The following is a 106,656-nucleotide window of genomic DNA, read 5'->3' on the forward strand; positions in this document are numbered from 1 at the left end:
TATATTATCTCTTAAGGCCTGACTAGTTGTACAACATGGCACTCCATTCTACAATTCCCTTATATTTTCAATGGGATCACAGGCCTACCAACCTCTCAGTCAGTCTCCAGTCAATCCCAGTAACTAGCTCGAATATTTTCACGATTGATCACCTCGTGTAATTGTCCTATAATTGTCTTATATCCTAGAATAAAGGTCACAATAAACTCTCATTGCTTTGTGATGTGTATTTATTCAGAATAAGCGGTATTTCTAACGTTTGAGCAGTTGAGGGTTTCACGTTACTATATACTCATCATTAATGTCAAGTAATTTATTTGTATGTTTAGCTTTTCCTTCAGAGGGACAGTGGAGTCTAAGATGTCTAGCAACGTTTGTTTCCACTTCAGCCAAAAGGAGTCAATACAAGCTTCGTCCACTGTATCGGGCGTAAAGTTTAGGTTCTTCACTATCCGTTCCTTGATATCACTGTCCGCCTCCCTGAATTTGTACGCGTACAGTAGGGTATTTGTGATAATTAGAGTTCTTGATTGAGGGAACTTATAACTAGGAAGAAGTCATTCGAATCATGTTGTAAATAGCTTTTATGGACCTATTATGTAAGCGCGTGATGGTTGTAATTGGATAAGACTGGAAAGGGTAATGACGTAATCACATAAGTACAGGGTAATAACAGTACTTTTCTAGAATAGCGTAGGTTAGGCTGGAATTTCCTATACGTAGAGAAAATGACTTGTAAATTTAGAATGAAGTTCCTGTTAGATTTAGTATCTATACATGTGATTGTAACTTAGTTCAGTACGCATTTACGGATAGACGAAATCGGATATGATTGAGTGGCTGACAACAGTTTTCAGTAGAGGCTGGGCCGTTCTCGTATTTTAAGGATGAAAAATGTTCTTTAATTTTATTGTATAAGAATGGCAGTATATATATAAATTATTAGAAAGATAATTATAAACATAATCAACAGCAATCACTTCGGAAGATGCCGAATATTCGGGCAGGGGGATGTCTGAATTCTCAAACGTTCAAACCAGATTGTGGCCGTCAGTATCTAGAGTTTGGAACTTGAATCCGCCATGTTTTTCCGAATTCAAGTTCAATCCTCTTGAATAATAACTTTCTTCATATACATATGAGAAATCTAGAAACATGGAATCTGGCAGTTTTAACTATTGTTTTTGGTCACCGCGCGGGTACTCTGTGTGGTCACCTCTATTAAGCGGTCACCCTCTATTAAGAAGTCTAAGCAGTCTCTTCTATTAGGCGGTCACCCCCTATTAGGCGGTCACCTCTTTTAAGCGGTCACCTCTACTAAGCGGTCACCTCTATTAAGCGGTCACCCTCTAGTAAGCGGTCACCTCTTATAAGCGGTCACCTCTATCACGCGGTCACCCTCTATTAAGCAGTCTAAGCAGTCTCTTCTATTAGGCGGTCACCCTCTATTAAGCTGTCACCTCTTTTAAGCGGTCACCTCTACTAAGCGGTCACCTCTATTAAGCGGTCACCCTATAGTAAGCGGTCACCTCTTATAAGCGGTCACCTCTATTAAGCGGTCACCTCTATCAAGCGGTCACCCTCTATTAAGGGGTTTAAGAAGTCTCTTCTATTAGGTGGTCACCCTTCATTAGGTCAACTCTATTAAGCGGTCACCTCTATCAAGCAGTCACCCTCTATTAAGTGGTCACCTCTATCAATCGGTCACTCTCTATTAAGCGGTCACCCCTTATAAGCGGTCACCCTCTGTTAAGCGGTCACCTGTATTAAGCGGTCACCCTCTATTAGGCGGTTACCTCTATTAAGCGGTCACCTGTATTAAGGGGTCACCTTTATTTAGCGGTCACCTCTTATAAGCGGTCACCTCTACTAAGCTGTCACCTCTATTAAGCGGTCACCCTCTGTTGAGCGGTCATCTCTACTAAGCGGTCACCTCTATTTAGCGGTCACCTCTACTAAGCGGTCACCTCTACTAAGCGGTCGCTTGTATTAAGCGGTCGCTTGTATTAAGCGGTCGCTTGTATTAAGCGGTCACCCTCTATTAGGCGGTTACCTCTATTTAGCGGTTACCCTCTATTAAGCGGTCACCTCTTATAAGCGTCACTTCTATCAAGCTGTCGCCTGTATTAAGTGGTCACCCTCTATAAAGTGGTCATCCTCTATCAAGCGGTCACCCTCTATTAAGGGGTTTAAGCAGTCTCTTCTATTAGGCGGTCACCCTTTATTAGGCGGTCACCTCTATTTAGCGGTCATCCTCTATTAGGCGGTCACCTCTTATAAGCGACCACCTCTATTAAGCGGTCACCTCTATCAAGTGATCACCCTCGATTGAGCGGTCACCTCTTATAAGCGGTCACCTCTATTTAGCGGTCACCTTTACTAAGCGGTCACCTTTACTAAGCGGTCACCTCTATTTAGCGGTCACCAATACTAAGCGGTCACCTCTATTAAGCGGTCACCTCTATTAAGCGGTCACCGTCTAGTAAGCGGTCACCTCTTATAAGCGGTCACCTCTTATAAGCAGTCACCCTTTATTAAGCGGTCATCCTCTATCAAGCGGTCACCCTCTATTAAGCGGTCACCTCTACTAAGCAGTCACCACTATTAAGCGGTTACCCTCTATTAAGCGGTCTTGAAAGGACTACCGCTGACCCGCTCAAGGAGACCTCTGACAGGACTCCCCGGTCGGACATATCGAATTACGGTTATTCGTTATGCTCCGAGATACGGAGACATAATGACTATTACTCGTATGTTTATCCTGTTATATTATTAGCCGATCGCATGTATTAGCCACTCATACTTTCACGTATTGATTTATATTCTAGAATCGTATTATCGTTTGTTTTTAAAGACCATATACAATCTGCTACAATCGAGGAGTTTTCTTCATGACACGATTTACCCGACTGTGAGTTCAAGACCAACGACGCGTCCGAGGCTGTGGCGATTGCCCTATTGACAAACCACAACCTGGTCCACAGAAATGAAGCTCAAACCGGACACATACCAGCCAACACAGCTCCCAAAGGGCCAAAATTAGACCGGCCAAAAATCGACGTCGGCGTAACGATCGAAGAGTTGAACATCTTCACACGAAGATGGGAAGTGTTCCGATCAGGCTCTGGGATAGACAACAACTCAGCCCCGTCACAGCTCTTCCAGTGCGCTGTCACCGAGCTGGGAGACAGCCTCCTCAAGGCTAACCCCAATGCTGCAAACAAGTCACTAACCCAACTGATGAAAGCCATGCGATCCCTCGCCATTATCCCCATTGCTACCTGTGTACTCCTACTGACCTCCTCCAGATGCGACAAGAGCGTGACGAGTCATTCAGGTCCTTCACGGCGAAAGTAAGGGGCAAAGCTGAAACCTGAGCCTACAACGCGTAGTGTTCATGCGGTCCTCCCGTCGACTACACAGACAACATAATCCGTGACGTCATCATTAACGTACTATACGATAACGAGATTTGGAGGGAAGTGCTGGGCATTGACGGTATCCTGGAAAAGCCGATAAATCAAGTCATCGCCGTAGTGGAGAGTAAGGAAATGGCACGCAACGCCCTACCCTCCTCCTCATTATCCGCCGTCTCATCCTTCCAGATGTGGCTTCTAGAGAGGAGAGCTCCAACCCATCAGCCTTAGCCTAACGGCGGCTAATAACTCGCTCATATCCAAAGAAGGGGCGCTCTTCGCCAAACTGAGCGCAACATCCCATAGTGGACAATCCACGACGTCATTCTCCATGGTATACGTGAGCAGCTCGGTACGAGATATGTACCTTTCCTACGACTCGCTTTTGAACCTAGACCTCCTGTCGCACTGTTTCCCACGCCCTGATGACGTCACAGAGGCCCACAACGAGAGACGATCCGCCCCACAAAACGAAATCCGCCCCATCTACAACTCGACAACCACCAATGCCGCTCGCATCGTCAACGAAGGGTGTACCGTCAGCGCCAAACCTACTGCCTGCCACACACCGGCCAACATACCCCTCCATTGGTAAAAACGCGTGTACGAAAACCTACTCTATGATGAAGCCCTTGGCGTGGTGGAGCGAGTCCCTTATGGCGAACCAGTCACGTGGTGCCACAGAATGGTAGTCACACGAAAGCACGACGGATCATCTCGCCGCACAGTGGACCTCGCAATCAACAAGTACTATCAACGAGAGACGTATGCCATGGAATCACCGTTTAAACTCGCGCGCCGCATTTCCAACGAGACGTGGAGGACCGTGACCGACGCATGGAACAGATACCACAGCGTACCCTTACGCTCGTCAGACCGCCACCTGACCACCTTTATAACTCCATTTGGCCGCTGGCGCTACACATGGGCACCCCAAGGCTTCCTCTCCTCAGGGAGGGACACAATCGGAGGTTAGACGCCATCTTAGCTGAATTCGAGCGCAAAGAACGATGCGTTGGCGAAGGACTGGTGGAGGACAATCGAATTCCTCACTCGCGTCGGACAGGCTGGGATAGTTCTCAATCCCGACAAATTTCAGTTCACCGGGAGGTGCGTGAACTTTGCGGGATTCCACGTCTCAAACAACACCATCGATCCGCTACCCAAATACCTCGACGCTATCAGAGAATTCCCCACCCCAACTAGCACAGCAGACATCAGAAGCTGGTTTGGCCTGGTGAACCATGTGTCCAATTACGCGCAACTGCGCGATCTGATGGCACCCTTTAAGCCATTCCTTAGTCCCCGCTACAAGTTCTCATGGTCAACCGAGCTCGAAGAAGCATTTCAAGCCTCTAAAGAAGAAATTGTCAAAGCCATCCGCGAGGGAGTGGAGATTTTTTTACATACAGAAGCGCACCTGCCTACGCCCCGACTGGTCCAAGCGAGGTATCGGATACTTCCTACTACCCGCAGCACTGCAGTTGCTCCTCCGGCATGCCCGACTGCTCGCCGTTGCTTCGGCAAACCACTGGTACAGATCTTCGGCGATCATACGCTGGATGAGATCTCGAACTCGCGACTCTTCCGTCTCAAGCAGCGCACCCTACCATGGCGTTTCGAGATACACCACCTGCCTGAAAAGAGCAACTACGCAGCAGATGCCACGTCTAGACACCCATCCCAATCACACACGGAAGAGAAGGCTCCTCCCACGCTCAGCGAGTCCCCATGACGCCGCAGAGATTGCGCTAATGACCACCATACGGGATACTGCCAAGGAGCTAGGTGCCATCTCCTGGACTCGCGCAGAAAACAGCCGCAGACTCTTGCATGGGCAATCTTCTCATCTCTATCGAGCAAGGAACCCAACTTAATAGAAACGATCCCACCCTGGCAAACTTTGGACCCATCTACGAATCATCTACCAGGAGGAGGGCGTCCTCATGTACCAAGATCTGCCGGTCCATCGTATACTGCCCTGGCATGTCGAATGACATCCGTGTCACTAGGGAGAAATGCCACGACTGTGACAGGAACTCGCCGTCACAGACCAGAACGCCCCCTCTTTCAACTGCGCCTCCATCAACCCCGTTCGAAGCAGTGTTCGCCGACTTCTGCGACTCCAAAGGTCGCCATTAACTCGTCGTAGGAGACCGCCTCTCCGACTGGGTAGAAGTCTTACGTTCCCCAGCCAAGACCAACCTTGCAGGAAGTACAGGATTAATTCGCAATCTCTTCGCCATGTTCGGCGTACCAGAGGAGCTCTCAAGTGTCGGAGACCCTGAGTTCACCGCCGAGGCTACGACTTCCTACAAATCTGGAATGTCAAACAACGTCTGTCTTCAGTCAGCTTCCCACAGTCCAATTGGTGGCAGTTAAAGCCGCAAAGCGTCTGCTGTTATCCAACACTGGTCCCACGGGAAGCCTTGACCAGGACCGCTTTCTGAGAGACATCCTACAGCTGCGGAACACACCCGACCCGGACTGCAGTTTATCTCCGGCCCAAATCATTTTTGGGCGCCCTCGGAGGGACACATTCGCATTTGTCAACCGCCTGGAAAAGTTCTCCAGCCCCCACATACGACCCCTCTGGCGTCAGGCATGGGCGGCTAAAGAGGACGCACTCCGAACGCGGATCGCACACACAACGGAGTCCCTCAGAGAGCACGCGCGACCCCTTCGCCCCCTCGCCATCGGCACAAGAGTCTTCCTGTAGAATAATCAGGGCCCTAACCCAAACAAGTGGGACAGATCAGGGGTAGTAGTCGAGACAGCAGAACATGATCAATACCGTGTGAAGGTAGACGGCTCCGGACGCGTAACACCACGAAATCGCCGCTTCCTACGCGCGTACACACTAGCCTCACCAACCATACCACAGGACCCAGTAGTACAGACGCCATCAGTGGCTCCAGCCGCCCAATCGCCACCCTCTCACACATTTTACCCGTATACTAATAAGACGGCGACAACAGCCACCACGCCAGATCTTCCCACCCCCTACCTCGCCACAGCTGCCCCAGCATTACATGTCTCTCCTGAAGAACCTGGGAAGCAAGGACCCTCCACACCTGAAGCGATGATTCTGCAATCCCCACCCAACGCAGTGGAACGCCCCCGCACGATACGACGACCCAAACAGTATGAACCTGAGCCAAGAACATGGACCAACTGAGTTTTAACCCCTATGCCACTAAATCATTGTGACATTGGTCCTCGGACTGGGGGAGATGAAGAGACTACCGCTTACCGGCTCAAGGAGACCGCTGACAGGACTCCCCGGTCGGCCATCTTGAATTACGGTTATTCGTTATGCTCCGAGATGCAGAGACATTCTGACTCTTACTAGTAAATTTATCACGTTATATTATGAGCCGATCGCATGTATTAGCCACTCATACTTTCACGTATCGATTTATATTCTAGAATCGTATTATCGTTTTTTATTAAACACCATATACAATCTACAATCGAGGAGTTTTCTTTACCTCTAAAAAGCAAACACCACTATTAAGCGGCCACTTCTATTAAGCGGTCACCCTCTATTTAAGCGGTCAACCTCTATTAAGCGGTCACCTTATATAAAGTGGTCAACCTCTATTTAAGCGGTCAAACTCTATTTAGCGGTCACCTTATATAAAGTAGTCACCCTCTATAAAGCGAACGCCTTTTTTAGCTATCAATATTAAGCGGTCTTCCCATTTGTGCGTTTTTGTTTGAAAAGTTGACTCCGCTTCGATAATTTTACAATCTTGTCAGACAGGTCAATCAAGCGGAAAAGTAAAAACACTAGAAAAAGTAATTGCAGTAGTTGTCGCAGGAGTTTCGCTCGCCTCAAGAGCTGCACCGTTCTGAGTTTTCTTGCTAGCGCTTTACTCCCACCGTCTACAGGCCTTCCAGCGAATTTATATAACTCATATAGCAGGTGGCTTAGTGTTTCCTAGAATAAAAAACAATTCCGATTTACAACGTATTTTAATAAAAAGAAGGTGCTACGATGTTCTACAATTTTAGTTAACACTCGATTGAACCTTCTTTAATTCAAGGCATATATCGTATTATTTTTACCACTTTTTTGCGAATCGTTTTTAAGGATCGGTAATTGCGGCGACTTCTGTGCAATTTGGACCGAAATATAAATGATGCAAGTTAATTGGTTCACTGTTTTTTTTGTCTGGGTAATTACGAAAACATCAAAAAGCCCGCACAAATACGATACACAAGAATAAGAGAGGGCTGCGGCACCTTTAAGGCGATAAACAAATAAACGTCAAAACAGCGATTCTATTGAATTAAGTCATATGAAGTCCATCAAATTAACAAGCACAATATATATCTAGGCTAGCATTTAATTGTTTTATTTATTTATCCGTGTGGATAATACGTCTATTGTCCGAATTAATCCTCAGACCCAACTGCCTTGATTAGCTCTGTCTTTCTGCTCAATCATTAAAAAATTGCAATATGCCAGTAGATACAATCCGTCATCGAGGAGAAACTAGCAACAAAATTTAGCTGGAAGGTATCGAAGTTTGATCTTGGTAAACAATTTCCTGAAAATTGCCTGAAGTATCTCCAAAAATGCTCGCATGCTCTCTTAAAGGGCTACTATTACGCACCGTTTTCGCGCATTATGTTTTCGGTTTGTGAGGCACCCAATGTTCGTTGTCTAAGTTATGTTGCCATGGTGAGGGTCGCGTGGGGTCCTTCATGATATCTTTTGGCTAGAACGCCGGGACTCTTGACAAAGCATTTCATAAAAGTGGTCAAATTCTTCGATAAACCAAATAAAAAGTCGGTCTATTCCGTGGTCCTCATTTCTTAGATTTTTGTCAACTAATAATGAGTTGAAGGCTAGTAAGGGGGTTGTACAGGCTAGTAAAGGGGTTGTACAGGCTAGTAAGGGGGTTGTACAGGCTAGTAAGGGGGTTGTACAGGCTAGTAAGGGGGTTGTACAGGCTAGTAAGGGGGTTGTACAGGCTAGTAAGGGGATTTTACAGGCTAGTAAGGGGGTTGTACAGGCTAGTAAGGGGGTTGTACAGGCTAGTAAGGGGGTTGTGCAGGCTAGTAAGAGGGTTGTACAGGCTAGTAAGGGGGTTGTACAGGCTAGTGTGGGGGTTGTACAGGCTAGTAAGGGGTTTGTACAGGCTAGTAAGGGGGTTGTACAGGCTAGTAAGGGGATTTTACAGGCTAGTAAGGAGGTTGTACAGGCTAGTATGGGGGGTTGTACAGGCTAGTAAGGGGTTGTACAGGCTAGTAAGAGGGTTGTACAGGCTAGTAAGGGGGTTGTACAGGCTAGTAAGGGGGTTGTACAGGCTAGTAAGGAGGTTGTACAGGCTAGTAAGAGGGTTGTACAGGCTAGTAAGGGGTTGTACAGGCTAGTAAGGGGTTGTACAGGCTAGTAAGGGGGTTGTACAGGCTAGTAAGGGGGTTGTACAGGCTAGTAAGGGGGTTGTACAGGCTAGTAAGGGGGTTGTACAGGCTAGTAAGGGGGTTGTACAGGCTAGTAAGGGGGTTGTACAGGCTAGTAAGGGGGTTGTACAGGCTAGTAAGGGGGTTGTACAGGCTAGTAAGGGGGTTGTACAGGCTAGTAAGGGGGTTGTACAGGCTAGTAAGGGGGTTGTACAGGCTAGTAAGGGGGTTGTACAGGCTAGTAAGGGGGTTGTACAGGCTAGTAAGAGGGTTGTACAGGCTAGTAAGGGGGCTGTGCAGGCTAGTAAGGGGGTTGTACAGGCTAGTAAGGGGGTTGTACAGGCTAGTAAGGGGGTTGTACAGGCTAGTAAGGGGGTTGTACAGGCTAGTAAGGGGGTTGTACAGGCTAGTAAGGGGGTTGTACAGGCTAGTAAGAGGGTTGTACAGGCTAATAAGGGGGTTGTACAGGCTAGTAAGGGGGTTGTAAAGACTAATAAGGGGGTTGTACAGGCTAGTAAAGGGGTTGTAAAGACTAATAAGGGGGTTGTACAGGCTAGTAAGGGGGTTGTACAGGCATGATTTCAAATACAAAGAGAGAAACACATGTTTTTCACATTTGGTGGGGGAGGGGTGGAGGGGTACGCGGTCTTACGCTCACTTTGACACTTACGGCACCCCGATCTTTCATTTTTATCAAGGAAGTTTCTCTTTTATATATGTGATATTCTTAAGATAAAACAACGGCTGTCAACCCACTATCCTAACGAACCTCGAGGATTTGCGAATTATTTGGTTTAGTTTTTCGTATTCTATTGACTTAGCCTACGTTTACGTCTCATAAAGAATTTATTTGGGTTTCTATATCGCTTTCTCAAGTGTTTGTTAGAGTTCTACAGCCAAAGGGTTCTTTAAACCATTCAATCACAAATAGTCTTATGTTTTTTCCCTTGGGTTATTTCTAAATGTTTTCCTTAATGTATCGCTTTTTTTAATTTTCAACAATAATTATCTAGGGTATTTCCCTCAGGGCATTTTAAGTCACTTTTCTATACTCTCTTAAAAGGAAATATCAAAGCAACGGGGAATGGGATAAGAACATTTGTTGCCGAGTATAGGAATAAAAACGCAGTCGATGTCGGCAAAATATCATTAAAGTTCTCTTTGATTTATTTACCTTTTAATAATCTGTCAACTCGTTTCCGGTATAACGCCCAGTTAAGTAATGTTGATCTATTCGCTTGGGTTCTTTTAAACAGTAAACCGAATCCCAGCAAAATGGACGATGAAAGCTGTCGAAAAACAGCAACAATCTTATTATAATCCATAAGAGATTTATTATATCATGGGCAAGAGCGCATTCACAGACTGCTTCAGGTTTTACTATCAGCCTAGGAAAACTGCGCTAGTTTAATGGGAAAAAATTCCTTATCTATCAGCCTAGAAAAACTGCGCTGGTATAATAAGAAAAAGGCTTACTGTCTTCACGATTTGGTATCAGGCGTACATCAGGCTGCCAGACATGATAATTCATATCAGACGACACCCATGGAGTCGATTCATCTGCAGGATCTGTCTTTATTTAGCACGACCGGTGGCAAAACCCACCTATATCTCAAATCTTTGTTTGGATGAGAAGCGCACACCTTGCAGGGGCCACTCTTGTTTCTATGAGCGTTGCGGGGGAGATCGGTTTGAGTTTCAATAAAACATAGTCGTGAACATGTCACGGCCTCACTACGAACATACAATCATCGCAACACGACGAACTTGATGAAAACAAACGAGGAATAAAGCGGTTGTCTACCACAAACCATTTTTAATTGCATTATAATTGTTTTTAGTCACAAGACTCGACACTGTCTCGTTAAAACAGCTCTAGGAAAAGATACTGTAATGGTCATGTTTAGGGAATATGAACATTGAGAGACGCGTTGGTTTGTGTGCTTTGTAAAACTCAAGCAGGATAACGATAATTAAATTGATGATAAATACCTCTGAATATCGGGGCATCTTAACAATTGTACACCACTTGAATAGAGTATTTCAAAGTGCAATTAGCGTACATTCAATATTTCGCCAGTCTGCGCATGCGCACCCAATTCTTGTTAATTGACAGTCAGAGTGGACAATTGCTAGCCATGCGCATTGTGCAGAGCGCTACAACTTATAAAGCTCACGGTTTTTTATTCAAAACACCAAACATTAAAAGTAACGACAGCGAGCTAAGACTCAACAAGACAAGAGACATTTTGTGTCGTTTAATCACGCGACAACTTCGCCCAGGCCACCTTTACAGGCTACACTCGTGCCCTGGAGCATTTTTGCACCATCAGGCATAAACAACTCAAATATTTCATCAAGCAGTATGAGCTTGAGTGAGGAATCCAGCACATACACTTGATCGGTGACCGGGACGTCGTGTCCTGCTTCATCTCTGCTGCAAATTGGCGCTCGTAGGTGTGTGTATAGATGTGAGAAGTTGGCGCTTATCAAGTGACGACGCATTTTAATATAGTCCGCAGGCTCGCCAGAACACAGCGTTAAAACATGTCTAGCGCCACTGCTGATAATTTTACAACACAACTTCAAGCCAACCAAAATGGATCGTTTTATTTCGGGGACAAGCCGATCTTCTTTGAGCCGGTGTATGACTCTTGCTTGATCATTCTAGCTGTGTTGATAATTGCAATCAATGTTCTCATAACAGTGCTGTTTGTTCGCAAGCGAGCACTTCGCACTAAAACCAACACACTTCTAGTGAGCCTGGCTATTTCTGACTTGAACTTGGGGTTTATTGGGATCCCGACCAGTGTTGCGTGCAACGCGTTTGTCTACTATCCATCTACACAAGGACTTTGTATCACTTCGGCAGTCATCTACCGGTTCATCGCTGTGTCAACCATCTTCCACATCTTCGCCATCACCATTGAGCGTTATATACTGGTTATTTATCCATTCAAGTACATGTCAATGGTGCGAATGGCGAGGCTACGGCGGGTTATAGCAGCGATTTGGACTGGTTCCTTCTTTATTGCCATCATTCAACTAGCTTGGCAAGACTTTACCAACTTCAACTCCGCCGATCCAATCAAAGTGACGTGCGCGCTGGTTTACAACATATTTGGGATCGCAATTTGCTTCGTAATTCCTCTCTGCGTCATGGCTTTTACCTACTATCGAATGTTTATGGTGATAAGGAGACAAATCAACCAGATCAAAAAACAAAGCTTAGCTAGTGAGAGTACGGGTGAGACCCACAAAGCCCCGTTAGCTACTGAGATGCGGGCAATAACAATATTTGCATTAATGTTAGGTATCTTCGCCACTTGCTGGTCCACCTGGTACCTAGGACTTATTAGCGAGTACATCATTCATCCTGACGAAGAAGACTACGAAACGTACGACAGGTGGTTTTCCGTGTTCGACTTCTTGCGCTTCTCGGTGTCGTTCATCAACCCTTTATTGTACACTTTCATGAAACTAGACTTTCGCGAAGCATTGCGGTCCCTTATTCCCATAGGCAAACATAGTAATAACAGAAGGCAGCGGAGAGAGATTTATATGTCTTTGGGTGCTATTCGAAGCAAAAAGGAGAAAACTCAATTTTTAAGTCCTCCTAGCGACCGGACAATCGATACCAACTCTGGGGCATAAAACAAAAATTTGCCTACAAATGTAAAACCTATGCATTAAAGACGATTATATGCTTTACACAAAAATGCATCCGAAACTAACAGTGAATGTTATTTCAAGAACAAATAATTCATCATGTGATCAGCGTTATTTCGCTGATTTTTTGGGGCGTAGATTTTGGCTTGTGAAAAAGGGAGAAATGCCGTGTTATTACCAGCGTCTCTTTTAGATAAAATGAGTAGCAAAACCACAAAATACTAGACATCGCCAAAACCTGTGATTTAACATGCCAGGGATTTTTGTCTGATGAAAAAGAGAGTTTACTATGGTAAACAATAGTATTATTAGTAAATAATCAGTAGAATGCTACAGTACATTGGTCTATTTTGAACAATTGTCAAAAAATTGTGAAAAAGGATAGTATAAAAAAGTCAACATTGGCAATATTGGCTTTCTCATTTTATGGCGACGAAACTGTGCGTTTTATCTCATCCTTTGATATGGGTTACAAATATGAACCATCTACCATATGTCATTCGAGTCGCATTATTCTTAGTGCTTTTAAAACATCCTTTCTTCATTGCTTAATTCAATTCAATCCAGACAATCTTATTATTTGATTATGCGCAGTGAAAATTGTATGTAAAGGTGACAGCAGCCTTTTAATATGTGCGAAAGACATTTAAAACCAATTTTCGGTTGTCTTGTACTGAAAAGATCAGAGATAAGAGATAAAATTAAATGTGATATGCTTTTTCTGAACAAACATAACACTGGCGCTTCTTGGTGGTCTCAATTCATTTCCGTATGTCAGACGAAAAAATTAATCTTTTTCTTTACAAATCCGCTCGCTCTGTTTTGATATGCCATTTTATAAATTATGCCATTTATGCCATTTTATAAAAATCACAAGTAAGAAAAGACAAAGTAGAATCACAGCAAGAGAATATAAAACCCTCTGTGCTTTATGCACAGAGATGATTAAAATATAAAGAGACCAAAAACAATTAATATAGCCGAAGTATCAAGCCGAAGTGTCAAAATGCTTCCGTCAGCTTGAAATAGTTCGTTTATGTCTTGCGCTCTTCCTATAATATGGCTTTTTGGATGTAGAGTTGTATTGATAGTGATCGGTAAATAGAAAACTGCTAAAGGGAATAAATCGCAGAGGAGCGTTGAGGAGGCTAACAGTGCCACCTGTTTCATTACGATATTTGCTCGAGATTGGAGAGCTTTCTTACGCCCGTCAGGACAGGGTCTCCGTCAGGACAGGGTCTCCATTAAGAACAGGGTCCCTGAGATCGGCCACAAAGTACTCTTGATGATTTTTATACCGCGTTGAATGATGTACATGTCTACTGGAGGGGAGGGGGATGCTGAATGTTTATGGTGTTTACGGTGTATTGAGGTCGAACGAGGAGGAGAAAGGAGCATGGGAGAACAAGCAAAAAATCCACATTAACTCGAAATTAGCACGGTCGCATTTTTTTTAAGTGTTTGCAGCAGTTCGAGTACTCGCTTTCTTTTTGAAGGCGTTTGTTCCGATGGCGCTTTTTGCAGGCGTTTGTTCCAACGACTCTTTTTGCAGGGGTTTGTTCACATGGCGCCTTTTGCAGGGGTTTCTTCAGATGACGCTTTTTGCAGGCGTTTGTTCAGATGGCGCTTGAAATGGCGCCAACGACTACTCAGGACTAGGTGTTTTTGCGATAATAATACCCCAACAATTTCAAGCAGGCTAGTAATATATGATCCCCCAAAATCACCAATACGCCAGGGGTGAAAGCGTTTTTTGTAGAGGTACATCTAAAGGTGGAAATCGACAAGCTTCGAGAAGATCAAAATATTAAGGGTGCGCTTTAAGACAGTAAGTCTTTAAGGACTCCGCGTATACTTGAAAAGGTCTTAGATATATAGTTACCGTTGATATTCTATTTTAGAGGAGGCTCTTATCTGCTAAATCTACTTATCTTCCTAAGTAACACACATTTTCACACATTGCCCAGTGCGTTCTTTGTTAGAGTTGTTGCAGAAAAGAACCTTCCGCTTACGATAAAAACATCTATATATAGGCATATCAAGGACAATTGAATAGTCTTTTTGTTATCATTTTAGATGTTTTGAATGTTTATAGAATCGATGCATGGCTTTTTGTAATTTATAAAAACATGTTCACAAGGGATACGAATGACGCGGACGATGTTAGAACTTTCGTAATTTTTTTCTCACGGCGGATATAGTGGATTTTAATAGTATTCTAAAAGCTTTAGGCTAAACATGGGGCTCCAGAAAAAAATTATCTGCTTAAAATGCTATATGAACGAGCAACAAAACAAGTTTTTTAATAGGATAAAAACATGTGAGTCGGGTAGTTCCTAAGTGTCATTTCGTGTCGAAATGGTTATTAAATATGACGTTTATTGGCATGGTATCTGATAAGAGACGCGTATATAAATACCAACAATAAGGAATGACTTAGGTAATCGGTGTAATAGCGCCATAAAAACAAACGAAGAAATAGGAAATCTAGAAGTACAACGGTAAACGAAAGAAAAAAAAGAATTTTAGTGAAAGCTCTGTGTACAGCAATAGTGGTTCACTGGTTTTGCTTTTACTTTGCTCTGTGTACAGCAATAGTGGCTCACTGGTTTTGCTTTTACTTTGCCTGGCTCAGCGACGTGAGGCGACCATCGCTTGGCAAAATTGCACCGGAATTTCGTTGACAAATTTTACTTGAATTCGCCAACACTTGACTTGTATTCTTTCGTTACCTGGTTACCTGCGTTAACCCTGTTTGCACTTGTGATCCGTTTGCGTTCACCTGGTGTGTACTTGTGTTGTGTGTATTTATTCACCCGGTTCACACTTGTGTTTTGTTTTCATACACCCTGTCCGCACATGTATTGCTTTTGCGTCCTCTCTGTTTACAGTGTTGCGTTTGCGTCGTCTTTGTTTACACCTGTGTTGCATGTGCATTCGCTTGATGGTTCAAACTTGTGTTCAGCCGCGGATCACTATATGGATTGGAAACGCGAAAGAAAAAATCAATGCATTTTCCTTTCTACTCTTTTCTTACAACGACATAAGAGACCTGACTATTAGCAGGAAAAGGGGAAAACGTTTTCTACTTTTTATGTTATCAACGATTCCGTGCAGCTTGGTAATTGCCTATTTCAAAATTACACTAAATCACTATTTTCTCATGTTTTATTACCATCATCCTAAATCACTCACGTCGTGCATAATCTTAATTTAATATTTTGATACGCGGCTTTAATAGTAAAATTGTTGAACAGTAAAATTATTGAAAATAGATCAAGATGAAACCATCTTATGTAAATAAAAATAGTAAAGGCAAACAAAATGAATAGAAAACTGCTTTTTTACCCACAATAGTGAAGTTTTAGAGTCAAGGAACTCAGAGTGCATATCTGGAATCGATATCAGTAGCAAAGACAGAGCATGCCTCCTGTGGGCGCTTCAGTTATTTGAATTTCAAAATGACTATACTTGAAGCTGTAATGACTCTGCCAAATTTTCGTTTTTAATAATTAAATTTAATATTTTGATACGCAGACTGAAGTCTGCCCTGGAGAAGTTTTATTAAAGACGAAAATTTGGCAGAATCGAATTCCAGTTCTTGGTGTATTATATTCATTCTTCTGGTTCACGAACACGACTATATGGGCTTTTTGTATTTATTTGAAGCTGTAATGAAATATGACTCCTGGAGACATTGGTATTTATACATTGAACATTAGAACTTATAATAAAATTATACCCATGGCTGTATAATACCCCCACTTTACGTCCAGTTGTGGAAGAGGTAGAAATTGGTTCTTTACCTATGAAATTGAAGGCCTTGACTTCCGCCAAGTTCATCAGTAAGAAATGATTTAAACAGCCTCTGAGAGGTTCGGACAACCCGAATTTAAGATATATATATTCACAATAAGCATTATGTACTGCCCACTGTACGATATAGACTAGTTTATTCAAACAGGAGCTTTGGGGAGCTAAAAAATCGGAGGCTCCAGTTGCCTCGAGGCGTTAATCCCTGTCAGCCATAATTGGTCCTGTGTCAACTTACACTTGCTAACATCAATTAGCGCCTTGCTCAAATCTCACTTACTTCATACGCTCCCTACCATACACATACATATTATAACAACACAATCTTGTAACATTGTAATCTGATCACATCCGTTGCATGCCATTGTCACGTTAGTCGTACCGTGTTATCACAAGCTCAAGCTATGAAAATGCGGACCTTAGTTGAGCGAAAATCTGACGTAATGTAAGCCTCACACACAAACACATAACATGTGCAACCACACGTTCGTGTATAGGAGCAAGCTGTTTAGATCGATCACAACAGTTTGAAATACACCTCAGACGCGGTAATATCTCCTGTTTCCCCTTCAGCCTTTTTCTATTCCGTCGTAGTCCACGTGTCTCCTACCCTTGGGACCCATCAGTTTTTACCTCCCTTACCGCGTCTGACTAGCCGTCGATCTTGCTCCCTGACGATAAATCGTGGCTAGAATCAGTGTGGTGGCACATTTATTCCTAAGAGCTCTTATGAAATCTCTCACATTATTGTTTTGTTTCTGTGTGTTTGCGTATCTACTTTTATCAGCCCGCCAGGTACATGCATGCGTATTCCAGCCCGCCAGGTACATGCATGCGTATTCCAGCCCGCCAGGTACATGCATGCGTATTCCTGCCGTTTCTGCTGCCTGTACCTCCGCGTTTTATTTTCGCTCTATATACGCCATCGCACACAAGCTGGTAATTATCACCTTCCTCCGAAGGTCAAATACACAGTTCTCCCATAACATTTCACTGCAAGCCTTTTTCTACCTCCCTTCAATAGCCACAACTCTTACCCCTACAGCCCCCAATGCAATACACCATATAAAATAGCCACACGTACACACTTTAACCCACGCACTAACGTCTAAACCAAACCTAAGTCATACATTCACAGGGACATTAAAGCAGACAATGCTCTAGTAACTTACTACAACAAAGATTTCAGAGCAATTTTGGTCGACTTCGGCAAATGCCAACATGCGAAGGATGCACGGCTGAAGCGCTTGTCGGCGGAGGTGCAGAGGGAGTAGTACCACCTGAGGCACCCGCAAATTGCGCCCGAGATTGTGAGAGGTATACGTCAACCGAAAGCGATGTCTATTCTTTTGGACGTATTTGTGGCTCTATTGGGGACAAAACTAAGAACAGTGCTCTTAACAAGGTCGCCCCTGAATGCACTAGAGAACAGTACTGGTTAAGACCAAAAATTAACGCCTTGTTAGTGTCACTAGGGGAGCACGACCAAAATTCTTGAACTCACTGGTTTAATTTTTATTTTGGGTGGGGGATGGGGGGGGGGTTCAATAATTTTCCTACAGTTTTTTTAGGAAATAAGACCTCGCGTTGTCAAGATGTTGCATCTTTCGGCAACGGACTGTCAAGATGACTCATCTTTGGGCAGTTGTTTTAAACCCTTTTATAATTTTATAATGGATTCGCAATGATTATTTGCTTTCCTTTCGGGCCAAGTTGTTGTCAAGATGTCCCATCTTTAGGCGACAAGACTGCAAAGATGTCTCATCTTTTGGCAGTTGCCCCCAAGGAAGCATCCCACCATTGTAACTTTTTTACTACGAAGCAAACATTGATTTTTTTATCTTTGCCTTGCAAATCGAAGAATTGCGTTAATCTTTGGTCTAAAATACCATATTCCGATTGTTCCCTTTTGTTTGCTTGTTTGTAAGTTCGATCTAATTGTCTGACAAAAGAAAGTGTAAACGATTGGGACTATTTATCTTTTTATAGCCCACTTCCGGGAATTTGTATTCAGGGAGTAAGAAAACATTATTTCAGTTAGCTGAGAAACATGACTAACTCTTTTTTAGTGAATGAAGATGAAATGTATTGTTTGAGTTGCTTATTAAACGCGAGACTGGATTTGGATATAACCAGAGCACTATAATCACTACAGTTTGTTTCCCGTATAGAGTGTCATTAGAGCGGAAGTAAATAGGCCGGACGGTTTGCCGCCCTGTCTTCTTGTGACCCCACGCTCGTTCCATAATTGAGAATTAAGCTTAGCGAGACAAGTGGTTATGGAAAGGCTTTGTCGAGTTTACGACACGCACCGCGTCCGTCTTGTTAGTTTCATTCGATTATGGAGGATAGTATGTTGGACGTGTATCAAATGGCAAAAGCTCTGTCCAAAGTGTTAATCCTGAGTGACGTTTTTCGCACGTATTCCCTTTGAGGGGATTCCGACCTACGGGTTCCACCCGCAGCTCAATTAACTTTTTAGTGCACCAAAGCTCCTCATGGCAAAATGAAGCCCATGAGAAAGGGATTTGATTGGTCTGAATCTACAAAAGAGACAAGCCGTTGTTGTCATTGATGGATGTACCTTATTTGATTTTCTATTACATCATCCACGCGGATTCGTTTTAGACTACTGAAAAAGATATAGTGCCTTTATGTTAGAGAGTGTGGTGTATTCACCGCAGACTTTATTCCAACATGGCGGCCATGGCGCGAGAACAAGGGTCGTGTGACCGCTGATCACATGGCCATATCAATACCATAGCGAAGGGTCAGCATTATTTTTTGTAAAACGTCCGTGTGGGTTCCCTTGATAATAGCTCACCATTTTATATTTCTAGTATTAATCCAATTAAAGAAAAATAACACATAATTTAAGAGAAACATTATTCGAGAAGTATTAGCGTTCGCCCCACCTTTGCTTTTGCTGAAACAAGGGTGAGGACGACAGCGGCAACATCTTCGGGTACGAGTTCAAGCGCTTTGGGTTCCTGTTTAATCTGGAGGGCAAGGCTATCAGGGAGATATTCGGAGAGTTCGACGTGGGTAAACCATTAATAGAATAATTGTATGTACGCGGTTTGCAATCAATCATTTGGTGACCTGATAACTCCACATGATGACTAAATCTTGATTATCACTTTGGTTATTCAGCAAACAAGCACTTCAGCCAACAAGCACGGCGCAATAGCGGAACTTTTCCGGCGTGCACTTTCCCTAGTGAACATATTTGCGCAGGATCAGAATTTTGTTCTTTTGATTTGTAGAGGTGTATGTTAACACGTCCATTTCTATAACGCACGTAAAATATAGGCCAACTCCAAAACGTCAGAAATGCAAACTAAAGATCACCAGACCCGGATACTCATGGATTCATCCAAGGCATAGACGACCTTCAAAAGCACATCCAAGCAATGAAATAGGATTGACTCTTTTGTCAAAATATCAACCTTGATTTCTGACAAATTCATAAACAAATGCTTAAACTTAGAAACATTTCTTACCAAAAAAGACACAAAATTCCCAACTACAAATAAAGACAAGCAAACAGAAACCAAGTCACAAATAGATACCTTTATTGCGCTCCGTCAGGTCCCATTCTACAGCCATCAGCCACAATAATCAATGCTAAGACCTCCATTAATAATAGTAATAATAATAATAATAATAATAATAATAATAATAATAATAATAATAATAATAATAATAATAATAATAATAATAATAATAATAATAATAATTTAATATAGCATTATAAAAATCTCAATGCTTTACAAACATCCTACTCTATTCTACTCAATAATTTCGCTAAAACTCTATCTATATATATATATATATATATATATATATATATATATATATATATATATATATATATATATATATATATATATATACTAATACTTATGATAATATTTCTAAATATTTCGATTTAAATTTGCTGAGACAGTCGGTGTTTCTAATGTGTAGGGGGAGGGAGTTCCATAATTTAGCTGCAAAGTTTGAAAAAGATCTGTCCCCGTAAGTTTTTGTTCGTGATTTAGGAATGACAAGAAGGTTCTTGTTAACGGATCTAAGGGATCGAGATGGCGTATACGGTGTTAAGAGTTCAGTGATGTATTCAGGAGCCTGGTTATGGAGAGCTATATGTGTGATTGTAAGAATTTTGAAGTCTATTCTAGTAGCGACAGGTAGCCAGTGAAGTTCCTTGAGAATGGGTGTAATGGCGTCCCTCTTCTTAGCACCAACGATTAGTCTTGCGGCAGAGTTCTGGACACGCTGTAGTTTGGCGATTTCTTTTTCTTGGAGTCCAGACAGAAGGCTATTACAGGCATCTAGTTTTGATGTTATGAAAGCGTGTACGAGCTGCTCACAGTTATCGCGGTCGAGGTATTTCCGGATTCTGCCAATGTTCCTTATAGAATGGTAGGCTGATTTGCAGATGCTGTTGACATGTTTTGTCATAGATAAACTCGAATCGATGATTACTCCGAGGTCGCGTGCTGCCTGGGCTGGTTTGATGAAATGTCCATCAACGTCGATTTCAGGAATTATGTTGGTTGACGTGAATCGAGATGAGATATGTACAATTTCCGTTTTATCGGGGTTACAAGCGAGGCCATTTGACGTACACCAGATGAGGATGATTAAAAGCGAGTCGCCATCTTTAGGCTATATTGTATGCCTGCACTGCATCATCGGAATCTTGGAAACACCTTCACAGAGAGGCGGTCAAACTCCTCTCCCATAATTATAAAAGTTTTTTTTAAAGTCTCTTTGCACCAAAGCCAAACAAAAAATTTCCAGGTCCAAGGAACCCAGAATAAGCCTGAAAACAATTTTTGAATAAGGTTGGGTAGCAAAGATGTACCACATTGGAGAGTTGAGGCTATTCACTAGAAAATTACTTTCTCACTCGGTGAAACCCAAACAAGGAATTATCCCATTGAATCAACCTCAGCGTGCAAACATCCATAAGCACAGCATTAATTATGCACAAATAGAGTTTATGATGTCCTAAGGCACTCTCCAGATGTGAAAAAGCTGTAATTTTTAAGCAAATTACAAGCAAAACTGTTGTAAGCAACAGGCAGTAGCAGTGCCGTCAGGTTTCTGTTTTCAGTCTTTTTTCTTTTACAATTTTGCTTAAAAGTACCCAAGAGTGAAAGGGCTAATAGGTGTACGTAATAGGTGTATACTTAAACTTTTCAAGTGCTCACATGCTTATTGACTAGGAATTTCTCGCGATATGTCGCTAGGTAATCGCATGCTCGCAATTGCTTGCTAAATATCTTATATGTCTAGACTAAGTTTTGATAGAAAGCATCTAGCAAATCTGATAAGAACTTTTCCTTTTTTCAATACACGCACACGACTTGGCGACTTTGCCTTGTTTAACAACTGAGCGAGAACGGTATTTTTAGGTAGTTCTATTATAAGCGTGAAATATTTCGGTTGAAAGCCTCGTCCAAATAAACTCCCAATCCTTACACCCAGAAATGTGGGGGAAAAAAGTATCCAATCTTATTGAAGGGGACTATCAAGGTATCAGGACAATATCCGGCCACAAACCAGCTTCATTAAAAGTTTTCAATGGCTTTTATATCGTATTACCAATTGTCACCATTTTTTCGTACCATTTCCTATTTTCGTTAGCTGCCTTACCGCTACTTACCCCACCACCTTCCCCTTACTGATATTCCCACCACCAAGTCCAACCCTTTTTTACCACTATCACTACCTCCGTGCTTCTCTTATTACTACTCCTCCCACTAGTTCTGGTCCTATTGAGAAAATAAGTTCGGTTGAACAGGGTTCAACATTCTATTGAAGCAAAGCTATGCAAGGAATGAAGTATATAATTTTTAAAAGTTCCTAAACATTACAATAACAGTGCCATGAGTCAGGATATAACACACGCCATATTGCGGCAGGGTTCAAGTTTGCAGAGAACTGTGGGTAGCTTGGCGGCGGACTCTATCTCTGCTTGCCTGTCAATGCACGCCATAGCAAACATCTTGAACTCTGAGTAGTCCAGCTCCTACAATTACACGCCGTTAGCATGAGTGACCACGCGCGATCACGTGACAGGAGGAGCAAAGGTAATACGGCATGTCGTCATCGGGCAAATTGTGAGAGGGAGCGTACGTTTGAGATAGGAAACCTTATCTTAACGATTACTTAGTGGAATTCGTCATATGACCATCTGTATAGTGTGCGACCTTATAGGTTTTAGTGGTTAGGTATTAGTAAGATTAGTGGTTAGTAAGATTATAGTTATTAGTGGTTAGGTATTAGTAAGATTAGTGGTTAGTGAGATTATAGGTATTAGTGGTTAGGTATTAGTAAGATTAGTGGTTAGTAAGATTATAGGTATTAGTGGTTAGGTATTAGTAAGATTAGTTGTTAGTAAGATTATAGTTATTAGTGGTTAGGTATTAGTAAGATTAGTGGTTAGTAAGATTATAGGTATTAGTGGTTAGGTATTAGTAAGATTAGTGGTTAGTAAGATTATAGGTATTAGTGGTTAGGTATTAGTAAGATTAGTGGTTAGTAAGATTATAGGTATTAGTGGTTAGGTATTAGTAAGATTAGTGGTTAGATACTAGTTAGATTATATGTAAAGCGCTCAGAAAATGCCTGTGTAAGCGCTATAAAAGAATTGTTTATCATCATCATCATCATTAATACCATAAATGACGTAATGAGGTTGTGAAACAATGTACGAGGTCATGTGACATCTCGTAGGTTTATGATGCGACAAGTCACCTTGATCATCGCGTTACCCACCTGATCCCCCGACACGTCGAACTCTCTGAATATCTCCCTGATAGCCTTGCCCTCCAGATTAAACAGGAACCCGAAGCGCTCGAACTCGTACGCGGAGATGTTGCCGCTGTCGTCCTCATCCAAAAGGTCGAACACGGTGCGGGAATGGCGGTGAATAAAATGCTTTTCTTCCTTGTCTTTTACCGCGATCAGGATACAGAAAAGAAGGTAGAACTCGTCGAAGTCGATTGATCCCGAACAGTCGACGTCGAGCATGTCGAAGACAGTATAGATCTCGCTTTTGGACAGGTCTGTAGCGCTACGCATAAAAGACCAAAACTGGATATCGTTCAGAGCCATCTCGTCATGTACGTCCAACAAACGGAACAGCTCCAGGATGATTCGGGCATTCTTCCCTAAAAGGAATCGGGCATTTTACTTTTATAGTAGCCCTTGCATTGTCATATGTAAAGCATGAAAAAGGAATGTTTGACGGACATTTTTAGAATCCTAAATCTCAGCGAAACTTATATGCAAACAAATGAATCTCTTTAAAAAGTTTGGGTATAAAAATCACTTATTTTTTGTTATCATTTGCAGGTTCTTGTATCGTTAGTGGGTGTATAAACTAATCATATGAAAAAACCGTTGTCGATTTAGGGGTTGGTACCGAGGAAATTCAGTTTCTTTTCAGAAGATTTCTTCATTGACTAAAGATGGTCACAGTCACTGTTTTTCTCTTCTGAATACAATTCAAGAAGTTTGCAAAGCACCTGCGGTACGGCAGCCCTAAAAAATGACAAGAATCGTGCAGGTTTTCAAAATAAGGAATATTATAGTTTCCTTATATGGAAGTGACTGCGTCTGGGAAAAACGACAATTTTTGGCTAAATTTTCTTGATATGCCTCGGCTAGATAGGTCGATCAATAACTGACAGTTTTAATACTACTCTACTTTGTGTACGCCAATTGGCGCGTTTCCTTACCTGAGAGCAAACAGTAGTTTTTGTCGAGATGCATGTATCTCAACGACTGCAAAAGAACCTTCATATTCACACACCTAGTGAACCTTGCGCTGTTGCTATGGAAACCATCTACCACTGTGTCGTGGTATGCGCGCGCTTCGAAAACGAATGTTCACACTTGCTCGCGCGAACGTCTGTTTCAGGGCAGTGCAGGTGAAATTGCAGTAATTATTGGCGGGGATGGACTCTGTCTCTCAATTTTAATCAGCTTACTTTTTTCTTTCGTACAACGACAAAGAGCAACAAACAAAAAATCTAGCTACACAATATTATTGCAACAATATGAAAAGCAAGACAAAATATTGAATCTTGATGTAAAAATCTATAAGGTTCTTCTTAGCTTATTCTTTTTATCTCAACAAAACGCGAAACAGAATAAAACTGTATGCAAATGAATCCATGTTTGGTTTTCTCGTGAACCGTCACATATATCATTATATGAATATCTGGATAGCATCGTAGAGGTAAAGCCCGACCTACTCCAGTGGTTTTATTCGGAGATTACTGTTTTCGAGCTTGGAGATTCCTTCCCCCCTTCTACAGTTATTTTCGAGTAAACCCACGGAAGTCGGCTATCAGGCTACAGGGAGAGGTGTAAAGAGCCGGCTATCAGGCTACAGGAAGAGGTGTAAAGAGTCGGCTAGCAGGCTACAGGGAGAGGTGTAAAGAGCCGGCTAGCAGGCTACAGGGAGAGGTGTAAAGAGCCGGCTATCAGGCTACAGGGAGAGTTGTAAAGAGCCGGCTATCAGGCTACAGGGAGAGTTGTAAAGAGCCGGCTAGCAGGCTACAGGGAGAGGTGTAAAGAGCCGGCTATCAGGCTACAGTGAGAGGTGTAAAGAGCCGGCTAGCAGGCTACAGGGATAGGTGTAAAGAGCCGGCTAGCAGGCTACAGGGAGAGGTGTAAAGACCCGGCTAGCAGTCTACAGGGAGAGGTGTGAAGAGCCGGCTAGCAGGCTACATGAAGAGGTGTAAAGAGCCGGCTAGCAGGCTATAGGGAGAGGTGTAAAGAGCCGGCTAGCAGGCTACAGGGAGAGGTGTAAAGAGCCGGCTAGCAGGCTACAGGGAGAAGTGTAAAGAGCCGGCTACCAGGCTACAGGGAAAGGTGTAAAGAGCCGGCTAGCAAGCTACAGGGAGAGGTGTAAAGAGTCGTCTAGCAGGCGATAGGGAAATGTGTAAAAAGCCGGCTAGCAGGCTATAGGGAAAGGTGTACAAAGCCGGCTAGCAGGCTATAGGAAAGGTGTAAAAAGCCGGCTAGCAGGCTATAGGGAAAGGTGTAAAAAGCCGGCTAGCAGGCTATAGGGAAAGGTGTAAAAAGCCGGCTATCAGGTTATTGGGAAAGGTGTAAAAAGCCGGCTAGCAGGCTACAGGGAGAGGTGCAAAGAGCCGGCTAGGAGGCTACAGGGAGAGGTGTAAAGAGTCGGCTATCAGGCTATAGGGAGAGGTGTGAAGAGTCGGCTATCAGGCTACAGGGAGAGGTGTAAAGAGTCGGCTATCAGGCTATAGGGAGAGGTGTGAAGAGTCGGCTATCAGGCTACAGGGAGAGGTGTAAAGAGTCGGCTATCAGGCTACAGGGAGAGGTGTAAAGAGCCAGCTAGCAGGCTACAGGGAGAGGTGTAAAGAGCCGGCTAGCAGGCTACAGGGAGAGGTGTAAAGAGTCGGCTATCAGGCTATAGGGAGAGGTGTAAAGAGTCGGCTATCAGGCAATAGGGAGAGCTGTAAATTGCCGGCTATCAGGCTACAGGAAGAGGTGTAAAGAGCCGGCTAGCAGGCTACAGTTAGAGGTGTAAAGAGTCGGCTATCAGGCTACAGGGAGAGGTGTAAAGAGCCGGCTACAGGGAGAGGTGTAAATAGCCGGCTAGCAGGCTTCAGGGAGAGGTGTAAAGAGCCGGCTAGCAGGCTACAGGGAGAGGTGTAAAGAGCCGGCTAGCAGGCTACAGGGAGAGGTGTAAAGAGCCGGCTTGCAGGCTACAGGGAGAGTTGTAAAGAGCCGGCTAGCAGGCTACAGGGAGAGGTGTAAAGAGCCGGCTATAAGGCTACAGGGACAGGTGTAAAGAGCCGGCTAGCAGGCTACAGGGAGAGGTGTAAAGAGCCGGCTATCAGGCTACAGGGAGAGGTGTAAAGAGCCGGCTATAAGGCTACAGGGACAGGTGTAAAGAGCCGGCTAGCAGGCTACATGGAGAGGTGCAAAGAGCCGGCTAGCAGGCCACATGGAGAGGTGTAAAGAGCCGGCTAGCGACGACAGGGAGGGGTGTAAAGAGCCGGCTAGCACGCTACAGGGAGAGGTGTAAAGAGCTGGCTAGCAGGCTACAGGGAGAGGTGTAAAGATCCGGCTAGCAGGCTATATGGAGAGGTGTAAAAAGCCGGCTATCAGGCTATAGGGAGAGGTGTAAAGAGCCGGCTACAGGGAGAGGTGTAAAGAGCCGGCAAGCAGGCTACAGGGAGAGGTGTAAAGAGCCGGTTAGCACGCTACAGGGAGAGGTGTAAAAGACCGGCTAGCAGGCTACAGGGAGAGTTGTAAAGAGCCGGCTAGCAGGCTACATGGAGAGGTGTAAAGAGCCGGCTAGCAGGCTATAGGGAGAGGTGTAAAGAGCCGGCTAGCAGGCTACAGGGAGAGTTGTAAAGAGCCGGCTAGCAGGCTACAGGGAGAAGTGTAAAGAGCCGGCTAGCAGGCGATAGGGAAATGTGTAAAAAGCCGGCTAGCAGGCTATAGGGATAGGTGTACAAAGCCGGCTAGCAGGCTATAGGAAAGGTGTAAAAAGCCGGCTAGCAGGCTATAGGGAAAGGTGTAAAAAGCCGGCTAGCAGGCTATAGGGAAAGGTGTAAAAAGCCGGCTATCAGGTTATAGAAAAAGGTGAAAAAAGCCGGCTAGCAGGCTACAGGGAGAGGTGCAAAGAGCCGGCTAGCAGGCTACAGGGAGAGGTGTAAAGAGCCGGCTAGCGACTACAGAGAGAGGTACAAAGAGCCGGCTATCAGGCTACACGGAGAGGTGTAAAGAGCCGGCTAGCAGACTACAGAGAGAGGTGTAAAGAGCCGTCTAGCAGGCTACAGGGAGAGGTGTAAAGAGCCGGCTAGCAGGCTATAGGGAAAGGTGTATAGAGCCGGCTATAAGGCAATAGGGAGATGTGTAAAGAGCCGGCTAGCAGGCCACCGGGAGAGGTGTAAAGAGTCGGCTAGCAGGCTAAAGGGAGAGGTGTAAAGAGCCGGCTACCAGGCTACAGGGAGAGGTGTAAAGAGCCGGCTATAAGGCAATAGGGAGATGTGTAAAGAGCCGGCTAGCAGGCTACAGGGAGAGGTGTAAAGAGTCGGCTAGCAGACTACAGGGAGAGGTGTAAAGAGCCGGCTAGCAGGCTATAGGGAGAGGTGTAAAGAGCCGGCTAGCAGGCTATAGGGAGAGGTGTAAAGAGCCGGCTAGCAGATTACAGGGAGAGGTGTAAAGAGCCGGCTAGCAGGCTATAGGGAGAGGTGTAAAAAGCCGGCTAGCAGGCTACAGGGAGAGGTGTAAAGAGCCGGCTAGCAGGCTACAGGGAGAGGTGTAAAGAGCCGGCTAGCAGATTACAGGGACATTTATTAAGGACACAAACAAAATAAAACAACACAGACATATACGTTATTTACACTTATTTCGAATAAAATTGCTCTCGGAAAATCTATTTGCTGTAGCCCGCAGCATTTATAAGTTGCTCATGAACTACATGGCAATTTTATCAACACAATCTATGTGAAATAGATGTAAAATTGAGTACAAAGAAATTATTGTTGACACATAACAATTCTCCAAACTTTTAATTACAGAGGGAACGAATTTGATTTCTCTGTTTACGACCTTTTTGATTTAATAATGCTCTCTTGCGTTTATTTCGAAGAGCATCGATTGTTTTTAGTCCTTTTTTCATTCGTGATATTTAGTAGTTGATTGTTCGAATTTCTCTCGTAGTGATCGGACTGCGCCTGCGTGGGACTTGGTAGGTAGCTCGGCCGCATCTGAAAGAGACAATTAAGTAGTAGGGTAAAAAAAACGAATATTCTGAAAAATTTGCGAGATTTCTATGTATATCGATATGTCCGGATACAACTGATATTAAAAAATATATATATATAGATTTTGATAGGGTGAAACGTGATACCATATTCGTTGGCAGTTTTGATGACTTGTCTGATGCTTGTTATGGGGTTTTGCTTCGACTCGAAGATATGGCCTAGACGTTTGACCAGGCCACGACGGACTGGAGCTGGTCCATGGCCATCTAAAAACACCACAGATATGGTAATATCAACCAGTTTTTGGGAATAATGGAGCATGAAAAAGAGGTGCTAAGGAGGGCAGTTCTCTTTATTTATTCTTTTACAGACTTTTAAAAATTAAAACTCAAAACATAAACACAAAATGAGGGTTAGAACCATTGGGTTGTCAAGACCCCGAATAATAACTAGGAAGAAATCCTTATCAATAGAAGCCAGTGTTGTTTGGGTTTGGTCATGGACTGGGTCGTGGCCACGGTTGATAAAAAAGTGATAGAGTTTCAGCTTATATCTCAGTGGTCACAAAGACAAAGCTCTAAAGAAAACAGCAAATTTGTATACGGTAATTACATATATTAATATGAGTAGGAGAATATTGCCGTTCTGTGATGTGATGTATGTTCTCGCATCATAAGCGGAACTTATTCAGCGCTAACGAAAAAGCCAGATTTTTTGTCAGAAAGGAAATAGTTTCATTTAAATATTTTATTTTTCGTCGTTCTCTTGTGTGACGGCCCCAGTCGTTTCTGTATTTTTTGTTTGATAATTTTGTTTTGAATTTGCCACCCAGAAAGGTCACGTGACTTTTAGCGCAACTCCCCTATTAGCCTGCTTCCTGTAGACGGTAGCCTCTGTCGCTTACATTTAGGGAGAGCAAAACAACGCACGCACCTTTCAGAGCAGTATCACTCTCGGAGACCCCTTCTCCCATCTCTTTCTCAGGCTCTAATCTCGGGTAAACAAGCGGCTCCCTCTCCCCGAGTAACGATCCATTGTCAACGACAAAAGACCCGCGATCGCTAATCGTCTCCAGGCTACTCTCTGATCCCAGTATCATGACCTGAGCATCCGGAAACTTTTTTTTAGTCTTCTGGTACTGCTCTTGTTTGATATTTTCTTTAAGCCATTTGCGCTCAGCTCGAGCCTCGCTCTTAGTATTTTGGAATCTTTTAGTTCTTTTGAGTGACCATCGATCGGTTTTATAGTTATCTGGTATTATATCTGGTATGTCCCGTAGTTTGGTTGCAGGTGACGACTCTATAGTTATATCGAAAGGACTACCATAGGGCCCACTTGGCTCAGCAGGAGACATTGACTCGCTCGGTAGGAAATCATCGAAATCCAACTGAATGGGTTCCTCTTCAAGCAATATCGCAGCGTCGTTGGTATTCTCCTCGACAGATGATTGGTCCAAAGACGACTGCGCGATTATTTTGACTTGAAGTGAGCATTTGTATTTATTCCCAAGATCCTCCACCCTCGTCTCATCATCCGCCACGTGTATGTATACCAACTGATAGTCCTCTTTTAAGTACTCCGGTTCACATGTCTCGAATTTAGCGCCAGGTTCGACCTCAGCTACAAGTAGTATACTCTCCGCTTCCGCAATGGGTGCTTCAGGAGACAGTGGCTTATCATCCTTTGCGATGTCCGGAGGAGATTCTTCGTTTTGTGGATCTTCCCGTCTCATGTGCCCGCCGTTCGCACTTGCGTCCGAATCATAGTCCACAGACATAATAGGACTTAATATTTGTGCTCTCAGGCCGTCAGCGTCTATTTCAATGTCCTGCTGAGGCTCATATACTTCTACATCTGGCTCATTTACTGGAAGTTCGAGATCTTTGGGCTCCATGAAAGACTCTTGGTCTACCGGAGAAATTAACTCTCTAACTGCTTCTGGGATATAGGATTCTGTTCGGTTCTCCGAAGCATGACTCCTTAAGAACCGATCATCACACGAAGCACTTTCAGAAAGATACTCGGTAATCTCAAGAGCTAGCGAGTCCCCAGTCATAGGGGTATGTGTCCATCTGTGCTTTTTGACCCGTGGAATCGAGGGATCATCCCTTAAATGTCTCGTGAGGATTGCGTCATCAAATGAGACACGCCCTTGAGGAGCATTATGCAAATAACCGTGCGATAAATCCGAGGATGTTGTCGCATCTTCAGTCGAGACATAGCTCGGCGGAGGTTTTTGTTCCGATTCCATTGAAGACCCGTTCTCATGGTGCATACACACCATATTATACGCACTGTTAGAGCAAAACCTACAGCGACCGATATTCAGTAGAAGCCCAGTGTCCGTGAGTAGCTGTGGATGTGAGCCATCATCACTGAAGTCATCGGCGTCGTTCTCAGTGTCGTATTGCATGGAATCCGGTCCCCGGCGGTAGTCAACATCAGAGTAATAGTCCTTAGATCGCGGCAAACTTAATCCTGATTGGTCCTCGGAGTCACGTGTGTTTCGGTTAGAAGAGCTGAAGTCTTCGAGGGATGATATATTGAAGAGACTCTCTTCCACTATGAGCTCGTCGGCGTGTTTGCCGTTATCGATGTTGTCATACTCCGTATCGGAGGCATGCTCGAGGGAGTTGTCATCACGAGGCTCAAACACGATAATTTTCAAATCGTCGCGCTCGTCGGATCCTCCATGCTCCCCCGACGTCTTATTGATTGTCAATAAGCTGTCCGAGTCGAAAGTGTTCGGGTAAGGGATCTAATAAGAAAGATAGAGAAAAAATCAACAAAGTTAAAAAAAAGCGGTGGTAACGTTCTAATACGCACAAAAAAAAACATCCCTTTCTAAAGCTGTCCATCAAATAACAGCCCTTTCTAAAACTGTCAATCAAATAACAGCCCTTTCTAAAAAGGTCAATAACAGCCCTTTCTAAAACTGTCAATTAAATAACAGCCCTTTCTAAAACTGTCAGTAAAATAACAGCCCTTTCTAATAGTGTCACTCAAATAACAGCCCTTTTTTGAAACTTTTAATCAAATAACAGCCCTTTTTGAAACTGTCAATCAAATAACAGCCCTTTTTGAAACTTTCAATCAAATAACAGCCCTTTTTGAAACTGTCAATCAAATAACAGCCCTTTTTGAAACTGTCAATCAAATAACAGCCCTTTCTAAAGCTGTCAGTAAAACAACAGCCCTTTTTAAAACGTCTGTTAAATAACAGCCCTTCCTAAAACTTTCAATCAGGTAACAGCCTTTTCTAAAGCTTTCAATCAAATAACAGCCCTTTCTAAAAGCCCTTTCTTAACTGCCAATAAAAAATCTGTCAAAGTGGCTGAGGAAGAAGCGCTCGCAGCACTGTAAAGGTTTAGGTGTAGACAAAGATGAGCTGATTTCTCCATAAAACTGCAGACACACAGATAGTGGAAGAATATGGTGCAACATCGTTCAAATTTGTGGAACATAAATGAAATTTGGCAAAGTGATAGAGAATCATGCACTGAGCAATTCTGGATTTGGACCCAACCCCCAATTATATACTTGCAGTATTCGTAAATTCTTATATATTCTTTTTCTTACCCTTACCCTTATTCTTACTCTTACTCTTACTCTTATAATGGATATTAAAACAAGCTATATTTTTATGAAAAAAATGGATCGCTCCCCCTCGGAACTTACAGGTACAGGGGTGGAGTAAATAAATCAATACTATTTGCTGCACCTTCGAAGTCCACAAAACTGTAATACTCTGCACAACACTTCCTTCGAGATATGGATGCACGTCCAGATATGTGCCCGATATGTGCCACTGTGCCAAATTTCATAGATGCTCCACAAATCTGAATGATCTGCCACTTTTCGTGCAGAGGTCTTGTAGGGAAAGACTTGCTATTAGATTCTTAGGCCACAAAGCAGGCCTGGTGTTACCTGTGTTGATTCAGGCTCACAAGTCTGCCTCGGTAAGGTCCCCGTGCGTGAAAGTGTGCCTCCTTTATCTGGCAACACAAAACATATTCCTATCAGGGAATGGAAAAGGATTTTTACAACAGGAACCCGAGCCTTTCTGTTTTCTAAGCCGTTTTTGTTCCCCGCTTTGCTGGCCTCTGTTTACTCCAAATTCCATTTCCGTTCCTGTCCTTGGTGACCAAAATCCCAGTGCCTGGCCTAAAAACATAGTCTAATTTCGTAGGTACTAGAATCTTTTTAGTCGTACGAGTAGGAGTCATGATACCACGATAACACGACTCCTGATCATGATAACACGACCCCTGCTTGTACGACTAAAAAGGAACCCCAACCCTTTGCTCCCCTAATCCCTTTGTTCCTCCAGGGTTGTCATGGAATCTGATTGGGTACCTCCCAAAAACGATTCTCACTAATTCCATGCAATCTATACTACTGACCCTATTGACTCTATACTGCTGACAAAAGCACTTCAATTTAAACAGAATGCCTAAATTGTTTAGATAAAATTACACGTTCACTCTTATATATATCGTATGACCAATCAGTTTAGATACGCATGGAAGTATATCTGTTTGTGAGCCACGGCGTATGTTTTATAATTGTTTTTGCTTGGTGGAGGTAGTGGCTTAGTGGAGCGAACGCTAGAAACCTCCACTAGATATTTTCACATGATCCTCCCAAATTTCGAAAAGAAATTGTATTATGCAAAAAAAAGTAGCAAACATCTAGAAAAAGAAAAGCCTCTATTTATTTGGAGGCTTCCGTCACGATGCGACGAGGGGGTTGGTAACGGACGGAGGTCCCGGCGAGGCAAACCCCCGAAAAATAAAGGCGCGCTTTAAAATTCATCTGAACGCAATGCAAGCATAATGTGACAGGCACTTATTGCTTGGAAGATACCTCCAAATCCGGGACTTATATCATATAAATGGCTATCTAGATTGAAAGGAACAAAACGATTTGTTATATGTTTAGTACCTTCCGAAGAGCTTATCAGCAGTTTTCTGTCTTTCAGCTGAAACACAAACACTTTAGATAAGTAATTAGTGAAGGGGACCAATTTTTTAGTATTCCGGTTTTCGTATTTCTCAGTATTCCGGTATTCCTATTTGTCATTATTCCGGTATTCCTATTTATCAGTATTCCGGTATTCCTATTTATCAGTATTCCGGTATTCCGCTATTCCTTTTAGAGGAAACGTCTAGTTTCATGACGATTGCACAATCCCATATCCTTTAAACTCTTATGCGGCTTTCTGCCACCCCCCCCCCCCACCCCCCCTGCCTTGGTCATGCCTCTTTGTGGTAAACAAGGTAAGTAAGTTTACCGTCTTGTTAAACGCTGTGTTCTCTCCGCCTTTTTCTACTTTGTGGTAAACAAGGCTAATTAACCACGGCAAAAAAGTCCGCGTTTTCCATTAATTTTCTAAGTGAGAAAACGTATAGAAAATCCGCGATAATCTTGAATATTCTTTGGGTTTTCCCGTCTTTGTAAAATTTGATATTTTCTATGGCGTTTTCCTCGCATTTTCCACATCAGATAATCTCACATTTTCAGGCTCCGTTAATCTGAGATATTCCAGGCATTTTTCTCGCATATTCCTTTGCAAGAAAATTTGGAAAAATCCATCGCGTTTTCCCGACGTTTACCGAGAAGGATAACTCGAGTTATCCAAAGCTTTTCCTAAACAGAAAACGCATGGAAAATTAACCCCCTATAATAACCCCGTTTGGTCGCATTTTCCTCGCATTTTCCTTGGTAGGAAAATTTGGAAAAATCAATCGCGTTTTCCCGGCGTTTACCGAGAGGATAACGCGAGTAATCCAAAGATTTTCCTGACTAGAAAACGCATGAAAAATTAACCCCGTATTTAAAATAACACCGTTTGGTCGCATTTTTCTCGCATATTCCTTGGTAGGGAAATTATGGAAAAATCCATCGCGTTTTCCCGGCGTTTACCGAGAAGGATAACGCGAGTAATACAAGATGCAAGATGCCGGTTCCTTGCCTGAAATAGATCCTCTCGAACAAATTGGCGGAGTTGTGGGGATCTGGCTTTGGGCTACCTGTGAATGCATGGCGCGAGTACTGGGTCCAGTGGGTGGAAACGAGGCAAAATTCAAATTGAAAAGAGAACTCGGTTGGATCAGTGAGCTTTTATAGCGGGTTTCAGCTGAGTTTTTGCCAACATTTCTGGCCTGGTGAGTATTCTAGTAGAAACACTAATTAATTACGAGCGTTTTGGCATTCAAACAATCACTCGTTGAGATGATGAGGTTGTGAAAAAGCCAAATAGCCTTTATCTCGATAATGTTATGGGTAAGTTTGCTTTAAGATTGAGAAAATGTGGACAAAGTGTTTCCTCCTTTATATGTGTGTTTATTATACGAGTCCTCTCAAGGCACGTCGATGTGGTAAATAGGCGCCATTAAACTGAAGCCCCAACGACATAAACTGAATAAGATCGATTCATAGATCCGACGCGCGCACGAATATCCAATCAGAAAGCAGCAAATAGAAGCCAGCGAAGTGCAACCCAAATGTCCCAAAAAAAGTCCCACAAATTGTACACATGTCGGATGAGGTCAGTGAGTCCTGCCCGGAGTTATTTTAAATACAGACGTTTATAGGGGTTTTCCTGCGACTTGGAAAATAAAACACAGTAACCTAACATGATGGAAACTTGTCTTGTTGACCAAGCTTGGTGAAAATCTTGTGAGAATGAAGCATACAAATAGATGACTACGAGTTTGATAGTTGAATGGAAACGGCACGAATCTAGCTTAAAATACAAAAAATTGGAAATGATAAGATAAAGCGGTGCTCTCTACGGTAGGTACTAAGTGTTTATGTGTTTTCAAAGCTATTTTTGTCAACTTGCAGTGATTTAAGTGCGGAGAAAATCAGAAGAGAAAGCCGAATTCGTTGTTTACGACCGACTTCTAACTACAAGTTTTATCGGCAAACGTCAAGATTTACAGTAAAAATACAAACGAACAGTCTCATTCCTATATGTAATTGAAGTAGCCTAGGTATAATATCAAACACAAGTTTAATGGTAGGACTTACACTGCTCTTGTAAGTGGTTTGTTTGCTTTTTGTTTTTCGTTTCTTCGTAGTAAATCTTACGTGTTTTTCTACAATTGAGTCCCAACTCTACACTAAAAGCGGCCGGGCAAAAAAAACAGGGCTAGCACTTTCTACGCTGACCGGAAAATGTTTTTTTGCTTGTCCAGATTCGTAGAAAAATATCTCAAACCAATCTTTTTCGGCGTCGATTGCCGAGTTTTTGTGGGACATTTGTGGGACCACATGGCTGTTATTGCACCATCTCTTTCCTGATTGGCTATTCGTGCGCGCGTGATTGACATGTCGGATCTATGAACATAATTCGATTGTCTTTGATTATATATAGGTATTTGATTGAATACTTTAATCCGTTCAAATTTTTGCATCTGGACATAATAAATAAGTACAGACTGGGCCAAGTAAAATAAAATAAAACTTGTTTCCTCTCCCTGCCCGTGTCATTTTTGGGGCCAATTAAACAAATATGTGTTATTATTAACTAAAAGGCTATAGAAAATATAAGTAACCTAGTGCCACTTACATTGTAAACATTACAGAATAAACATAAGTAGTTTGTGATAACAAAATGCTCTGAAGAATGTAGGAATATACCTTGTTGTCTTGCAAACATGTATTGTCATGTAAAAAACAGATTAGCAGAAAAAATAAAAATACAGACAATAAAATAAAATGCCATCCACCCACAATTTTGTATTTCTAGAAATTAGGATGGGAAACACCACCTAATAATCTTAAATAGTTGAATTTCCACCCACTCATGGATCATGGATCTCCTTACCCTGAGCATAAGCTCTTATATAACAAAAACAGTTAATATTTTAAATGTCCATTTATGTATTCATTGCAGAAATAAAATAACACCAAGCTTCTTTTGCCACAGAGGAGAGAGAAGCAAACCCAGGATGCAACATGATGATGGGTTATCCAGCTGGAGCTTTGAAGACCTTGGGGTCTTTATATCAACAACTAGATGTAAGGCATGAAGGGACATGTTTTCTTCAATTGTAGACTCTGGGATTGTCAGTAAGCAAAGCACCAGGAGACATTATAGAGGCGCTCCATGGCTGGATCACTGGAAAACCTGAGTAGTAGTATCTAGAATTTCATGGCATTTCATACAGCCCTTCTTGCAATGCATCTACAGTAAACACCCGCAATAAGTTACTATAGCGTAAACATGTTCTTATATGAGAGGTGCTCAGTGATATTTTAGGCTATTTAATATAGACTATAGGCATTTATTTATTTAGTAATGCTCATTTAGTTATTTTTTTATCGAATGTTTTTAGAGAAGATCAGCGATTTTACTAAGTGGAAGATGTATTGTACAGTACCTTTTATACGAAAATTATATTATTGTTACTAGAAATGAGGGGGTTATTAGGTATTATTTTACGTTCCAATTGTTTATTTGAGTTATAATAGTTTATGATAGTTTAAATACTTATTTATTTGAGAGCGATTACAAGTTGTTATTTTTTAAAATCCTAAAATCCTAAAAGCAGGGAACGTTTCCAAGAAACTATTTATGTGCTATGTTGTAAAATTACGATGTAAAAATTGTAAAATTGTAAAATTACGATGTGACATTAAATAAAATTAAAATAAAGTTAAATAAATTTGAATTTTATTAACATAATGTGTTGGTTATCTTTAAATACATAGACAACTCTGAGAGAGGAAAGGTAAAAGGTTGATGATCCAGCGGCAAAGAGCGGAGAAAACCCGAATTCTGAAGGAATAATCCTGAAAGGGATATGCTTCGAAAACTCGAATAATCCTGTAGGCAAAATGCTGGGAAAAATCGAATTATCTTGAATAATCCTATAGAGAAAATGCTGAGAAAACTGGAAGTTTCTAAAATAATCCTGTAGGGAAACACGCATTATCCTCGAATAATCCTACAATGATCAAGTAGGAAAACTTAACATTTTCCGTTTGGTAAAATGCGAGTTTTCCTTCCGTTTTCCTTAGAAGGAAAACGTTTTCCCATTCTGGAAAACGTGAGAGAAAACGGCACGTACTCCAAACTTGGAAAACTGTTAGAAAAATGCCGAGGAAAACGCGGGTTTTCCGATCGGATAATTCGAGGAAAATGCCAAGATTATGTTGCGTTTTCTGCGAATTTTCCTCGCATTATCCGAACAGAAAACGCGGACTTTTTTGCCGTGTAACTTTCCCGTTAGACGCAGTGTTCTTCCTGCCGTACTCATTCCTGTTTGTGGTAATTAAGGCTACTTACCGTCTCGTTAGACGCAGTGTTCTTCGTACCTTACTCATTACTCGTTGTGGTAAAAAAGGGTAATTAACCGTCTCGTTAGACGTTGTGTTCTCTCCGCCTTACTGATTCTACTTTGTGGTAAACAAGGATAATTAACCGTCTCGTTAGACGTTGTGTTCTCTCCGCCTTACTGATTCTACTTTGTGGTAAACAAGGGTAACTAACCATCCCGTTAGAAGCAGTGTTCTTCCTGCCGTTTTCATTCCTCTTTGTGGTAAACAATGCTACTTACCGTCCCGTTAGACGCAGATCCCATCTTGCCAAGGGTAAACGTCCCCGTGGATTTCTTCCGGTTGTAGTCCCTTCTGCTTCCACGGCAGCATAGTATACGCACGTATTCTGCTCGTATCTGAACAGCAACAGTAAAAACGCTTAAGTTGCTACCTCATGGGTTTTCCTTGGGACACCTCAATGCGCAAACAAGATGCGAAGTTGATGATGTATCTTCTTTAAGAAATCTCATTATGCCTTATTTACATTGTTTATTTATATCTAGAATTAATGTAATTTCTACATTATGATGTCAGAAAATGATGATTATGGTATTTGGTTAAGAACATTTGATCATCTCCTCTTGAGGCGAACGTGACTTTTGGTGATATTCGGGAGGGCAACGCAACGAAGTAAATGAACAAAAGCACTTACTCTCTCGTCAGCAACGCAGTGGAAAATAAAAATAAACAAACCCTGAAACAAATTTTAATTCATTAGCAACGGATGACAACAAACAATCACGTCACAAACTTCCTCGTGTTAAGTTATCAAGTTCATAGTTAGGGGTGGGTGCAAAATGGTGCGTTAATTTTAATGGACAATCAAAGTCCGATGTTTTCAAATAATATATCTGTCTTCCAAGCGTGGTTATCCCACCTTGACCACCATGGATGAATCCTGGTCTCTGAGTTCCATGTGAACGTTTAGAGGCACAGGATGCTAAAGCAAACATTTATTTTATACCCATGAAGCACTGCGGGTTACGACACATAGATTCTCTGAATGCAACCTTATTTGAAATAGGTGTATAACGTATCAGACTTGTTATCTGTACTTTTTTCTGTAAAATTTGCTTTGTAAAAAATGCAAAAGCTCTAAAGGTTCCAACCCACCTGGAGAGCATTAAAGATGTTGAAGAGGTACGCCATCACAAGCGAATCCTTGTTGACGAAGAATAGCCCAAGTAACCACGTCGTCCCGAGAAGACAAGTGAGCACTGCGCATGCTTTAGCCCAGTACCTGACGGCCGAGGGTGGAAGAAAATGACTAAATAAAAAGAGGATTGGAACAGAGAGTGAAGACAAAATGGAGAAGACGAAAATTGCGAAACAGTGTAAAGATGTGTTTGTAGAATTTTTAAAAAGGTAAGATTGTAGCAAGAAATACAACGGAATTGGAAATAGAAAGGGCATTCAAGGAGATAAGGGAAAATTACTCAAATGAATAAATAAGAGCACTGCAAAAGAGAGGAAAATGAGAATGGATGGATTATCAAAAAGAGAAAATGACCAAATAGAATAAAACGAATTGAGACGGCGGGTAAAATACTTATATCATATTTTATTACTATTATATATAGTTACTGACTTTACCAGGCGCCTGTCTGGAAGGTTTTCAGCCGGCAACAAAAATAAAACCATCAAACGAGCAAACAGCCAGAAGGCACAAAAGTGAACAAAAATGAGCTGTTACCGTATAATAGTGGTTTTCAAGTGCTTCCAGTGTATACAAACAAACAAACAAACAAACAAACAAACGAACAAACAAACAAACAAGGAGGCAAAAATACATAACAAAGAAGCAAATACTTATAAAGTACTTACCCCCTTATAAGAACCTAGAATTTAAGAACCTGTTAGCTAAAAAATACCAATTTCCACTCACGTTTAATTAAAACCTACTAAGCCTAAAATTTGATCTTCCAGCAATTATGAAATATCATGATTTTCAATCAGTAAACTAAGACATGTATTATTTAAATCAATATTTTTAGCATGATAATGAGAGTTAAGTATATTTTTTAGGTTTTGACCCCATATTGTACGAAGGCCAGTCAGGTATTGACATTTCATCAATCTAGATACCGCACATATACCTATTTCAAAAAACGTTGTCAGTGCGAAACGGCAAATGGCGATTGGCAAATGGCAGTTCTAGGACCGAAAGGAACCATGGGTCTCATTAAATTTCTACTAAATGCTGAAGAATATGGATAAATCAAACAATTATCCATTAAAGATCATCAATGTATGTCTCTGATATTGCTAGACTTTATTTAACACCTTTAATTTTACAAATGATTAGTACCCAGAAGCACCGTTCGGGCTTAGAACTGCCATTTACTATTTGCCATTCGCCATTTGCACTGACAACCTTTTTTGAAATAGGTGTATACCAGTCATTAAATTAAGAAACTAAGAACCCATTAAAGAACCTTAAGTAACTTAAAATTTAAAATTGTAGCCGCTAAACAAGAACCTGTTTAGGCTAAACTGGAAAAAACCTACAGTAGGTTTTTATAAGCGGGTAAGTATTGTATTGCTTACTTGAAACTTTTTTTCTTTTCCGCAGCTTGACGATTGGATCTATCAGCCATAACTTTGAACGTCATGGACAAAAAGACTATATTCACCTACAAGGTCGAGTAACAAAGCATTGGTTAACATTATATGCACATTTTCGATTGACTTTCTACACGTTCTTTTATACTTAAATTGCTTCTGTTCTAGCTAAAGTCAGGCCCGTACCATCTCTTGGGGGAAGGGGGTCTCGATTTTACAGGGAAAATGTTACCCAACAACTGAAACAGGACCAATACATTCAAACAAAATCAACACGCCCTTTTTAAAAGTCATTCTTACATTAATGAAAATGTGTGCTTGCTCAGGCCTGTAGACAGGATTTTGAGCGGGGTGGTTCATTTTACCATTTCGGCAGACCAAATTTCCGGTATACCCCTCTCCTCGTCTTATTAAATTAGGCAATCGATACTTCAAATAAATTCAATCTATTATTGGGGGTTTTTTTTTTAACATATAGCGATAATAATAAAGATAATTATTATAAAAATGGTTTTTATAGTCATTTTCAAGACATATTGATGTGCACGGTATATCTAGCAAAACGTCACATTTTTTTTTGTTTGCTCTGAGCGGACATTCAAGCCGGGTCGGGGGGTTCGTCCGGACCCCCCCTGGCTACGGGCCTGTTGCTTCTGAGCCATTATTAATAATTTCTTATTTTGTTTCTACTATTTTAAAAGTCTCGCGAAAATTTCGCGATGTCTCGAAATCTCGGCATCATTTACGCAAGTGTCGAAGTCTCGTTTTTTTCAGATTTTAGTGGTCTTGGAGCATCGTGTTTTTTTCCTACCAGGGTCTCAGGGACCAGGGATTTTTTAGCGCGACCTTGGAGTCTCTGATTTTGTTAAACGCGATCTGCTTTATATTGTTATCATTCTACGGGTTTCCCCTATTTTCCGGGTCTCGATTCTTGAGCCTCCGCCGCTAAACAGAAACATAAGCTACTGAAGCAAGATTGTATTGAATCTCTACTTATTCTTTCATTCAATTTTTGTTTATGACATACCTCGAGCAAGTTACCCAAAAACAAGCTTCGGAAGAAAAAGCTCGGGCTCGGTTGTTAAGAGACCGGAAAAGCCTCGGGCTAAGATTCTGAAACGCGGGTCTCGGCGCCTCGGCAAGTCTCGGATTCTCCCATCGATAACCCTGCTTTAAAGTTTTATCTACAAATAGCACGTCTTTTGCAAGCTGCACCCCCCTGGGTACGGGCCTGATCGTGTTTCTATTCTTGCTAAATGCAAATTCAGCTTAATAAGTGCGTTAACATATTATTTAGTTATTTATTATTTAGTTTCTTTTTGCATATTTTATAAAAAAAGATTTTTACATTATTTTCGAATCGTGTTAATTCAAGCTCGAGTATAATCAAATTTCTGCTCTGGATAGCAAAAGTAATTCTCAACTAGTTTTTACCAGACTTATCAGAATGACTGGGGCGAGGAAACTCCATATGTAGCCATCATGTACTGACAACCAGCAACTATTAAGAGCAAATACAAGAAGTCAGAGTCGGGGGGGGGAGTCTAGAGCAAATAAAAGAAGTCAGAGTCGGGGGGGGGGAGTCTAGAGCAAATACAATAAGTCAGAGTCGGGGGAGGGAGTCTAGAGCAAATACAATAAGTCAGAGTCGGGGGGGGGAGTCTAGAGCAAATACAAGAAGTCAGAGTCGGGGGGAGTCTAGAGCAAATACAAGAAGTCAGAGTCGGGGGGGGGAGTCTAGAGCAAATACAATAAGTCAGAGTCGGGGGGGAGTCTAGAGCAAATACAAGAAGTCAGAGTCGGGGGGGGGGAGTCTAGAGCAAATACAATAAGTCAGAGTCGGGGGGGAGTCTAGAGCAAATACAAGAAGTCAGAGTCGGGGGGGGAGTCTAGAGCAAATACAAGAAGTCAGAGTCGGGGGGGGGGAGTCTAGAGCAAATAAAAGAAGTCAGAGTCGGGGCGTGTCTAGAGCAACATAAAGCCACAATCATAACAATTTAATATATAGATTTTGGCATTGTCTAAAAGCGGAGCTCCAAACGACCAAATCTTTGCTTATTTCGCTTGATAATTCAAAAAATATGAAATATTGTTATATTTCTGTTTTTGACGACCTCAACGATTTCACAGATCACGAGACCTACTTGTTATACTCTTGACATCTACATGGCACATAACAAGTTTAGTTGTCATACGATGTTTCGGCATCAGCTTTACTAGCATCAGTTTTACTTCTAGTGACATCATCGATGACGTCACGTGATTATCTCACTGCACCCCACTTAAAACATACATGACAACTACCGAGTTTGGTTGTCAAACGATGTTTCTTTATTAATATGTATATATTTTTTTGATGACGTCAACATATTTTTGCTTCTAGTGACGTTATTGATAAAGTCACAATCACGTGACTATATTGGTGCATCCCTTGACACCTTAATTACAATGTTTTGCTTTTAAACACATTTTTTGCTTACGTGACATCATCGATGACGTCACAAAACATGTGACCATATTGTTGCATCCCCTTGACACATGACACCAACAGAGTTTGGTCGCCATACGATGTTTCCTTAGTGAATTCTAAATATTTTGTATTTGACAATATCTTGGCACCGCTCTTGACACATACATGACACCTACTAAGTTTGGTTGTTATACAATGTTTCTATGACGAGATATTAATGGTTTTTTTTTTATTTTGATGACGATGACATCGTTGATGACGTATTGCCATATTGTTGAATCCCCCTTGACACCTACATGACAGCTACCGAGTTTGGTTGCCATATAATATTTCCTTCGTGAAATAAAAACATATCATTTTTTGCATATGCATAAGAAAAGCAAGACATTGTAACCAAGACAACACAATACTTACTATCTCTCATTCCCATAACCTCGCCAAAAAAAGCCTGCGCCGAATCCAACCAGCACGACGGGCAGCCCTGGAACAAACAAACGAACTTTAGACTTGTCCTTGTTGTACGATTAAAAGTATGTCACAATAACTAATCCAACCAGCATGGGGGGCAGTTCTGGAACAAAAAAAAAAAAAAAAACTCAAGACATCCCGTTGTTGTACGATTGAAAATATGTCACAATAACTAATCCAACCAGCACGACGGGCAGGTCAGGAACAAACAAACGAACTCAAGACATCCCGTTGTTGTACGATTGAGAATATGTCACAATAACTAACCCAACAAGCACGATAAATAAACTCCATTATTATTATTATTAAGACCTGCCCTTGTTGTATGATTAAAAAATAGAGCACAATATCTATCTCAAATAAGCCGATGAATGTATATACTCTCATTCTCCCATTTGGCTAGCATGAAAAAAATATTTGTGTGTTGTGTGATATTGGTGTTGTGTTGTGTTCATCTTCGGCCCTTTTCAGTAATGCATATATGCATGCACGCCCGATCTACTTTTCAAGACAAGTCTACCGCCATGCTTTTGTCCCTTCACCCCTTACCCCATGAGCAACAGAAGAAAAGCTTTTTCCTGGGCCCGCTGGTGCCTGACGGGAAGACTCTGACGAGCATGATGTAAAGGATGATCCCCTCCGCGGCCATCCAACAGAACACGACCAGGAACAAGTAGTGAAGGAGAACGGCTATCACACGGCAAGGAATCTAACAAAACGAGGGACAAATAGTGAAAAAATAGAGCTGCTATCACACGGCACGGAATCTAACAACACGAGGATGATATAGTGTAAAAAAAAAACAGCGCAAGCAATGTTTCACAGGGTCTAGGCTGGCACGTGACTAGCCCTTACCAGGCTCTCTCCGCGTGCTTTCTCCTGGGATATTAGTGGTGGACCCTGGCCACGTGACCAGCTCTCAATAGGCTCTCTCCCCAACCTTGCCCTTTAAGAGGGGTGGACCCTGGCCACGTGTGCAGCTCTTACCAGGCTTTCTCCCCTGCCATGACCCTAGGGTATAAGAGGGATGGACTCTGACGCGCGAGACTAAGTACACCTACATAATATTGGGTCTTGTCTATTCCCACGAGGAAGATGACTTCTGCTAATATCAGGGACAGTGTGAGGTTGATGTGCGCAAAGTTACGACTTGATTTTAGGAATCTGTAAACATAAGAGATATGCATAAGCATGATGACTGTGAAATCTTACCCTTTCCCTACCTTCCCTTACCCTAACCATTATTGGATTCCTTGTCAAATGCTGCCTACTGTCATCCCTATCAAATTTTACCCATCTATCACAGTAGAAGGAAAATAAAAGTTTGCCTATTCTTCGTAAGATGAATCTTTTAAGAAAGATGTTAAAAAAACTCTGTACTTCAACAAACTGAACTCTGGCTTTGACCCTGACCGGGTTCGTCACTATTTCAGGTTAAATTGCTGCTAGTATAGTTTCTGTGTTTCAGTTTTTTATCGCTAACTGTTTAAGTATCCGTATTGTCGGGATAGGCCTCGCCGGGACCTCGTGTCTGTTCGCCTTCCCCTCTCTGCACTTGTTCTTGTCTGTTTTTATGTTCATTGTTGTATTTCTTTATATTAGGAAGTATCTAAATAAATAAATAAAATGAATAAATTGAAGAGGACTTACGTGAAGGTGGAGAAGGTGAGAAGTGCCAGCGAGAGAGCTAGCAGCGAGATGCTGATTCCGATGTATGTGATCAGACCCAACGCGAACTGATGCTGTGACTACGGATATAACACAACCAAAATATCAAATAACAATACAATGTGGACTAGGGAGGTGGAGCACTATCAAGTATAGAAAGCCAAAGGTAGTTAAGGAGTATTTAGGTTAATATCAATGAAGGCCCAGGTGAACAAATTGGACTACACAATCTATTACTGGTTTACTGGTTTGATAGATATTGCAAGATTTGAAACCGCCATCCAACAAGTCGTCCGAGCACGACATCAGAAAAAATTGCCGGTTGACCTGAAATTGATGAAGGGGATTAATTACATGGTCATACTTACTGTGACGGCAAATGTGTCAGGCGAATGCTGCATTAGCACCGCAAAGCTCGTCAAGTGATAGCAATGGCAGATAGTGTGAGTTTCATTGGTACCATTGACAAAGCATCCCTCATCGGACCAAAATCCTGGTGAACTAGACGCAACGATGAAAGAGTTTTCAGCAAATAAAAACTAATTTTGGCAAGGCAAGGCAAGACCATATCTTGACCATATCAACCCCCCCCCCCCTCACCATTTATATATCATACAGATGCATATGGGAAGTTATGTCAAGAAAAATTCACCTTGAGTCATTCCAGAAGACACAGATAGGCACCAAATCTGCGTGGTACTAAAATCGACATTGGATTAGTGAAGAAGACTACGAAAAGTACGAAACAATGACTATTTAGTCTGTATATGCGAAAAACATACAGGTCACTAGCCACAACGTATGTTTGACTAACCATTGGGTTTCTTAAAGTGATAACAACGGGATGATCAAATGTACTTGAAGTCTTTGGTCTTGTTGAGAAAGACAAGACTCCGTGTTCGGATTTCTCGTCTTTTTCGGAAGTTCTGCTGGAAAATAATTACATATTCTTTTTACATATTACTTAGTACTCAAACATGTTTGAGTGTTGAACGTTTGAAACTTTTCTGATTGAACGATGAGGATCTAAAGAAGTCGAAAATATCAGAACCGCACTGGGCCTCCCAATCTTCTTCACTCTGAATAACGTCTACAAAAGATAGGCACGCATGCAGCCATAATAAAATAACAAAAACAATATAATAACAGAAATAATGTAATAACAAAAATAATCTAATAACAATAATAATGTTATAACAAAAATAATCTAATAACAAAAACAACATAATAATGTTAACAATAATAATGTGATAGAAAAAACGCACTTGCACCCGCCAATATATATTAGCTATAATAGCCTGGTATCCCCACCTCCCGGCCATATATTAGCTATTGTAGCCTGGTATCCACACTTTCCGCCCATATATTATATCCACACCTCCCAGCCATATATTAGCTATTATAGCCTGGTATCCACACCTCCCGGCCATATATTAGCTATTATAGCCTGGTATCCACACCTCCCAGCCTTATATTAGCTATTATAGCCTGGTATCCACACCTCCCAGCCATATATTAGCTATTATAGCCTGGTATCCACACCTCCCGGCCATATATTAGCTATTATAGCCTGGTATCCACACCTCCCGGCCATATATTAGTTATTATAGCCTGGTATCCACACCTCCCGGCCGTATATTATATCCACACCTCCCAGCCATATATTAGCTATTACAGCCTGGTATCCACACCTCCCAGCCATATATTAGTTATTATAGCCTGGTATCCACACCTCTCGGCCATATATTAGCTATTACAGCCTGGTATCCACACCTCCCAGCCATATATTAGCTATTATAGCCTGGTATCCACACCTCCCAGCCATATATTAGCTATTACAGCCTGGTATTCACACCTCCCAGCCATATATTAGCTATTATAGCCTGGTATCCACACCTCCCAGCCATATATTAGCTATTATAGCCTGGTATCCACACCTCCCGGCCATATATTAGTTATTATAGCCTGGTATCCACACCTCCCGGCCGTATATTATATCCACACCTCCCAGCCATATATTAGCTATTATAGCCTGGTATCCACACCTCCCAGCCATATATTAGCTATTATAGCCTGGTATCCACACCTCCCAGCCATATATTAGCTATTATAGCCTGGTATCCACACCTCCCAGCCATATATTAGTTATTATAGCCTGGTATCCACACCTCCCAGCCATATATTAGCTATTATAGCCTGGTATCTACACCTCCCAGCCATATATTAGCTATTATAGCCTGGTATCCACACCTCCCGGCCATATATTAGTTATTATAGCCTGGTATCCACACCTCCCAGCCATATATTAGCTATTATAGCCTGGTATCCACACCTCCCAGCCATAGATTAGCTATTATAGCCTAGTATCCACACCTCCCAGCCATATATTACCTATTATAGCCTGGTATCCACACCTTCCGCCCATATATTAGCTATTAGTATATAAAACTCGGGAACCGCGCAAGAACAAGCGATTTCATTGGTTGAGAAACTCGGGATAAAAAGCAATATAAATCTCCTAGGAGGTAGATATTTTCCTGAGCCCTGAAATCAAGCAAAATGGCTGGTGTAACAGCCGATTTGCAAGTGTTTCCTAAAAGAAACTTGCTCTAATTGCCCTAGAAATCGAAGCAAAACTTTTCAATTTTGAAATGTCTTCCGCGCGCGCGCTGACCTGCACGGGAATGACGCCACGAGCACGCGCTGTTGTGAAGTTTTTTGCCATTGCTTTTTTTTTCTAAAAAAATATATATTGATGATAGTTCTATAAGAAAAATCAAACATTCTTTTTGTGCCTTCATAGTGTTTTGAAAACCTTGGTGTTTGTTTGAGAAGTTATTGAGCAGACAAGAAGCGTGATTTGACCACACAAAAACGTTCACAGAACAGATATCACTTTGGCTGGACGTTTTCGGCTGATATTTGTCCTGTGAAAGTGTGCATGTGACCCGTATTGACCAATGAGCGCGCGTGACAATTCATCATTATAACATAGCTACATTCTAACACGCGCTCTGATTGGCTAATTTTCTATGAACAAGAAATGGATATACCATAGAGATATACCATAAAAGAAAAAAATCATTGCTAACACCAAAAAGTTCGCCAGATAACTACTAGTAGCGACTTTTCGTTTACTCTACAACCTTTATACTTCTTTTTTGAGCTGCATCTTTCTACATATGATGAATGAGGACGCAGATTTCCCATGTTTTTCCCTTGAAGAAAGGGAAAATGTTGTACCAATGGCAATGTTTTTAGAGAGCGAAAGTCGCCGATTTGCAAATCTGTCGGAAAAGGAACTAGAAAGCATTTTGTCGGAGAAACAATCAGAAAAGACAAAAAAGACAACAAACTGGTGTGTCTCCACGTTTAAAGGTACGGTGCTATATATTTGAATTAAAACATTATTAAGAATTGTGCAATTTGAAAGGATAATTGTTAAGAATTACGGTAAAATTACTAAATAGTAACAGTTTTTGTGGATTTATTATAATCAAACAATCAATTCAGCTTTTTCAATTCATTCTGGCAGCTAGAGTAGCACTCGGCTGCGCCTCGTGCGACTCTTACGCTACCATCGTGCTCTCTAAACTATGCGCGTGCTTCCAGAACTGGATATACGAACGCTAAGAATGGACCATTCCTTTACTGCGATATAAAGCCTGGTATCCACACCTCTCATAATCCATAAGCTATAAATGGAAAGCTAGAGAGACTACAGGCAAGCTGTAGAAAAACTAGATGGTCTGCGCTAACCTTATTGCTATAAAGCATCCATACCTTCCCGAAGGCGACAGGAGTTTCCCTATGTTGCCGTAGTAGAGATAAGAAACTTGTGTTGAATTAGCTGTCAAAAGCAATATCGGGAGATAAGTGTTGTATTTATGTAAAGCTACACAAACATACTGTGGCCAGTCGTGATAATACATCTCAGGTAATCATTATAGTTTCTAAAGTTTTCAAGAAAACCTCCCTATATTTTTAAGTAACCTGAAACACGCTTATTAAGGCTCTTTCAATGAAAGCTGCACCAGAAAATCATTGTATTATAACTATCATGATTGAACCATGATTAACAAAGTTCAACCCAGTGGTGTTCATACTAACAGAGTTCAACCCAGCGGTGTTCATGTTAACAGAGTTCAACCCAGCGGTGTTCATATTAACAGAATTCAACCCAGCGGTGTTCATATTAACAGAGTTCAACCCAGCGGTGTTCATATTAACAGAGTTCAACCCAGCAGTGTTCATATTAACAGAGTTCAACCCAGCGGTGTTCATATTAACAGAGTTCAACCCATCGGTGTTCATGTTAACAGAGTTCAACCCAGCGGTGTTCATATTAACAGAGTTCAACCCAGCGGTGTTCATATTAACAGAGTTCAACCCAGCGGTGTTCATATTAACAGAGTTCAACCCAGCGATGTTCATACTAACAGAGTTCAACCCAGCGGTGTTCATATTAACAGAGTTCAACCCAGCGGTGTTCATATTAACAGAGTTCTTAAAAACGGTGGTCTTATTAACATGATTTACCTGTGTTTTCGCAAGTGCCCGCCAAAGGCCATATGTCGGAGGGGTGTATAGGGGGTAGGGGGGAGGGGGGGAGTTATGAGATTCCTTTAGGGAACTGATACCTTGCTGGCTGTCCGGAGGCTGTAACTCATCTAATGGGACCGATATCAAACCAGCTTTTTCGTTGAGATCCTCGTCCGAGGGGTACGCCATTTTACCACTCATGTGTTCCTTATTGAAGGACTGCATATTTAACACTGTAACACAATAAACAGAAAATACATTTTTGGCAAGAAAATAAAATACGGGCTTCCTATTTTAGCCCTTGCGTTTCAATGGTGCTTTATTTTGAAGCATATTTATTCAACTGTATGGTTCGGGGTTTTATCAAATCAATATACACGACACTTCCCTCCCCTCCGTAAAGCAAAAGATAATCACCCTCTTTTCTCTTCCTCCATGGGTATTGCTAAATGGGGGCAGGAGATATAGTATTATCTAGGTGTTTTAACAAGTAGGCTATTTTTTAGCAGCATGGATTATTATTATAAGCCAATCTAATGCCAATCTTTGTGTTGACGTTTTGGCTGAGCACATCTGCGCGCACATTTTTAAAAAAATAAAATGTTTTTATTCGGTACTTTGACTTTCCTTGTTCTTTTATAAGTTCCCAATATGAAGTCCAAAATCCACTTCTACCTACAAGTTTAAACTCTAACTTACAATTCGTTTGATAAAAAAAACAATCCGAAGGATGATGAGTACACCTATACATTATTCCTAACTGCACACCACTTGCCCTACCAAGGTTAACGTGAGCTGATTGGCCCATCCGTGCATCTAACAATATCTTGGTCGATAAAAACGCAATAGTAAAGAGAGCAGGGGCAACATGCTAGTATGGGTGAGTTTACTTCAAACTTACACACATTGGGTGTGTTCTTTACGACCGCGCCGTCTGTAGGAAGAACTGAAGCAGTTGCCAGGGCAACACTTTCAAGTGACGTCAGCAGCAAGCTAGCCTGCTTCGAGCGAGACTCCTGTCACGGGAAACGTGGTCAAATACAGTGCAGATAAAGATACTGATGGGACACAGAAAACAATGTTCATAAACTGGTTGTCCTTATTCAGCGAATTCACACAGCTGTCATCTTGCCGAGGTGTCCTGGTTAGGCAGGTTTCCATAGAGCGGGCTTTCCCTTGCATCAAAACTGTGTTCTGATACATGTAGTTGATCTCGCGTTCAATCATCGAAGCTGGTAACATCATACCTACCATTGGGACTTCCTTCCATGATTCCAAGGTCCCCGAGTCCAATAGATTGCTCGCAACTTCAACTAAGCTCTGTGCAAAAAACAAAAAAACATATTTTTAGCTTGCTTTTATTTGATGCTCTTGATCCCTACACTAACTCATATGCGCATTTTTTTTTTACCTCGGTATCTTTTAGGGTGCTATGAAAGCTATCGCCCATCTAACTTGTAGATGATGAATCATGAGCGTTAAAACGTATCAATCGGTGTTCTTATATTACTAACCAGCATTAAAATCACACAACCCACGGCACGATAATTGATAGCGAGCTTAACAATGATCTGTTTGTTTAGCCTGCTTTTTTGACCTCGAGAAATCTAACACGTTCCAGTTACACACAATAATCAGTTTTGTTATGATGTAATGGAGTGCTGAATGACTATGCATATGCAAATCCGTGAGGAACCAGAAGAATCTGATGAATTCTTCCATTAGAGTCAGTTTTAAATAAACGTTTTTATTAAAAATTATTAACGTTTGTTTGAGGTATCTTTTATGAGGTAAATTCATGCCTAACCGCGCCCAAGTTACTTGAAAGGTTAAAATACAACCAGACCACGCCCACTTTAGTATCTTTCAAGGTTGTTTTAAAAAATTCCCGATGATCACGGCCGTTTGATATATGGCTTCCGTCAATCAAAATCCTTGAAGCGGACTCATTGGTAATCACTGAAATTAATTCCGCAAAGCGCTGACCAATCAAAAGGCACCTTTGCTAGTTTGAACGACGGGGGCCAGAAAGAGGTTAAGCAGTGTTGTTGACGAGGGTTCCAAGGATATTGAAAAAATCGCAGTAAGGTAAAGCATCACAGTTTTGTATTAAAGTGAATGTATCTTTTTTTACTTTAACCTAAGAAAGAGGGGGGGGGGGGGGGCGACAACTCCAGCAGACATCTTACCGAGGTGACGTTCCTCATTTTTTCTTTTTCCTCTTCGGTGACGTTGTGAGGATCAATTGCAGTGTTGTGGCCCAGAGCTCGCAGCATGCTCACTGCTATTTTGACGTCACCGCCGTATATTTGCTCATCACGTGAGGGGCTCGTTACTTGCGCTAACGCATCAGCAAGGTCAGCGGCTGCATTAGCGTTTATTATTGTTTTCGAAAGCTAGAGAAATAATCAAATAGAGAGTGGTGGCTAAGGCTTACAAGGTAACCAAAATGAAAAGTTTCTTTTTTTATGTGATTCGTAACGTAGGCTGTGAAAGCTCCTTGATTGCATGGCTGTGGAGCTACCGCAAATCTGTGAGTATCAAAACGCGGTTTGATTATCTCAAAAGGGCAAGATATGCGAGGTTGTATAACTATTTACTTAATCCCAGTGTAAGCTTAGACTATTTTGTAATTTGTTTATTTCGATGTTTAAATTTTTTGTGCATTTTACCCTAAGTTACATATCTTTATTTTACAAATAGAGCATTTTTTCTTTTTACGTATTTGTTTGAGCGAAAGTGAAAAAACTAATTTATCTTTAAAAATACTTAAAGCGGCAATTCCGCCAGTTTACTTCCGGTCGATTACGAAACAATCTCCAATAATTTTTAACGGAAACGCGAAAAATATTTAAAAATTTTAAAAGCAGTGTGTCCATTAAAAGATTTTTTCAGGATGTGACTGACAATCTAGAGCCTGTTACATAGCGCGGATTCTGATAGTTCGTTTGCTTGTTTCGTTCTTCTTCCCATTTTTCTTCCAAATAATCTGTTGCTGTTGCTTACGATGGTTTAATAAGGTGCTACCTACTTTCTCCTGTAAAAGAGCAAAGCGCACTGATACGCAGTTTTCCAAGTCTGGGGGTTCCCACACGGCCACTCCACTCTTTTGAGTACACATCCGGACAGCCGTCCCTACAGAGTAAACAATGTTAAGAAGACACGTGTCTATTTAAACCAATTGCAGTATTACAATTGAATTACTGGTTAAAGCGCAATTGAAGCGCAATTAAAGAAAGGAAGAGAATTTTGCAGTCACAAGAAACAGCGTGACGCATCATTACAGTATTATTACACCAAGATAATACTCTCAGCATCTATCGTCTTTGTAGAATCCTTGCGCGCCAAAGGCCAATCCCTGGTACATGCCTCAGAATACTTTCAGGGACACTTTTTTTCTTACACTATTACTATAGTCTGTTTATGCTTCTCTGGGTAATAAAGACATTGTGTGATGTACACAAGTGCGTCCAGAAAGACAGGAGCACGATAGATTACGTCCTTAACCAAGAGGAAATGTTGACCTCAATTATAGTTTTCCAAATATCTGACCTGATGTCCCGGATGGGCATGCTTGTCGCGCCTGTTCTTCGCTGTACGTCGCTGGCCAGGTTATATTGCGGGCGATTTCAAATGGACAAGAAGCCGAAGTATCGGAAGAAATACCTGGAACAATAACAATAGTTTATTCATCGTCGGTTGAAACTTCTAAATTATTGTTTAGCTTTGTTTCTTACTTACGCTGACATGACACACCATTCCCGACATATCCAGACAGACAGGTGCACATGAAGCCACCGTGCGTGTTGAAGCAGGATGCAAACTGACTGCAGTTATCCACCCTCTCAGTGCACTCGTCACGGTCTGAAAGAGAGTAAGGATGGGTGAGTAGTTTGGATCTATCACTGACAGCCTGAAATAATATACGCGACAGTATAATGTTGTTATATCAAAATATGGTGGTGAAAAAAGTGACTTTTCAGTGACAGTAAAAATAAACATCCCATCTTAATGTCAAATGTCGTTTAATAATATACATACAGTTTCTTACCAAGGGTTTTTATACTCTTGTTTCCTATCGTCCACGGACTGAAGCCATGTATGTTTTTACCGCGTATCGAGATCCGATACTCTGTAAGCTGAGCCAACCCCTGCACAATGAGGGACGTCTGGTTTGTGGAGTCGATGACGCAATGAGAGTTCGGCACACAAGCCTGTATTCTGTAAAGCTCGACCTCAGCACTCGCGGGTAGAGTTGGCCATGTCACGTGAATACTATTCCAGCCAATCGCCACTACCCGTAAGTCACTGGGACCCTCTGATTATAATGAACTATGGGTTATTTTATTTTTGAAAAGATTGCGTTATCCATAGTGTGTTATTTATATTGACCACAAAAACGTCTTTTGTATAAGGAAGTATCAAGGTATTTGGAATGGTGTTAAATGTATCTTTTTGGAAGCACAGTTAACTGTCAAGGGCAGTGATATTGATTTTTATAATTCCCTCAATCGAGGTGGTTTTTGGACATATAATACAATGGGTAAGTGAGTATTAGAATGTAATCCCCTTCGTTTATTCAATAAACTACCTGTTTTAAAATGGGTATTGGCATATAAACCCCTGGAATCATAATGGTTTATGGCATAAATCAACTGGACAAGCTATTGTGGGTATATGCATTGTGGGTATATGCAATAGCCCACCTTTTAAGATAGGTATTGACATATAATCCACTGAAATCATGGTGGTTTATGGAATAAATCGACTGGATAAGTTAAGGTGGGTATTGGGATCTAAACCCTTGGTATATGCAATAACCTACTTGTTAAGATGGATATTGGTGCAGTTGACACTACTTTGGTTTCAGAAGGTCCCGCGCCAGCAGCCGTCAAGGCAGCGATAACAAGAGTGTATGTGGAGTTTGGGCGAAGATTCTGCACTTCTACGAACTGTTTATTCTTTACCAGAAGCCCACGAAAAAATGAAGGCGTAGTCGAAGATACATTAACCTGCAGGAGACGAGAATAGGTTCGCAATAGTTCCCTCACAACCACTAAGCTTTTGTTGTTTGGTTTCGTGGTAGGTAAATCAATGTTGATACTCTTTTATCCATTGGTAGAACGTTGCCTTTTTATGTTGTTGTTTATTTCTCCAATAAATGGGCGGTTTTATTGAATATTGAATATAACATATACATTTTGATATAGAACCAACTATAACAATATTAATATTTTAATTAACAACAAACTACTACGCAAGTAGCGCAACCTAGATGAGGCGGATAAGTTTTAAAAGTCAGCGCACTTGGCAATAGTCTTATGGTAGTTCTGATATCGCAAAACACCATGGCTGTCGTAATGCTTCGCCAGTGACATCATTCGCCATTTGCACTGTCAAGGCCATTAAAATAGGTATATACGATAACAATTGACTGGCAGGTGACGATAAACAAATTAGCATTCACAGTATAAACTTTAATATTCCATTTATCCTAACAGGAGGTTACTAAACTAGATACTCACGGTATAACCCTGCAATATTCCGTTTATTCTAACAGGCGGTGCCCATTGTAGCCCAAGACTCCTGGGGGATACAAAATTTACGCTGATGCGTTCTACTCTTTCAGGTACTGCAATACATCAAACAAACCATTGTCTGTTACAGCAAAATAGATGTGTGGTAATATAAAAGACTTCTTTTTATGGTAGAGTGGACTTTAACAGAACGGTCACATCAGCCATTTCCTAAAAGGGAAGGCGTCTACAAACGGCTCCAGCCAAGCCGGTTCCCTACTAAGTACAGCAGTAGCGTAGCTAGGTTTCACCGAGGAATGACTGTATGTATAAAAACGAAACGCCGCCATTTGTCCATTTTTCCGTTCCCAAGTTGTCAGAGGCCTTTGCCAGAGTGTATCAATTATACAAGAACACCAATCATACAAGAAGAGCCTGTCTTTTTCGCCGGCCGATTTTACTAGTTCTACAATATATATATATTTTTTCAAACTCTGCCCGTGGAGGAGGTTGCATTGGATTGTCTCTCTTGCTATTACTTACCTCCCTCTTTAGTTCGACATCTGACCACACTTGTCTTTTTGTATGACCTTTCGGTTTTCGCCCAAACCTTGACGCGATAGCTTGTGAAAGGCACTATAAATAATGAGCAAAAATATCATCATTTGGTGCTGATTTGTGATATACCTAAGAGAATGCACTTATATTGAAGTCGTAAACGCATGTGCACTTGGGCGACAGTCTTCTGACAGTATTCATTTTTATACCCTATTGCTGTAAGTAATCCTCTTCTCACTCCCCTAATCACCCTCCTTTACCATATACCTCCTCGTTTTAAATTACGTAATATACGTACATAGATCACGGAACTCGTAATATCGTGCACTCTTGGGAAGCGACTTAGTGATGAGAGCTTCGCTTCCACCTTCTTGCTTCAAGCGCAGGTTGTAGCTTCTGATCATGTTATAAACATCTCTTGAGTATTGCCACGAAATGTTAAGTGATGTTACAGTTTTCTCGCATGAGATGTTCGCCATGACATCTTCAAGAATAAAAATTGTTTTTCATTAGAAATTGCTAAATAGTCTGCAGATAATTTTGAGCCAGTGCACAACCCCACAATAAAAGTGGGTTAAGTAGCACCCCTTTCCTACCTACCACCGCCTTATGGAACAAAAAACATTAACAAAATTAAGAATCTCAAACGGGCCTACAGTGGTACATATATCAAACGGGCCTACAGTGGTACATACATCAAACGGGCCTACAGTGGTACACCCATCAAACGGGCCTACAGTGGTACATCCATCAAACGGGCCTACAGTGGTACATATATCAAACGGGCCTACAGTGGTACATACATCAAACGGGCCTACAGTGGTACATCCATCAAACGGGCCTACAGTGGTACATACATCAAACGGGCCTACAGTGGTACATACATCAAACGGGCCTACAGTGGTACATCCATCAAACGGGCCTACAGTGGTGCATCCATCAAACGGGCCTACAGTGGTACATACATCAGACGGGCCTACAGTGGTACATACATCAAACGGGCCTACAGTGGTACATCCATCAAACGGGCCTACAGTGGTACATCCATCAAACGGGCCTACAGTGGTGCATCCATCAAACGGGCCTACAGTGGTACACCCATCAAACGGGCCTACAGTGGTACATACATCAAACGGGCCTACAGTGGTACATCCATCAAACGGGCTTACAGTGGTACATACATCAAACGGGCCTACAGTGGTACACCCATCAAACGGGCCTACAGTGGTACACCCATCAAACGGGCCTACAGTGGTACATCCATCAGACGGGCCTACAGTGGTACATCCATCAAACGGGCCTACAGTGGTACATCCATCAAACGGGCCTACAGTGGTACATACATCAAACGGGCTTACAGTGGTACATCCATCAAACGGGCCTACAGTGGTACATCCATCAAACGGGCCTACAGTGGTACATCCATCAAACGGGCCTACAGTGGTACACCCATCAAACGGGCCTACAGTGGTACATCCATCAAACGGGCCTACAGTGGTACATACATCAAACGGGCCAACAGTGGTACATACATCAAACGGGCCAACAGTGGTACATACATCAAACGGGCTTACAGTGGTACATCCATCAAACGGGCCTACAGTGGTACATGCATCAAACGGGCCTACAGTGGTACATCCATCTGACGGGCCTACAGTGGTACATCCATCAAACGGGCCTACAGTGGTACATCCATCAAACGGGCCTACAGTGGTACATACATCAAACGGGCCTACAGTGATACATACATCAAACGGGCCTACAGTGGTACATACATCAAACGGGCTTACAGTGGTACATCCATCAAACGGGCCTACAGTGGTACACCCATCAAACGGGCCTACAGTGGTACATCCATCAAACAGGCCTACAGTGGTACATCCATCAACAGGCCTACAGTGGTACATCCATCAAACGGGCCTACAGTGGTACACCCATCAAACGGGCCTACAGTGGTACACCCATCAAACGGGCCTACAGTGGTACATACATCAAACGGGCCTACAGTGGTACATCCATCAAACGGGCCTACAGTGGTACATACATCAAACGGGCTTACAGTGGTACACCCATCAAACGGGCCTACAGTGGTACACCCATCAAACGGGCCTACAGTGGTACACCCATCAAACGGGCCTACAGTGGTACACCCATCAAACGGGCCTACAGTGGTACATACATCAAACGGGCCTACAGTGGTACATCCATCAAACGGGCCTACAGTGGTACATACATCAAACGGGCTTACAGTGGTACATCCATCAAACGGGCCTACAGTGGTACACCCATCAAACGGGCCTACAGTGGTACATCCATCAAACGGGCCTACAGTGGTACATACATCAAACGGGCCAACAGTGGTACATACATCAAACGGGCCTACAGTGGTACATCCATCAAACGGGCCTACAGTGGTACATACATCAAACGGGCCTACAGTGGTACATCCATCAAACGGGCCTACAGTGGTACATCCATCAAACGGGCCTACAGTGGTACATACATCAAACGGGCCTACAGTGGTACATACATCAAACGGGCCAACAGTGGTACATCCATCAAACGGGCCTACAGTGGTACATCCATCAAACGGGCTTACAGTGGTACATCCATCAAACGGGCCTACAGTGGTACATCCATCAAACGGGCCTACAGTGGTACATCCATCAAACGGGCCTACAGTGGTACATACATCAAACGGGCCTACAGTGGTACATCCATCAAACGGGCCTACAGTGGTACACCCATCAAACGGGCCTACAGTTGTACATCCATCAAACGGGCCTGCAGTGGTACATCCATCAAACGGGCCTGCAGTGGTACACCCATCAAACGGGCCTGCAGTGGTACATCCATCAAACGGGCCTACAGTGATACATCCATCAAACGGGCCTGCAGTGGTACACCCACCAAACGGGCCTACAGTGGTACACCCATCAAACGGGCCTACAGTGGTACATACATCAAACGGGCCTACAGTGGTACATCCATCAAACGGGCCTACAGTGGTACATCCATCAAACGGGCCTACAGTGGTACATACATCAAACGGGCTAACAGTGGTACATCCATCAAACGGGCCTACAGTGGTACATCCATCAAACGGGCCTACAGTGGTACATACATCAAACGGGCCTACAGTGGTACATCCATCAAACGGGGCTACAGTGGTACATCCATCAAACGGGCCTACAGTGGTACACCCATCAAACGGGCCTACAGTGGTACACCCATCAAACGGGCCTACAGTGATACATACATCAAACGGGCCTACAGTGGTACATACATCAAACGGGCATACAGTGATACATACATCAAACGGGCTTACAGTGGTACATCCATCAAACGGGCCTACAGTGGTACATCCATCAAACGGGCCTACAGTGGTATATACATCAAACGGGCCTACAGTGGTACATACATCAAACGGGCCTACAGTGGTACATACATCAAACGGGCCTACAGTGGTACATACATCAAACGGGCCTACAGTGGTACACCCATCAAACGGGCCTACAGTGGTACATCCATCAAACGGGCCTACAGTGATACATACATCAAACGGGCCTACAGTGGTACATCCATCAAACGGGCCTACAGTGGTACACCCATCAAACGGGCCTACAATGATACATACATCAAACGGGCCTACAGTGATACATACATCAAACGGGCCTACAGTGGTACATACATCAAACGGGCCTACAGTGGCAGTGGTACATACATCAAACGGGCTTACAGTGGTACATCCATCAAACGGGCCTACAGTGGTACATACATCAAACGGGCATACAGTGATACATACATCAAACGGGCTTACAGTGGTACATACATCAAACGGGCCTACAGCGGTACATCCATCAAACGGGCCTACAGTGGTACATCCATCAAACGGGCTTACAGTGGTACATCCATCAAACGGGCCTACAGTGGTACATACATCAAACGGGCCTACAGTAATACATACATCAAACGGGCTTACAGTGGTACATCCATCAAACGGGCCTACAGTGGTACATCCATCAAACGGGCCTACAGTGGTACATACATCAAACGGGCCTACAGTGGTACATCCATCAAACGGGCCTACAGTGGTACATCCATCAAACGGGCCTACAGTGGTACATACATCAAACGGGCCTACAGTGGTACATCCATCAAACGGGCCTACAGTGGTACATCCATCAAACGGGCCTACAGTGGTACATACATCAAACGGGCCAACAGTGGTACATACATCAAACGGGCCTACAGTGGTACACCCATCAAACGGGCCTACAGTGGTACATCCATCAAACGGGCCTACAGTGGTACATACATCAAACGGGCCTACAGTGGTACACCCATCAAACGGGCCTACAGTGGTACATACATCAAACGGGCCAACAGTGGTACATACATCAAACGGGCTTACAGTGGTACATCCATCAAACGGGCCTGCAGTGGTACATCCATCAAACGGGCCTACAGTGGTACATACATCAAACGGGCCTACAGTGGTACATACATCAAACGGGCCTACAGTGGTACATCCATCAAACGGGCCTACAGTGGTACATCCATCAAACGGGCCTGCAGTGGTACATCCATCAAACGGGCCTACAGTGGTACATACATCAAACGGGCCTACAGTGATACATACATCAAACGGGCATACAGTGATACATACATCAAACGGGCCTACAGTGGTACATCCATCAAACGGGCCTACAGTGGTACATCCATCAAACGGGCCTACAGTGGTACATACATCAAACGGGCCTACAGTGGTACATACATCAAACGGGCCTGCAGTGGTACACACATCAAACGCGCCTACAGTGATACATACATCAAACGGGCCTACAGTGGTACATACATCAAACGGGCATACAGTGATACATACATCAAACGGGCTTACAGTGGTACATCCATCAAACGGGCCTACAGTGGTACATCCATCAAACGGGCCTACAGTGGTACATACATCAAACGGGCCTACAGTGGTACATCCATCAAACGGGCCTACAGTGGTACATCCATCAAACGGGCCTACAGTGGTACATCCATCAAACGGGCCAACAGTGGTACATACATCAAACGGGCCTACAGTGGTACATACATCAAACGGGCCTACAGTGGTACATCCATCAAACGGGCCTACAGTGATACATACATCAAACGGGCCTACAGTGGTACATCCATCAAACGGGCCTACAGTGGTACATCCATCAAACGGGCCTACAGTGGTACACCCATCAAACGGGCCTACAGTGATACATCCATCAAACGGGCCTACAGTGGTACATCCATCAAACGGGCCTACAGTGGTACATACATCAAACGGGCCTACAGTGATACATACATCAAACGGGCCTACAGTGGTACATCCATCAAACGGGCCTACAGTGGTACATACATCAAACGGGCCTACAGTGGTACATACATCAAACGGGCCTACAGTGGTACATCCATCAAACGGGCTTACAGTGGTACATCCATCAAACGGGCCTACAGTGATACATCCATCAAACGGGCCTACAGTGGTACATCCATCAAACGGGCCTACAGTGGTACATACATCAAACGGGCCTACAGTGATACATACATCAAACGGGCCTACAGTGGTACATCCATCAAACGGGCCTACAGTGGTACATACACCAAACGGGCCTACAGTGGTACATACATCAAACGGGCCTACAGTGGTACATCCATCAAACGGGCTTACAGTGGTACATCCATCAAACGGGCCTACAGTGGTGCATCCATCAAACGGGCCTACAGTGGTACATCCATCAAACGGGCCTACAGTGGTACATCCATCAAACAGGCCTACAGTGGTACATACATCAAACGGGCCTACAGTGGTACATCCATCAAACGGGCCTACAGTGATACATACATCAAACAGGCCTACAGTGGTACATCCATCAAACAGGCCTACAGTGGTACATCCATCAAACGGGCCTACAGTGGTACATCCATCAAACGGGCCTACAGTGGTGCATACATCAAACGGGCCTACAGTGATACATACATCAAACGGGCTTACAGTGGTACATCCATCAAACGGGCCTACAGTGGTACATCCATCAAACGGGCCTACAGTGGTACATCCATCAAACGGGCCTACAGTGGTACATACATCAAACGGGCCTACAGTGGTACATCCATCAAACGGGCCTACAGTGGTACACCCATCAAACGGGCCTACAGTGGTACATCCATCAAACGGGCCTACAGTGGTACATCCATCAAACGGGCCTACAGTGGTACATACATCAAACGGGCTAACAGTGGTACATCCATCAAACGGGCCTACAGTGGTACATCCATCAAACGGGCCTACAGTGGTACATACATCAAACGGGCCTACAGTGGTACATCCATCAAACGGGGCTACAGTGGTACATCCATCAAACGGGCCTACAGTGGTACACCCATCAAACGGGCCTACAGTGGTACACCCATCAAACGGGCCTACAGTGATACATACATCAAACGGGCCTACAGTGGTACATACATCAAACGGGCATACAGTGATACATACATCAAACGGGCTTACAGTGGTACATCCATCAAACGGGCCTACAGTGGTACATCCATCAAACGGGCCTACAGTGGTACATACATCAAACGGGCCTACAGTGGTACATACATCAAACGGGCCTACAGTGGTACATACATCAAACGGGCCTACAGTGGTACATACATCAAACGGGCCTACAGTGGTACACCCATCAAACGGGCCTACAGTGGTACATCCATCAAACGGGCCTACAGTGATACATACATCAAACGGGCCTACAGTGGTACATCCATCAAACGGGCCTACAGTGGTACACCCATCAAACGGGCCTACAATGATACATACATCAAACGGGCCTACAGTGATACATACATCAAACGGGCCTACAGTGGTACATACATCAAACGGGCCTACAGTGGCAGTGGTACATACATCAAACGGGCTTACAGTGGTACATCCATCAAACGGGCCTACAGTGGTACATACATCAAACGGGCATACAGTGATACATACATCAAACGGGCTTACAGTGGTACATACATCAAACGGGCCTACAGTGGTACATCCATCAAACGGGCCTACAGTGGTACATCCATCAAACGGGCTTACAGTGGTACATCCATCAAACGGGCCTACAGTGGTACATACATCAAACGGGCCTACAGTAATACATACATCAAACGGGCTTACAGTGGTACATCCATCAAACGGGCCTACAGTGATACATCCATCAAACGGGCCTACAGTGGTACATACATCAAACGGGCCTACAGTGGTACATCCATCAAACGGGCCTACAGTGGTACATCCATCAAACGGGCCTACAGTGGTACATACATCAAACGGGCCTACAGTGGTACATCCATCAAACGGGCCTACAGTGGTACATCCATCAAACGGGCCTACAGTGGTACATACATCAAACGGGCCAACAGTGGTACATACATCAAACGGGCCTACAGTGGTACACCCATCAAACGGGCCTACAGTGGTACATCCATCAAACGGGCCTACAGTGGTACATATATCAAACGGGCCTACTGTGGTACACCCATCAAACGGGCCTACAGTGGTACATACATCAAACGGGCCAACAGTGGTACATACATCAAACGGGCTTACAGTGGTACATACATCAAACGGGCCTGCAGTGGTACATCCATCAAACGGGCCTACAGTGGTACATACATCAAACGGGCCTACAGTGGTACATACATCAAACGGGCCTACAGTGGTACATCCATCAAACGGGCCTACAGTGGTACATCCATCAAACGGGCCTGCAGTGGTACATCCATCAAACGGGCCTACAGTGGTACATCCATCAAACGGGCCTACAGTGGTACATACATCAAACGGGCCTACAGTGATACATACATCAAACGGGCATACAGTGATACATACATCAAACGGGCCTACAGTGGTACATCCATCAAACGGGCCTACAGTGGTACATCCATCAAACGGGCCTACAGTGGTACATACATCAAACGGGCCTACAGTGGTACATACATCAAACGGGCCTGCAGTGGTACACACATCAAACGCGCCTACAGTGATACATACATCAAACGGGCCTACAGTGGTACATACATCAAACGGGCATACAGTGATACATACATCAAACGGGCTTACAGTGGTACATCCATCAAACGGGCCTACAGTGGTACATCCATCAAACGGGCCTACAGTGGTACATACATCAAACGGGCCTACAGTGGTACATCCATCAAACGGGCCTACAGTGGTACATCCATCAAACGGGCCTACAGTGGTACATCCATCAAACGGGCCAACAGTGGTACATACATCAAACGGGCCTACAGTGGTACATACATCAAACGGGCCTACAGTGGTACATCCATCAAACGGGCCTACAGTGATACATACATCAAACGGGCCTACAGTGGTACATCCATCAAACGGGCCTACAGTGGTACATCCATCAAACGGGCCTACAGTGGTACACCCATCAAACGGGCCTACAGTGATACATCCATCAAACGGGCCTACAGTGGTACATCCATCAAACGGGCCTACAGTGGTACATACATCAAACGGGCCTACAGTGATACATACATCAAACGGGCCTACAGTGGTACATCCATCAAACGGGCCTACAGTGGTACATACATCAAACGGGCCTACAGTGGTACATACATCAAACGGGCCTACAGTGGTACATCCATCAAACGGGCTTACAGTGGTACATCCATCAAACGGGCCTACAGTGGTGCATCCATCAAACGGGCCTACAGTGGTACATCCATCAAACGGGCCTACAGTGGTACATCAATCAAACAGGCCTACAGTGGTACATACATCAAACGGGCCTACAGTGGTACATCCATCAAACGGGCCTACAGTGATACATACATCAAACAGGCCTACAGTGGTACATCCATCAAACAGGCCTACAGTGGTACATCCATCAAACGGGCCTACAGTGGTACATCCATCAAACGGGCCTACAGTGGTGCATACATCAAACGGGCTTACAGTGGTACATCCATCAAACGGGCCTACAGTGGTACATCCATCAAACGGGCCTACAGTGGTACATACATCAAACGGGCCTACAGTGGTACATACATCAAACGGGCCTACAGTGGTACATCCATCAAACGGGCCTACAGTGGTACATCCATCAAACGGGCCAACAGTGGTACATACATCAAACGGGCCTACAGTGGTACATACATCAAACGGGCCTACAGTGGTACGTCCATCAAACGGGCCTACAGTGATACATACATCAAACGGGCCTACAGTGGTACATCCATCAAACGGGCCTACAGTGGTACACCCATCAAACGGGCCTACAGTGGTACACCCATCAAACGGGCCTACAGTGATACATACATCAAACGGGCCTACAGTGGTACATCCATCAAACGGGCCTACAGTGGTACATCCATCAAACGGGCCTACAGTGGTACATACATCAAACGGGCTAACAGTGGTACATCCATCAAACGGGCCTACAGTGGTACATCCATCAAACGGGCCTACAGTGGTACATACATCAAACGGGCCTACAGTGGTACATCCATCAAACGGGGCTACAGTGGTACATCCATCAAACGGGCCTACAGTGGTACACCCATCAAACGGGCCTACAGTGGTACACCCATCAAACGGGCCTACAGTGATACATACATCAAACGGGCCTACAGTGGTACATACATCAAACGGGCATACAGTGATACATACATCAAACGGGCTTACAGTGGTACGTCCATCAAACGGGCCTACAGTGGTACATCCATCAAACGGGCCTACAGTGGTACATACATCAAACGGGCCTACAGTGGTACATACATCAAACGGGCCTACAGTGGTACATACATCAAACGGGCCTACAGTGGTACATACATCAAACGGGCCTACAGTGGTACACCCATCAAACGGGCCTACAGTGGTACATCCATCAAACGGGCCTACAGTGATACATACATCAAACGGGCCTACAGTGGTACATCCATCAAACGGGCCTACAGTGGTACACCCATCAAACGGGCCTACAATGATACATACATCAAACGGGCCTACAGTGATACATACATCAAACGGGCCTACAGTGGTACATACATCAAACGGGCCTACAGTGGCAGTGGTACATACATCAAACGGGCTTACAGTGGTACATCCATCAAACGGGCCTACAGTGGTACATACATCAAACGGGCATACAGTGATACATACATCAAACGGGCTTACAGTGGTACATACATCAAACGGGCCTACAGTGGTACATCCATCAAACGGGCCTACAGTGGTACATCCATCAAACGGGCTTACAGTGGTACATCCATCAAACGGGCCTACAGTGGTACATACATCAAACGGGCCTACAGTAATACATACATCAAACGGGCTTACAGTGGTACATCCATCAAACGGGCCTACAGTGGTACATCCATCAAACGGGCCTACAGTGGTACATACATCAAACGGGCCTACAGTGGTACATCCATCAAACGGGCCTACAGTGGTACATCCATCAAACGGGCCTACAGTGGTACATACATCAAACGGGCCTACAGTGGTACATCCATCAAACGGGCCTACAGTGGTACATCCATCAAACGGGCCTACAGTGGTACATACATCAAACGGGCCAACAGTGGTACATACATCAAACGGGCCAACAGTGGTACACCCATCAAACGGGCCTACAGTGGTACATCCATCAAACGGGCCTACAGTGGTACATATATCAAACGGGCCTACAGTGGTACACCCATCAAACGGGCCTACAGTGGTACATACATCAAACGGGCCTACAGTGGCAGTGGTACATACATCAAACGGGCTTACAGTGGTACATCCATCAAACGGGCCTACAGTGGTACATACATCAAACGGGCATACAGTGATACATACATCAAACGGGCTTACAGTGGTACATACATCAAACGGGCCTACAGTGGTACATCCATCAAACGGGCCTACAGTGGTACATCCATCAAACGGGCTTACAGTGGTACATCCATCAAACGGGCCTACAGTGGTACATACATCAAACGGGCCTACAGTAATACATACATCAAACGGGCTTACAGTGGTACATCCATCAAACGGGCCTACAGTGGTACATCCATCAAACGGGCCTACAGTGGTACATACATCAAACGGGCCTACAGTGGTACATCCATCAAACGGGCCTACAGTGGTACATCCATCAAACGGGCCTACAGTGGTACATACATCAAACGGGCCTACAGTGGTACATCCATCAAACGGGCCTACAGTGGTACATCCATCAAACGGGCCTACAGTGGTACATACATCAAACGGGCCAACAGTGGTACATACATCAAACGGGCCTACAGTGGTACACCCATCAAACGGGCCTACAGTGGTACATCCATCAAACGGGCCTACAGTGGTACATATATCAAACGGGCCTACAGTGGTACACCCATCAAACGGGCCTACAGTGGTACATACATCAAACGGGCCAACAGTGGTACATACATCAAACGGGCTTACAGTGGTACATCCATCAAACGGGCCTGCAGTGGTACATCCATCAAACGGGCCTACAGTGGTACATCCATCAAACGGGCCTACAGTGGTACATCCATCAAACGGGCCTACAGTGGTACATCCATCAAACGGGCCAACAGTGGTACATACATCAAACGGGCCTACAGTGGTACATACATCAAACGGGCCTACAGTGGTACATCCATCAAACGGGCCTACAGTGATACATACATCAAACGGGCCTACAGTGGTACATCCATCAAACGGGCCTACAGTGGTACATCCATCAAACGGGCCTACAGTGGTACACCCATCAAACGGGCCTACAGTGATACATCCATCAAACGGGCCTACAGTGGTACATCCATCAAACGGGCCTACAGTGGTACATACATCAAACGGGCCTACAGTGATACATACATCAAACGGGCCTACAGTGGTACATCCATCAAACGGGCCTACAGTGGTACATACATCAAACGGGCCTACAGTGGTACATACATCAAACGGGCCTACAGTGGTACATCCATCAAACGGGCTTACAGTGGTACATCCATCAAACGGGCCTACAGTGGTGCATCCATCAAACGGGCCTACAGTGGTACATCCATCAAACGGGCCTACAGTGGTACATCCATCAAACAGGCCTACAGTGGTACATACATCAAACGGGCCTACAGTGGTACATCCATCAAACGGGCCTACAGTGATACATACATCAAACAGGCCTACAGTGCTACATCCATCAAACAGGCCTACAGTGGTACATCCATCAAACGGGCCTACAGTGGTACATCCATCAAACGGGCCTACAGTGGTGCATACATCAAACGGGCCTACAGTGATACATACATCAAACGGGCTTACAGTGGTACATCCATCAAACGGGCCTACAGTGGTACATCCATCAAACGGGCCTACAGTGGTACATACATCAAACGGGCCTACAGTGGTACATACATCAAACGGGCCTACAGTGGTACATCCATCAAACGGGCCTACAGTGGTACATCCATCAAACGGGCCAACAGTGGTACATACATCAAACGGGCCTACAGTGGTACATACATCCAACGGGCCTACAGTGGTACGTCCATCAAACGGGCCTACAGTGATACATACATCAAACGGGCCTACAGTGGTACATCCATCAAACGGGCCTACAGTGGTACATCCATCAAACGGGCCTACAGTGGTACACCCATCAAACGGGCCTACAGTGGTACATCCATCAAACGGGCCTACAGTGGTACATCCATCAAACGGGCCTACAGTGGTACATACATGAAACGGGCCTACAGTGGTGCATCCATCAAACGGGCCTACAGTGGTACATCCATCAAACGGGCCTACAGTGGTACATCCATCAAACAGGCCTACAGTGGTACATACATCAAACGGGCCTACAGTGGTACATCCATCAAACGGGCCTACAGTGATACATACATCAAACAGGCCTACAGTGGTACATCCATCAAACAGGCCTACAGTGGTACATCCATCAAACGGGCCTACAGTGGTACATCCATCAAACGGGCCTACAGTGGTACATACATCAAACGGGCCTACAGTGGTACATACATCAAACGGGCCTATAGTGATACATCCATCAAACAGGCCTACAGTGGTACATCCATCAAACAGGCCTACAGTGGTACATCCATCAAACGGGCCGACAGTGGTACATCCATCAAACAGGCCTACAGTGGTACATCCATCAAACGGGCCTACAGTGGTACATACATCAAACGGGCCTACAGTGGTACATACATCAAACGGGCCTACAGTGGTACATCCATCAAACAGGCCTACAGTGGTACATCCATCAAACGGGCCTACAGTGGTACATCCATCAAACGGGCCTACAGTGGTACATACATCAAACGGGCCTACAGTGGTACATACATCAAACGGGCCTACAGTGGTAAATCCATCAAACAGGCCTGCAGTGGTACATCCATCAAACGGGCCTACAGTGGTACATCCATCAAACGGGCCTACAGTGGTACATACATCAAACGGGCCTACAGTGGTACATCCATCAAACGGGCCTACAGTGGTACATCCATCAAACGGGCCTACAGTGGTACATCCATCAAACGGGCCAACAGTGGTACATACATCAAACGGGCCTACAGTGGTACGTCCATCAAACGGGCCTACAGTGATACATACATCAAACGGGCCTACAGTGGTACATCCATCAAACGGGCCTACAGTGGTACATCCATCAAACGGGCCTACAGTGGTACACCCATCAAACGGGCCTACAGTGGTACATCCATCAAACGGGCCTACAGTGGTACATCCATCAAACGGGCCTACAGTGGTACATACATGAAACGGGCCTACAGTGGTGCATCCATCAAACGGGCCTACAGTGGTACATCCATCAAACGGGCCTACAGTGGTACATCCATCAAACAGGCCTACAGTGGTACATACATCAAACGGGCCTACAGTGGTACATCCATCAAACGGGCCTACAGTGATACATACATCAAACAGGCCTACAGTGGTACATCCATCAAACAGGCCTACAGTGGTACATCCATCAAACGGGCCTACAGTGGTACATCCATCAAACGGGCCTACAGTGGTACATACATCAAACGGGCCTACAGTGGTACATACATCAAACGGGCCTACAGTGGTACATCCATCAAACGGGCCTACAGTGGTACATCCATCAAACAGGCCTACAGTGGTACATCCATCAAACGGGCCTACAGTGGTACATACATCAAACAGGCCTACAGTGGTACATCCATCAAACGGGCCTACAGTGGTACATCCATCAAACAGGCCTACAGTGGTACATCCATCAAACGGGCCTACAGTGGTACATACATCAAACGGGCCTACAGTGGTACATACATCAAACGGGCCTACAGTGGTACATCCATCAAACAGGCCTACAGTGGTACATCCATCAAACGGGCCTACAGTGGTACATCCATCAAACGGGCCTACAGTGGTACATACATCAAACGGGCCTACAGTGGTACATACATCAAACGGGCCTACAGTGGTAAATCCATCAAACAGGCCTGCAGTGGTACATCCATCAAACGGGCCTACAGTGGTACATCCATCAAACGGGCCTACAGTGGTACATACATCAAACGGGCCTACAGTGGTACATACATCAAACGGGCCTACAGTGGTACATCCATCAAACAGGCCTACAGTGGTACATCCATCAAACGGGCCTACAGTGGTACATCCATCAAACAGGCCTACAGTGGTACATCCATCAAACGGGCCTACAGTGGTACATCCATCAAACGGGCCTACAGTGGTACATACATCAAACGGGCCTACAGTGGTACATACATCAAACGGGCCTACAGTGGTACACCCATCAAACGGGCCTACAGTGGTACATCCATCAAACGGGCCTACAGTGGTACATACATCAAACGGGCCTACAGTGGTACATCCATCAAACGGGCCTACAGTGGTACATCCATCAAACGGGCCTAGATCAGCACCTCCATCCAGCAGCAGTTTTTATTAAGCTGACAACGCTAGCTAGTCTCCAGATATCAATTTGTAGCTGGGTTAATAATAATATTAATAATAAACCAGTACCGTATTACCCATTTAGCTGCCAACATCTCACAAACGGTCATCTTTCGGATGGTCGCTTGAGAGAGGTACAACTATATTTATACATACTTCCAATTAGTTGTTTGTTAGTGAACTTAGCATTCAAAAATGTTTTAAAGTTTCAGTCATCTTTTAATTTTCAATCATGTAAGGTTAAAGGTTTAAAAACGTTTAACATCTATTTATCCATCATTTTCTCATGTTTTGTTTTATATATTTATAATTCAAATCTTACTGAGTTGAGACTGGAAAACCTTCTTAACCTCCTGCTCCTCCAAAGATCTACTCCAGATCATGACGTCATCATAGGACGCAGTCCCTTGCAAACGTATAGAGTGAGTGGGCCTGGGTCGGGCAGGCCTTGATTCATGTGAGGGTAGCACGCGTGAAGGCTCCATCAACCCATTTCGATACACCTTCAACCCATGCTGAGAGCTCCAATCTACGGTGATATGTGACCAGCTATTAGGTGTTTGTCGGAGCAATGCCTCGAAGGCGGTTGTATCGTTGATAACGCGAACGATGATTTTCCCGCTAGGGATTCGGGCGACCTCAAAATGGCGCCGATTATTTGAGCGAATGTACGAATGTGTCACGTACGAAAAAGTTTTGAACCAGAATGCTAAGGTTGTCCCCTTGAAGCATGTCCAGGGTTCGTGGAAACATGATGTTGAGATGCCCTTAAGGAGGACGGAGGAGGCAGTTCCATTTATGCTCAAGTGACCGTTGTCTTTAAGTGAGCTTTTTATGGAAATGTAGCTCGTGTTGCCATGCAGTGTTGCGTTAGTGCGAGAGATTGAGTCTGAGTAGTCATACAAGCTGTCGAAGCGCCAGTAATGAGCCATTGACCTGTAGGCTTCTGTTGGGAGTTCAATATAAAGTTGTCATGGAATTACAATGTAAAATAGTATAAATAACTGGCTCTGTTGGAAGAATTTGTACTGGGAAGGGCATAACAAGCAGAAAATCGCTGGTTTTCAGCGCGAGAGTTTAGTTAGATTCCCCCTTCATTCACCAGAAAATACGAAATGCTCTGACGTTGTCTGTACTTGTTAACAAATAGAAATAAGGAAGAGTTTTAGCTATGGAACTTTTTTAGACATTACATTTAGAATCTTGAGCACTATGTCATCGCGACAGCATAATGACTTAGCTTTAATGTATGACTAGGCTATTATACGATCATCAAATAGCACGCATCTCGGAAGGTATTCAACGCATTTCCATAAGTCTACGCCTTACCCCCACATTTGGTGGGAAGGTTATCAATAACATCTGATCGGATAAAATTGTGTGGATTCATTAATTGGTTACGCCCCGGAATTTACTATTTCCAACAGTATGACACTATGACTTAAGAAACCACTAGAAGGAAAAGACAGCGAGACTGTGGTAGACCATATATGTCGGTTGAATATAATATACCATATATGAAGTACCTACCAATACAATTGTCTCGATTTCTTTTTTTCTGAAAGGCGTACGAATAAAAAAATAAACCACGAAACAACAATTCTCGTATCTCTCTGGTAATCCTGACTATTATCAATTTTCGAGTTATTCTGCGCAAGCGCACCATTTGGTTAGCTCAGGGGCGGATAGGATTTGTTCAGAGAGGTGGGGGGTGTAATAGGGGCTGTAATGTTCCTACATTACGCGCAATACATGAATACGTATACCTTACTTCCCCTTATTGACCCAGGCTATTTAAGACAGTAATCTACTTTTTATGAATGAGGCAAATACCCTTCCTATTCGGCGAGTGAAGCACTAACACAAAACACTTTGGTTCGTAAACAATATTTACAAACGGATAAAAAGAACAATCCCTTCCTAAAGGTACTTCAGCTAACACAAAGGAACGCCCACTATGTTGCTACGTCAACTCGCAAGCTGAGTATGGACCCTTCCCCTTTAAGTATTGACAATACAAATATATTTTATTCGTCGAGGGTATACATAAAACCGGTTAAAGTTGGGTCTCTGTAAAATGAAGACCGGACCGGACCGGACCTTGGCCTTTTTTAATACACACAGGTATACCAACCTATCAAAATAAATTAAAATTTGTCGAAAAGGAAAAAGGTTTAAATCATGCTTACATTTTGCGTATTCTCTGAACATATTTTGGGGAGTCCCTATTTCAACTCAACTTCTCGTTTGGTAGACTCGACTTCTTTATAGCGCACCTCTATGCTTTCCTTGTATAAGATTATGTGTGTGTCGATGTTGTGTGTGTGGGTTGGGGGGATATGCGACAGAGATTTCTTTTTCGTTACGGACTTTGCGCAAAAGTACAGACTTGCTCGCAGGCTATAAACATCCCTCGCATTAAACAATGTCAATTAGCATTATATCTTTCGTTTAGCGAAAGTATTATTCTACCCCTCAAACACGGGAAGTAGATCGTCGTCTGTACTGGAGTCAAAAGGCATGTTCATTCAATCTGTCGCGAGCTCCAACTGATTTCGTAACCTTTTTCCAGGCAGTCTTGTTGGCATTGCGCTGTTGTTGGTCTTGTTATTTCAAGCAAAGTAGCCAACAGAAAGTTACTGTTCTCACGGCAATCTACGAGCGGCTTTTGTTATTTTCTTAATACAATGCAGGGAATGAAATAAAGGGTTAATGTTCTAACGGCAAACAACAGTTTCCATTGAGTTAACTGACAGCTCAGTGTTTGGACAGAGTGATATTTGTTTTCTCTTGCTAGAAAGTAGCGAAGCAGCCCATTTAAAGTCACTATTCTCACGGTAGTTGCCAACTTTCCAGCTACCCATTTTTTAAACTACTTCAGTCACCTGGGAGTAAGTCTGTAATTTTGCGCAAAGTCCGTAATAAAAAAGAAACTCTGTCGCATACCGACACTCTGTCGGGTACCGCAAATGGTTTGAATTTTGAAAATGTTTTAAAAAGTAAAAAAAAAAACAAGCTCTAATTCAAGCATTCTACAGGAACTCAAAAAGTATTTATTTCTCAAAGCCGAAAGCCCTATTCACTCTTATTAGACCTATCGCAGTTCTAACACAACCTCCTCGAGAGACTAACGAATACCAGTTTTTGATGCATTTATTCTTCTGGTTTACGATCACGACTATTTGGGCCTTTTGTATTGCTCCAACAACAATATATGCAAACACAATAAAGCAACAATGTTTGAATAATAACACCGTTACTTTATAGCGGATAGAGTTACAGAGAGTTACACTAAAAACTTATATGGAGTTTTTATCTTGATTGCTATCCTAGCACCAGGGGAACGTGTTTTGTTCAATAGAATGCCTATAGGTAACAAAACCATCGGCTAAACATATTCTCAAGTCTTGATCAGGATTAGCATTTTGTTTTCAGCTAATTTTGATTGTCTTTCTTGGTCACTTTAGGTTCCCTCTCGTGATAAGATACTCCTTCTCGTGTTGCAGATAGTAATAACTATATTGGCGGACTTATCCAATAATCAAAATCACATTATCTTACATTCGAGCATTTCTCAGCAAAGTCTCTATGAGCCAGTATATATGATAAGAAGCAAATTAGTGAACGAGTATTTCAACAATGCTGTGTTGTAATAGGTCAATTTATGGTTGCCAGTATTCTTCAGAAACAGAACATTATGTAAATTAACAACACATTATTATAACAGTGGTCATTTCGACGCTATCAATTCTCATGACTAGAAATCAAGCTAAGGTAGTTGTTAACCGGTATATTAACTTTTACGACAAAAATAATAAAATTGTAAGTCAGACGTGATATAGGGTTGTATGACTAACATCGCATTGTGATATCCCTCAGGACTTTTGTCTTTTATATTTTCCTCTCGTGGGGCTTTTGACGCAACAATTCCATCAATGACCCTGATAAGCGCAGTAGCAGCCGACTGACATTGCGCGTAGGCCAGCGGGCTCAAGTGATTATCATAATCTAAAGCCTCCCACGCAAGCTACTTCGCATAAGAATTGGAGAAATAGTGAGCTGCTGTCTGGGAGCCCTGTGGTATAGAGTACCCATTCGGCGCGTAGCCAGGATAAACATACGAAAACGTATTTTTTTATTATAAGATTATACGATTTTTTTATTATATATAAATAAAATTGACGATCGAGTATTGGACATGGGGAAGTTGCTGTATGCCCCTACTACCACTAAATCACAGTTTATCAGTACGTGCGGCCACTTTACGCAAAGCAAGTAATTACTGCTGGATATCTGTAGGAAGCTTGGTCTAAACACATACTATAGGTCACCAACAGTACTTAGATGTTTCCGATTTCTAGCTATTTCCTGTTTTATATAATCATGACGAGGCAAGGCGGGAGAAAAACATATCAACAAGAAATATCTGATTTGCACATGAGACATGATCTTGCATGATCTTGAGACATAGGAACATCTTAAAAGAGGAAAACCTTATCCACAAACATTAAGAAACACGATGGATTAATAACGAAAATTTCGCTGAAATAAATCACTTTAAAACTTATCTTTGTTTTAGGATTAACCTTCACTTATCAAAAGAGGTTAAGATATTGGTTCGAACATCATTTTTCAATATATAACGTACAATATTGATTTATTTTGATACCTCAATACAAAAGACCCCTTGAAGCTTGAAAAAAAAATCGAGGTATCGAAAAGATACTAAGGCAATTCATTGATGGTGTTGACGTGCTAACCTCTACTTAATAAGGATAAACTTCAATGCAATAGAATAATAATAAAAAACTAATAACCATCAACAATAACGGGAGGTACGTATCAGTACGCAAATTATAACTACTACAAGGACCTATTCCTGGGCGTGTGTAGAGAGGATAAAGTTCTTGACGACCACAAACCATCTGGAACAAGAAATTATCTGCAAAATCTTGAAAACTAAAATGTTTTGTCGAGAAATTGCTTTTACGTAACACGGTCTTTCTATGGTCTTTTAAGTGTTATCAATAACAAAACAAAAACCCATTATTTATTTTCAAAGCTCTAGCATCAATGACAGCTTCCATTTCTGCTGGCGAAATGCCTTGTTTTCGAGCAAGAGAAGATAAGAATGGCCAGAGAAATGATAAGTGTGAGTTCGTAAATTAAGCAATTGAGTGTAAAATGTGAAAAAAAAAGCCAAGAAAATGTATTTTTGGGCAATGAACAAGTAGGATCAAATCGACCCTAGGCTATCGCTGTATACATTTCGATAGCGAGGCCATTGCATGAAATCCGGGCATGTTTTCAATGCTTCTAGACTTCTCAAAAACGTGTCAACGCTTTTATTGGAAAACATACAAAGATATGGTATACATGCACTAAATGGCAAGTGCTTAGACGATGGTGGTCTCTTAGACTGATAGAGTATTTAGAAGTGCAATACACTTATCTTTTAGAGAGCAGACATTATTTTCAGAAACTGGAAAGCAGCACCTAAATGGGTAAATAACATTCAGCCTTTTGAGCCCATGACAGTGGCCTAGGGTATCTTTTAAAAGTAAAAGGGCCATTTTCTGTTGATGATAGTTTTCGAGATTTGAGATCGGTTTGTTCGATTAAGATAGCCTTTCGCTCGTCAGTGCGTATTCCTGGTGGTTATAGGCAACAACAACAAAAAAAAAAACGAAAATTAACTCTCCTTTTAACTTGCACTCTTTTAAGGTTTAGATAAACGAACGCAGATAACAGTGCATTCTGATATGTTTTTAGTTCGCGTGAGTTATACGCGATAAATTCAGTGCCGAGTTTTAGATATCGCTGGAAATAAAATCAGGTGGTTTTATTCAGATGTGCTTGTTGGTCATTCACCTATTAGGTCTATTAGGATTTAAAGCTTAGAATTACTTTAAACATTAAGGTCATTATAAAACTTGTATCATATCAACTGACTCTACTAATAAAAGCCTACGGTTCTCCATAGACTATTTACGAGTGAACCTTAAAATTTACGCATATGACAAGTACAATAACGAAAACAGCGAAAGCGATTCCCTGCTGTTGTAGACGGGCTTCCGACGTATTTAGTTATTCCTCAAGAAAGATCAAAAGTTTAATGGTATCACTTACGAGGCTGTTCATCCGGTGATGGAAACCGACCCTCCAACACTTGTACAAGCAAGAACTCCAATAATAACACGAACAGAGGCATCGTCTAGCGGTCCTGTTTTGTCGTCAAGCCCGCCGTCCTTGCGTCGCAGTGTCCAGCAGATGAGAAATCGAAAGAAGATGTAGTGCACACTCCAATGGATGAGTCAAACTAATCACACCTCCAAGCTGCTTGTCGTTTCTCTAGCCCGTTAAATTTAGTCATGCCAGACTCGCACTACACCAGCCAATCAGAATTCGATGTCTACTCCTGCAATAAGTTCATCGAGTCCCAGCTAGCTTTTTAGGCGATTAATTTGCGAAACCACAACTATTTGTGCGTGGTGGTTTGTTCCCCGGCAGCAAATCGGTATCAAGTTTTTTTTCTGTTGTGATTAGATGTTATCGATTTATAGAACCATGTCATGAAAGTTCGAGTGTTTAAATGAACGATTGGCTTAGGCCTGTGGCAAAAATAAGACAACGCACCAGCTTGCCGTCGAAACTCGGCATTCTAAGGCGCATCACTAGCCTTAATCGCCTTCCTTAATTGGTAAACTTTAATAACGAAAATACATCTGAAGAAGGAAGCATTTTGAAGGATTCAGGTTTGTTTATATTTCAAAACTACCTGAAAAAAGGCCCTAACGCTATAGAGTGAATATAACCAGCTAAATATCAACGGGATAATAACCCGTTCAGGAGGAAAATCAAAGTTACCTTGTTTACAGGGCAACAGGACAGGCACTCTTTCAAAAGCTACCTACTGTGAACTGTAAATCGCTCCTGTCACCTATCAAGATTTTTATCATACAAGTCAAATGCACGCCTTAGTGAATAAATAGTCAGAACGGCGCTTGAGAGGAATGAACCACGCTATTCCCATAAAATCCTTTTGGTATTGAGTTAGTCACAAGATCGAACAAATCTGTTCTTGTGGCGCCTTCCGTATGTCAACCTGACATTAAATCATCTTGGAGGGGAAGTGTTTTGAAGTCCGAGTGCCACAAGTTTTTCAATCTTTCCAATAATAGAGATCGTTTTTCATCGTAATATTCCCAGATACTCGAAAAAAATGTATAATTTTCTAAATCTTTAAACTGGCAATATTGATAATACCGTCATTTTGAGCTATATTCAGCGAGGAAGCGAGAACTACGTCAATAAACGTTTTGTCTAGTCGTCTCTTGCCGAATTTTTAAACATCACTTTCATGTTTGGGAACCCGACCAAGAAAAGTCTTATTATTCCAAATATTTCAATTATTTGACTAGTTTCCGAATATTGGATACTGCCTATGAACACAGCATTTGTGTCTAATTTTAGAGATACTTTTCAATTAGAACATAGCAAAAAAGTCTTATTTTCTGAAAAAAATATTTCTTACGTACAATAAAGCTGAAATTTGACTGGATGCCATTTTATTAATTTTCATCCGAAAAAGTATTATAAATTTCCGAGTGACTCTAAAAAATCGGTAATATCCTGTTTCTTATAGAGGTTATTGCGTTTATTTTAGATATGTTTAATAACTTCTCTGATTTTTAATCAGATTGCTTTAAGCCCTTAAGCAAATTTCTACAATACTTTAGATTCATATTCTATAGTCTATATTAGACAAAATAAAGGAAAAAAGAAAGTAAAAATATGTATTATATGGCTAGGATAGTAAGCGCGCTCTGATTGGCTGATTTAACGGGCGATATTTTCCCAGATCTCCCAGACCGGCGGGCCGTCTTTTCCGTATCCGGACCGGGAAATTCTGTAAGCTTTTTTTGGTGTTGTTTTGTTCGGTCGCGCGGACTTCGCTAAAACAAAATCGACCAAAAAAACAGAATCAACCAAAAAAACAAACAAACAGTCTTAGAAGTTGATAATGAGCGACGAGGAGCACTTTGAGTCGGAGTTTTATAATTCTGACAAGATTGTAAAATAATTTTTTTACAAGAATATATGACGAGCCGGCGAGCGCACAAACAAACAAATGAATAAATAACAAGGGGTGACAATAGCCAAATGAGTCTCTTTAAGATTCTACAGCTTATGCAATATTTCCATCCGCAAATGTTCGAAGGGGAGGATGAGTATTTGGCGATTTTCATTAGAAAAATAATATATAGATTTAGGCATTGCCTAAAAACTGAGCTCCAAACGACCAAATCTTTGCTTATTTTCGCTTAATAATTTCAGAAATATCAAATATTATTATATATACAGATTTCACAGATCACGCGACCAACTTGTTAAACCCCCTTCCCCCCAATATTGACATCTACATGACACATAACATGTTTTCTTTTCATTTTTTGTTCCGGCCTCAGGGTAGTTTTACTTTTAGTGACGTCATCGATGACGTCACGTGACCATCCCACTGTGATGTCATTGATGACGTCAAAATCACACGACCATATTGTTGCACACCCCTTGACACATACCAAGTTTGGTTGTCGTATGATGTTTTGTTAAGGAGATATGAAAATAGATGACATCGGGGTAGTTTTGCTTAAAGTGACGTCATCGATGACGTCAGGCATCACGTTACTATATCTTGGCACCGCCCTTGACACATACATGACACCTACCAAGTTTGGTTGTTATACAATGTTTCTTTCAAGAAATATAAATGTCTTTTTTATTTTGATGACGTCGGCATATTTTGCTTCTAGTGACGTCATTGATGACGTAACAATCACACGTTACAATATTGGAGCACCCCCTTGACACCAACATGACACCTACCAAGATTTGTTGTCATATGATATTTCGTTCATGAGATAATATAGAGCTCCAAACGACAAAATCTTTGCTAATTTTCGGTAATTTAAATATTATTAATAATATTAAATATTATTATATCTCTGTTTTTGACGACGTCAACGATTTCACAGATCACGCGACCAACCTGTTATGTCCCCTTCCCCCCACATCTACATGACACATAACAAGTTTAGTTGCCAAACGCGGTCACTTCCATATAGGGAAACTAATATATTCCTTATTTGAAAGAACTGCATGATTCTTGTTATTTTTAAGGTTATCGTACCGCAAGTGCTTCGTAATCAATAGGACTTGTAATCAGAACAGCAAAAAAAGTGACTGTGACCATCTTTAGTCAATGGAGAAAGTATGTGCTCGGTAGCAGTCCCTCAAAACGACAACGTTTTCTCCATATGAAATATATATTTTTTTATTTTGATGACGTCAGCATATACTTTATTGCAGTGACGTTCTCGATAATGTTTTTGCTTTTAATCACGTTTTTTTTGCTTTAAGTGAGGTAATCGATGACGTCACACAACACGTGACCATATTGCTGCATCCCCCTTGACACCTATCGAGTTTGGTTGCCATACGATGCTTTCTTCGTGAAATACAAATATTTTTGTTTTGATGACGTCAGCATATCCATGCTTCTAGTGACGTCATCGATGAAGTCACAATCACATGACTGTATAGGTGCACCCCCTTGTTACATACATGACACCTACCAAGTTTGGTTGTCATGATGTTTCGTTTAGTAGAAATATGAATAAAAATATGACATCGGAATTGTTCGTCATCGATGACGTCACACATCACGTGACCATATCTTGGCACCGCCCTTGACACATACATGACACCTACCAAATGGTTATTATACAATGTTTTCTTCAAGGGATATGAATGTTTTTTTTATTTGGTGACGTCAGCATATTTTCTTTTAGTTACGTCATTGATGACGTCACAATCACGCAACCGCATTTGAGCACCCCCCCTTGACACCAACATGACACCTACTGAGTTTGGTTGTGAAACAATGTTTCTTTCAAGAAATATGAAAATTCTTGCTTTTTATCACATTTTTCGCTTTAAGTGACGTCATCGATTACGTCATACCACACGTGACCATATTGTTGCATCCCTATTTACAACTACATGACACCTACCGAGTCATACCACACGTCATACCACACGTGACCACAGTTTTGAACTTTTCTTGACACACACATGACACCTGCCAAGTTTGGTTGTCATACGATGCTTTTTTGGGACGTACGGCCGGACATCGCGTCACGAAAACCCGAGTCGATGGGTTACCAATATCAGTTGCCATATTTTTTTGTATACGCGCCACGTAGAAGCTCCGCTACAACTTCCTGGGAAAGATCCTGTTCCCTAGACCCACCTCTAGCTACGCGCCTAATATTGTGAGCAAAGAGAGCTCACAATTAGCCAAAGTTATCACGTGTATAGCTGTCACGTGCAAGGTTGTCAGATGCATATCATAGCATGTCATGGACAAGGCACGCACGGTTGTCAAGTACAATGTTGCTACTACAAGTTTGTCACATACACCTATTTCAAAAAAGGTTGTCAGTGCAAATGGTTAATGGCAAATAGTAAATGGCAGTTCTAAGCCCGAACGGTGCTTCTGGGTACTAATCATTCGTAAAATTAAAGGTGTTAAATAAAGTCTATTATTATATGGCTACGATAGTACGCGCGCTGTGATTGGCTAATTGGTAGTCGTGACATTCCCGTATTACCCGTATCTAAGGGCATTACGGAATTACGTATTGCCCTACGAAAAAAAAAATTCACAATCTTCTGTTTGATGAATTTTTTCCACCTTTAAACTGCAAAATGAGCGACAGCGAGCATTCGAGTAGCGAATTCTAACACCCAGAATAAACAGAAATGGTTGATTGGCGGGCAGTCTTTTTCCGTATCCGGAGCGGGACATTTTGTGAGCTTTTTTGTGTTGTTTTGTTCGGTTGCACGAATTTCGCTCAAGCAGAATCGACCAAAAAACCAAAGCCACCAAAAAAAAAGACAAGAAACAAACAGGTCTTAAAGTCGATAATGGAAGAGGACGAGCACTCTGAGTCGGAGATATATTATCCTGCAGAGATTAAAAAGAAAAATTTTGACAACGAAAAGAAAAAACAATAAGATGACTAGCCGCCACCGATAGCCAAGAAATACGAAGCTTAAGTTATTTATATCGGATAACCAAACAAATGAATACATAACAAGGGGTGTAAAAGCCCAGAAAAGTCTCTTTAAGATAAGTACTGCCTGTTATTTGTAAATGCAATATTTCCATCAAATCATAAAGCAGCACAAAGCGATTGGCCCTTTTATTTTCTTTCAGAAGTTTGTTCTCTAAATACCGTGGAGTTTTAGAACTAAACATTCCATTCATGCCGTGAAGACTGACATCTGAGCTTTCTTTGTTATTGTTCGGATCAACTTTACCTATGATAAAACCTGTAGCTTTCAGAAGGTGCAAATAGTAGCCCGAAAAGTCGTCCAGTTACTTGTTGTTGAATATTTTCACTCATTTACATTTTTGATTTGACAGCGCGCGAGTATTTCTTGTTTTCCCGCCTTTTTTAAATCGATCGATAAACTAATCGATATTCGCGCGAAAGCGAAAGTTGATTTGTTTTCTTGTCATTTCTATTTTAAAAAGCCATATAATAAACAAACAGTAACTTACCGCCGCAACAAACAATAAGCAAAGCCTCGGTCGATACGCCAAAGCCTCAGTTTGATTCTCCCCGGCATGACCTCACTCTCGGTTAGTAAGTAGTTAGCAATGTCAGAGACATACATTGATGATCTTTAATGGAAAATTGGTTGATTTATCCATATTCTTCAGCATTTAGTAGAAATTTAATGAGACCCATGGTTCCTTTTGGTCCTAGAACTGCCATTTGCCGTTTTGCACCGACAACGTTTTTTTTGAAATAGGTATATATTCATCAAGTGCAGTTTCAAGTTGTCACGTGCAAGGCTATCATTTGAAAATAATCAACATTGTCAAAGCTAGGATTATCATGTACGTAAAGTTGTTACATGTACGACGCCAGTTCCATGAATTTATCACGTGGTTTTATAAAATAGCTACATTCAACCCGTGCTCTGATTGGCTAATTTTTCTATGAAAAAGAAAAGGATAATCCATAGAGATAAACAATAAAGAAATTATTTCTGGCAACCGAAAGTTCGCCAGAAAATATTGAAAGCTAGATAACACAAAACGATATCATTTTTCAAAATTGAAATTTTAAAATGAATTTTAGGTGCAGTAATCTTTAAATCTTTTTTAATAAAAAAGAAAGAAAAACAATCCTTCATTTGTGCTGTTTTTTCAATTGTGTTGAACTTCCGTCGCACGACACGGAGTTATGATTTCGGCTACTTGGTCATTGTAGAAGATGCATAAAAATATTCGGGATTTCCATACGACACTACCCAAAATTAATATCCAAGATTTGTCAAAACCGAGTTTTAAGTTCCTTTTTGTTTATTCGATGGTACCCGCCAAATTGCAAATGTTACGGCGTCTGGTTTGCTATTTCTAAGCTAATATTTAGTCTGAGAATAAAACGGTTCAAGCAATGCGGCAGCGTAGCCTAAGAAAAAGGACAAATGATACGAGGAGGTAGAGTAGAGTCTCTTAGCCGTCATTAAAGGATAAAATTCGATTGGAAAACAGCGTTTTCATTCATGGAGTTGCTTAGTGAAATATGTCATGAATGCATAGCGATAAGGTTCTTTGAAAAAAAAACAATCTTTTGAACAAATTCCGATCGAAAGAAAAGTGTCGTTAGGTTGAGCACAAATAAATATATTTACGAACATTATTATCCGTTTTTTATAAATTTTATAGATTTCCGCGCACTTGCTACTTGTCATAAAAGCAATGGTCCATACTTAGCGTGCATATATACATTTCTGAAAGCCCTTGGAAAGACAAAGAGCACACGGCAGCTATAGTATCATAGTAGTATTACAATAGATTCTTACGTCACCATCGTGCTCTCTAAACCTTCCGTGTGCTCCTAAAACAGAATATATACGCATAACAAGAATGGATCATTCCTTTAAAAATTGCAGGTTTGTGTGTGTGTACCGTGACAATAATTTGACTCACTGGACGCATTCCTGTAATAAACAGGGGCGGATCTTGGGGGGGGGGGGGGGGGGGCGAGGGGGCCCCGTGGCTTAAAAATAACAAGAAATATAAGGAGATATACGGAAGAACAACAAAGTCCGCCCCCTCTTTCTGAAACTTTTTCTTGCCCCCCCCCCCCCCCCGTTTTTTTAAACTTCTGGATGCGCAAAGGATAAAATTGCCAATTATAGCTACGTCGAGCGCGAAGATATGAGTTCAGAGATGGGACCGCAATGTAGTTTTGGAAAGCATGGGGTATGGTGATATGCTACTATATTATTGTAGTTTGACGGACAGTACACAAAATCAAAATAGGCCGAAACAAGTAGACATCTGTTGCTGTTGCATTTTTTGTTGTTAACTACGCCTAAAAGAGGTCAATAGGATAAAGTCGCCAAAGTAAACATATTCGGATAAACAATAACGGCTGTGTTAATGGTATGACTAGGAAGACTACAGGAATGGTGGGATTAGAAAAATTTAAAACAAGGGTGTAGAGGTATTCTTGAGGAGGGTCGGGGTTGCGTGGGGGAGGGGGGTGATGAGGGTCGAGGTTGTGTATTTGCCTAATAACAAAACGAGCACTTCCGAAGCGTGGGGGAGTGGGGATACCATGTAATACGCCAGCGGCTGGACTTTCGCCAGAAAATATTTACTTTTCTAATGACTATAAAGTTATGTGCAAAGTGCGATTAAAAATCAAAAGGAAGACAAATAAAATTAAAGAAAGACAAATGTCATTGTCGGTATAATATTTACCTAATGGTTACTTCCAGCTGCTCTCATAACGCCACGAAACTAATTGGTCCTTTCGTCCGGTCTACTTGATGCATTTAGTTTCCTTATTTGTATTTCTACTTTAAGTCAGTCACCATTTATCCGTGTCTCTGAGTGATTTCGCGTTTGAAAGGGAAATGAGATAAAAGGGCCAATTTCATCACCCAAGATGCATGCATGCGGCCATTTTGTAGCAAAAGTCGAAACATCAAACTCCTGGAAGTTCTTCTTGTACTTTCCGACAAATTAATGTCAAAAGCCTTAAAAAGCAACATAAGTGACGTTGTAGTGTTAACTATTTAGGATTTTTCATGTTACCGGATACAATACATTCTGGGAAAGGCTTCTCTCCGTGGGGTTCGCTCGCTGCTCATTTTTGGTAAGACCGTTCTCAAGAGTCTCGTATAAAAGCTCTTACAATAAAAAAAACGCTTAAAATAAATAAACCAAAGAACATTGGAGCTTATAGTAGATCGTCGTTGAGTTATTTCATTGTTTTGAATAAATACACAAAGGTCAATTTAAAATCAATTTCAGAGAAATGGTCAAAGGGCGAGACCACGAATGATTGATGAGCGATACAAAGTGGATCCTTTCCCCCTGGCGTAACAGTAATTACCCACATTAAAATCTAATAGCTTGGAGTTTTACGATGATCTTTCCCACAAATGGCAACTCTAATTGAGCATCCCCAGTAAACAATAACCACAAATTAGAGTATTTGATCTGTCATCAGCAATATCCATTTGGTCGCATCAATCTGATTAAATAAAAAATATATAAATTATCTCAACATGTATAAAAGTTGTAACTTGGCCTGTATCGTGGATTGTATGAATAAATAAAACTAAAAAATCATCTTTATTGTGGCATACTTAGTAAAAGCTTGTCTGCGAATGGACCTAATTTCTAAGCCTCCTGTAGGGAGGGTAGTTATATAATGAGTTCGTCCTTTTTGCCACAGGCAATAATACATGGCGAAAATGCTTAAAACATGGAGCACTTAAAATGCACTTTTGAAAGGGCTTGGCTCGCCCTGGTTAACAAAGCCGCGTGACTATTATGTCACATGCATATAACGGAGAAAAAAAACCTGCATTTCCCGCTACTATCTCTGTTTATGCTTCAAATACCCCGTTAGCGCTTTTAACCAATAAAATTCGCGAAACCGGGCGAAAATGTCCAAACATCCGCTCCATCAAGACAAATCGCCGCTGGTTGTCGCACTTAAAAAGCACACTCATCAATTAAGAATGCGAAAATCCGTATGAAAATTTTTTGAACCGAGTTTATCCCCCGGACTAATTGCTAACAAACTCTAAAATAGACTTAAATAGCTGTCAATCTTGCACAATTACCCGAAAGCCTTTCTTAAGGCAGATAAACATCGTTTTGCAAAAATACTTTCACCGTTTATCATCCCTTCTAGTAATTTCTGCTTTAGCTGGTGTGTAGATGGCGTTCTCTTCTGAAGCTTATTGCATTGCCTGGTGTTTCATAATTACCCATCGGAAGATAACTCTGTTATTATACCTAAGTCGTGAAAAGATTAATTTTCAATATTCTAGCACTTACAAACGATGGGATAAGATTATAATTATTTTTACCCGGTGCAAGATGCCGGCCGCATGTAAAATCCATTTTTTTCCGCCATTTTATTGTTTACGAAAACAATTGTTTGGGAAACATAATAATGGCCCTCCAGCAGAAGGCAGCGCGACTTTTACTCGATTAGTCTATTTTTCTAATGGCCAGATTTTAAGCACGCAAAATATCAAGAGTTGAGCTACTTCTTTCTCCCCTTCCCCAAATTCCTCTTCCTCTCGTCCTCTTCGCCCACGCTCGGTTTGGAGCTTGCAATTTTGATAGAACATAGTCATATTCTGCTTAAAAAAGCCTGCCAGTTATGACTCAATGGCTGGAGTCGTTATAATATAACCCTGGGAATTCTTTGGTAGATTCGGATGTACCATGCAGAGCTGACATTTTTACTTTCCAACATTTAGATATTACGCTTTGTATGCAATGCAAATAATTTTTCGTCGTGGGTATTATATGACAGTGGCCGGCCAAACAGCACATGTGAAACTTGATCTTCATGACACTCTGAAACTAGCGCTCATAGGGCATTGCAAATATTAATACACTCCGCTATCATGAATTCGTTTATGTAAACGTGGAAATTGAGCGTAGCATAACTATGGAAAAAGCAATTGAATGATTCTTCAAATATCTGGTATTGCCATCTTATGTCTGTGTTTTTAATTAATAACATTACGAAAGAAATATATAATATTGTCAGCGTGTAATGGCCATTGACCTATAAGACATTACTATAAATCAACACGAACACATTATTCTATAATCTCGATTGCGAAAGTCATGTTAAAAAACGCCGCAGCATTTATATTTTTAAAACACATTTTATTTAAGTTTGTTGAGCGATTAAGCGAATATTAGATATAGAACTTACCAAATATATCCAAATATATTTTTCGACTATTAAAATGTAGGTATCCAGTAAGACCGAGGTGCTGATTATTAGCTTGACATCACATGAAGGGGGTACTATTCGAAATATTGACTAACATTGTATTGATGTGCAAACCTCTAGTATTGATACAAAATCGGTGCAAAAGCGTTAAAATCCATCAGAAAAGGTATCACTGCTAGGCATGCTTTGAGGCACAGTAAAACCGTGCGTTATAGTGTAGAACGTACCTTCTTTCGCTAGGACACAGGTTACAAGTGCGCACAGAACACAGATCAGCATACTTGTGCAAACCATCCCCGATTTTATGTAGGAAATCACGGCCCTCAAATCTGTGTCTTAAGCAAGGTCTTGTGATTTGTCAGTTTACGATCAGGACGCAGAACAGTCAGGGGATTTGCCTCCTGCGCAAAACCTGTTTATGTACCACCGAATGCGCCTCGCGTAATGGAAGTCGCGGATTGAGGACAAAAATGCTATAGCTGCTGCCTTACCCCCCGAGAATGAAATATAATTGGATGATTGTGCCATTCGCTCACCGAGACTTATATACCATTTGTATTTCAGAAGATTTATTAACTCGTGAATACATCATGTGGAATAAGTAATCATCCAACCAGAGGTAAGACCATCAGAACAGCTTCCACCAATCCCCCCGCTTACCATTAGACAATAAGATTAATCTCAAGCGGGAAACTATTCTAGAAGGGTTGAAGTGACCTCAGTATCGCTCGCTGGGGGCTTTATGTGCCTAAACTGTGGTCGTGTCGAGTTTGCGGTAATCAATCAATTCCTTTTTTTACAAAACCGCATAAATAACGCTTCGTTAACACATGCGAAACAATCAGTCGATCATGTTTGCATCAAGTTGATGCAAAAAAGTAACCTAGTCTTCAGCGCAATATGGTAACAATTTATCATGAAAAACGAATTTGCAACGAAGCACTTGGTAAAATAGATCATCGCATTTTTTTTAACCAAAACTCTTTGGCTTTGGTAAGCTGCTGCAATTAGTGGTTGATTATCTTAGTTCTTTGGCTGACGAACACAAACAGATAAGAAAAGGCTAACCAAGAAACCAAAGTAACTCCTCTAATAGGACATAAAAAATCACTAAAAAATTAACTAGTTGCTTTATAGAACGTTGCTATAGACGTATACACTGTGATTTTGTCATTTAAAATTGGGGAAAAGCAAATAGAAAAAAAGAAACGGATAAAAATTCAATCGTAAAAAAACCCGCCCACAGTGCGGAGAAAAAAAAACAAAAACAAAGTCCGTGTCATTTCTTCAAAATGCTGCCTTTTCGAGATTGTTCTTTTGGTTGCTAAAATCCTATTTTCCCGTCGACGTGTCACGATTCGTTTCCTAGCACATTACGAGAAACGCTACGTCAACCTTTAGTAATTGATGATAAAAAGGTGATTGAAAAATGATTTTTCATATTAAAAAAAGGAAAATGATATTCACATTATTCCTTTGGCAGCGGTTAATAAACTTTCTTCGACCAAATAAGAATTAAATCATCTCTAGCATGTAGTATGCCTTTATAAAATGTCTTATTGGTTTTAAGTAAGAAGATAAAATAAATAAATAATACTAGCCCTCTTTCAATAAATACAATAAATGAAAATAAATGCCGTTATAACAGAACTTCAAATATTTTTGCCAAATAAAAAAAATGCTGACTCCTTTCAGACAGATATTTAGCTGTCAACTATGACAAAAAGACAAACCGAAAAGGTCTATCTATTTTCTACTTCCCTTCCACCTGTTCTCTTTGCATTGTCTTGATTAGAAACGATAACGCCAAGGATGATTTGGGCAACATTATGTCTCCCCTGTCTTAGAGATGAGAAAATGGCAATCAATTACGGCGGGTACTTTTAACATGGTGCCGCCAGTCTATACCCTCTGTATGTTCCTTCTATGAGATATGTTTATACTTCAAAATACTCGACTCAATTTTACAATGCAATGTCCTTTATTCACTACTAAAATCAAAGAAACGAAACGGTAGTCATGGTAATGCATCTTTAACTGCCGCTGTGACGGCGGGCTCATCGTCTTTTTCGTTCACTTCTCACGGAAAAGATGCACCAACCAAGATTCTCCGGGTTCAATCGAGCCCAATCCAGCTGAAATAGTAAGTGAATCTTCCCATCCATCGCCTTCCGCGATAGCCCAGGCTCTCGTTGCCGACACGTCATCCATCTCTATGATTTCTGGTGCCAACTTTGAGCTCCCTGTTTGTTAGGCGACTCATGTCAATAAAGAAACCGTAGTCTAGCGCCTGTAGGCCACACGGTAGAACACTCCACCGGAGAGTCTATGTACCAAACGGTGAGAGCAAACAAGAGGCTAGCTTCTCCGATTGATGTTATTATGATCGATAAAGAGCATCCTCACGCGGCAAAACGGATTCGTTCGGATTCCGAAAACCTAGACCGCATGGTCGAAAATGATAAAGAGGGCGATACTGAAGGACTACTTTCACCTTACTCGCGCTGGGAAACTAGCGGGGAGCTGGATGCTTTTCTGAAAGTTATTCAAAAGCCCCTACAGCGCTTCAAGAGAAGGTCAATTATTAAAGAATTCCACGGCAAGCTTCGGATGCTGCCTTTACTCTTTTTCTTGATTCCTACCTCACAACCATGGTCAACGGTATTGAAAACCCCGACAATGTAATGAAAGACACTCAAGATAAGCTTCTTGATATACTGGGACCCTTGTGTGCCACGTATGAGAACTTGAATATGATCTATGATGCCATAGATGATAATAAAATTGTCCTAGAACAAAAATACCGTCTCACGTATGTCCCAATGTACCAAACGAGCCATTATGCTTTTAGGTGATACGTCAGCCCAATTATCCACCAAGAGGCGTGAGCAAGTTCTCACTGAATCCCATGCTAGCATCATTGGGAAAATAAGAGTTTCCAGACTGTGGCAAACAACTGTTCGGGGAAGGTTTTGGGCCAAGATTGAAGCTTCGCTTTGAAACAGCAAACACTGTAACTAGTGCTGCAAAAGCTGGCAAGCAGCCTTTTCGAGGAGCTGCCACCCCACGCTTCCAAGGACCACACAGGGGTGGTAGAGGCAGAGACTTTCAAAGGTTTCTATCGTCCAGGCATGTCAGGGCAGACCTCAACCCAAGCCTACCGGGGCAGAGGCAGGGGCCAGTTTCGCTACCAGTCGCAGTAACAGCCTTAGTACCAGCCCAAACAGCAGCAACGGCTCCACCAACCAGTACACATCTTATGAAAGGTATATCAAATCACCGTACTTATCTTGTAGAAACCCCTTTTGCGGGCAGGCTGAAACATTACCCAAGTGGGTACAAATAACAAACGATCCCTGGGTCCTACAAGCCATATTAGGGTACCTGATAGAATTTAAGAGCACACCCTCGCAATCCTATCCACCTCACAGTATTTTCACTTCCTAGGAACACCAGCTTCAGATAGACCAGGAAGTGCAAAAACTGCTTTCAAAAAAAGGCAGTTCACTTTGTCCAAGAATACCAGCGCAATCTTCCAGGGTTTCTCATCACACGTTTTGTAGTACCCAAAAAGGGTGGGGTCTAAAATCATAAACCTAAAACAAACCTAAAACAACTCAATCAGTTCATACCATACGAACATTTCAAAATGGAGTCAGTTCTGATGCTGAAAGATCTTTTAACAAAAGGGGACTTCATGGCAAAACTAGACTTGAAGGATGCTTACCTGACAGAACCCATAGACAGGGATTACCAGAGGTTCCTGCGCTTCCTGTGGAAGGATTCTATCCTAGAGCACTCTTGCCTCCCATTTGGGTTAGCCAGCAGTCCAAGGGTATTTACAAAAATACTAAAACCAGTTTAGGCGGTCCTCCGACAGAGGAGAATCAGACTCATAGCATAGCTAGACGACATTCTTTTAGAAGCAAACTCAGAACACAAACTACATCAACATGTGTCTATGACAGTACATCTCTTGGAAGAACAGGGGTTCATAATAAATTATCAGAAGTCAGTCTTGACTCCATTCAAAAACATAGAGTTCCTAGGTTTTCAAGTCAACAGAGAAATTCTCTCCCTAAGCTTACCAAGGGACAAAGTAAGGAAGATCAGACAAAGATGTCAACAGCTTATAGAAAACCCTCAAACAACAGTAAGGGAATTATCAAAATTCCTGGGCCTCCTATCCTCTTCCATTTAAGCAGTCTTTCGTTCCCCCCTCCACTACCGTTACCTCCAAGAGGCAAAGAACAAGGCTTAGCGGACTCTACAGTCCTACGAAGCAACAGTTTTGATAAACCAAGATGCTTTACAGGAGGTAACATGGAAAGGATTTGACCACCAAGCTGCAAAGATTCCTCTTCCAATATCGTGTTACACCTCACACGACAACAGAATTGTTAAACGGCCGTAAGTTGAAGACAAGGTTTGACTTGTTACACCCTGCTTTCCAAGGTCGAGTCAGGAACAACTAGAGTAATATGAGATATCACGATAGCAAGTGTAAAATGTATCGTTTGTCATTAATTGTATACACCCCTTGTAGTATCCGCTCGTAGTGAGAGGGAAAACCGAGTGTACAAACTCAACGTTTTATTCAAGATGGCGACTCACTCAACTCAGTTACAAACACGTGCCCCAACATGCAATGCGGGCGCTACACAGGTATACCGAATACTACATCCTCCCCCAAGTATGGACTGCCATACTTAATAACAAATTTTGTGAGCTTAAGCAAGCTTAACGTCTAAACTGTAACATGTTCTAGAAACCACTAATAAAGCCTACTGTATAGCTAATGTTCGTAGTGTTCAAATGTTCATACTGTCCTTACAAGTCCAAACGCTTTGGAGATCTGACGATCCGACCAGATCGGGTTGTCTGAGATACACGAGTGTTCGCTGGAGTAGACGACTCTGCACTGATTGTTGGCAAAGGCGGCTGAGGACTCGGCCACTCTTCATCGGTGTCGTCTGCTTGTCCGGTTGGTTCCGCCGTATGCTCTTCGGTGGTGGGTACCGGAGCTGACCGATTCCTGCGAAGAATCCCTTCACCCGTTTTCACCAGATATGATCTGGGGTACTGTGTCGGTGATAGCACTTTGCCTAGTTTCGATTGGTCTTTGACCCACACAGTGTTACCGGGATTTAGAGACGATAACTCCCTGGCTCTATGTCGTCTGTTGAAGGAAACCTCTTGCTTGTTTCTGTATGTTTCTTCCTTCGCTCTCACAGCCTTTAAGTCGGAAGACATATTTCTGGGATGTAGCGTGCTTGACAGTACAGGCCCCATGAAAAGCTCACTTGGCGATAATCCATTCTGTAAAGGTGTAGAGCGATACGACAAGAGAGCAAGACCAATGTCCTTGTTCTTCTTAAGCAGTTCCTTAATCGTACGAACCGCTCTCTCTGCTTCTCCATTAGCAGGAGCATACTTAGGTGAGCTAGTATAATGGATAAAGGCGTACGTATCCGCAAACTTGCTTAATATTTCCGAGACAAACTGAGGACCATTGTCCGAAATAGCAGTCTGGAATTCCGTGTGTTGCAAATAGTTCCTTAAGAACATTGATGACATTTTCAGATGTTTTACTGTAAAGTCTCTTTATCTCTATTCAACGAGAATAGTAATCAACAACAATTAGATTGATTTTACCTTGGTAATTGAATAGATCCATACCAATTCTCTCCCAGGGTGTGATGGAAAGGAACTTGGCAGGAGTGGCTCACGCTGGTCTTCTTTAACCTTTGCACATGTGCCGCACTTAGAAACCATGTCCTGAATAATGGTAGAAAGCCCTGACCACCATACGGAGCTGCGAGCCCTTGCTCTACACTTGGTTATACCAAGGTGTCCGGTGTGGACGCAATTGAGGATTTCAAGCCTCATGGACCGGGGTATGACGATCCGCTCGTCATACAGCAAGATATCATCCACGACTGCTAGGTGACTCTGTGCCTCCCAATATGGCTGCATGAGGGGCCTATGTGGCATATAAGCAGGCCATCCTTCCATACAATACCTGCGAATGAGGGAGCACTCTTCGTCTACTTTCTGCGCTTCGCGTATTTCTGTGAGACGGTTTGGCGTTGCAGGAAGTCCATGCAATGTCTTACCCACATAGCTCTCAACTTCTTCAACCAACATGACGTCTTCCGGTAGTGGCTTTCCTACTGGCGCTCTCGACAGTGCATCCGCTGTGTGCTGCTGTTTACCTGGAACATAGACTACATGTGGACTGAAACGCATTAGTCTAAGTCGGAATCTCTGGATGCGAGGCGGCATCTTGCATAATTCAGTTGTATTAAGCAAAGTTACTAGAGATTTGTGATCTGTCTCTAGCGTAAACTTAAGACCTAACACATACTGCGCAAACCTTTCACAGGCCCAAGTAGCTGCTAAGGCTTCCTTTTCAATAACCGCATACCTCTGCTCTGTCTCCGACAGGACAGAGCACGGGACGCGTAGTACACAGGACGACGGGAGCCATCGTCCGCTATCTGTATCAGGACTGCACCAATTCCTGCGTTTGATGCATCTGCTGCGATTATGGTCTCACGCTTCGGACTGTAGAGCGCTAACACCTCCGATGATGCCAGGACCTCCTTAATCCTTTGGAATGCCTGTTGCTGGTCTGGACCCCATAGCCACTGTGCATCTTTATGAAGCAGCTGGCGCAGTGGACCGTTGAGATCCGCTAGTCTAGGCACGAACTTAGCAACATGGTTGACCATACCTAGGAACCTTTGGAGCTCTGTGACGGTTGTCGGTACTGGGCACCTGGTGATGGCATCTGTCTTACTGGGGTCGACGTAAATGCCACTACCGTCAATGATGTGTGCCAGGAACTTGATTGACCGTTTGTTTAACTCGCAATTGCTGTTTAGTGTCATCCCTGCATCCTGGATACGGTTTAGGACCGCTCGTACACGTTTGTCATGTTTTGCTTGGTCCTTCCCATGGATTAAGATGTCGTCCATCTGGCACACTACACCATCTAGTCCCTCCAGGATACCAGACATGGCGCGTTGGAAGAACTCAGGTGCGCTGTTGATCCCAAATGGCAGCCTGTTGAAACAAAATCTGCCAAAGGGGGTTATGAATGTGGTCAATAATTTAGACTGTTCATCAAGGGGAATTTGCCAAAACCCACTATTAGCGTCGAGTTTACTAAACACCATCCCCTGGGATAGTTTGGATAAACTTTCATCCACAGATGGCATCGGGTGTATTTCCCGCTTGACCCCTTTATTAAGCTGAGTCAGATCCACGCAGATTCGCACTCTGCCATTGGGTTTGGGAACACAAACAATACCCGAACACCACTCAGTGGGCACGGTCACGGGTGAGATGACGTTTTGTTTTAACATTGTCTCTATCTTTTCCTTTACCTTTGGCAACAGGGGATGGGGTACCTTTCTGGGAGTATACAAGCAAACTGGGACTGCCTCATCACGTAATGTTATGCGATATTCTGTTGCGATCTTCCCTAGACCTTGAAATTCCTTACGAAAGTCTTGGGGTGACTGGAGAATTTCCCCCACATCATTAAGCTTCACCAGCCCCAAGTCTACACAAACTTTCTTACTCAGTAAAGAGCAGGACTGGTTTCTAATAACATACATGCGTTCCTGGGTTTTGCTTTGGCGATATTTCAGGGTAGCCTGAAAAGTTCCAATAACCTCAAGGTCCCCCCTGGCCCCCTCAGTGTTTGCTGAGGTTTGTCTAGCTTCATTCCCTTTAGCCATGGAACTGAGTAACTTAGAACACAGACAGAGGCACCTGTGTCTAGTTTAAACTTTGTTGTGATCATTTACCCCTATTTGAGCAATCCAGGGATCATTTGCTTTCCCTGTAACCTCCCCAAGAAACAAGAAATCCTCTTCCCCAGGGCTTTCAACTTTATGAACATTTTTAGGAGCTGGGGCTTTCGTTTCGCTTTCGCAGACCCTCTGATAATGACCTTTCTTGTGGCATTTGTTACATGTCGCTAACCTAGCAGGGCAATCCTTTCTTTCGTGAGGTTCATTGCCACAGAAATGACACTTCTTACTCCCTTCGGAACCCCCCTTGGGACTAGGTTTAGCTTTCTTTTGGTTATTTTGGGGTTGTTTTTTTCTGATAAAGTATACACTAGAATCAGACGTGTTTATCTTCCTCTCTCTGTTCTCCTTTCTCATATCGTTCACTACACCGTTCAATAGCCTGGGCAAGAGTTAGATCCGCTTTCTGTTGCAGTCTGTCCGAGAGATTTTCGTCTAAAACTCCCACTACGAGGCGATCTCGAATCAACTCTTCTTTCAGAGTAGAGTAATTGCATTCATCTGGTAGGCGATATAAATCTTGTATGAAGTTGTCAATGGACTCACCTGGCTTCTGAACTCGCCTGTTGAATCGGGCCCTGTTCACAACAACGTTTCGGCGTGCGCCAAAATACGTCTCGAGTGCCGTTTTCATCTCACTATAACTCGCCTTCGATTCGTCGACTTTGAACGTCGTTAAAATATCATCTGCACAGTCTCCCATAGCGTAGAGTAGAGTGCTGACCTGCTCGGTATCCGTCTTGTCTTTGAGTCCCGAAGCAGTCCGGTACCGTTCAAATCTCTTGATCCATTTCGTCCAGTTCTCAATTTGCTCGAGGCCCTGTTTGCCCGAAGCGAAATTTTCCGGAAGAGGAAATTGTATCTGGGGTTTATGAGAGCTTGAGGCATCTTCTGGGTCCGGCATTTCTGCTTTTGAAACGCTGCCACCATGTAGTATCCGCTCGTAGTGAGGGGGAAAACCGAGTATACAAACTCAACGTTTTATTCAAGATGGCGACTCACTCAATTCAGTTACAAACACGTGCCCTAACATGGAATGCGGGCGCTACACAGGTATACCGAATACTACACCCATCCCCTCTAGGGAATATTTAGCACCATGCGCATGTGTGTTAGAGATATAAGCAACACGTGAAAACGAGTTTAGACACACAAGGTAAATATACAGTTTGTTGTGAAGTTGAGTAAAAACCCCTTGGAATATTGTGCTTGTTTGGGTTGCTTCATTTTGGTGCCGTGACCAGGTAAGAGGAATTCAAGAATAGAGAATTTTGACCTTGAAGTGTCGAATCTGTGATCTCACAAGCATGGCCGCTACAGATATAGCGCTCGAAGGAGATCAGCTTGAGTTAGAAAGTGAGATTTGTAAGCTGAGGCTCGAAGAGCTGGTCGATCTGGCGAAAGACTTGGAGATTCCAGTGGCTGAGTATGCAAATAAGGGGAGGATGCAAGTTTGCACGGTTTTACGGAGGTAGAAACTACGCGGAATTGGAAATAGTAGAGCTATTACCCCTGGTATTCCCCTACGATCCTATTTGGAGTCCACCCCAGCCTTGATACTCCCAAGACTGAGGCAAATTTTGAGATGTCATTTCAGAGAGAAAAATGTCGCGGATTTTTTTAACCAGCTGGCCTCACTGACCCAGTCCCCCGGGGGAGACGCCCAAACTTTCTTTATGAAAGCCCTTGATTTAAGACAGAAGATTATTTCTGCGTCTAAGTAAGCCAACGTAGTCAATAAATATTATTGGCCGTTAGTTCAAAGCGTGTTACTACACACTATCGAAACAGGGTTACAGGATGATGCTATCCGAGGTAGGGGTTAGACCTTTGTTAAGGGATCAACATGTTGCTGATGAAGTGTTGATACAAGAAGTGAACGTTGCAGCTACAACAGAAAGCGAGCATAAGGCTAAGATACAGTCCGGTTATTGGATATCTGATATCAATTTGAACAGTTTGATTCCAGCACAGAAAGACACTGTAAAAAGCTAATCCTTGCACACGGGAACGCATTTTCAAAGAATGATGATGACGAAGGATTCATTTCAGATCTAGAAATGAGTACCAAACTATCTGACGAGAAACCAATTCAGAAGACCTATAACTCCATTCCCCGTCCCCTCTATCCAGGAGTAAAAGCAAACATAGAAGATTTAGTTAATCGCGACTGGATACGGAAGACTAAATCACAGTATTCACCCCCGATTGTTTGTGTAAGAAAAAAATCTGGAGAATTAAGGCTATGCATTGATTTTAGAGAACTAAACCGCAAGTCCATTGCAGATAGGCATCCCATCCCACGAGTTCAAGAGGCCATAGACAATCTCGGAGGAAACAGCTGGTTCTCCCTTCTGAACCAAGGGAAAGCATACCACCAAGGGACAATACACCCAGACAGCTGCCATCTTACAGGGTTTGTGACCCCTTGGTAACTTTTCGAGTGGGTCAGGATCCCGAAGGGGCTCACCAATTGTAATGAGTTCTAAATAAGGTTTATTGGTTCTATTTCTGCGTTGGTTATATACATGCTTGATTGTGATGATCACTGTTGAGCGCTAGTTTAGTGAGAGAGGGTTAACCAGTGTCAGATTACAACTAAAGTCCTTGCGTGACATATATCATCACATCTCCCTTTCCGAGATATAGTTTTCAATCAAGGTCTATAATAAATTTCGATATATACAAATGATTCAATAACAGTAACTTGGACTATAACTAATTTCATTCGTGTGACTCGCACTGTTCAGTTTTTTTTATACATATCGATCTGGGGGTCTCACCCCCCTTCCGCTGCGTGTCACAGACGTGCCTGGTTATCCATGGGTGTTGCTGGTTGGTTGAGGGTTTGCAGTCGCTGTCGGATTAAGAGAGGCTCTCTGATCCGCTGTTGTTCTGTTGCACTGTTGTTGTTGACGGTGGAGTAGGCGGTGGGACACTCCTGATTTGTACCCTATTGCGCCGGACTTCGTATGGTGTTGACAAATGATATGATCGCGGCATGTCTTCCAGTTTTTACGTCACCACTGCTGATTTCCATTTCTTTGATTCTTGATCTTGGATAGTAACGGTCTTTCCTTGGTGAAGAGGTGGTAGGGGCTTTGTGTGCTGGTCATGATAGTGTTTATGTACGTCTTGTCTGTATTTTAGTCTGTCGATGACGTCATCACTGTCCTTGGTTCTTCTGCCAAGCAGAAGTTCTGCTGGTGATGGTAACTTGGAGTTAATTGTGGTCGTGAGAAGACACAGGAGTGCCATATTCGGGTCTGTGTGCGATCTCTTTGCTTCGATGAGCGCCGATTTGACGTACTTCACTTGTCTCTCAATAAATCCGTTGCTTTTTGGGTAGGTTGGCGAACTTGTGATGTGCTTAAAACCGTACTTCATCGCAAATTCTTCAAATTCCTTGCTTGAGTATTGTGGACCATTGTAGGATCGAATTACTTGAGGGATGCCTTGCTCGCAGAATATCTTTTTCAGGATGTCGATGAGGGTCATACTTGTGCATTTCCCTTTGGGGATCTTCCCTACGAATTGATACTTTGAGTAGTAATCCGAAATTAGAAGATATTCCGAGCCTTCAAGAAAAAAATAGATCTGTTGCGATGGTGTGCCATGGCCGAGGTGGGATTTCAATTTGGATCCTGACACGTGGTGCATGATTTTGTTGTTGTGTCAATATCTTGATTGATATTACTCCAGAAAACTGACGTTCTGCTCTAAGCTTGGTTTTCTTTGCGCCTTGATGGGCCTCATGTAGCTTAAGGAGCACTTCACGTTGGAGAGCTGAGGGAATGATGAGTCTCTGGCCTTTCATCAAAATCCCATCGAGGTACTTGCTGTATTCTAGACGGCCAGCCTTTGTAAACGATTTCCTTGAGTGTGATTAATTCTTCGTCGGAGCTTGTGTATTTCTTGATCTCTTTCAACATGGAGTTGCTGAATTGGGAACACACTTCTTGAATCTGGACATTCATGCCTTCGATAGGGTGCGATTGACAGCCTTGATAAGGCTATTAGCATTTCTTTCCCTGGTATGTATTTTATACTTAGATCATATGGTTGTAGTCTCAGGAGCATTCTCGGTAGGCGTGGTGGTGCAGCTGTAAGGTGTTTGAGGTGTATGCTCTCGAGAGGCTTGTGGTCGCTGTGGACGGTGAATGGTCGACCGAATAAATATATATGAAACCGTTCGCATACATAGACTAATGCTAACAGCTCTCTTTCGATGTTTGCATACCTGGTTTCTACGTTTCTACGAAGGCTACTGGTTTCCCTTCTTGGATAAGTACTGCTCCGAGCCCTTTTAACGATGCATCTACTTGAAGCGTGACTTCTTCTGTGCTGCCAAAATAAGTGAGGGTGGTTCCGTCGCTGATGGAATGCTTGATCTTGTCAAAAGCTTCTTGGTAGTTGGCGTCCCATTGGAACAATCGCTTCTGTTTTATGATTTCCCTCAGTGGTAATGTGAGCAGGCTCAGGTTTGGGATGAAAGGGCTCATATATGTAGCTAGCCCCTGGAATGTCTGCAACTCCCGTCGGTCGCTTGGGTATTATTTCCTTGAGGGCGGATACCTTGGGTCTGGCTTGACACCATCTTCACCACATATGACACCGTTTTCTGGCGTCTCTGGAGCATCCCTTGAAAATTGCGGTCGTGATCTTCGGCCGTCTTACCAGAGACAACGATGTCGTCTGCAATGTCTGCATGTCTGTCTGGCATTCTTGTATAGTCGGGCCTTGAGCCTTAATTGGTATTTTCCGCGCTCCCTCTGCGATCTTGTCTATGGTGCAGGTTAACGATATGAGCTTTAACTCGAGCGCGGTAGGTAGACCAATAATAGCTTTGCCCTGCGCATTTGTAACAAAAAATCTAGCTAGGGCATTCTTCCCTGAGTACCTACATTCTATGTCACATGTGCCGAAATGGTTTATTATTGTGCTTCCGTAAGCCGTCAATACAGTGTTCGATTTCATTAACATATTTTGCTTTGGTTGACTGTTTTCATCTATGTTGAGAGGGAACATACTGCGATAAAGCCTTATTGGTATTATGTTCGCCTGTGCGCCAGTGTCAAGTTTTGCTTTTATGGCTTATCGTGCGCTTGGGGCAAGTTGATTTCTAGTTGAACGAACGCTTCATCTTTTGTTGATTTCGGTTGCCGACCTGGGTTTAATGTTTCAACACCGATTGTTTCAAACGTTAGTGTCTCGAATTCCTCGCTCATGTAATTGTCGTTGTCTTGTATTTCATTTACTCGCCTATTACTTTGGCTCTGTTGCCTTTTCCTGTTCGCTGCGTTGGTATAGTTGCGCGGAAATTGGTTAGGCACGTTTTAAGGCTTGCTTTAAGCCTGCAGACCTTACTCCAGTGATTTGGTTTGGAGCAAAACTCACAACATGTGCCAAACGCTTGACATTTTCTGGGCCCATGATCTCCCCCGCGATTTCCACATTTTCGGTTTTGGTTTGCTGGATAATTCCGATTTCCTGAGTACTGATTCTGGGTTCCTGATTTTCCTACTATGCATATGCCGGCTGCTTCGCTGGTGTTGTGTAGCTGGGCGACATGGGCTTGCGTGGCTTCGTATGTTCTGGCACAGTCGACCGCTTGATCGAGATTCAAGGTTTCATCTTTTTCTAATATCCGTTCCTGAACTTTCTTGTGCCTTCTTCCGATGATAAGTTTCTCGATCAAACGCTCTTCCGTTTCTTTCTGGTCATGAAACTTACATTTCAGGGCCTGATTACGGCATCTGGTCATAAAATCATCGGTGCTCTCATCATTTGATTGCCTGAGTTGTTGCAATTGCTAGTCTATAGTTGGTACGTCGAGCTAAGTGGGTTTCGAATTTCTCCCAAATAACACTGGGTTTTATTTTGTCTGTGTTGTCAAACACGAAATTGTTATGGATATCGACTCCCTGGCGGCCTAACCAAAGGAGGATATACGATGCTTTCTCGGCCTCGTTTTCCTTGGAGAAGGGGCCGGTAAATACTAGGTTGCAATATTGTTTAAAGCGATTGAATTCATCATTAATGTCTTCTGCAGACCAGTTCATTTCAGGCGGAGTGAATCCGGATGCCATGGTTGTTGATACAACACGCAAGACGAAAGGCTGGTTTCTTTATTTATTTCAACTCTTTCCACTTACCGGCTGTCGTATTTGTGGGCAACTAAGGCCTAAAGAAATCGGAGCGAGAACAACACAACAAGTCGATTCAACGCCTCTCTTTACTCTCCTCAATATCACATGATGTGTAATACAGGAAACCCACATAGTCCTGCATACACAACATTCCTTCCTTTTCTTCGAAATGTTAGAAAGATAATAATTTGCATAAACATGTAGCAAAAATAAAATATAAGTCTAAAAATATAATAAAAGTCTATAAAAGTTCAGTGTTTCTTAAGTGCACCAGTCCCTTAGATTCAACTGAGAAGTTCCAAATAAAAATTTCAAAATCGCTCAAAATTGGTTTAAAGTTAGCCCCTGGTTCCCTTATCATGGTTAAAAAGTTTGAGTTACATACATTAAATATTTTTCGAGAAATTCCGAATTTACGATTTTGCCTATAAAATCGCGGATTTGGGGGCATTTTTCACCTTGCGTAAAAAATCGCAAAATGTTCTTTGAATATACGCGGAATTAAAAATAGCGATACAGATCCTTAGAAAGGAGCCGTCTTTATTAGATACACATACCTGTTTGAACAGGAGACAAATCACAAAAAATAAACTCTACCCTTGCTGTATACTAATCTCATTTGCTGTATAATTGTCTTGGTTCATTCTTGGAAGTTACTGGAAGTCAATAAAGACATTACCATGAAAAATATTTGCTATTTTGTACAGATTTCCCTGTCATTCATTAATGATGAATTTAAGTAAAAGATATTCAAGCACGTCAGTTCTTACCTTCTGCCAAGATGTTTCTGGGAAAAAGGCCGATTTATGAGATTAATTTCAATGCAAAGGTCAAGTACTTGAACCCGAGTCTGGTTTAAGATGACAACAATTGATCGGCGTCCCTGTCATTTTCAGGCGTCCCTGTCATTTTCAGGCGTCCCTGTCATTTTCAGGCATCCCCGTCCCAGAAAAACGATCAGAACCAACAACGATCGCAATTACAAAAAGCCCAGTAAAAACGAAAAACCTAAAGAGATCAAATAACAGGTCAGATGACATTGCGATAACGTAGAATGTGAGAGTGAACGCAACAAAATACGATCACTACCTCAACACACCAAGAAATGACGATTTTGAAGCATCAGAAACAAACCCATTTGACCAGCCTGTTGTCCATGAACAGTACATATCCACTTCAAACTCTGTCTTTGGCAAGATTTTAGCATCGTAATCTAGGACATGTGTTGGTTGTAACAAATTAATGATTGTCATTCTGTCACCAAACAAATCCATCTGCAAGGCATGCAACATGTCAACATGTATTTCATCCATTTCAAGGGATCGTTCAAAGGAGAACAGTATGATTCTGACAGACCGCCACAAATTATTTAAGAATAACGCATCTTGTAGACCATTTGGTGAATTCTTAAGTACAACACTGCTAGATCGGCTGGACAACGGAGCGATCTTACTTGTGGGCAGAGTTGGTAGCTCGTCACATTGGAGCCCACTCTGTCATGATGCTCGGTATCTTAATTTGTGGATGGTGGATCGTCTTTTCAGACTCGACAGGGTAACAGACGCCCCCTCCTATCAGACCGTCCTTGATGATAAGTCGGGAAATGACCATATCCTGTTAACTGAAGACAGCCGGACCTACTTTGGACTTGAATGCGGAGGTTGGTTCTTTACCCCTACATCCCTACCACACTACGGGGCTCATGCTGACCAATTATATTCGCTCCCTGGGCATCCCTTGCCTCCTCCATACTAATGATAGGCACAATGGCCAGCTTCAGGTACCTTTGGACAAGGGACAATATGCCTCCTTGCAGTCTACGTATGAGCGAAATTGTGCAGTGGCCAAGTCAGCGATCTTCTTAACCGCGTTCCCTTTGGTGCGCCTGGATATTTCCTGGGCCTAAAAAAGTCAATCTTGCAAAAGGTGGTGCCCTAGCTCAGGTTCTTGGTCGATTCCAGTAGGGAGGTCTTTGCATTAATCCCTAGTAAGAAACAGAAGTTTGAGAGCTTATTCGTGACTCCTTTTCGCTGCTCACTGTCCCTGTTAAGACACTACAAAGACTGGTGGAGTGTGTGTCATTACGTTAGCATTGAGAACAAGCTCGAGTTCGACTTTTTAGATTGTGCCCAATGCGCATCAGTTCTGCGCAACTCCGTGTGTTCAAGTCGTCCTGTCAAGTCGCAGTGCTACGAGATTTCTCCGAAAATTTGTCACAGAACGAGTTTTGTGGAAGGTAAATTGAGTCCAATTTGAGAACTTTTTCATGTTTAAAGCAGTCATCTATCACCTACTAACACTTTCCAAAATTAGACTAAGATGCCTTGGTGTTTAAAACCGAGAAAGTATAAAGAAATACAGTAAAACCGGTTCTTATATTTTGGGGTAGTTACTAAGTATTAAAGCAAAATAGGTTCTTATTAGGTTCTTGATATTTTTAGATACCCTACTGTATATATGTTATATCAGTAAATCTTTATGAAAGGCAAAATTTTAGCAAATTTATATTTTAAAGCCCCAAAATTTGTTTCATTTTTTATGGAGTAACCCAATATATATAAGAACCTTTTGAATTTTTTTAGGTATAGTAGGTTCTTATATTTTGGGGTATTCAAATCTAACATTTCTGCTTAAACGTTTTTAAATAACTAGGTTTTTAAACTCCTAGGCTAGACAGGAAGGAGAGAAACTTCAAAAATAAGTTCCAGTCATCAAAATAGGGGGGCGCGGTCTGTTGCATTTGAATCTTGCATTTGAAATAATGTATGTTATTGATTGAATTTTTCTAGGAAAAGAAAACTATTCATCTGGAAGAGACAACACGAGCTGTGCCTTTTAAAAGAAGAACTCACGCTGGGGCCGGACCACCCCTCCAACGCGTCTCCGAACGGTGGGTGAACAAAATCAAGATGGCGCCATGTAGCCCGTAAATGATCGCGCGAGTTTTCAGGCTTGATCTCCTTTGCAAAATGGGTTGCCTTTAGAAGAATTAGGCGGGGACTGGGTATGATATAGATTCATTTGGCGCCTAAATCTAGATTCATAAAGAAATGTGTGGTGCGGTATCACATGAGTATTTTCATTTAAGCTTTTACATTTTATTGAAATGCCAATCCTTAATTCTATTTCCATACGATTATAGCTCGAGGCTTTGTGTTTAAAATATTCATTTATTAAAGGCATTTACAATTGATTTAATTTTTTTCCATATTGTGTGACCCTTTCTTCTTTGATATTTACAACAGGTTGTTGAATTGTGTGTGGATGAAAATGAACTTCCCAAGAAAGCTCCACGAGTTGTGAGGCCATCAGTTACCACTGAATTATCACAGTTATCGTCCGACAAGTTGAAATTCTGTTAATTAAAAGTAAATGGAAGGGTTTTAACCATCCCATCACGGCAAAAAACACTTGCAGGATGCATAATAGGAAGGGTATGATAATTGTATCTTTTAGGATTGGTTTAAAAAATTCCCCACAATCATCCCCATCCATTTGATATTTTATCTTCTTTAGAAGAAATATCTTTATATGTGTATATGATACTTTTATGTATATGTATATATATTTAAACCTTGTTTAATAATATGTAACTCAAAGTATCATTTGTACCAATTTGTTTTTTGACGAATCAAAGTAAAGATTTTTTTTACGATGCACTGCTATAACATGCAATATTGTGCCTCTGACTCAGGGCCGTAGCAGGGGGTAGGGCATTGGGGGCACGTGCCCCTCCCCCCAATATTTTAAAAAATATATAAAAAAATGACCAGTAGGGGCGTGACTGTGCCCCCAAATACTTGTGACTGGGACTTGTGACTGTGACTGATATTAAAGTCCCACTACCCCGAATGTTCTACATGGGGCGCGCGAAGACTTACGGGCAAAATATGTACGGGTTAAGTTTCTGATTGCAGCTCATACCACAGGGAAAAGCCTTCTACTAAGATTTTGCCGCTTTTGTGGCGAGTAAGAAGAGATTACAATTTTTCGCGAGATAGAAACCAATTGTGAAGCTTTAGATTCGAAATATCACCCCACAAATACACTTTCTGCGAATGTGTAGTCTTGCTACAAAGAGTAGTAAAAGTATATATTTTTAAAACATTTTTGCAAATGAGCAACTGTGTATTTATAATTTACACACCCTGAGTACTAAAAGTGTATTTCTCGCGATGCATTAAGAAAAAAATCCATATTTTTTTTCATAGAATAGAAGAAGTGTATTGGCAGCTGTTGTTGATAGTGTAGCTTGGTGTTGGTTTTAGTGGAGGTGTTGTTAGCCAAGAAGTTACAGGTGGTGTAGCTTGTATTCTTAGTGGAGGTGTTGTTATTGGAGAAGTCGTTAGTGGAAGTGTTGCTAGCGGAGGAGAAGCTTTTAGTGGACCTGTTGTTAGCGGATAGTGTAAGCAGAGAAGCTGTTAGTGAAAGAATTGTTTTTTGATATATGAAAATGTTGGAATTTTAGAAGTGTGAGGAGAAGATTGGAGAGGAAGGTCAATATGCTGAAGGCAGCCAATAAGATAACTGGAAAAGTAAGCTTAGTATGTCAGTACCTTGGTTAAAACTGAATACAAAAATATATTTAACTTCACAGACTGACTTAATTTAACTTAACTAATTTTTTGGCAGGGTGGTATAAGACCTCCAGGTTCACCAAGAACCCAAGATTATTGTTTTCTTCAGCATGCTGTTGACATTTAAAGAGAAATGGGACCTTGATGACTGTCTACCAGACATGTGAAAAATGTAGAGGCTTCAAGTAGAGATCACAGCCATTTGTGCTTGGTCGACATCCTCCCGAGTTTCTCTGCACTTATGGCTGGAATATCCATCAGCAGACTGCTCCTTGTGTTTAGGCAAATGGGGTTTAAATATCTTTACGGCAAGGAACTACTTCATTAGTCTCCTGCGCAGCCGTCCTTAGTGTCAGTCTCGAGCCCCTCCCCACGAACGGCTGCTTACTTTCGAACCAAATGCTGTTGCCGGAATCGGCCAATCACAATTTGGTTTCCATATCGTGGATCCGTTCGCGCCAATATCTAATGAACCAATCAAAACACGAGTAAGATTTTAAAAATCAGCTCTCAACCTATCTTAAGCCTCAGACGAGGAGAAACGTTTTCTGTCTTGTATGTGTAACCAAGTGAATTTTAGGAATAGCTATGTAACTGCTTGTGTTTTTAGTTAGTGTACTCGTGTTTCAAGATCATGTGGCATATACTGTGATGCTGAGATTGAACAGGGTTTTGTTGTGATTTATTGTTAGATTTTAGGTACACTTATATCAAGTTGTAAACAGAAAATGTAATAACTCAGCTGCAGAGTGTGTTTGAGGGCAGAGGTTAGCCTTCGCAGTTCATGTTTCTTTTATGTGTAATAGCTGGCATTTATCTGTCAACAGTTTAGCAATTACTGTTTGCCTATTAAAAGGCATCGTGCCCTTATTAGGAGAGCCACACACTGTTTATGTCATAGTTATTGTGTTGTAATAAATTAGTTCTGTCCTAGCATTAGTTGCGAGAAGACGTCCTGTGTTCGCTCTCCCGGCCTCCGACATTAAATCCACCCGGTCGCACATGGATCACCTTGAAGAGAGACCACACAAACCAAACATATGGTACATTGTGCATTGCATGGAAAAAAGGAGCTGACCACGAGAATACTTTTGTTGGTTGACTGAGCAGCGAAGGATTGAAAAAGATAAATTAATCAGAACTGCAAAGCCATAAAGCAGTGTGGTATAATCTATGCCGTAGCCTGTATACAGACCTCCGTAATTCCTTTCTTACACGCAGGAAAAGGTAGTTTGTACTACGGAGTCGATAATTGTGTTTCTGGTCACGTGACGGTAACAGGAATTTACGAACCCGTCGCTGATTGGCTAGCGTGATTCTACCACCCCGTGTGTGAGTTTTCCCGCGATTGCCGCAATTATTTGACAGCTAAAGCGAAATGGAAACATTTTTACAAATGCATTCGTGCGTTCTTTGCTCTGTTTCAACCGAGAAATAAAAAATATTAAAATATTGTTCATGGGGCAGCTGTTTTTAAGGTCATTGAAGAACGGAATTCTCTTGAATTCCAAGTGAAATAC

The 106,656-nt window shown here is 42.4% G+C and overlaps 3 protein-coding genes and 1 long non-coding RNA gene across 8 annotated transcripts; 2 read left to right on the plus strand and 2 right to left on the minus strand.

The window, feature by feature from the left end:
- The first annotated feature begins 10,934 nt into the window (after nt 1–10,934).
- LOC5518321 (tyramine/octopamine receptor) lies at nt 10,935–16,137 on the plus strand. Its single transcript, XM_048731255.1, has one exon. It carries the CDS (start codon nt 11,379–11,381, stop codon nt 12,483–12,485), a length of 1,107 nt encoding a protein of 368 aa, XP_048587212.1. The 5' UTR covers nt 10,935–11,378; the 3' UTR covers nt 12,486–16,137.
- A 5,755-nt stretch (nt 16,138–21,892) lies between these two features.
- Nucleotides 21,893–24,166, minus strand: LOC5518270 (EF-hand calcium-binding domain-containing protein 9). The gene is made up of 3 exons (XM_001638236.3): nt 24,068–24,166; nt 23,103–23,497; nt 21,893–22,353 (listed from the first exon to the last, which is right to left on the minus strand). The coding sequence occupies exons 1-3, from the start codon at nt 24,129–24,131 to the stop codon at nt 22,216–22,218; spliced, it is 597 nt and encodes a 198-aa protein (XP_001638286.2). The 5' UTR covers nt 24,132–24,166; the 3' UTR covers nt 21,893–22,215.
- A 3,487-nt stretch (nt 24,167–27,653) lies between these two features.
- Nucleotides 27,654–87,131, minus strand: LOC5518271. 5 transcript variants are annotated; one of them, XM_032362896.2, is made up of 32 exons: nt 86,815–87,131; nt 70,549–71,172; nt 55,497–55,682; nt 55,184–55,276; nt 54,650–54,756; nt 53,950–54,136; nt 53,176–53,442; nt 52,866–52,988; nt 52,677–52,790; nt 52,156–52,259; nt 51,314–51,520; nt 50,376–50,444; nt 50,026–50,140; nt 49,223–49,357; nt 48,366–48,432; nt 45,397–45,511; nt 45,235–45,281; nt 44,951–45,083; nt 44,565–44,662; nt 43,976–44,078; nt 43,464–43,623; nt 42,861–42,927; nt 41,411–41,477; nt 39,962–40,047; nt 38,528–38,681; nt 38,067–38,108; nt 37,654–37,770; nt 33,029–33,065; nt 32,012–32,079; nt 29,018–30,842; nt 28,231–28,350; nt 27,654–28,087 (listed from the first exon to the last, which is right to left on the minus strand). In XM_032362896.2, the coding sequence occupies exons 1-32, from the start codon at nt 86,879–86,881 to the stop codon at nt 27,996–27,998; spliced, it is 5,796 nt and encodes a 1,931-aa protein (XP_032218787.2). In that variant the 5' UTR covers nt 86,882–87,131; the 3' UTR covers nt 27,654–27,995. The 5 variants fall into 5 exon arrangements, with proteins under 5 accessions (XP_032218787.2, XP_032218786.2, XP_032218788.2 ...); XM_032362895.2 differs by lacking the exon at nt 86,815–87,131 and adding an exon at nt 76,356–78,032 and having other exon boundaries at nt 45,397–45,508; XM_032362897.2 differs by lacking the exon at nt 86,815–87,131 and adding an exon at nt 76,356–78,031 and having other exon boundaries at nt 38,528–38,654.
- Nucleotides 87,132–103,320: 16,189 nt separating this feature from the next.
- On the plus strand, nt 103,321–104,740 carry LOC116601953. Its single transcript, XR_004290224.2, has 2 exons — nt 103,321–103,449; nt 103,805–104,740. It is a non-coding gene; the product is annotated as an uncharacterized LOC116601953 (long non-coding RNA).
- Nucleotides 104,741–106,656: the final 1,916 nt, after the last annotated feature.

This window comes from Nematostella vectensis, chromosome 1 (assembly GCF_932526225.1).
Source record: "Nematostella vectensis chromosome 1, jaNemVect1.1, whole genome shotgun sequence".
Taxonomy (NCBI): domain Eukaryota; kingdom Metazoa; phylum Cnidaria; class Anthozoa; order Actiniaria; family Edwardsiidae; genus Nematostella; species Nematostella vectensis.

Bases quoted from the DNA above. Each gene is read 5' to 3' on its own strand.
- LOC5518321 (XM_048731255.1), top strand. From the start codon at position 11,379: ATGTCTAGCGCCACTGCTGATAATTTTACAACACAACTTCAAGCCAAC.
- LOC5518270 (XM_001638236.3), bottom strand. From the start codon at position 24,131: ATGAAGGTTCTTTTGCAGTCGTTGAGATACATGCATCTCGACAAAAAC. The intron at 23,498-24,067 runs GTAAGGAAACGC...GATTCCTTTTAG, and splicing joins AAACTACTGTTTGCTCTCAG to GGAAGAATGCCCGAATCATC. The intron at 22,354-23,102 runs GTGGGTAACGCG...GTGTAATTGTAG, and splicing joins TCGACGTGTCGGGGGATCAG to GAGCTGGACTACTCAGAGTT.
- LOC5518271 (XM_032362893.2), bottom strand. From the start codon at position 76,437: ATGCCTCTGTTCGTGTTATTATTGGAGTTCTTGCTTGTACAAGTGTTG. The intron at 54,137-54,649 runs GTGAGTATCTAG...CGTCTCCTGCAG, and splicing joins GAATATTGCAGGGTTATACC to GTTAATGTATCTTCGACTAC. The intron at 44,663-44,950 runs GTAAGTATGACC...TTATATCCGTAG, and splicing joins CTGACACATTTGCCGTCACA to TCACAGCATCAGTTCGCGTT.